This window comes from Saccopteryx bilineata, chromosome 4, assembly GCF_036850765.1.
Source record: "Saccopteryx bilineata isolate mSacBil1 chromosome 4, mSacBil1_pri_phased_curated, whole genome shotgun sequence".
NCBI lineage: Eukaryota > Metazoa > Chordata > Mammalia > Chiroptera > Emballonuridae > Saccopteryx > Saccopteryx bilineata.
The window spans coordinates 197,992,304-198,093,831 of NC_089493.1; the positions used below are offsets into that span (position 1 = coordinate 197,992,304).

Here is a 101,528-nt window from a genome sequence, read left to right on the forward strand (position 1 = left end):
TGGCCATTGTGACAGCGTGGGAACTGAGGCATCCTGGGCAGACAGGGATGCGCCTCCCTGCCCACGGGGGGCCCTGGCCTGGGGGCGGACTGGCGGCTTCCAGGGTGGGGGCACACGCGGGCCCATGCGCGCGCGCGCGCGCACACACACACACACACACACACACAGCCAACACTGAGGAAGCAGGCGGCCCCGCCAGGACGGCCGGATGTGTGCACACTTGGGTCCTAAGACCCCCTTGGGCACCGTGCCCGCCGCCCAGGGCCACGGCTTGGGAAAAGCCGCTTGCCGAGCAGAGCGTGGCTGCATTTTAGGAACGTCCCCTCGGTCAACTCAAGGCCTGCCCACGTGCACAGCAGCCCAGGCGCTGCCCCCCGTTCGTCCGTCCGTCCCACCCCCGTGAGGCTTTCGCCAGCCTCTTCTGGCCCTCGGGGCGACGTCCTCCTCTGGGCCCCTGCTCCTGTCGGCCGCAGGCTCACCCTCAGGTGACAAAGCCACGGGCCAGTCCCTGCCCATGGGGACTAGGAAGCCGGAAGTGGGGTGAGGGGGGGACAGACTGACAATCTCAGGTTCTAACCAAAGGCCTTGCATGTCCACCCTGAACGATCACGCGTGGGGCTGGCGGTGGAAAGAGGATGGCACGCCTCAGCCTCCTGGGCCTGAGCACGCCCATCTTTGTCACCGTCACCTTCCAGCTTCGGTCCTGAGGCCCCGCGGTCCTCTTCTCGGTGTCCGTGCACGTGTGTGGGACGCATCCGGGCCTTCGCATGTGCGGACGGGCTGTGTGGGCGGAAGGGGCAGGGGCGCGGCGATGGCAGGCCGGCACGTGAGGGCTGGCGGGCGGGCGGCTGTGTGCAGAGGACACGTGTGTCCCCCGTGCACTCCTTCCCGGGGCTGGTCCCCTCCCTCCAGCCCAGCTGCAGACCCGGAAATGGGGAGGCGGTTCGGGCTGGTCTGTGGGCCGTGTCCCCCAGGGAGACGGCCAGGCCAAGGTGGGCGGCTGAGGCCAGGCCAGAGCTCTGGGCGGGGCCAAGGCCGGGGTGCGTGCTTCCTGTCCAGCCTGTGGTGGCGCTCTGGACGGAAGGTTGCCCTCACAGGAAGGCTCTGCCTGGAAAAACGGGGCTTCTGGAGGCTGAGGCAGCTCCCCCGAGTTCACCCTCACCCTCACCGCCGCCGCTTCCAGAAGCCCTTCTTGGTCTCTGCTGTGGCCCCAGCTGCCTTGATGGCCAGAGCGAGTGAGTGAGCAGGGAGCCCCCTACCTCGTGGCCTGAGAGCAGTATCTCAGGGGCAGGCCCAGGTGTGGTTCTCTCTGTCCCCTTGCACCTGTCGGATGAATACCTGCTTCCCTGAGAGCCTGGGGCCAGCACTGGACATACTCCCCAAATTCTCGTTGCCCTAAGCAGCAGCCGGGGACCCCAAGATGGGCCAGGTTCGCTTAGGAACATACAGTTCGCCCTGGAAGAATGCAGCCAGGTCCTGAGGAGCCCGGCTTCCAGTTCTGTGTACGAGTAACTGTGACACCCACAAACCGTCTCTGGACTGCTGACCCCAGACTGTCCTCTTGGCTGTGTGGCTGCTTTGGGAGCAGAGGGACTTTGAGACTGGTATGTCCTCTCATGACCAAGCCTGGTAGCCCCTCCAGACAGACAAAGGAGAGGCTGGGACTGTCCATAGGTGGGTATTGAGCAGACTGCTGGGGTTCCCATGCTGGGAGTCTCAGGGTCACCCCTGGACAGTCCTGAGTAACACCAAATCCTTTTATGTAGCTGGGAGCATCGTCAAGATGCCAGACCCTGTGCAGGAAGGACCCTGGTGGGGGGAGAAGGTGAGCAAGACAGGCCAACCCTGCCCTCTGGAGCACCCACTCTGACCGGGAGCCAGGAGGGTGTATAAGGAAACAGATATGGCTGGGCATGAAGAAATGAAAGATATAAACAGATGTGGATGGGCACTGAGCTGATGAGGGGACACACTTTGGCTGGGTGGTCAAGGAGGGAATGGACAAAATGACACCTTGGGCAAGGCCTGGAGGACATCACCAAGCCCATGTGGACATGATCCAGCATAGGGAAGGGCAGGTGCAAAGGCCCTGCGGTCAGCTGAGACTCCTTGCCCACTCGATGCTCCCCCTTCGTGGAGCATTTCTGTAGCAGCTCCTGTGAGCCTGAGCTGGGCTGGGGAGTAGATCAGACTACAGAGGGAGCTCCACTATCTGGGTGGAGGGGGCAAGGGCCCAGCTGCGGGGGGGGTGTGTGTGGGGAGGGTGTCCCAGAGGAACTGGAACTTGGGGAGATAGGAGAAAGAAGTGGGTGTTGAGAGGGATCCTGTGGCTGGGCTGCAGGAAGAGCACCCAGCCAGACTGGAATCTCTTCCGGTTGGCGGGCACAGGAGGCCTGGTGGGCTGAGTCCACCACAACCAATGAGCTAAGGGCCCCAGTCAGGGGTCAGACGTGCGTGGAGCAGCCTCTCGTGTCTGGGGAAGGTGTCGGGATCAGGCCCACCCAAGCAGTCTCCCAGGGAGCCCCTCTCCCGGCCAGGTTCTGGGAGATAAACCGCATCAGATCCACGCTTCCACGTTCCCCCTGTGTGACTGTCCCAGGGCCACTGTTACCAGCGACCCCAGACTGGGCTTCAACAGAATCACTATCTCCTGGTTCTGGAGGCCCGAAGTCCGAGACCGAAGTGTCCGTGGGGCTGGCTGCCTCCGAGGCTCAGACAGAGCTTCTGCCTCAGGCTCTTCTCGTTTCTGGGGCTTGTGGGGACATGGTGCCAGTCCCACCTCCGTCGTCACCCGGCCACGCCCCTCTGTGTGTCTGTGTCTTCTCCCTTTCTTAGGACACTGGCCATTGCACTTGGGGCCCCACCTGAATCCAAGATGATTGCATCTCTCAAGAGCCTTCACTTAATAACATCTGCGAAGACCCTCTCTCTAACTAAGGTCCCTTTCACCGCTCTGGGGGTTTGGACGGGGGCTTACCCTTTAGGGGTCACCATTCAACTCAGCACACAGCCAGATACCAGGGATCTGGGAGGCTCGTCTGCCCTCACTGCCAAGCCAGCGTCCTCCGTTCACCATGGCACCCCTAGGCTGTGTGGGCCCCCCGGGCACATGTGAGTTCAGAGGGGGGGAAAGAGCTCACTGGATGGTGGGAGCAAGGGTGGCAACTTGGGAACCGGGCAGCGCCCGGCCTGCTCACCACGAGTGGGGCTTGTAGGTACCACCTCCACACCAGGTGATGGACAGACAGGTGCCTGGCCTCTGAGGTGGGCACCCCTGGTTCTGGGTGCCCCAGGTGCCTGCCCCGTACAGGGCTAGAGGGGCCCACACCGAGAGGCCAGCAATCCCCGACAGCCTGCGCTCCTCCAGACCTCTCCCCAAGGACATTCCTCTCTCCGCCCTCAGGTCCGGGCATGAGCGCTGGGCCAGTGGCCACCAGGCCCCGGGCCAGCGAGGCCGCTGCTCACCCCCTGTGATTGCCCCACGGGCGGAAGGCGTCTTCCGGCCTGCCATCCCCTGTGCCAAGACGGGGGCTCAGCTGAACTCCCAACGGCCTTTTACACGAAGTGGAAGCCTGGCTCCCAGGGCGGAGGCTCGCCGACCCCGGGCGGTGGCCCTGCAGCCGCAGCGCAGCAACTCCCGTGTCCCTGTGAGCCCGCTCGGTCCCGCCTCCTGTGTGCAAAGCGGGGTGGTGGTCTGTCACGCCTGCCTGGCTCCCAGGGGCCCGGGTCGGGCGGGGACGGGGTCCCTCTGGTCAGAGGTACAGACACTGAGGCCAGGGGGCCCCCAGCCTGCTCAGCAGAAGCGGGTCGGGCAGGCCCAGGGCCCCAGCTGGCCCACCACCTGCTGACCTGCTTCCTCAGGGGGCAAACAGTGGGAACAGGTCACAGCTCTGTCTCCCAGCCCCCAGGCGGCGGCCTCCCGGGAGGCCTGGTCATCGGGCTCAGGTGTCCCGTACAGCCGGTTCCTCTGCGTCTTCCCGACCACGGAGCCAGAGGGAGGGTCACTCCCCAGGGGCTGCCAGCGAGGTGGGCGGGGTGGCCGTCTGGCTGTAAGCAGGCTGGGCTGGCTCGGGCTCCATCTCCCCGGGAGACAGGTGTGTCCACAGGGTCCTCCTCCGAGGACCCTTCCCACGACCCCTGTGGTCACCCTCTGGGGGCGTAGTCCAGGCCCTCAACCTCAACCTGCTCCACGGGGATCCATCTGGGGTCCACCAGCTCATGCAAGCGGGGTGGGCTCCCGGCCGCAGCTGGACGGCCGAGGAGGGCCAGGAAAACCGCCCCAATGAGGAGCCTTTACTCCTCAGTCATTGGTCCTGCTTGGGGGGGGTCAGGGTCAGGACTCCATGTTGCAGGTAGAAGGGAGGCTCAGAGGGCCAGGGGCCCCACCACCTTCTAGCCATCGCAGCCTGCACTCAAACACAGACCCTGCCGCTCCCCACTGCACTGGGACCTGCCCTCGGTGTCACCCGGGGGACCCCGTCTCGGACCTGCATGCTCCACTCGGGGTCACGCAGCTCGTCGTTCCTCTGCCTCTTGGAGTCACAGTACCTGGGTTTATTATTTTAAAAGTTTTTTTTAAACATTGATCATGTTTCTGTAGGTGCCCTGACCAGGGATCGAACCAGCAACCTCTGTGCATCAGGATGATGCTCTAACCCAGGGGTCCCCAAACTACGGCCCGCGGGCCACATGTAGCCCCCTGAGGCCATTTATCCAGCCCCCAATGCACTTCCAGAAGGGGCACTACCATCTCATTAGCCAAAAGCAGGCCCATAGTTCCCATTGAAATACTGGTCAGTTTGTTGATTTAAATTTACTTGTTCTTTATTTTAAATATTGTATTTGTTCCTGTTTTGTTTTTTTACTTTAAAATAAGATATGTGCAGTGTGCATAGGGATTTGTTCATAGTCTTTTTTTATAGTCCGGCCCTCCAATGGTCTGAGGGACAGTGAACTGGCCCCCTGTGTAAAAAGTTTGGGGACCCCTGCTCTAACCAAACAAGCTATCCGGCCAGGTATTCATTACCAGGGTTTAAATCTTGGCTCTGCTCATTTTATTTTCTTCTTCTTCTTCTTCTTCTTTTTTTTTTTTTTTTTTTTTAGCAGGAGAGAGTGGGAGGAGAAAGGGAGAAGGGAAAGAGGTGAGAAGCATCAACTCCTAGTTGCTTCACTTTAGTTGTTCATTGGTGGCTTTTTCATGCTTGCTTTGACCAAAGGGCTCAAGGTGAGCCAGCGACCATGAGATCAAGCCGGCAACCCTGCGCTCAAGCTGGGCAAGCTTGCTTTCAAGCCAGCAACCTTGGGGTTTCAAACCTGGATCCTCAGGACCCCAAGTCAGCACTCTCTCCACTGCCCCGCGGTCAGACAGGGCTCTGCTAATTATTAGCTGGGTGACCTCAGCTGAGTCTCACAACCTCTCTGTGCCTTGGTGTCTTGAACCGTATAAGGGGAGTGATGAGAAGGCCTGCTTCAGAGGTCGTTGTGAGGGTGACAGGAGCTAACCCATGCACGTGGCGAGCGTGCAGTGACAAGCCATTACTGACGTCCCCGTTGTCACCGTCAGCCCCCCACCGCTGCCCTGTGAATGCAGAGCCTTGATCTTGTCCGAGTCGCCGGGCCCGGGCCACTGATGCTCAGGGAATAGGTTCAAACCGTGAGCTGGAGTTTGGGTCCAGCTCTCTCCTGCCTGCAATCTGCGTCCTCGTGGGGTTGCTCTCTGGGTCCGCGCAGCGACACGCTCAGGGGGTTGCACGCTGCAAGTCCGGAAATGGGGCCTGAGGGGGCAAACGCTCTGAACAAAGGCACCCCAGTTTTGGCTGGTGCCAAGGAGCCGTCGGGGGGGGGGGGAGGTGGGGAGGTTGGGAAGGGAGGTCAAGGGAAGAAGAAGAAGGCAGAGCTGGCGGGTGGGGGCCTGTGGCCCCTGCAGGCGGGAAGCTAGGCCGGCTCCCCGGTGGGTGGGCCTGCTCCAACTCGCCGACTGGCACCGCTCCCGGCCACGGGCGCCCACACACCGGCAGGCTCATGTCCCCCCGGCGGGCGGGAGGGGTGGCCGTGGACCTCTGCCACCTCCACCCCAAAACCAGGCTTGGGGAAGGGGGCACTGAGGTGCCGTTTTTTCTGCAAGCACAGCCGCCGGGGTGGGGCAGCTGGAAGGCACGCCCACGCCCACGCCCGCCGTCTCCAGGGCTCTCCTGCGTAGGTCGTTGGCGCCAGGGATCCGCCGTGGTCTTCATTCACTGGTCCACTCACTCACTCACTCCAGACGCCGTTAGACGGCGCGGCCCGGGGGCAAGTTTCTCGTCCTCTCTGGGCCGTGAGGTTTCTCCACATGGCAAGAGGTGCCAGGCCCTCCGGACTTATCAGTCAAGGGCCTCCGGGAGGAACGGGGGGGGGGGGGGGGAGCACACGGTTTCGTCAGCGTAGCCAGTGGCGGCTGCAAGGTTGGCTCTTCCTTGGTCTCCCCGGAGAGTTCTGGAATCTTGCTGTCACCCCCGCGCGGCCGAGAGAGGCTCCCTGGCCTGTCCTCCCCTCCTCCTCCCTTCCTTTTCTCAGGGCTCCTGAGAATCCCTCCCACATTGCAGGGCATGGGGGGGGGGCTTCCTGCCCTGCAACAGACAGATGAGGAGACTGAGACTGCCCAGCTTCTCCCACACCCCCGCCAGGAGGATCGCCAGACCTCCACGGTGTCCCGGTGGATGGCCTCTCTCACGGTGCCCGCCCTCTTGGGGACCCTGCCCAACTGACACCCTTACCCCGACCTTCACGCTGCTGTCCCCTCATTTCCTGCATAGCTCCTGCTGTCCTGGAAGCTCATCTGCCCTTTGATTGCTGTGTGTCCTTGGGGCTTAGACTCCCCTCTCTGAGCTGAGATCGCCCACTCTTTCATGCAGGGCACCCACCGGCTGCCACGGCCAGCCACAGCCTTGGGGCTAGGTCCCTGCCCTGCTGGAGCTGGCATTCTGGGGTGGGATAGGGGGGTAGGCTACAGGAACAGAGCCAGGGGCAGGAGCTGGGAGAGGCAGGTCCGGTGGCCTCATGGAGAAGGTGACCTTCTAGTGACCACTCCAAGGGGGCGCGCGGGTGAATCACGGGAACGTCTGGGCAGGAGCGTTCCAGGCAGGAGAACAAACAGCTGGAGCAAAGGCCCTGGGGCAGGAGCATGTCTGGCGGGCTCCAAGGCGGCATGGAGGCTGATGGAGGTGAGGAGACAGGGGGGACAAGCAGAGGCCTGGGGACCCTTTACCTGCGCAGGACCAGAGATGACTCGTTGGTGAAGGCTCCCTTCCCGCCACTGGAGTCCCCAGAAGGGGGAGGGCTAGGGATGTGGGGGACAATGCCAGGGAGGGGCAAAGGGCCGAGGCCAGGGGTCTGGGGGCCTCCTGAGCTGGATTTACGGCCTCCTCTGACCCCGGGAGAGAGAGACCAGATTTGCTGGGCACCACAGAGTCACCAGCGGCCAGCCTAGGGGTGGGACGGCTCGGATGAAAGGGCCAGAAAAAGGATTAGCTGAGGCCCAAAGGCCATGCGGGGCGCCATGGCAACAAGGAGGCCAGGGAGCCCCGGGAGAATGGAGCTTGTGTTAACACCCCGCATGCACGGCCTCCCCAGTGGGGCTGGGGGCTTGTTAACCAGCTTACCAGGCGCCCTGTCCGCCCGTTGACATGGAAACCCTGCTCTACCAGCCTGGACCCTGAGGGGGGGGCAGGGGCTGGGGTGGGCAGGGGCAGACGCCAGGCCAGGACAAGACCCGGCTCCCCAGCTCCCACCCCCGTACCTGCATGCCCTCACAGCCGGGCCCGGCTGGTGGAACGAGGCCTCGGGAGCGGCATGGCTCGTCCGTCTGTCCGTCCAGTCCATCCTTGAGGCTGGCGCGTGTGCCTGGTCCTGGCAGGGGCTCTGAGGCTCGAAGGGCAGGGAGCCACCAGCCAGGCACCCGCCAGACAGGGGCGAGTGGAGGTCTCAGGGGAGTGGCGTCCGGGTGGGCCCTGGAGAGAGACCTGTGGGTGCAGCACTGTGGCTGGAGGCCGTGGGGTCACAGTGGCCGTGCTGGCCGGAGCCTTGGTGTGGGGCGGTGGTCCTGAGTGGCCGGTTCAGTCCCAGACAGGCGAGGGGCACCTACCCAGAGCGCTGGGGGCAGGCGTGGGCCATGCCCGGTACCCCCGTTCCTAGCCTGCCGCCTCTGCCCGGCTGACCACTCATCCCAGCTCCACCTCCAGCTCAGACTCCCGGCTCCAGAAGTGACCTGTCTCGGCCACCAAAGAGCAGGGTCCTCCGGCCACCCTGGTCCTTTCCCACAGGGGTCTGGTCTCTGTCTCTCCAGCCTTGCCCACACCCCACACTGGCTCCTCCAAACGCCCGACACCAGATGTCTCCAGCCCCCAGCGTGTCTAGGAAACGCCGTCGAGGGTCCGACCACGGTGCCTAGCCCAGTCCCAGGATGGCCCTGGGCAGGATGGGGGGCAGGGGGGCGGCGGGCAGCACCAGGCCTGGCCCTGGAGACCTGTCTGTCAAGTTGGACTGAGTCTGGGATTGGGGAAACCTGGCCTGGGGTGGGGTGGAGGTAGGGAGACAGGGCCCCCCACCCCAGAGCAGGAGGCTCAGACTCTGGCCCAATGGCAAAGCCCCTTGCAAGCCCAGATATGCAGAGATGCTGGGGCAGGCCCGAGGGGGGTGGGGTGGGAGGGTGCCCGGGCAGGTGTCTAAGCCCCTGTTGACACAGGATTACAACCATCTGGCAGCCCCCTCTCTGCACGGCCCCTTCCCTTCAGGCTCTGAGGAGATGGCTGGGAGGGGGTGGCTGGGGCAGCTGGCATGGTGGGCAGGGCCTCAGTCTCCCCATCTGCAAAGTGGGGTGCTGGGCATGGACCCTGAGGGTTTGTAGAGCCTCAGGTCGGGGGTGCGGTCGCTGGCCGGAGTATAGATGGGCAGTGTCCCCACGCCCCCAGGAGACGGGGAGGCTCCCACAGAGAAGAGTACCAGAGCTTGGTCAGCTGCGGTGCGATCCGGGGAAACTGAGGCTCAGGCCGCTGGTGAAGCCTAAGCACCTTCTTGCCCCTGCCCCCCTCCCTAGGGGTGCCCCACGCCTCCACGCCGCGCCCTCCAGCCTTCAGAGAGGTGATGTCACATGTCCCAGGTCACAGGGGCTGCAGTGGTGTGGGGGCAGCCCGGGCTGAGCGGTCAGGGAGTGGGTAAGCCCCGGCCCACCCCCACCACGGCCGGTGTTGGGTTTCCTCGGGGGGGTTGGCTCCAGCTGCACACAGCTGGTGGGCGGGGAGGGGGAGGCAGGAACTTGAGAAGGCCATGTCCCCCCCGCCATAGTTCCTGAGGAGGGGCCCGAGGCGCCCATCAGAGCCTCCGGCTCCCTCTTGTCCCGAGTCCCTCAGCTGCCATCTGTCCCTGTCCTTCCTGGGGAAAGAGGAGGAGCCGGTTACATTCCTCCACAGGCCGCCCCTCCCCACATCTGCCTTCCCAAAGCTCCTTCCTCCCTAGCAGGCCCTGGGACACCCTCCCCGCTGTCCCCGCCCGCCTGCTGCACAGGGTCTGGGGACCCAGGGTTAGGAAGTGCCTAGCCATGCCCCCTCCCCCACCCGGTCTCCTGGCAGGTCTGTGCACAGATCCCCCACCCCCCCCACCCTACGCACCTTCTCCCACAGCTGCGGACCCCGAAAACCCACGGTGTGCGAAGCTCAGGGAGGTGGTCCTCCATTCCCCACGTGGAGCTCAGTCAGGCACATCCTGGAACTGGGGGAACATAGCCAGAGGGGGGCCAAGAGAGGAAGACCCCTGGGCAGTGGGGACATAAATGCGAAGATGAGGGACTGGGTCAGTTGGGCACCCCTGCCCCCCTAGCCCGCACTGCAGGTGGTGTGGAGGTCTTCCACGAAGAGGCAGACGGGCCAGATCTTCTGCCGCAAGTCCCGTGTGCAGACAGAGGGGAGGAGCGGGTCAGGGGGTCCCTGGGTGGGTGACGAAGACCGCGGGCCAGAGAGGAGGAAGGAAGGGTTCCGGAGGAGAGCACAGACTTCAACGCCAGGGCGAGGCGTACTGCTTGTTCTCACCGATCCTCAGAGCACGCCGCACATCCCGAGGGAGGGGGCACCGGAAGCCAGGCTGTAGCAGGGCGCGTAGGAGTTTGCCAGGCAGGGACAAGAGTGTGTGCGGCAGCAACTCACGGTGGTTTCTAAACTTCTGATTGGGCCTGACGCCGAATTTACTCAGCTCACGTGTACTGAGCCCCACTCTGGGCACAGGGACGGAGCGATCCAAACAGGGCTGCCCCAACGCCCTTGCAGCGGGAGACGTTTGGCTCCTGGCCGCGACGCCCAGAGGCGATGGAAGTGGAAAAGGAAGGCCTGACCCAGCCTGGGGCAAGTTGTGAAGGAGAAGCCAGACAGGCAGGGTTGGGGGTTGGGGGTGGGGCTGGGGGTGGGGGGGTCAGTAAAGCAAAAGCCTGGTGACCTGAAAGCTACAGTGTCTGAGGTGTGGAGGCGGGCCACCCTCACCCTGGGCGTGGCTGGTGCACGACGCAGTCTGCAGGGGGATCTCACCCTTCTGTGGAGCCGGGCCACCCTCACCCTGGGTGTGGCTGGTGCACGACGCAGTCTGCAGGGGGGTCTCACCCTTCTGTGGAGGCGGGCCACCCTCAACCTGGGCGTGGATGGTGCACGACGCAGTCTGCAGGGGGGTCTCACCCTTCTGTGGAGGCGGGCCACCCTCACCCTGGGCGTGGATGGTGCACGACGCAGTCTGCAGGGGGGTCTCACCCTTCTGTGGAGGTGGGCCACCCTCACCCTGGGCGTAGCTGGTGCACGACGCAGTCTGCAGGGGGGTCTCACCCTTCTGTGGAGGCGGGCCACCCTCACCCTGGGCGTGGATGGTGCACGACGCAGTCTGCAGGGGGGTCTCACCCTTCTGTGGAGCCGGGCCACCCTCACCCTGGGCGTGGATGGTGCACGACGCAGTCTGCAGGGGGATCTCACCCTTCTGTGCACCCGCCCACCAGGCCTCCGTCCGGAGAACCTCCAGCCTGGAGCCAACTCAGGATGGGCCCGGCCTACGGTACAGCCGGGGGGGCCGTGTTTCTGTAGGGAACAGACGTGGGCATCCGGGCACCCGGGGAACACGCGATCGATCCCACACAAAGACATGTCTAGAGATGGGACACAGACCCGGGCCTCCCAGCCCCCTCCCCCCGCACGCACCGGCCCCCTTTCTTCCCGGGCCCTTCAGCAAAGCAGTTGCTCGAAACTAATTGAATTTTCCGCCTGGGAAGGGCCCGGGAGTTCAGGGCCTGTGGGGGCTGGGAAGAAGCTTGTTAACAGGTCTGGCCCTCCCCTGTCCCCCCTTCCAGTTCCTCCTCTCTGCGGGTGGACAGGCCCTTGCGGCTGAGGAACAATGGACGGACAGACAGGACGCAGTCCCCACCCTGGCAAGAATCTGAGTGGATGAAAGGGGGAGGGGGGTCTGGCCTGCCTGCTGGCCGTGAGCCCTCAGGGTGGCTGGCGTGTGTTCCTCCGGGCCTCAGTGTCTCCCCCACCCCCCACCCTACCCGCAGCCACAAAGAGAACGGGACAGGGCTGGGAGGCGTCTGAGCATAATGCTCTTTGATATTTGGGACTCCAACCCACTGCCCAGATGAGAAGACTGAGGTCCAAGCAGGCCCACAGCACGGGGCTGGCCATGGGCCAGGCAGCTGGGGGCTGGGGGCTGAGCAGGCTGGCGCTGGGTGCAGGGGGGGATGGGTGAGGGTGCAGCAGCACCCCGGGGTTACTCCCGTGTGCACAGCCCAGCCCAGCACCAGGGCGAGGCAGGCTCCTGGGGCATGCACGTGTGCACCCAGGGAAGTGTGCGTGACGGGGGGGGGGCACAGCGGAGGGGCCTGCAGCCCTCCCTGCCCCACCCCTGTGCCCACCCACAACCTCTCTCCTCTTGTGGACCCGTCCCCTTGAGAGAGCAGACCCAACCTCACCCCAGGGCCACGAGCCCCCAGTGCGGTGCTGAGCCGGGGCGGGGGTCCCCTGGAGGCTGGGGGCTTGGAGTAGGGGTTCAGAACCTGACGCAGGGTATGTCTTCATGGCCTGACTCTTCCTCCACCAGGTCTGGGGCGCTGGTGGGGGTTCCCCTGGAGCAGGGCACCTCAAGGGGTGACCAGAGTAGACCTGGCTGGTCTCAGACCCTGGAGGACCAGGGGCCCAGACAGACGTGGCCCCGGCACTGAGAATTCTCGCCGCCCGGCCTCCTGCTTGACCTCTGGGATGCTGGCCGCACAGCGCGCCTCCCTGCCTGCCCTTCCCTCAGTGGCCCTGGTCCCGGAGTGGGCACACCCGTTCCTCCCGCCAGTCCGGAGGGCGCATGCCGCGGCCCTTGGCGGCCTGCCTTCCTGGCCCGCGCCGCTGGAGGTCATGCGGGCGCGGGCGGGGGTCACTGAGTTCACCAGTGGCTGTGGGGCGGGCTTTGGGCACAGATGGCTCCCACAGCGTGCTGGGACTAGGGGGTGAGTCTTCCGTCCATTACCTGTCTTGTTTCAGCCTCACCATGTTCAGACACCCACCTGCCCCAAACACCTCCAGCCCTGTCCCTCCTTCCTGTGCGCGGACCCCCGGCCACGCTGGGTCACACAGGCCCAGAGCGCACCAGCTCCTGTCCCAGGACCGCAGACTGGCCACACCCCAGCACCCGGGCAGGCACTCCCTGGGGAAGTGCAGACCCCGGGTGCACGCATGGGGGTCACTGCCTGGACCAAGGCCACTCCTAGCAGCCACTGGGGGAAGAAGGCCCTGGGGCCAGGGACAGTCTTAGGTCGTCAGTCCACAGGGTGGGGGCTCCGCTGCAGTGTGAGGTCCTCAGAGGAGGAAAAGAGCTGGAGAAGGGAAGGAGGGAGACAGAGATGAAGATTCAGAGATGCGAGGGACAGAGACAGTGGGACGCAGACTGTGGCGTTTGGAGACGAGGCTGTGTGAGTGGGACAGGGTCCTCCCCTCTGGCTCAGGGCCCTTGGTGAGGGGCAGGCAGCCCGGGGGCCCTAGCTCGTCCTGGCGGGTGATGAGGAGGAGGGACTGTGATAAGGATGGGTTGACTTGGCAGTCAAGGCGTGATGCTCCTCTTGGGGGCATTTTTTCCCCATTGAGTCATCCTGGGCTTGGTCCAGGGCTTTGTCCCTGGGCCCTGGGGTGATCAACACTCCCCCACAAAACGCCCTGAAGCCTGAGAGGGGTCTGCTAGGGGCCATTCCCACAGCCTCTCCCAGACCCAGGGTCGGCCCCTGCGCCGAGCCGGGAGGGGACCAAGGGTTTGCGTGGGGGTCAGTGAGGGCCCCCCGTGCTGCCTCTGACCATCCGTTTGGGTAGCGAGTCCCCTTGTGGCCCCTGTGGCTGGGCCGCCCTGCCGACAGTTGTCCGATTCCACTCAGCAGCTACCTGTCCGACCCTCAGGGGCCCGTCCTCAGAGAGCCCCTGTGCTGGGAGGGTGGGCGCAGCAGCGGAAGAAGCAGTTCATCTGGAGGGGGCTGACCAGGGGGGTCTAGGGAGGCGCTGGGAGGAAGAGGAAGCCTGGGCCAGGCAGAACCCGGAGGTGGGGGGAGCTCCACCCGTGTCTCCACCACACCCTCTGCGACCCTCTGAGCCTCCCCTCCCCATCCAGCCCCATCGGAGCAGATGGACGGGTGGGCGTCTGCACGGATGGATAGATGGGTGAACGGAAAGATGGGATTTAGGACTGAGAGCTGAGAGATGAGTGGTGGATGGATGGATGGATGGACTTGAAGGTGGATGGATGGTTGGATAGATGGATGATGGATGGATGGATGGATGGACAGAAGGTAGATGGTTGGTTGGATGGATGGATGATAGATGGATGGATGAATGGATGATGGATGGATGGATGGATGGATGGACAGGAAAGATGGGATTTAGGACTGAGAGCTAGAGAGATGAGTGGTGGATGGATGGATGGATGGATGGGTGGATGGTGGATGGATGGATAGTAGGTAGATGGATGGATGGATGGATGGATGGATAGTAGGTGGATGGATGAATGGATGGTGGATGGATGGATGCATGGATGGATGGGATTTAGGACTGAGAGCTAGAGAGATGAATGGTGGATGGATGGATGGATGGATGGACAGAAGGTGGATGGATGATTGGATAGATGGATGATAGATGAATGGATGGATGGATGGATGGACAGGGAAGATGGGATTTAGGACTGAGAGCTAGAGAGATGAATGGTGGATGGATGGATGAATGGATAGATGGACAGAAGGTGGATGGATGGTTGGATGGATGGATGATAGATGGATGGATGGATGGATGGACAGAAGGTAGATGGATGATTGGATAGATGGATGATGGATGGATGGATGGATGGATAGAAGGTGGATGGATGGATGGTTGGATGGATGGATGATGGATGGATGGATGGATGGATGGATGACGGATGGATGGATGGATGGATGGACAGGGAAGATGGGAGTTAGGATTAATAGAGAGATGAAAGGTGGATGAGTGATCAGATAAATGGATGGGTGGGTGGATGGATAGGCAGACAAAAGGAGAGACAAGTGAATGCGAAGAAAGACAGATGGATAAATAACGTCGAGGTGGACAGGTGGCCGGAGAAACGAATGGGTGGATGAGCAGATGGCCAATACAGGAAAGGACGTGGCGGGCAGAATAGTGCCACCCCAACTGTCCACGCCCACATCCCTGGAACCTGGGAAGACCCCTCCCTCCGCGGCAGAGGGGCATTGAGGATGTGACGAGTGAAGAACCCTGAGGGGGAGAGGGTACCCGGATTGTTCGGGGGGGCCCCGTGCAAGCACTGAACCAGGGAGTCAGAGGGGTGACGTGAAGACTGACACAGCAGTTGAGCGACACCCTCGTTGGCTCTGGAGATGGAGGCTGGGGCCCTGAGCCCAGGAATGTGGGTGGCTTCCAGAAGCTGGAATAGGGCCAGGAAAAACTCTGGAAGGAGCGCAGCCCTGCCATCACCCCGGCGTAGCCTGTGAGACCCTGTGAGGCCTGTCTCTGACCCAGGGAACCGCGACGTAATGAGCCTGTGTCGTTTTAAGCCGTGACGTAGGTGGTCGCTGATTGCAACAGCAATCCGATAAATGGGTGGAGGGGTGGTCAGAAGGAGAGATGGGCGTTAGGATGGTCCCCAGGGCTCGTCCCTCAGACTTGCCCAGGCGGACCCTGCTGCTGCTGCACGCTGGTGGTAAGACCCTTGGCCGGATGGCGAGGCAAAGGTCAGGGTTCAGACACCCCGAACTTTCAAGATAACCCCAAGCCCTGTAGTACCTGGAAGATGCGATCCAGGACACGAGCATCGAGACTACGGAGATAGACGTACCTATGAAAGATTCTGAAGTGCCCCAGCTGGGTAGCTTGGTGAGTTAGAGCATCATCCTGAAGCACAGAGGTTGCCAGTTCGATCCCCGGTCAGGGCACCTACAGGGATGAGTTGATGTTGTTCCTGTCTCTCTCTCTCTCTCTTTCCCTCTTCCTCTTTCTACAATCAACAAAGTAAACATTTGAAAATTAAAAAAAAGAGAAAGATTCGGAAGAGAGTCTATAGCAGGCTCCAGTCTAGGACCCAGGGGAGCCTGGATGGCTCCCGTTCACTGGGTGGTGGGGGTCTCCCACCTTCTTCCTCCCGGGTCCTGGCCCAGCCGGCACCTCTGCAGCTGGGAGAGCTGGTCTGGTGGTGGTGGTGGTGGGGAGTCAGGCCTGCAGTGACCCGCCCCCAGCTGAGCAGACACGGCCGGCCCCTCAGCCCACCCTGCTGCGGCCCACGCACTCTCACACGGACACGTGTGTCCACGCCGGCTGATCCTCGCTCTCATGCCCTGCACCGTTTCACGCCTGTGACCCTGGCCATGTCCTGGGCCTACCCTGGGTCTCAGTCGCCCCATCTGTGGGCTGAGGGGCTTGAGCCCTCCGGTGGACACCGCTGGGGGTGGGGAAGGGAGGTTGAGGTGGGGGTGAGGGTGAGGGTGCGGGCGGGGCGTCAGACCTTGGCCGTCCTGGCCCTCGCTCATGTTTCTGACCACCAGGCTTCCTGCCCCCAGCCCCCTCTAGGGAGGGACCGTAATTAACTTCTTCCTGTTCAGATCGGGAGCTGTTTCCAAAAACATATTTCGAAGGATTATTTTGCAAAGGAAATGTTTTTGAAAAAAAAAAAATCTTGTGTCCCGTTCCAGCCCCGGGGAAGTGGGGGCAGCAGTCAGATCGGGGACAGGGGCGGGGTGGCCCTGCTGGCCGGTGTGAGCTGGCACATTGGACTCCGGGCCCTGAGCCCCTGTCCAGGGCAGGGACGGGAACAGGGCGAGGAGGCCAAGGAAAGTAGAGAGGGAGGAGGCGTCCAGGGCAAGGGTCCCAGCTTCCTCCTGCCCGCTCACAACCTGAGCCTCCGCCTCCCCGGGCTCCCTGTGGCTTAGCCTGCCCCGGGCCCTTTGCACATCCCACTGGGAGAGCAGCTCCCCCTGGAAACCCCCAGCTGCATTCCCTGCCCCCCACCCCCATCTTTGCCCTTGCAGGTACCCTGGGCTCTGTCCTGGGCCTGGGGATAGCCCCCTGCCAGGTGGGTGCCCACTGGCGTCTAGCTGAGTTCAGCCTGCCCCTCCCGTGGCCCACTGCCCCCTTGGGCACCCGTGGGCACTCGTTTCTCCTTGAACTTGGACCTTGAGCAAGCTCTCCGTCCCCTAGAAGGCCCTCCTTTACCACTGGGGTTACCCACACAGGTTTGATTTATTTTCTACCCTGAGAAACTCGTTGCAAAATTTTCACCATCTCAAAACAGGGTGGGGGGAGGGGTGGAAGGTGCCGGGACACCCCTAGACCCTGCAGAGCCAGCCCTGACCCTGACTGCAGGCTCCAGGCCAGTCCACAGCCGCCCACCTCCTTGTGGGCCCAGAAGGGTCCCCCCCCCCCGAGGGCGATGGCCTTGGGCCAGCGTCACAACCCCCTGGGCCTTCGTCTGGATTGTCTCCACTCTCCGTGTGACCTCTCCGCGCCCAGGGCAGAGTGAGCATTTACTAAATGCTGAGTGAATGAATAAATGAATGGGTAGATGGGTGGATGGAAGGATGGATGGATGGACGGACAGACGGATGGATTATGTGGACCTGGATGAGGTCTTGCTGTAAAGACCCTTTAATCTCAAAAGACAATCTCTCAGTTCCTACTCTCCAAAATCCAAGGGCTGGGCCCTTGGGCAGGGCGGGTGAGGCTCCTCAGGCAGCCCCTCTCTGCCTCAGTTTCCCTGCCTTACCCCCACGCTGTCCTTTGTAGATGCCAGCCCATCACGGCTCTCCCCAGCCCGGCCACTCCTCAGACTGGGGAGTTTCCACAGGCTTGGCCAGTGTTGGCCACGCTGCTCAGAGGACAGCTCTCAGGCCCCTGGGGACCAGGGCAGGGAGTGTGGATGCTCCGTAGCACCCCGCAGCAGGCCGGGAGAGTGGCGACCAACAGTAGGAAGGACGCAGAGGGAAGGGTGTCCCGGCCAGCTGGGTCCCGCCAGCCTTTCGTGTGCTGTAGTCCTGAGACAAGCTACCCAGCCCCTCTGAGCCTCAGTTTCCCCTCTGGGAAAATAGGGAGGCTAGGAGATGAGTCCATCAGACAGACTCGTCTGAGGCCCAGTGGGGGCCCAGCATGGTCAGATGGGGCTCCTGAGGCCCTGGTCACTCCAGTGGGGACCCCGTTCCTGGACTGAACATGTATCCAATCCCTGCCTTCTGCTCATCCTGGTCAGACCCCAATTTAGGGGTGCAGCCTCCTTTCTCCTCAGGGGGGCCAGCCTGGTCAGACCCCAATTCAGGGGTGCAGCCTCCTTTCTCCTGGGTGGGGGCCAGTCTGGCCCAGGAGTGTCTGCAGGGGAGGGGCATTCTAAAGGGGCTGGGACGCCCGGGCGGGGAATGTGCTTGCTGGTGTCTCTCTCTCTCTCTGACCCTGTTTCTCATCTGTCCATCTCTTGGCTCGTCTGGTCACCGTCCTCTCTCTCCGTCCTTCTCCCCCTCCCTGTCCCCGACCTGCGTCTCCATTCCCAGCCCCCACTCTGCCCAGGGCTTGATGGTGCTCACAGCTCTGGGTTCCAGCACCCCACCCTCCACAGACGTCCTGGGCCTGGTGTGAAGTTATTTTGGGAGCTGGCGGCTCCCGGGGGGGCCTTTCCCAGTGGTCTTGGGGGGAGATCTGGAAGTCAGCAGGGTCGGCCTGAGCGGATGGGAAACATGTGGCTCGGGCCAGGCGGGGCTGCGGGGAGCGTGGGGCAGTGACTGGGAACAGACGGCACTGACCGCCGATGTGTCCAAGGCAGTGGTAGGGCCAGCGGCTCCCTGGCTGTGCTGGACCACAGCCCATCCCGAGGGGGGTCTAGGCGGGGGCAGACTCGTCCTCCGGCCTTTAGGGGGACAGTGGAGACTTCTCGATTGACCCGGCCCAGCCTGTCCCTCTCACAGTGTGGCCTTAACTCACCTCTGTGACCTCCATCACACCGCACAGCACACCCTCCACCCTGGACCTCTTTCCCACAGTTCCTTCTGTGGGTCACTCTCCCCGGGTCTCCTGGGCGGGTCACTCTCCCTGGTTCTCCTGGGCGGGTCATTCTCCTGGGCGGGTCACTCTCCCTGGGTCTCCTGGGCGGGTCACTCTCCCCGGATCTCCTGGGCAGGTCACTCTCCCCAGTTCTCCTGGGCGGGTCACTCTCCCCAGGTCTCCTGGGCGGGTCAGTCTCCCTGGGTTCTCCTGGGCGGGTCACTCTCCCCAGTTCTCCTGGGCGGGTCACTCTCCCCGGTTCTCCTGGGCGGGTCACTCTCCCCGGTTCTCCTGGGCGGGTCACTCTCCCCGGGTCTCCTGGGCGGGTCACTCTCCCCGGGTCTCCTGGGCGGGTCACTCTCCCCGGGTCTCCTGGGCGGGTCACTCTCCCCGGTTCTCCTGGGCGGGTCACTCTCCCTGGGTTCTCCTGGGCGGGTCAGTCTCCCTGGGTTCTCCTGGGCGGGTCACTCTCCCTGGGTTCTCCTGGGCGGGTCACTCTCCTGGGTGGGTCACTCTCCCTGGGTCTCCTGGGCGGGTCACTCTCCTGGGTGGGTCACTCTCCCTGGGTCTCCTGGGCGGGTCACTCTCCTGGGTGGGTCACTCTCCCTGGGTCTCCTGGGCGGGTCACTCTCCCGGGGTCTCCTGGGCGGGTCAGTCTCCCCAGGTTCTCCTGGGCGGGTCACTCTCCCCGGGTTCTCCTGGGCAGGTCACTCTCCCCGGGTTTCCTGGGCGGGTCAGTCTCCCCGGTCTCCTGGACGGGTCACTCTCCCTGGGTCTCGGGTCACTCTCCCGGGGTCTCCTGGGCGGGTCACTCTCCCCGGGTCTCCTGGGCGGGTCACTCTCCCCGGGTCTCCTGGGCGGGTCACTCTCCCTGGTTCTCCTGGGCGGGTCAGTCTCCCTGGGTTCTCCTGGGCGGGTCACTCTCCCTGGGTTCTCCTGGGCGGGTCACTCTCCCTGGGTTCTCCTGGGCGGGTCACTCTCCCGGGGTCTCCTGGGCGGGTCACTCTCCCGGGGTCTCCTGGGCGGGTCACTCTCCCTGGGTTCTCCTGGGCGGGTCACTCTCCCGGGGTCTCCTGGGCGGGTCACTCTCCCGGGGTCTCCTGGGCGGGTCACTCTCCCTGGGTTCTCCTGGGCGGGTCAGTCTCCCGGGGTCTCCTGGGCGGGTCAGTCTCCTCGGGTCTCCTGGGCGGGTCACTCTCCCGGGGTCTCCTGGGCGGGTCACTCTCCCCGGGTCTCCTGGGCAGGTCACTCTCCCCTGGTCTCCTGGGCAGGTCACTCTCCCTGGGTCTCCTGGGCGGGTCACTCTCCTGGGCGGGTCAGTCTCCCCGGGTTCTCCTGGGCGGGTCACTCTCCCCGGTTCTCCTGGGCGGGTCACTCTCCCCAGGTCTCCTGGGCGGGTCAGTCTCCCTGGGTTCTCCTGGGCGGGTCACTCTCCCCGGGTCTCGGGTCACTCTCCCGGGGTCTCCTGGGCGGGTCACTCTCCCCTGGTCTCCTGGGCGGGTCACTCTCCCTGGGTCTCCTGGGCGGGTCACTCTCCTGGGTGGGTCACTCTCCCTGGGTCTCCTGGGCGGGTCACTCTCCCGGGGTCTCCTGGGCGGGTCAGTCTCCCCAGGTTCTCCTGGGCGGGTCACTCTCCCCGGGTTCTCCTGGGCAGGTCACTCTCCCCGGGTTTCCTGGGCGGGTCAGTCTCCCCGGTCTCCTGGACGGGTCACTCTCCCTGGGTCTCGGGTCACTCTCCCGGGGTCTCCTGGGCGGGTCACTCTCCCCGGGTCTCCTGGGCGGGTCACTCTCCCCGGGTTCTCCTGGGCGGGTCACTCTCCCCGGGTTCTCCTGGGAGGGTCACTCTCCCCGGGTCTCCTGGGCGGGTCACTCTCCCTGGGTCTCGGGTCACTCTCCCCGGGTTCTCCTGGACTGGGTCTTTCTCAACGGTGGGCCTCAGGGCAGCGGTCACCATCCCCCGAAAGCCCCCTTCCCGCTCTGGCTGAATAGCCTCACCCCACCCTCCCCTCCCGCCATGTCCACCCCACGTAGATCAGCAGCACAGATGTGATTTAAAATGTTTCTAGTGGCCATATTTAAAATATATATATATATTAAAGCAGGTGGGATTAATTTTAATAATCTATTTTTAGCTAACCCAATAGATCCAAAAATATAGCGCTCACATGCAATCAATATAAAAATGACAGATGAGAGAGTTTATATAAGGTCTACCGGAAAGTTCTGTCCGTTTCTATCACAACAAGTTTCGACACGTAAGCACATGTCTATTTGGCGCATGTGTGCCTCTCTATTTTTATCACTTAATGTATACATACTGACGTAGCAAATTAACTACAACAAAGTTGATTCACGTTAGTCTTATGTGTGAAGCGATAGTGTACCCACGGCTACTGATAAAAGTTCATTTATGCCACTGTATTGTATACGAATTTCAACAAGGAAGAAATGCTACAGAAGAAGCATGTAGAAATTTATTGAAAGTGTTTGGTGAAGGTACAGTTTCTGATAGGACATGCAGAAGATGGTTCGAAAAATTCAAAACAGGTGATTTCGACCTTTCTGATAAGCCACGTTCTGGGCGACCATCTTTGATCGATGACGATGTTGTTAAGACCATGTTGGAGCAAGATCCTTTTCTGACAACATCGGCGATCGCAGAAAGGCTTAATTCTGCTCAGCAAATCATTAATAATAATGGCAATTATATTTATTTAATAAAGTTTATTGACGGTAAGAAAAATTTGTATTTTGTTTTATTCCAAAAATGGACAGCCCTGGCCGGTTGGCTCAGTGGTAGAGCGTCAGCCTGGCGTGCAGGAGTCTCGGGTTCGATTCCCGGCCAGGGCACACAGGAGAAGCGCCCATCTGCTTCTCCACCCCTCCCCCTCTCCTTCCTCTCTGTCTCTCTCTTCCCCTCCCGCAGCCGAGGCTCCATTGGAGCAAAGATGGCCAGGGCGCTGGGGATGGCTCCTTGGCCTCTGCCCCAGGCGCTGGAGTGGCTCTGGTCGCAACAGAGCAACGCCCCGGAGGGGGGCAGAGCATCGCCCCCTGGTAGGCATGCCGGGTGGATCCCGGTCGGGCGCATGCGGGAGTCTGTCTGACTCTCCCCGTTTCCAGCTTCAGAAAAATACCAAAAAAAAAAAAAAAAAAAAAGGGGACAGAACTTTCCGGTAGACCTTACATTATGTTTTGCACTAAGGCACGTACATTGATTCCTTTTTACACTCAGCCTGAAAGTCAGACGTTTCAGGAGCCCGGTGGCTACGTGGGGTCCGTGGCTAGCGGAGGGGATGCACGGCCCCGGGCTACTGTCCTGTTTCCCTGTCTTCCTGGCACGCAGCGCCGGACGCTCCGCGTGTTTGCTGAGCTGTTGACCGGGGGAGCCTCCCTCTGCTGCGCCCCCTCCCCCACCGCCTGGTGATGCTTTGTGAACGCTTGGGAATGGAGGGTGGAGACGGGTCTGGTTCCTCTCCCTCCCCCAAGCCAGAGGGGTCGTGGCCCCAGGTCACAGAGCAGTGGAGAGGGGCCTGATGTTCCGTGCCCCCTCTCGTCCTCCTGGACTCTGGCCTGGTGCCGGGGCTGGGGGTGGGGCGGGGCTCTGGGGCCCCTGAGGCTCGGGCACTCCCCTCCCCTCTGGGGCCAGGTCCAGGGTCCCAGACACACTGCCCATCTGGATTCTCCGCTCTTCCTTCCTCAGGTCCAGCTGCTGTGGCGTCTGTTTGTGAAGCCGGCGGTGCTGCGTGGTCCCCGGAGTCTGCCGGAGCCCCGCCCCCATCTGGAGAAATCGTTACATAGTTTCCCCGCTCCCGGCCAGATGTCGGCTGGCCACCAGGTCCTGCCCTGCCTCAGTGAGGCCTCCCGCTGGCCTTGTGCCTGGCCTGGCCGATGGCCTCGGGCCCAGACCGGCCTTTCTGACTGGCCTTTGAGCTTCCTCAAAGATGGCTGCCAGCAGGGGTCACTCACGGTAGGGACCAGGGAGGACCACGGGGGAGCCCCGGCCCTCAGCCCTGGCTTCCAAAGCAGTACCCCCCAAGGCTGTGGAGTCTCCGGGGTATCCTTTGGAACCGGGTCCCCTAGAGACCCCGCAAGGGTTGTTTGTTTGTTTTTGTATTTTTCTGAAGCTAGAAACGGGGAGAGACAGTCAGACAGACTCCCGCATGCACCCGACCAGGATCCACCCGGCACGCCCACCAGGGGGCAACGCTCTGCCCACCAGGGGGCGATGCTCAGCCCCTCCGGGGCGTTGCTCTGCCGCGACCAGAGCCACTCTAGCGCCTGGGGCAGAGGCCAAGGAGCCATCCCCAGCGCCCGGGCCATCTTTGCTCCAATGGAGCCTCGGCTGGGCTGCGGGAGGGGAAGAGAGAGACAGAGAGGAAGGAGAGGGGAAAGGGTGGAGAAGCAGATGGGTGCCTCTCCTGTGTGCCCTGGCCGGGAATCGAACCTGGGACTTCTACACGCCAGGCTGACGCTCTACCACTGAGCCAACCGGCCGGAGCCCGCAAGGGTTGTTTACAGCAACGGCTCCCCAGAGAACCGTGCCCACAGCACGGGCGTGGAGGGGCTCGGTCTCTCCATCGGCACAAGGGGCTGGAAGCCCTCACCCAGACCTGCAGGGAGGGGCCTCGTGACCTGACGCTGACCAGGGGGCAGAGTTGGGGGATGGGAAAGAATGGGCGGGACCCGGGAGGCGTGGCTGTGCCCCCCACCCCAGTTCAGGGCCGTGGTTGAGAACACCAGCCCTGAGTGGCTGTGAGCAGCCTCAGCTACTGCATCTATAAGACGGGGTGTGAAACAGCATGGGGCCACAGCGTCCCGCATGGGGGGGTCCTGAGAACCTGGGGGCTGAGGCCAGGCCTGCGGCAGGCCGCCCAGCCAAGATCTTCCAAGGGGCCTCAGAAGGGCAGCGGAGGCCAGAGCCCAGTGCCCCCTGCCGCTGTCCACACTGTCTCCCAGCAAGGCCCTCGCCTCCTGGGCCTCAGTTTCCCCTCCTGTGTAATTGTGCTCCAGTGCTTTCAAACTGCCCTCCCGGGTTGGCCTGACCCAGAAGACACGGGTGTAGCAGTGGGGGCGGGGGGAGGGAAGAGGGAGCCACGCCATGCCAAGGCCACCAAGCGCCCAGCCAGAGGACAGCCAGCGCGAAGCTGGGTCCCGGGCCTGACTCTGTCCTGCCCAGTGAGAGCAGCCGGCTCAGCACCACCTACTACTGGGCCAAGCTGGCTGCTCAGCTTGGGGTGGAGGTTCGAGACATGAGAGAAGGGGGGTGGGCGCTGGAGAGAGCATTGGACCGGGAGCCCAGACGCTGCACTCATGTCCTGACACCTCCATCCCTCACCGTGAGGCTCTGGGGGAGATTGCTTCTGCCTGGGCCTCAGGGTCCTCATCATCAGATCGGCGCAATGCCTGACTCCAGGAAGACCATGAAAGCTGTGCTGCCCCCCGCCCCCTCCAAGAGATGAGGCCTCCTCAGATTGTCCCCAGGACTTGTGCCTGACACCTCTGGGGCCAGGGAGGTGTGTCAGACACTGTCAGACCCTGTCTGACCGCATGCCTGGGGGTGGAGCTTAGCCCCCAAGGGTACTGGATGGACAGGTGGTCCACATGCTGTTGCCTGGGGACAATCTGAGGCAGACAATCCCTGCCTAAGCCTGGCCTCTCCATGCTGGGTCCAGCTACTCTACCCTGGCTGCCCCAGTCCCTGCAGCACCCTTTCCTGGCTATTCTTCAAGACCCGTTCCAGGTGCCTCCTCCTCCAGGAAGCCGACCCTGACCATCCCCCCATCTTGGCCTAGTGAGGGGCTCCACGTTGAGAGATGGGACTTAAACTGCTGAATTTAAGTCCTGGAATCTGCCACTCCTGAGCTGTGTGACCCCAGAGAACCCCTTTAACCTCTCTGAGTCCTTCCATCCTTCTCTGTAACACGGGGTGAACAGTCTCGAGTCCTCCTCCGATGTGCTGCGTATGAGAATGGCTGGAGAGAGCCTGTCTGAGCGCCCGGCAGGCAGGTGAGCACCAGCTGACGATGGTTAGCACCACGGCAGGGGGGCGGGTCATCGACTGAGCACCAGCCCCCCTCCCCCGGCGGGTGGGCGCCCCCTGGCGATGGAGGCCCCAGGGGGGCTGTGGAGCCCAGGGCACCATCCTGGTGAGGATCCTCGCTGGAGCTGGGTGGACACCCTGCTGCCTCCTCTGGAGCCTCAGAAAGTCAACAGCCCTGGGCGGAACCGCACATCCGGGAGGGGGCGGGCGGCAGCACCTGGACGGGGGCCCGTTTGCTCCCAGAGCCCCACACACCAGCTCCGGCTGTCCAGCACTGCAGCGTGGGGGCACTGCCCACTGCCCACTGCCCACTGCCCACACACAGCCCCCGTGAGGCCCCGAGGGGCCCCGCTCGGTCCCCACCCCCCCGGACTCCATGACACGACACCGGGGTGTGCCTGCAGGGCCGGGCCGGCGTGGGGCCTCTGTGTCCCTCCCTCCGTCCCCCATGGCGGCCCAGTCGCTGAGAACCTCAGCCACTCTCGGCTCCCAGCTCCCGCCCGGTGTGGGCAAGGTTCCAAAGCCACACCCGGGCGGGACGAGCCCTCAGGCCGGCCAGGTGTAGCACTCAGGTCAGGTACAGGTGTCCAGCACAGCTGGAGGCCTGGGGCCGGCCTCCTCCCAAGCGGGGCCCTCTGCGGTCCCCTGGCCAGGGTCCCCCTCCCCTTCCCCCTGCCCCTCTGAGGGCCCCTGGGTTACCAGCCACGCAAGCCCCCACTGCACAGACTGAGAGGCTGGGGCTCAGAGAGGCAGGGGCCTCCCCGGAGCAGTGGGTGCTCGGACCTCCTCAGCCCAGGCCAGGGGCCTCCCCGGAGCAGTGGGTGCTCAGACCTCCTCAGCCCAGGCCAGGGGCCTCCCTGTGCAGCAGCACGTGGGCCACCTGTCCATCCAGTGACCTTGGGGGCTAAGCTCCACCCCCAGTTCCTCCCCACACACACACATACCCAGCTGGGGCTTTTAGCAGCTGACTCCCCGGGGACCCTCCAGTGTCACCCCTGCTGAGCCCCAGAGTGAGGAGACAACAGCCCAGATGGTGGCCATGGGCCCCCACCCCCAACCCCGGGGACGGGTCCAGGAGCAGAGGAGGCAATGGGCGCAGGACTGCTGAGCCAATGTGCAGCTCGGAAGACTGAGGCCGCGAGGCTGCTCGCTCAAGGTCGCCCTGCCGTTCGGCAGCCTGCTCAGGCCCCTGACGGCACCACGCTATGCCCGGCGCTGGGCCCTGGGCACTGCCCAGCGTAGTATTCAGAGTTTAAGCTCCACGTCCCCACCCAGCAGCTGCCAGCCCCCCCGCCCCGTTCCAGCACCCCATGAACTAGGGTAGGGACAGGACAGGGAGGCAGGGAGAGGCAGGACTGGGCTCCCCTTCCTGCTGGGCGGCAGTAGCAGTACCCCCTACCCTGGTGCTCCTCAGGTCGGGGGAGGGGGGTAGGCAGGTGCCAGGGGTCTGCAGCCTGTGGCCCGAGGACAGCCAGGCTGGGCCGGGACACGGATGTTTAGGGAAAGCTGGCTGGCTGAGACGGGCCCCCACAGCGGGCGGGCGGGCGGGAAGCTGGTCCTGCTGCCTCTCTGCTGCCAGGGCTGCCCCCTGCAGGCCCCATCAGCCCCGCCCGTGCGCGTGGCAGAGAGCTCGGCACCGAGGGGTGGCCCCTGCACTGCCCCCACCACAGGCGGGCAGTCACAACCATCTTCATGCCCCCTCCCGGCCTTAGCATCACCCCCTCTCCCCACCAAAAACTGCCCGGGCACTCACCTCCACAGCACGTGGGACGAGGCCAGGCAGGTGCCAGGGTCACTTCTGGAGCTGGGGGCAGGTGCTGAGGGGAGCCCTCGGGGTGCAGGGGCTGAGCCCCCCTGGGAGCTGCATAAGTGCCCTCCCCCCTCAGAGCAGGGGCTCCCGAGACAAACACTCACCCACACCGGGACACATGCTCACACTGGCTTGTGTTAAGGACACGCAGCCCCACTCAACACGGGTTCACACTCCCTGAGCATTTATATGGGGTTCACCTGCGCACCCCACTGCTCACCCTCACGCTCACCACACTCGCCCTTGCACACTCACGTGCACCCTCACCCAGCAGCCTGCCCTGGGGCTCCGTGTGCCCAGCCTGGCTCCTCTTCGGGCGAATTCTCCCGACAGTGTAGCCCAGGGAGCCCGCAGCTAGCTGCCTGAAAGCTTAGGGAGACCCTGCCCGTCTCCCCTACACGCTCCGAAAGGGCCCCAGCCTGGCCCCAGTTCAGCCACCAGGAGGGGTGTGGGGATGGGACAGGCCCTCCTGACTGCCTTCTGCCCGCCCAGGAATGCGCTGACCACAGCGTCCAGCCTAATCCCAACTTTGTGTCCACGGGGGCCGCTGAGCCAGCCGGACAGAGCAGGGCAGCACGGGAGGCTGGGGCGGGGTGGGGCGGGGCGGGGCAGTGCGGGAGGCTGGGGCGGGGCGGGGTGAGGTGGGGGAGTCCAGCTCGAGGCCCCAGGTGGTCACAGTGGCCCCCAGGAGGCCAGGGCCGGGGTGGTAAGCCCGTCTCCCCTGCCCCACCTCTCTTGGGTCCTTGGGAGCCAACGAGACCCTGGAGGAAGAGGCTGCCTCCGCCGACTTTCCTACAAGCATGGGGGAGAGGCTGCTTTTCTGGGAGTCTGAAGGATGTTAAGGAGTGAAGTTTGAGAGCCAGATGGGGCCCTGAGAAAATGCTGGAGGGGGAGCGAGGAGTGGGGGCAACCCTGTCCCTGGTGCATGAGTGAAACCCCAGGACGAGGGAGAGGTGGGGGCAGGGAGGGGCGGAGTGCCTGTCTGCTGTGGGGCGGGACTCCTGCACTGCCCCCACCCAGCCCCCAGCCCCAGCCTATATCCCTGCGCCCGCTCTGCCCACCAGCAGAGGCTGCAGGCATGGCAGTGCAGGTCAGTGAGGCCTGGCGTGGGGGAAAGGGAGCAGGGCTGGGGGGGCGCCCGAGACCCCTGCCCTCATCGGGAAGGGAACACAGCTCCCAGGGCCTGGCTGGGTGGCCAGCACAGCTGGGGTGGGCCGGCTGGAGGGACCTCCACAGACTCCAGGTCCCCCACGCCACCCCTCACCCCTCACCCCACCCCACCCCTTTGCCTGCAGTTTGAAGCCTTCTGTGCAGAGGGCCTGGCCCCGGGCTGGAGCCTGCTGGTCCAGGGACACTCTGACTCCGGAGAGGACAAGTAAGGGACACCACCCCCTCCCCCAGGGGGCCCTCCTTGGCTTTGAGTGGGGCAACTACCCTGCCGTCTGCTGCTCTCACACCCCCACGATGTCCCCCCGCCCCAGGTTTGAGATCAACTTCCTGTCCGAGGCGGGGGACATCGCCTTCCACATCAAGCCCCGATTCGCCAGCGCCACCATGGTGGGCAACGCCTTCCAGGGCGGCTGCTGGGGCCAGGAGGAGGTGTCCAGTGTCTTCCCTCTGGTGCTGGGGGAGCCCTTCGAGGTGACGGGGGGCAGGGAGGCCGTGGGTGGGGGCAGGGAGGCCAGGTGCGGGCGCCCATGGAAGCATCTGGGCCGTCTGCGTGGACGCTGTGAGCCACTGGGACCCTGCGTCCCTGGGTCCAGGCTGCACTGCTGTCCCCGCCTGGGGCCCGAGGGGGTTGTTTACAGGTGAACAAGCCAGCACAGAAGTCTCAGGACCGCTGGGTACCAGGGGGTGTCCGCCAGCCCCTGGCTGCCAGCACCCCCCCTCCGAGCAGAGAGGAGGGGCTGCACCTGTGGGATGAGGGTACCAGGGGGCGAGGGGACCCTTGGGCCCACCTGCCTGCGCTGAGGGGACCCGGAGGGGCATGTGGAGTGAGGCCGGAATGAGGACCCGGGCGGGCTGTGGGGTCACTGGCTGTCCGCCCCCCAGATGGAGGTCAGCTCAGATGCCCAGCACTTCCACGTCCACGCCCAGGAGCACAAGGTGCTGCAGTTCGCCCACCGCCTCAGGCCGCTGGCCGCCATCACGCGGGTGCAGGTGCTCAGTGACCACCGCCTGGCCCAGGTGGAGCTGGTCAGGAGGGCCCTGAACTGGGGGTAATGTTCCTGCCCCACCCCTTATCCTGGGACCCCAGCAGCCCCGGGGAGGGGGTCGTCGGCTCTGTCCACCCCCTGCCCCCTCCGCGAGTCTGTCCACGTCCTGTCCACTCTGTGCCGGGGTGGGGCCGGCACTAGGCTGAGCCGCGTCCTGGTTGCTTGCAGGGATGGGGGCTACTGAGCCAAGCCCGAAGTCCCAGGAGCGAAAGCCTAGGCCATCAGCCGCCCAACGCCCAGTGGCGCGCGCCCTGGGGCAGCTGTGGGAGGGGTGTGTGGCTCTGGGGCGCCCTGCCACTGTCTGCATCCCCACCTGGAATAAAGTCTGAGCAGAGTGCAGGAGCCTGGCTGCCCCGAGAAGGGGGTGGGCAGACGGTCCCAGCGGGTCTTCCCTGGGACCACTGGGCTCACACTCCCTCAGACCGTCTGCTGGGACGTCCCCAAGCTTCCTCCTCCACGCCTGCTTCCTGTGGGCGGAGGGGAGGGCTCCTTCCTGTTTCTCCTCTTCCCACCTGGAAGTGAGACGTGCTCCCTTCCCTGTCCCTTCCTGTGTGGGGGGGGCAGGAGGGGGCGGTGGGGAGGGAGGAAGCCCTGGGGGCCGTGTCTGGGGACAGCGAGCTCAGCTGGGGGGGGTCTTCTAGCCCTGGATGCAGACCACAGCTCATCTGCCATATATCTGCCATTTATGATATATACATATCACCTACCCATCATCCATTATATCTATCTGTTTATCTATCTATCATCTATTCTAATTAACCTGGTGATGTCACAGCTTAGGGCGAGGCCGAACAGGTGGTTAGCCTTTAAGATGAGTGATTTAAAGAAAGGCAGTAAGTCAGTGGTGGCTCAGACAGGCGGGCGGAGTGGTTAGGACTGGACTTCAGAGCTGTGTCTCAGCACAGGGTTCTGGCCCTCTAAGGATGGGTAGATGGGGAAACTGAGGCCGGGTGGGGGGAAGAAGTCAGCAGCAGGGTGGGGCCCCGAGAGGGGAGAGCCCCTGGAGCTCACCCCCCAGGAGCCATCTGGGCAGCGGAGCAGAGCAGAGGGGAGGCGACGGCGCCCCCGCCCCCAGGTGACACAATGGTGGCCCCAGCCTCCAGCAGCGCAGTTTCCTTCCTGTCTCCGCTCACGCCGCCTTGTCCTCAGCCCAACTGACCCGAGAGCCCCTCTCCCCCCTCTCCCACCCCCTCCTTCAGTGGTCTGGCCTTTCGTGTCAAGGGGAGGGGCCGGGGGTGCAGGCAGACAGGTAGTGGAGCGGGCCCCGGACCCTGGGGAGGACTGGGGTGGCGGGGAGGGAGGGGTGACCTACACAGAGGGACGTCCCCACCTGGGTCTGCAATCAGGCCAGGCTGGTCCTGCTCCGGGGGTGGGGGCGCCCCTGCTCAGAGAGCCAGGCCCCTCCCTGCTTTGTGGCCCAAGCTGGCTGCTCATGCTCTGTGGGCCTCAGTTTCCCTGCAGACAAAAGGCCCCTCCTGGATCCAGCCTAGAAGATGCTAGGTTGTCTTCTCTTGTGGGGGGTGGGAGGTGAGGGTCTGAGCCTGGGGAGACATGGTCTGCCCCTGAATTTGCTGGGCTCTGTGCAAGGGCCAGACCCGCTCCACCCCTCAAGAACTTGGCAAGGTGTGGGGAGCAACTCTCATCCTACAGATGTGGACTGGGCTCAGAGAGGTTAAGTGACTTGCCTGGGGTTGCTCAGCCAGTGAGGGAGGGAGCCCAAAGCTCCAGGTGTGACAGACGTCATGCTCACACACACGCACACACACGCACCCCCCCCCCCCAGGCCCTCCACTGCTGGCCCTGGGCTCAGCTCTTCTCTCTACTTCAGGTTACAAGCTGCCGTGGTTGCAAATCAGACCACAGGGGCCCCAGGCCCGGCATCCTTGGGCCCCCCCGTCTCCCCACCCACAAAATGGGGTACAGGGAGCTGTGATCTCAGAGTGCACCCCTTCCGTGATGCCCACTGCCCTCAGCACACAGTCTGGGTGCCCGTCCGGCCTGTCTGTCACTGTGCCCCCGCCCAGTGCCATGTGGCCCTGTGGCCAGAACTGCCAGCTGGTCCCTCTGCTCAGAGGGCACCTCTGGGGAGCCTCCCTGACCTCTTCCGGGTCTCGGGGACCAGGTCTCCCCCCAGCCCCAGCCCTGGCTGCCTTGCAGCACACAGAGCTCTGGAAACGTTTGATGAGTGAATACAAGAACGACTGGCTTTGGGGGAAATCACTTAGAGTCTTGAACGAGCTAGAGGTGCCCCTCCCAGCAGAGGCCACGGGACCATGAAGGCTTCTCCTAGCTCTCTGTCTGGTGTGAGGGTAGGGCAGACCCACTGGACTGGGTCTTTATGGGGGACACAGCTTGACAAGGAGGCTGTGGCCCTTGGGGGCTCAGGTCTACAGGCTCCCCAATACTACCAACCGGCCAAAGGTGCCAGGCCCTCTGGATGGTTGAGGAGAGAGCTCAAATGCTTATGACAGGCCCTGGCCGGTTGGCTCAGTGGTAGAGCGTCGGCCTGGCGTGCAGAAGTCCCGGGTTCGATTCCCGGCCAGGGCACACAGGAGAAGCGCCCATCTGCTTCTCCGCCCCTCCCCCTCGCCTTCCTCTCTGTCTCTCTCTTCCCTTCCCGCAGCCGAGGCTCCATTGGAGCAAAGATGGCCCGGGCGCTGGGGATGGGTCCTCGGCCTCTGCCTCAGGCACTAGAGTGGCTCTGGTCGCAACAGAGCAACGCCCCGGAGGGGCAGAGCATCGCCCCCTGGTGGGCAGAGCGTCGCCCCTGGTGGGCGTGCCGGGTGGATCCCGGTCGGTGCATGCGGGAGTCTGTCTGACTGTCTCTCCCCGTTTCCGGCTTCAGAAAAATACAGGAAAAAAAGAAAAAGAAAAAAAATGCTTATGACAGGGCTTCATGACCAAATGAGGCGGGCAGCTGTAGGGCAATAGGGATGGGTGGGGTCTGTGGCTAACAGGAAGGCACATAGCCCATCATGCTCAGCTATGCACAAAGAAAGAGGGCTTCCGAGTTGCCTTCTGACGCCTCTGTCTTGAAATACTGGCCACCGCTCTGAGACCTAAATAAGGCATCAACCTGTAAGCAAGCTGGCCTATGGGTGACCAGCCGGATACCTCTGTTCCAAAACCAACTTTTGCCTTGTTTTGTCACATCAGGACAGAGATTGTGGGTACCTCAGGGTGGGAGGGTGCCTTCCTGGTGCCCCATTTTCCAGGCCCTCTCAGGGGATTCACTCTCTGTGAAGACAGGCTGACCAGCAGAGGGCATTCCAGACGTGGGTTTTCCTTAACCAGGTCCCAGAGACCCAGTGCCAGCACCGGAACAGGGTGGCATCCTTGTTCCCACTGAATGGCAGCCTGGGCAGAGGCCAGAGGCTGAGTGGGGCAGGGAGACCCGGGCACGCCAGGCCCGACCGCCTTCTTTCCTACAGAACCCAAGCAGCGGGCACTGGGCGGATCAATGGGATGAATAAATGCCACTGGACTTGAGCAGCATACAACTCTCCTGAGCCTCGGTTTCCAATTCCGTAAAGTGGGGTGGCTGTGAGCAGTGTCTAGCACCAAGTGCAGGGAGGGCACGGTCCATGCGAGCCCCTGCCCTCCCCCCACCAAGGCCGCAGGGGTCAGGCCAGAGCTGTTCCCTGCCAGGCCCTGGGGTCACCTCCAGCCTGGCCTGGTGCCCCCCAACCCCACCGGCTGGCCAGGATCCCCGTCCTTGGCTCACCGATTCCTCCTTCAAGTTGAGGACCGGCCACGAGGCCACCACGAGGACAGGGGTTGCCAGGGGCGGCTGACCTGAGCATGACCCAGGAGGGCTGGGGACCACCAGGGCTACTGTGACACCCCCAGGGAAGTTTCTCCTGCTTAGAGAACAAGGTGGGCTTTGAGTGGCGCACCCATCACCACCCGGACCCCCCCAGGGCAGCTCCGGCAAGCGGGAAAGTGACCAGCGGTTCCCAGTAGTGGGTGCTGGCTCTCACGAGGTCTGGCTGGTGTCTGTGGGCAGAGAGGTCCCGCAGGAGGCTCTGGCCGCTGTGGAGGTAGCAGCCCAGCGGAGGAGCGAGAAAATAAGTGAGCAGATGTTTGGCCAACCCTGGAAGGATCCGGAAAACCTGCCCGCAGAGCTCGCCTCTTGAGCAGGCAGCTCGGACCCGGGGGCCGCGGGGGAGGGAGGGGGAACTGGGGCTGCCTTTCTTAAATCTGCGTGTTAATCCGCCACCCCAACCTCTCATTTATGAAAAACTGCTGAAATCCAGCCATTCTCCGTGAGCAGCCCCTGCCAGCAGGCCGGGAGCTGTCTTTTCAGCACCAAGCAGCCCTCTGCTCCATCCTGGGGCCCTGTGACCCCTGAGCGCCATCACCTGCGGCCTCGGGGACCCCGGGACGGAGGAGATGGGACACTCCAGGCACAGGGGCACGGGGCACTGGGGGCCACAGGGACCTGTGGGCAGGGCTGGGAAGCAGCCCCAGGCAGGAGGGACCCCCTGGAATGAGGGCTCTGGGGGGTGGCTCGTGGCCTGCACACCCAGCACCTGGGACAAGGAGGAGGGGGTCTGGGGAAGGGTCAAAGGCGGTGGGCCAGCTGCGTGGCAGGAGGGCACCTGGGAGGCCTCTTCTCACCTGGGGGTACTTGCCAGAGGGTCGTGCCCTCTCTGCAGGTGGAGGTGGGGTCCTCTTCCCTTGGGGCGCCCCTCTGGGATGAGACCCGAAGGCCTCCCTTCTCTGTTCCCCTCCCCAGCCCCAGGACCCCGATACTGGGGCTCAGAGTCAGACGGAGAGGCTCTGGGCCCCCAGCCTGCACCCCTTCTCTGCAGGGCAGCCCAGGCCCCCACCAGCAGCTGCACGCACATGGTGTTGCCTTTGGGAACCCAGCACAATGCCCCCCCTCCTGGTGGGGTGGGGTGGAGGCCCCTCAAGTCGGCATCGAGCCCCCCAGATCTGGGTCCTCCGGGCCTGCAGTTCTCCTCTGGGAGGTGGGGGTGACGCCCGGCCTCAGGGCCGTCCTGGGGGCTCGGCTTGTCCAGGCGATGGAGGCCCCTGGCAGGCAGGGTCCTCCGGAAGGGCTGACCAGGCCTCCGCAATGGGCTGTGTCCTTGGGCTGGAGTCTCTGTGTCACAGGTGGGGGCGGGAGGGGGTCCGGCTGGCCTCACGGTGTTTCTGTCCCCCAGCTACGCTTTAGGTCCCCATCCGTGGGGACAACAGATAGGAGGAAAGTCCCTTCCCTGACTTCCGTGAGCCCTCCCCCAGAAGGGCAGAGCCGCCCAGGGCACCTGGGTGCAGGCTGATGAGGCTCCACGTGAGGGGAGGGTGGGGGTGGGGGGGTGGGGGGTACAGCAGGACAGGAGAGAGACACTCCCCTCCCCCACCCCCCCTGGAGGCCCCTCCACTGGGACAGGGTCCCTTTCCCTCTTGGGGAGGCGGGGGTAGCACCTCTGACAGCTGTGCCTAGAATCTGGGTCCCCCCACGCCCACTCTCCTCTCTGCTGTCTCCCCCTCTTCGCTTGGGGTTTTAGTAAGGACTCCTGGGGCCGGGGTAACTCAGGAGCGACGTGAGAACAGTGAAGCCCAGACCCTCGGGGCTCAGCAGAGCACACGCCCTTCCATGAACACTTAGAGATGACCCCGCTTATCCTCACCAGGGTCCTGTGAGGATGGCCCCATCGTTGATGTTTATACCAGAGGCGTCTCAGACACAGAGAGGGGGACATCTGCCCGAGGTCACACAGCATGTCCGTGGGGTTTGGGCCCAGGGAGTCGGACCCGAGTTGCCCAGACATTGGAGTGGCTGAGGGTTTTGTTGATTTTCTCTCTACTGTTTTTTTTTGTTTTTTTTTTGTATTTTTCTGAAGCTAGAAACGGGGAGAGAGAGTCAGACAGACTCCCGCATGCGCCCGACACGCCCACCCGGCACGCCCACCAGGGGGCGATGCTCTGCCCTCCGGGGCGTCGCTCTGCTGCGACCAGAGCCACTCTAGCACCTGGGGCAGAGGCCAAGGAGCCATCACCAGCGCCCGGGCCATCTTTGCTCCAATGGAGCCTCGGCTGCGGGAGGGGAAGAGAGAGACAGAGAGGAAGGAGAGAGGGAGGGGTGGAGAAGCAGATGGGCGCTTCTTCTGTGTGCCCTGGCCAGGAATCAAACCCGGGACTTCTGCACGCCAGGCCGACGCTCTACCACTGAGCCAACCGGCCAGGGCTTCTACTGTTTTTTTTTAAAAGAGGCCTCAACTGTAAACATGGGTTTTGTAAATATAACTTGGGAGGGACTCTGACCCCCATGGCTGGAGAGGGGTTGGTTGGTCACTCCGGGTCCTGGAGGAGGAGGTCTATGCCCACTCCCTGCCCCTGCCGGGCTGAGAAGGGCCCTGGGCAGGAAGGGAGTAGAAGTGGGCAGAGCCAGCGGCCGTGTGGCATCCAGGCTGTGAGAGAGACGGGGGGACACCTGGAGGGGACCCCGTGTACTCTGGCCTGCTGCCTGGAACGTCCCGGAGACGGGGCAGCCTCTGTCAGGGAGCACCAGGCCCCTGCCTCACGGAGGGGAGCTCAGGGGGTGGGGGCAGGGAGGGGCGGAGGATGTCACAGCCAGCAGGCACGGGGCCCAGGACGTGTTCCGACCCCAACCCGGCTGTGGTTTCAGGACCCTGGAAACAACGCTCACCCTCACCTCAACCCCAACCCTCCCTCCAGCCCAGACCCCCATTCCTGCCCTCCCCGCTGGCCGGCCATCCACAGCCTGCTGGCCCGGGCCCAGGTCCAGCCCGAGGGACAAAGCTGTAACCGGGGTCGCAGGCCCGGCAGACCCCGGGCGGATGAGCCGCTGGCTCTGCTGCCGTGCGGGGTCCCTCGCCATGGTGACGGCCCACCCACGGCTCTGCTCAGAGGCGGGCATTGTTTGGGCGCCAGAGCGTGGCGCGCGCCCAGGAGCCCGGGCTGGCACAACGGCCTTGGCCGTGGACCTGGAGCCGAGCACTTTCCCACGCTCCAGCCTCCTCCGCGGCCCTGGGAAGGTGAGCGGGCCCTGGCTCTGGCAGATGGGGAAACCGAGGCCTGGAGCGGCACACTGCGGAGACAGGGCGAGCCTCGGGAGTCGGGGCCGGCAGCAGCCAGACCCCGGTGGGGACGCCCAAGCTTTGCAAGGGAGCATCTGCAGAACGGCGTCACTGTGCCGTGGACGGTGGACTCACCCATGTCAGCATCTGTGTTCCCTGCAGCTCCCTCCTACCTCTGCGTCCCTGGTCCCAGCAGCAGACAGGGGCCCGTACTGCTGACACCCTTGAGCCCCCAAACCTTCGCTTCCCTTGACGACTCAGCCTCACCGCCCTCCCTCAGCTCTATCCCGGGGCATGCATGTCCCCGACAAAGTGTCACCTTCCTCAACTCCTCCCCATCCAGCGGGAAGGGACGCTTCCCCTGGCCCTGGTCCAAGCACACGCCAACTTCTCTTGGGAGGCTTGTCCTTCCCCTGTGCGGCCTGGTCCCGGGGTGCCGGGGGTCCTGGGCTCGGCCCTTATCCCCTCAGAGGCTGAAGGACCCGAGGGTCTTCTGGCTGGTCCCTTCTCGTTGCTCGAACCAGCCAAGGGCGGGCCGTTTGGGCGTCATCTGCTGGGTCACGTAGGCAGCTGCAAGGATGGGTCTATTCCTTGCACCTGTCAGCCCGTGGCCACCACATTGTTATAATCAAACACAGAAAATGGTGAAAACGGCAAGAGGAACATAGCTCTCGCATGTCCAGGGTCAACAGCAGGACTGGTCCGTGGCTGACCACGTATCAGAAACGAGAGAGGTCAGCGGAAGATGGTGGTAAGACAGCTCGAAGTGCTCAATCCAGGAGGCCAGCCCAGAGTCCAGCAGAACGACCATTCAAACGTGGAGGCGACGTGAGAACATCTCCAGATTTAAAGAAACACTAAAATAAAAGTGCTCAGGCCAAAATTAAAAAAGAAAAAAAAAAAAAGACCTAAGATGGCCACACGGATCCACAGGAAGGACCGGGCCCAGAACTGACCAGACAGTTTCGAAGGAGGACGGAGCTGGAGGGTGGACAGGACCCCACTTCGGAACGTCCCACACAAGGAGCCGCAATGCACGACGAAAAACTGAAGACAGCCTGACCTGTGGTGGCGCAGTGGATAAAGCGTCAACCTGGAAATGCTGAGGTCGCCGGTTCGAAACCCTGGGCTTGCCTGGTCAAGGCACATATGGGAGTTGATGCTTCCTGCTCCTCCCCCCTTCTCTCTCTCTCTCCCCTCTCTATAATAAATAAATAAAATCTTAAAAAAAAAAAAAAGATGTCCCCATATTAAAAAAAAACAAAAAAAAAAATGATGATTGATGTTTCTCATCTCTTTGTTCCTGTCTGTCTGTCCCTGTCTATCCCTCTCTCTGACTCTCTGTCCCTGTTAATAAACAAACAAAGGGACTGCAGTTGTCCTCACATCCTCACTGACACTCTTAACCGCCTTGCTGATGACTGCCACCCTGGTGGGGGGCGGGGGGCATGTTATATCTCTGTGGTTTTACTTGCATTTCCCCCGGGGAGGGATGATATCAAGCATCTTCTTATGGGCTTATGATCAGTTTGCTTCTCTGCTTTGATGAGTTGCCTGTTCCGCTCTCTCGCCCCCTTTCAGTGAGGTTGTCTTCCCGTTGAATTGCGTTAGTTATCTACTCTGGGTACGCGTCCTGTATCAGGCATGCGCTCGCTCTGCAAGTATTCCTCCCTCCCCCGGGTGTGGCCTGTGTTTTTGTTTTCTTAACGGTGTCTTTTGAAGACACTATGATTTTTATTTATGATGAATTCCAAAGTATCAATTTTTTGCTTTAGGGGTCATCAGACCGAGTAACCCCTCGCTTGAGCCAGTGACCTTGGGTCCAAGCTGGTGAGCTTTACTCAAACCAGATGAGCCCGCGTTCAAGTTGGCGACATCGGGGTCTCGAACCTGGGTCTTCCGCATCCCAGTCTGACGCTCTATCCACTGCATCACCGCCTGGTCAGGCTGTTTATTTTTTCTGTATTTTTCCAAAGTTAGAAGCAGGGAGGCAGAGAGAAAGACTCCCACATGCACCTGACCGAGATCCACCTGGCATGCCCACCAGGGGGAGATGCTCTGCCCATCTGGGGCGTCGCTCTGTTGCAGCCAGAGCCATTCTAGCACCTGAGGCAGAGGCCATGAAGCCATCCTCAGCGCCTGGGCCAACTTTGCTCCAATGGAGCCTTGGCTGCGGGAGGGGAAGAGAGAGACAGAGAGGAAGGAGAGGGGGAGGGGTGGAGAAGCAGATGGGGGCTTCTCCTGTGTGCCCTGGCCGGGAATCAAACCCGGGACTTCCACACGCCAGTCCGACACTCTACCGCTGAGCCAACCGGCCAGGGCCTCAACTGCAGTTCCTTTAAAAAGTTAAACTTCCCGTCTGACCTGTGGTGGCGCAGAGGATAAAGCGTCGACCTGGAAATGCTGAGGTTGCCGGTTCGAAACCCTGGGCTTACCTGGTCAAGGCACATATGGGAGTTGATGCTTCCAGCTCCTCCCCCTTCTGTCTCTCCTCTCTCTCTCTCTCCCTCTCCTCTCTAAAATGAATAAATAAAAAAAAAAATTAAAAAAAAAGATGGTATTTAAAAAAAAAAAGGTTAAACTTCCCGCAGGACCTAGCATTTCCTCACTCAGGAATCTCCCCAAGGGAACTGACGGCACGTGTCCACACATAGACACGCACGGATGTTCACGGCAACCTCCAATGGGACCCGGTCTTGATGCGTGTTACCTGGGATAAAGGAGATGTGGCCATCCGGGCAATGGAACACCAATCAGCCACGACACCTGCTGCAGCCCAGAGGGACCTCACACCGAGGGGTCCAGTGACGCGGGGGGGGGGGGCTGCAGCCCATCCCTCTGTGCACCTGTGTGGGTGCTCAGAGGCAGGTTCACAGGCAGAAGGCAGGCCAGGGGGGGCCGGGAGGCGGAAGTGAGGAAACTCCCAGCGTGATGGACGCGCTCGAGACCCGCGTTGTAGTGACAGGGCGCGAGAAATCACTCCCAGCGGGTGAGTTCCCTGCGATGTTAGTTTTCCCTCAACAAAGTCATTTTCTTTTCTTTTCTTTTTTTTTTTCATTTTTCTGAAGCTGGAAACAGGGAGAGACAGTCAGACAGACTCCCGCATACGCCCGACCAGGATCCACCCGGCACGCCCACCAGGGGCGACGCTCTGCCCACCAGGGGGCGATGCTCTGACCCTCCGGGGCGTCGCTCTGCTGCGACCAGAGCCACTCTAGCGCCTGAGGCAGAGGCCAAGGAGCCATCCCCAGCGCCCAGGCCATCTTTGCTCCAATGGAGCCTTGGCTGCGGGAGGGGAAGAGAGAGACAGAGAGGAAGGCGCGGAGGAGGGGTGGAGAAGCAAATGAGCGCTTCTCCTGTGTGCCCTGGCCGGGAATCGAACCCGGGTCCTCCACTCGCTAGGCCGACGCTCTACCGCTGAGCCAACCGGCCAGGGCAACAAAGTCATTTTCAAAATGGTTTTCGGGGTACTACTGGGTTGTGCCTGTGTTTGTGGTATTATTTTATGGTGTTAGAAATACAGTCACTCAAAACAGAAATAAATATACACATAGGGGTCGCTCTAACAGAAGTTGTACAGGACGCTCATGCGGAGAACCACACACCGTGTTCACGGAGCAGGAGACTCAGCCTAGTGAAGATGCCCGGTCCCCACGCTGACATTCAGACTCAGCGCGATGCTTGTGAAAATCCCAGCGAGATCTTCCGCGGCCGCGGACAAGGTGATGCTGAGATTGACGTGCGAAAGCCAAGGAGCTCGAAGAGTGGAAACAACTGTCAAGAGGAAGAAGGTGAGAGAGATTGCTCTGCCCACTGCAAGCCTCACCAGAGAGCTCGGTCACCAGGCCCGCGGGGTGGGGACGGGTCGACGCAGAGGCGGATTTAACGGCGGGTGCACCAGGCGCGCACCTGGACCCCAACTTCTGAAGGGCCCCGGGAAACCCCAACTTGACACTTGTTTCAAATGTAAGGGGCCCGATATTGTCTTCTGCGCCCGGGGGGCCCTCGACCGGCCTTAATCCGCCTCTGGGTAGACGCCTCGGTGGACGGAACAGAAGCGAGAACTCGGAGCAAGCCCTCCCGTGAGCCAAGACAGCCTTTTCAGTGAGCCAGGCGGGCGCGACCGAACACCGTCCGGGGAGCAGGAAACCTCAGCCTAAACCCCGCACCTCGCTAAGAAGAGCGACTCCAAACGGATCACCGGCTTCCGTGTCAAACGTAACACTTTCAGGTGGTAACCCGGGAAAAGATCTTCAGGACCTGGGCTGGGGGAGGAGATGGGCAAGTGACGGAGCTGGCCGTGAGCCCGGGTCTGGTGACGATGGGGGCCCAGCCCCGTTCCCCTGGGCGGTGCGGCCGGGGGGGGGGGGGTAGGCCGGCTCCTGCTCTGGGTCTGAGGGGCTTGGGGAAGACCCGCCGTGAAGACGGGGACATGAGGGCACCCAGGGGCCTGGGAGATGGATTCCCAGATCTCTGTTGGGGCCACTGACCCCTGCGGGCTGTCCTGGTTCAGCGTCCAGGCTCTGAGTTTGATAGACACAGGGCACAGCCTGTCTATCAATAGAACCACCCACCCCACAACAGAGACTGCCGCTTGAGGACTTGGAGAGAGCCCTGGGCCCGTCACCCCAGCTACGGAATTGCCTGCACACTCTGACCACAGACGCCCGCCCCCCATGGCGGAAGGGGGTCCGTCTGTGCGGACACAGAGCGGGGGACCCCTAGCAGGAGGCTCGCAGCAGGTTGGAGCCTGAGCCGAGACTGCCCTCTGCTGGACGATGCTGGGACTGCGGGAGCCCGGCCCTGCACAAACCCCTCCCGGACCGCGGCTGGCCCGGCCCCTCCCAGAAGGAGCAGTCTCTCAGGGCCTGTTGTTGTTCAGGTCACCTTGGCAGATAAGAAACCTGCAACCTGAGCACAGGCACGCCCAGCTCTGTCCAGCTCTCCCCAGCTGCCCCCCCCCGAGGGGTGTGAGCTCCACTACAGGAAGGGGCCCCCAAATTAACGGACACATCTCAGGAGAGACTTCCCTGGCTCCGCAGACGGGAGCTGCTGCCCAGGGTGGGGCCGCGCCCTGGGTGTGACTCCCCGGGGCTGGAAGTTTTTCCTGAGTGCTGGATTTTTCCTCTGTCCTCCCCTCGGCTCCGGGGCCTCTCTGCCAACACTCGGTGGCCCACATCAACCCCGCCCACATCAACCCCACCCCTTGGATGCGCAGCCAGCCGGCCGCGACATGACTTTTCCGCCAAATCCCTGCTTTTTGGTCATCACTGGTCTGAGGGCCAGGCCTCCTGAGGCCGCCCATGCCTGTCACCTGCCAGCCGTGGTCTAACCCTAGGTTTGGCTTTTTCCAAAGGCTGAGCCTTGACACCAAGCCCGGGGGGCTGGCTTGGACGGACACACGGCCTGTGCAGACACAGACAGATGCCCCGGGAAGGGCCCGTGTCGAATGCTCTAAAAGGTTGGGGGGCCGTCGGGCTGGAGCGCTTGGGTTCTTGTGCGATGTGGAACTCGAGCAGGTCATCATCACAGTCTCTCTGGGCCTCAATTTCCCCACCTGGCAAATGGGACCCATAATCTCCCACTCTTGCCCGTGACTTGACAAGAATCTGCTACCAAGCCTGAGTTTCCATGAATACACTTTTTTCTTTTATTCTTTTTTTTTTTTTTTTGTATTTTTCTGAAGCTGGAAACAGGGAGGCAGACAGACTCCCGCATGCGCCCGACCGGGATCCACCCGGCACGCCCACCAGGGGGTGATGCTCTGCCCATCTGGGGCGTCGCGACCAGAGCCACTCTAGCGCCTGGGGCAGAGGCCATGGAGCCATCCCCAGCGCCCGGGCCATCTTTGCTCCAATAGAGCCTCAGCTGCGGGAGGAGAAGAGAGAGACAGAGAGGAAGGAGAGGGGGAGGGGTGGAGAAGCAGATGGGCGCTTCTCCTGTGTGCCCTGGCCGGGAATCGAACCTGGGACTCCTGCACGCCAGGCCGACGCTCTACCACTGAGCCAACCGGCCAGGGCCCACTTTTTTCCACATGAGTCCTCCCTTCTTAAAAAAGTCTTCCCTTTGGAGTGTGACTCCGGTGGACAGGGACCCAGGAACCATGGGTGCAGGCCGAGGTCGGGACGGAAGTGGGCCCCTCACAAAGAGACAAGGACCTATGAACAGAATGACCCCTGGGGGACGGCTACAGGACAAATGACCCACAGAAACGGCCTTCTGGACATGCCTGAGCCAGACATGAGACAGGGCACTGGGGCCCTGCCACCTCCTGTTTGGGGGATAGGCAGACCCTCCACCCCCATGCTGCCCGTCGGCCGCCCGCTGCACACCCTCACGCCACCTCCATCCACTGCCGCCCCAGCCCCTCCCACAGCGCTGAGGATTTCTGTGCTCCGGGAAACATTTTGGGAACATTTTAGGAACCAAAACATTTTTCCACCAAACCTTGTAAGAAGCCCAGACCACATTCAAAGCCAGCCTTCTTCTTTGAAACCCGACACTCTCAAAATCCGCTTGGTGAATCTGTGCCCCAAAGTTTGGAAACCGAAACATTCTGGAAATCTACTGGAAGCAAGATATATACCCCACCCCCTGAGTACGGCACACGGCTTCGTCGGGGGTTTTTATTTGTTTGTTTTTGTATTTTTTCGAAGTTAGAAGCTGGGAGGCAGTTAGACTACTGCATGTGCCTGACCAGGATCCACCCGGCATGCCCCCTGCTCTGCTCATCTGGGATGTTGCTCCATTGTGGCTAGAGCCATTCTAGCGCCTGAGGCAGAGGCCATGGAGCCATCCTCAGTGCCCGGGCCAACTTTGCTCCAATGGAGCCTTGGCTGCGGGAGGGGAAGAGAGAGACAGAGAGGAAGGAGAGGGGGAGGGGTGGAGAAGCAGATGGGAACTTCTCCTGTGTGCCCTGGCCGGGAATCGAACCCGGGACTCCTGCATGCTAGGCCGACGCTCTACCACTGAGCCAACTGGCCAGGGCTCATCGGGCTGTTTTTAACTCAAGCCGAAGCTAGAGTCTCTGCCGGGACGCTCCCGGGAAGCGTGCCCACGGAGGGCTTGCTGGTGGCGCGAGGACGCGCGTCAGCCCGTAAACAGGGGTGGCGTCAGGTCTGGGGGGGTCTTCCTGCTCTACAGTCATCTCCAGCTCTGCCCCACCCGTTGTCTGCTAGGGACTGGGGGGCCTGTCCTGTCCAGACCCACAGTCATCTCCAACTCTGCCCCACCCGTTGTCTGCTAGGGACTGGGGGGCCTGTCCTGTCCAGACCCACAGCCATCTCCAGCTCTGCCCCACCCGTTGTCTGCTAGGGACTGGGGGGCCTGTCCTGTCCAGACCCACAGCCATCTCCAGCTCTGCCCCACCCGTTGTCTGCTAGGGACTGGGGGGCCTGTCCTGTCCAAACCCGCAGCTGTCACGGCCCCGGGGCGCCTACGGTGTGCACCTGTCCACACGGAAGCCCCGGCTGGCGAGGACACCGTCCCCTCGCTGGGTTTAGAGGCCCCCGCGCCACCTTGTTCATCCGCCGGGGTTCACACTCCCGTCTCACCCAGCGCCTGCTTCTTTCAGGGAAGACTGACCGACCGCCCAGTGTTACCGGGAGACCAACGAGGCACCAGGCACTCCCAGCCGGGGGGGCCGCGTCCCTCGGGGAAGATCTCCCAAACCCGGCGTGTGTCAGGGGGGCCTTCTCCCCACAGAGGGGACGAAGGCACCATCTCCTCCAGAGGACGCCCACGGCCGCCGGAGTTCTGAAGGCACTGGCCCCTGGCCCCTGACTCGCACCACGGCCTCTGCCCCCCCACCGGGGGCAGTGACCGCCGGCCTGGTTGTTGTCATTGTGCGTGGTCTAAGGAGGCAAAGTCGGCGCAGGGGCACCTACTGTGCGCTGCTCTCTAAGTCAGCGCAGGGGCACCTACTATGCGCTGCTCTCAAAGTCAGCGCAGGGGCACCTACTGTGCGCTGCTCTCCCCCGGCAGCCGCTGTACGCACTTGCAGCAGTAAGAACCGAAATTCGGTTCTGTTAAAACACACACACACACACACACACACACACACACATACACACACACATACACAATTAAATATGTATGAATAGCAGAAGATCCAGAAATCCACTTTTGGGTCTAGAACCAAAGGAACTGTGAGCAGGACTCAAAACAGGAACTCGCACACCCACGTTCGCAACAACGTTACAACAGCCAAGTGGGTGGACGCAGCGCCCGTGCCCACGGGCGGACGGACAGATAACGGGGTGAACACGTCTGCCAGAGGTGGTCTGTCCAGACAACGGGGCTGTTTGTTATTCAACCTCAGAAAGGAAGGAAATCCCGACACCTGCGGCAACACGGATGAGCCTTGAGGATGTTGTGCTCGGTGACACGGGCCAGACACAAAAGGACAGATCCTGTCTGATCCCAGTTAATGCGAGGACCCAGAGGAGTCAAGTTCTTAGAGACAGGAAGTAGGGAAGTGGGGGCCGGGGCTGGGGGAGGGGGAGGGGGCATGGCTGTTTCATGGGGACCGAGTCTCAGCTTGGGAAGATGAGGAAGTTCTGAAGATGGATGGGAGGGGGGAGGGCACAACGTGAATGTGCTTAATGCCACTGGACAGCATGTCTAAACAATGGTTGCAACAGTAAATTTTATGTTGTGTGCGTGCGTGCGTGCGTGTTTGTGTGTGTGTGTGTGTGTGCATGCGTGTGTGTTTGTATGGAGAGAAGGGGAGGCAGAGACAGACTCCCACATGTGCCCTGGACTGGGATCCACCTGGCAAGCCCCCACTAGGGGGCGATGCTCTGCCCATGTAGGGCATTGCTCTGTTGCTCAGCAACCAAGCTCTTCCTAGAACTTGAGGTGGAGGCCATGGAGCCATCCTCAGTACCCGGGCCTACTCACTCCAGTGGAGCCTTGGCTGCGGGAGGGGAAGAGAGAGAGAGAGAGAAAGGAGAAGGGGAGGGGTGGAGAAGCAGATGGGCGCTTCTCCTGTGTGCCCTGGCTGGGAATTGAACCTGGGACTTCTGCACGCCAGGCTGACACTCTACTGCTGAGCCAACCGGCCAGGCCCAATGTTGTATATATTTTTAAATAGTTAGGTATTTTTTAAAAGAATCAAAATCAATACCAGTTTGAAACCACCACACCAGTTCATCCAAGAAAATGTCCTCACAAGGTGTGCTTTTTTCCCCCCTTGTGAGAAACCCTCTCTCCTAAACAGGAAGGTCAGTCATCGAATGATAAAATAAATAAACTTTATTATCATCAGGATTATTTTACCGTGTGAAAAAGCATTTTAAAAACTCCTACTCCCAATCCGCTTAAAGCACAAACTCCAGCCTGACCTGTGGTGGCGCAGTGGATAAAGCCTTGACCTGGAAATGCTGAGGTCGCCGGTTCGAAACCCTGGGCTTCCCTGGTCAGGGCACATATGGGAGTTGATGCTCCAGCTCCTCCCCTCCTTCCCTCTCTCTCTCTCTTTCTCTCTTCTCTGAAATGAATAAATAAAATAAAAATAATTAAAAAAAAAAAAGGCCCTGGCTGGTTGGCTCAGAGGTAGAGCGTTGGCCTGGCGTGCGGGGGACCCGGGTTCGATTCTCGGCCAGGGCACACAGGAGAAGCGCCCATTTGCTTCTCCACCCCTCCCCCTCCTTCCTCTCTGTCTCTCTCTTCCCCTCCCGCAGCCAAGGCTCCATTGGAGCAAAGATGGCCCAGGTGCTGGGGATGGCTCCTTGGCCTCTGCCCCAGGCGCTAGAGTTGCTCTGGCAGTGCAACGCCCCGGAGGGGCAGAGCATCGCCCCCAGTGGGCAGAGCATCACCCCTGGTGGGCGTGCCGGGTGGATCCCAGTCGGGCGCATCCGGGAGTCTGTCTGACTGTCTCTCCCCATTTCCAGCTTCAGAAAAATACAAAAAAAAAAAAAGGGCACAAACTCCAGTCCAGGGCACAGGCGCTGAGGCTGAAGGGCACTGCCCGGCCCCCTCGCCAGCTCTCTGGCATGCCCCCCCCCCCCCCCCCCGGGCCCTGCAGAGGTTGGGAGCAGCAGGCTCAGCAGGGGTGAGTGAACTGGGTGTGGCAGCCGCCCACCTCCCACATCTGGGAATGTCTGGATGCTGGCTCAGACAACATACCCTAAGTAAGGTCCCCAGTCTCCCCGCCCCCAACACCCCCCCCCCCCCCCCCCCCCGGCTCTGGTCCTCCCTCCAGGACCAGAGGGAATTCCTGAGCCCAGCGGCCGCCTCTGCAGACCTAGGTCGGGGCCAAGTACGGGGAGCCCTCGCACTTTGAAGCTCTTGAGGTATTCCAAACCAATCGTTGGCCAGAAACCGGCAAGGGAGGCGTGTCCGCGAACCAGCCCAGTGTTTTTTGAAGGTGCCTAACCTTCCCTCATGCAAGGACTTCCAAGTGTGTTTAGAGGCACTGACCAACGCCCGCCCATGGACTGGGCATTTTGCAGGACCGCAGAGATGAAAGGCGAGGAAACATAGCCGCCCGGCCCAAAACAAACCAGAATCAGACACAGAGCCAGCCGCGGTTCCCTGGCCTTCGCCAGAGGGCCTCTTCCGGGACGGTTCCCGGGCGGGCGGGCGGGCGCTGCTCTGTTCCCGCAAGGCCGCAGGGACGGACGCACAGCACGCCCGCACGCACAGCACGCCCGCACAGAGGGGGGACCAGGAGGAGAGGAAGAGCCCCTCACAGGCCGCGTCCCCGTCCCCGCCCATCTCGGTCACAATCACCAGTGCTGTGCCAGCTCAAATCTGAGTCCAGCCTGACCTGTGGTGGCGCAGTGGATAAAGCGTCAACCTGGAACGCTGAGGTTGCTGGTTCAAAACCCTGGGCTTGCCTGGTCAAGGCACATATGGGAGTTGATGCTTCCTGCTCTTCCCCCCCTTCTCTCTCCCTCCCTCTCTCTCTCTCTCTCTCTCTCTCTCTCCTCTCCTCTCCATAATGATTAAATAAAATCTTAAAAAAAAAAAAAAAAAAATCTGAGTCCAAGTGTGGCCGGTGCCACATGCCAGGGAGAGGGTGGACATCCAGGCTCCAGCTTGAGGTTCAGGTCAGACCCTCCCCGCCCCCCCACAAGGGCCCCGGACCTGACCAACCCGTCCAGTGCAGAAGGCCAGGCCCCTGCTGTTCACTCCCCACTGACGGTCACCCAACAGCATGTCCTCGTCAGAGCACATGCCATCCAGGGGGCCCAGGACTGCCGAGCCGAGTCGCCTCAGACAGGCCTGAGGAAGGACCCTGGGCAGAGAGATCAGAGCACCCTGGGGAAAGGTGGACGCTGAGTTCCGACCGGCTGTCTCCCCCAGCAGCCTGCCTCTAGGCCACGCACACAGAAGGTTCTCGAGGGAGAAACACGACACCTCCCCCCTGCGCCCGCCCTGGTCCCTGCTTCCCTGCGGGTGCTGTGAACTGGGACCCAGGAGAGGCCCTAGGCCCCATCACCGGGTCCTGACAGAGTGAGGAAATATTTGTGAGGGTTCCTAGTGCTAATAAGCTGTCCACACCTCGTGAACGAGGACCTCTGTGCTCAGGCCATACGCTTTCTCTTCCTGAAAGGGCAGAGGCCAGGCTGGTGGGGGTTAAATGCCATGTGCGGCAGGGTCCCTCCCGAGGGTTCAAGGCCAGAAATCCAGCTCAGATGCACTTCAGCCAGTGGCCCTCACCTGCACAGTGCGGGGGGATGCGGCCTCAGTGTGCACATCCTCTGGGCGCTCTGTCTCCCGGCCCTGTGCCCTCACGGTGTGGCCGTCACACTGTGGCTCCCCCGGAGTGGCAGAGCTGGTTACAGGCCTCCCGGCTCCCTCCCACCCCAGCAGAGTCCCCTCCCAAAGACTCCCATCTGAGGGCACTGGGTCTGCCGGGTCCAGACTGGCGTGAGCCCTGCCTGTGTAAGCAGGGGACCGCCCGGTCAGCCAGAGCTCTGGGGTGGGGTGTGGCCGCTCTCCCCAACTCTCCTGGGCCAAGCGTGAAGGTCAGAAACTGACCAGAAGAGCCATGAAGGGGCGCAGGGAGACACAACAGTGACCCACACCCTGGTCCTCACGCTGAACTCCCCGTTCCAGAGAAACACCTGGACACCTCTGGACTGATGGCGTCTCAGGCAGCCCAGGTTCACCTCTGTGTACTGTTAGGTTTCGGAGTGTGATGTGGGGTGGGCAGACAAGGACACGCGGCCTGTGGATAGAGGAGCAATGACCCCCGGGAGCATTCGCTCAGGGAGGGGACCCCCTCAGGCCTGCCTGACATCAGGGAGCCTGTGACCCGGCAGGGCGGGGCCGCCTGGGAGAACAGCAGTCTCAGGAGTGGCAGGCGGCCCCTCTGAGCGGCTTTCCAAAGCAGGTGGGGAGGGCACACGACCAGGAGAGAGTCCCACCGGAGAGCCCCCTTCCTTCCCGGGAAAGGGAGGGCCTCCCAGCAGGGGGTGCAGGGGCCGAGGGGAACCCAGCGTCCTCTCTGGGAGGAGGGGAGAGGGAGCCCCAGCGGCTCTCCAAGGGAAGGGGATGCAGGAAGGGGGTCAAGAGACCGTCTTCTCCGGAATGGGGGTGGGCACCCGCTTCCCAGGGAACAGTCGAGTTGCCCTCATGAGCCACAGGCAGCACGGTGCTTAGAAAGTGCCGGAAGTCAGAGGGAGGCGTCACAGCGAGACCGCCACCCGGGTCACCGTGTTCAACGCACAGGAGCACGGTGCAGCCCTCCTGGGCCCGAGTCTGCTCACACCCACAGACCGCGGCTGGGGCAGGCCAGCGAGAGCAAGGACTCTTCGCACCAAGGAGCCCCCGAGCAGGGCTCCTCGGCCTGTGGTCAGCCCTTCAGGACCGGGCAACGAGGACCCAGGAGACAAGGTCAGCGGCGACGGCCACACACCACGAGAGGACGGCCCAGTTCTCATCAAGGACATGCTGCCGCCAAAAACCGCCGAGGAATTCGGGCCAGATGTTCCGCAGGACACTTCCGGACTAACAGACGGCTTTACCGGGCCAGGACCATCCAAGGCGACCATCCCGGGGTCAGTGACGTCGTCGAGGGTGACCGTCACCAGAGCTGGACCTGGCCAGCCAGGCCTGCAGTGGAGGGAGGGGGAGCCCCACTCTGCTGACGGCCGGGAGTGTGTCCTAGGGACCGACGCCCACCCACCCGGTCCCCATTACGGCCTATCCTTCCGTCCGTGACTCAGACACGAGAGGGAGTGTGTCGAGGACCTCTGGGGACCTCTGTGATGGGGATCGAGTGTGTCGGGGACCTCTAGGGACCTCTGTGATGGGGACCGGGCAGCATGGCTTCCTGGGACGTGAGCTCAGATACAAAACCCCGCCCTCCCCCCACTTTCCCTCTGGATACACCCCCTAATCAAAGAGCGCTCACTTCCGAAGGACCGGGCTGCGACGCTTTTACAAACACAAGGTAAGGGCCGACTTCAGGCCACCGAGGGGCCTCCTTTCCACCCAAGACCGGCAGGAATCCCGTCCCCTCCCCCGAGGGGCGTTTCTGGTGCCACCGCCAGCCATTCCCGCGGCTCAGAGCCGCAACCCGAATAACCACACGCGCAAGATGCAGGACGCACGCTGTTATTTCCTCCTCCTTGTCTCGTATTAAATATCTGAAATATATTAATCTTAAAAAAAAACCAATATGAACACAGTACGCAATGAATACAGGCAGTGGAGTAAACAAGAAAGTCTGGATTGCAAAATCGTAGGTCGTTTTTTTAAAAGAAAAAGAGCGTGGGCGTGGTCCATCCCAGGCGTCCAGCGAGCTGCCCGGGCAACGGGGCCACCGTGGGCGTCCTGGTCCCGCGTCTGACCGGGAGGGACAGGAGGGCCGTAAAAAATAAAAAGGAGCGGCAGCCCACAGCTCCGTCCCGGGACAGGGGTCTCCGAGTCCGGGTGACCGCCCGGCGCGGGGCTGGGCAGCGGCCGCGCGCCCTCAGTCCCTGAGCAGGCTCTCGGGCTTGGGGTAGCCGAAGAGCACGAAGTCGGCCTCGTAGAGTTTGTAGAGCTGCTGCCGCCAGGCCAGCGGGATCTTGGCGAACCAGTCCTCCTCCCAGCTGCGGGCGGTCCGGTTCCGGTAGCTCGGGGGGAAGCGCAGCAGCCGGTCCACCTTGAGCAGCCGCAGCAGCTGCGCGGCGTCCTGGTCCAGGGTCTCCAGCTTGCCCACGAAGTCGTACTCGATCTGGCACGGGTGGCAGAGCCGGTGCACCTGGCGCCAGTGCTCGTTGAAGGGCGCCAGGGTCTCGGTGCGGGGGTCCAGCAGGTACTGGACGAAGTGGGCGAAGGAGACCCGCAGGCCGGCCCCGAAGGCCTCGCTGACTGAGGCGGGCGGGCTGGTGAGGTTGGCATAGGCGCGCAGCATGGGGACGGCGAACTTGCGGTAGAAGTCCTCGTTCTCCAGCTCGAACTTGCTGCGGAAGGCGGAGATGAGGCGCACGAAGGGGTCGCGCACGAACAGGAACTTGGTGTACTTCTGCAGCTTGACCTTCATCAGGTGGCGGGAGAACTTCCCGTAGCGGCGCCAGAACTTGTTGAAGGTCAGGTGGGTGCTGGAGTTGTGGACGAACTCGCGGGGGATGTCCAGTGGGTCGCGGTAGGGGGCGCCCCGGTCCAGCAGGCTCTCGCTGAGGACGATCATCACCCGCTTCCAGTTGGTGCAGGCCACCTTGGGCACGTAGCAGTAGATGACCCCGTGGCGGTCGTCCACGATCAGGTGGTTCAGCTCGTAGTTGGGGATGTCGTCGAAGGACCGCTCCTTGGCGGGGAACACGAAGCTGGCGTTGGCACAGAAGTCCCTCAGCACGCCCCTGCGCTCCGCCTGCCGCCCGCCCGGGTCGGGGCCCTGCTGGGCGTCCGGGCTGGACCAGTCGTAGCCCCTCACGCTCTCCTCCTGGCTGCCCGGCGCGGGCCGGCTGGAGGCCGCCGGCGGCAGCCGCGGTGGGGGCGGCTCCCTCTTCTTCCCGGGAAGGGTATCCTCCGGCTTCACGCCAGCGGCCGCGGCGGTAACGCTGAGCAGTTTCTCCAGAAACTCGTCCACGTCCGAGGCGGAGGCCCTCGCGGCCCCCTGCCCGGCGCTGGGCAGGGGCTCCGGGGTGTGCGGCCTGGAGAAGGAGGTGTGCAGGTAGAAGTGGGCAGTGCCCACGTTATCCCAGTACACGATGATCAGGAGGATCATGAACATGGAGCCCAGGGCCAGCCACAGGCGGAAGAGCCGTGTCTTGGTCATCCTGTCCCTGGTGGGCGGGCCCTCTCGCCGGGGTCCCTTCACTGCCGCGTCATGGACGCGCTGAGCGCTGGGCTCCAGGGACCTGGAAGGCAAAGGAAAGCCAAGTGAGAGGTCAGGGTCCAGCCAGGGCTCCCCGCCGGCCCACTTCCGGGGGATGGTGCTGGTGGTGCTCAGCCCCCCGCCCCCACGGGGCTGTCTGTCTGTCTTCCTCCCTCCGTCCTCCACCAACCGACCTGGTCAGGCCGCCCGGTCAGGGGCTCTGGCTCCTCCGCAGGATGGGACTCTCCTGCTGCTCACAAGGGCCCAAAGGGCGAGTGTGAGAGACGAGGGGACCAGGGGTCTGCGGCCACGGACCGGAGGGGGGAGGGAGGCGTGGCAGAGCCGTCGCCAGGCGGGACACTGACCCCTGGACCGGGCCACAGGGAGAAGCCACAGGCAGAAGGCTCCAGGTTGGGAGAATGCTGAGGACGCCCACTCCCTGTAAGGGACCTTGCTGCGCTGTGTCCACTTAATCCAACAGACACGCGACACCGAGCCCAGGTGTGGCTGACGTGCCCCGTGCCCTGTCCCGGCCCCGTGACACGGGAAGGGCGGACGAAGCACACGCAGGGTCCGTGGGAGGGGGTGACAGTGACGTCGCCCCACAGACAGTCGGAGCCTCAGTCCTGCCCCAGATCCGTGCTGAGTGCTGGGGACACAGCAGGGAGGACGACACGGCGTCTGATCACTTGCTCGCTGACGAACGCTGATGAAGCTGTCGGGGACCCCCTGGCTCAGAGGTCAGATGACAGCAATGCCCACGATGCCTGGCCTGGTGACCGCTCAGGGGCCAGCCGGACAGAGCAGCCTGTTGCTCCCGCCCCTCCCTCTTACCACGGAAACTACAGTTGAGACCGTCACCAGGCACAGAAGACCCTGCACTTGAAGGACAGTCTCGGGACCTGGGGACTCCCGGAGTTGCTGGGGCCATTGTCTCCCACACATTCCGGACAGGACGCTGCAGAAGCCACCAACCCTGGACAGCTGAGAGGCTGACATGCGTGTCTGTCACAAACGAGCGAGGGCTTCCTGGCTCTTCTGACCCAGAGGCTAGGAAGACCCTGGTCCTTGAGAAGAGCACCTCACACGGCAGCAGGCCGGGGTCCCAGGGAGGAGCCCTAACTCTCCTGCCCCCGACGGGGTGACCTCTGTTCATGGGCCGTCCCGGGTGCGGCTTCTTCCAACGAGAAGATATTTAATTAAAGTCACTCTAAGGCCCTGGCCGGTTGGCTCAGGGGTAGAGCGTCGGCCTGGCGTGCAGAAGTCCCGAGTTCGATTCCCGGCCAGGGCACACAGGAGAAGCGCCCATCTGCTTCTCCACCCCTCCCCCTCTCCTTCCTCTCTGTCTCTCTCTTCCCCTCCCGCAGCCAAGGCTCCATTGGAGCAAAGATGGCCCGGGCGCTGGGGATGGCTCCTTGGCCTCTGCCCCAGGCGCTAGAGTGGCTCTGGTCGTGGCACAGCGATGCCCCGGAGGGGCAGAGCATCGCCCCCTGGTGGGCGTGCCAGGTGGATCCCGGTCGGGCGCATGCGGGAGTCTGTCTGTCTCTCCCTGTTTCCAGCTTCAGAAAAATACAAAAAAAAAAAAAAAAAAAAAGTCACTCTAATCTCTCCCTGTCTGGTCTACTAGCACTAAACGTCATGCTCTTCTCGTCCCTGACACTTTGTTCTTCATCGATGAGCTATGACAGCGTGCCGGGGCCCCGCCAAGCATCTCAGAGGAGGACCCTGGAGCCCGCCTAGGGTCCCATCGTCCGGCCCCGCTGGGGCCAGCAGCACCTCCTCTCAGGGGTCTTTTCCTCACCAGGCCGGTGGCTCTGCAGCTCTTCATTTATTTTTTTAAAAAAACAGCAGGTCAATGAACTGATGTATAATGAGACTGGCAGAGCGGGGCCTCCGGGTGAACGGGCGGCCTCTCCCCGTCCGCAGCTGCAGGGAGGTCAGCAGGCTGCCCTCTGGTCCGTCAGCGAGCATGGGCTCTGTGTGGGGGCACAGGCCCGGCTCCAGGAGGGTCTCGGTAAGTGCCCCTGGGTGATTCTGACTCGTTTCTTTAGGGTTTTATGTACTTAAAAGTTTATTTTGTTTACATCGAGCCTTTGATACATGCTCAAATGCACAATTAAAAAAAATGGTTAAGATAGTACATTTTATGGTATTTTTTTTTCCAGTAAAAAAAAAAAAAAAGAATTAGAGCTTTAACAGGGGACTTGGGAGAAATTTCTAACAGATATCACTGAATGAACAAAAAAATGAATTAATTAAAGGCCTTAATATGGTGGAGAATCCTACCAAGGGGTTAAATGTGGGGTCTGCTGCTGCAACCTTAAACGACAGCTCCCAGGACGACGCTCCCTGAAGTCAGTTTATCAAACCAACGTTCAAGCTCTAAGACTTTATAATGGAGGTGGGGGGTGAGACGACAGGGCAGGGAGAGGGGGAGGCGGCCAGAGAGCATCACCAGCAAGTTTCCCTGTTTAAAGGGGAGAGGCATCTAGGAAGGTCCCCAGGACACTCAAGCCGGCGCTGCCTTCTGGGGTCGAGAGAAGCCAGCAGGGACGCCAGGCGAGAAAAGCAGGTGACCCTGAAGCCACGACCCCAACGGCCTCACGTGCACCAGGGAACAACTCTGACCTTGTCCGGTAACTTCTCATCCAGAAAATACGGGTACGATTCCCAAACACAAACCTCCCGCTACATCAAAGCCGTCAATAAAAGCCCAAGGGTTTGAAATGACTGCCGTGGGCCTGCAGCACCGCCCTGGGCCGCGCCAGCCGCAAGGAGACGAGAGCACTGTCAGCCGGAAGCTCCGCCGTGGGCTGGTTCCACCGGGGCTTTGTCCAACGCCCTTGTCGGCAAGGGTGACCACACACTCCGCTGGGTGGCTCGCAGGCAGAGCTGTGCTGGTGCAGGGGGGCAGTCACACACAGCGTGGCAGGGTGGACGCCAGGCAGGCCTGCCCCAGGAAGAGAGTCGCCCACGTCGGCTGCCCACATGGGGCCGCCCGTCTGAAGGAGCCTTCACACCAACAGCGGGCAAAGTCAGGAGGAAGACAGGGTGGCCCGTGGCAGCCAGCTGGGGGCTGAGCTTGCCAACCCTCAGTGTGCCATCCTGACCTGGAGGACAGGACCCACCGCAGAGCCCCAGGGAGACTCGGACAATCGCATGCACTCCCCACGCTCTGACAGCGGAACTGACCTCTCCAGTACTGAACGGTCAAGTGGACACGCTGCTTCATTCTGTGCGACAACTTGACTGAGTCTCAGATGCCCAGACAGTCGGTGACACCTTATTCTTAAGTTTATAGGACGCCACAGACTCCAAACAGCCGACACAGTACTGAAGGAGAAGAACCAAGAAGTTCTCCTGATAACTGGTAACTTCTCGGCTTCAAGACCTGCCCTAAAGCCGCTGTGATCGATACCCAGTGCGGTCACAGCAAAAGAACAGAGAAATGACCCACGGAACAGAACAGAGCCCAGACGCGGACCCCCGCCAAGACAGCCGCTGGTTTCTGACAAAGGAGCAAAGGGGACGGAACGAGACAAAGATGGTCTTTCTCTGCAACGGGCGGTGTTGGGACAGCTGGACACCCACGTGCTGGGTAGATCGCCTGATACAGACCTTACTCCCTTCACGAAAACTAACTCAAAACGGGTCACAGAGCGGAATGTAAAACGCAAAACTCTAAACTCCTAGAAGACGACACAGGAGAAAAACCGAGATGCCCTTCAGGTATGATGATGCCTTTTTCAGTTATTTTTTTAAATGACTAGATGTTTGTTTTAAATTTTTTTTATTGATTCAGTTTAGTGAGAGGGCAGGGGTGAAAGAGAGACTCTGATTTGCTGTTCCACTTATTTATGCATCCCATCGGGTCATTCTTGTGTGTGCCTGAACCCGGAACCCTGGCCTATCCGGGGGATGCTCTAACCAACTGAGCTACCTGGCCAGGGCTGGTGACGGCTTTTAGATAACACTGAAGACGCCATCCACGAGTGCAACTGTCCACGTCAAGATCTGTACAAGAAAGCTCACCGCAGCTTTATTCAAAACGGCTACAACCTGAAAACAAACCAGAGGTCCAGCACGAAGGCAGTGGTGCTCACGCAGTGCAGGGCTGGTCAGCGGCCGCAACAAGGACGGGCACACGCCACCACGGGCCTGGACCTCACAGAGATGACGATGAATAAGGGAGCGCACCGTGTGATTCCACGGACAGGAAAGTTGTCATAAAGGCAACTCTAGCGGCCGAGGCTGTGGACTACGGAGGGACAGAGGAAAACCCCGAGGTGGAAACGGTCTAAGTTGAAGGCAGAGGCAGTCACACAGGCGGGCTCGTCTGCCCCCATCTGTCGACCTGCGTACACTTACAATGTGTGTGTGCTTTAGGTGAGTGATGTGGATGACCCCTCCCTACAGTGCACCCAGGAGAAAAGGCCAGACACCTCGCCAAGACCATCTGCAGAAGCGGAAACTTTTCTCTTCCGCACGAACGCTGACCTGAAGCCCAGCGAGCTCCACAGTACAGGACAGCAGCAGCACGGAAGCCCTCACAGGCACCGAGAGAGGGCGGGAGGGAGGGCAGGGTGCCCGGGCCAGGCGAGAGCGCGCGGGAGGGAGGGCAGGGTGCCCGGGTCAGGCGAGAGCGCGCGGGAGGGAGGGCGGGGTGCCCGGGCCAGGCGAGAGCGTGCGGGAGGGAGGGCGGGGTGCCCGGGTCAGGCGAGAGAGTGCGGGAGGGAGGACGGGGTGCCCGGGTCAGGAGAGAGCGTGCGGGAGGGAGGGCGGGGTGCCCGGGTCAGGAGAGAGAGTGCAGGAGGGAGGGCAGGGTGCCCGGGTCAGGTGAGAGAATGCGGGAGGGAGGGCAGGGTGCCCGGGTCAGGAGAGAGTGTGCGGGAGGGAGGGCAGGGTGCCCGGGTCAGGAGAGAGAGTGCGGGAGGGAGGGCGGGGTGCCCGGGTCAGGAGAGAGAGTGCGGGAGGGAGGGCGGGGTGCCCGGGTCAGGAGAGAGAGTGCGGGAAGGAGGGCGGGGTGCCCGGGTCAGGAGAGAGAGTGCGGGAGGGAGGGCGGGGTGCCCGGGTCAGGAGAGAGAGTGCGGGAGGGAGGGCGGGGTGCCCGGGTCAGGGGAGAGAGGGCGGGAGGGAGGGCGGGGTGCCCGGGTCAGGGGAGAGAGTGCGGGAGGGAGGGCGGGGTGCCCGGGTCAGGGGAGAGCGTGCGGGAGGGAGGGCGGGGTGCCCGGGTCAGGGGAGAGAGTGCGGGAGGGAGGGCGGGGTGCCCGGGTCAGGAGAGAGAGTGCGGGAGGGAGGGCGGGGTGCCCGGGTCAGGAGAGAGAGTGCGGGAAGGAGGGCGGGGTGCCCGGGTCAGGAGAGAGAGTGCGGGAGGGAGGGCGGGGTGCCCGGGTCAGGAGAGAGAGTGCGGGAGGGAGGGCGGGGTGCCCGGGTCAGGGGAGAGAGTGCGGGAGGGAGGGCGGGGTGCCCGGGTCAGGGGAGAGAGTGCGGGAGGGAGGGCGGGGTGCCCGGGTCAGGGGAGAGAGTGCGGGAGGGAGGGCGGGGTGCCCGGGTCAGGGGAGAGAGTGCGGGAGGGAGGGCGGGGTGCCCGGGTCAGGAGAGAGAGTGCGGGAGGGAGGGCGGGGTGCCCGGGTCAGGAGAGAGAGTGCGGGAGGGAGGGCGGGGTGCCCGGGTCAGGGGAGAGAGTGCGGGAGGGAGGGCGGGGTGCCCGGGTCAGGGGAGAGAGTGCGGGAGGGAGGGCGGGGTGCCCGGGTCAGGGGAGAGAGTGCGGGAGGGAGGGCGGGGTGCCCGGGTCAGGGGAGAGCGTGCGGGAGGGAGGGCGGGGTGCCCGGGTCAGGGGAGAGAGTGCGGGAGGGAGGGCGGGGTGCCCGGGTCAGGGGAGAGAGTGCGGGAGGGAGGGCGGGGTGCCCGGGTCAGGGGAGAGAGTGCGGGAGGGAGGGCGGGGTGCCCGGGTCAGGGGAGAGCGTGCGGGAGGGAGGGCGGGGTGCCCGGGTCAGGGGAGAGCGTGCGGGAGGGAGGGCGGGGTGCCCGGGTCAGGGGAGAGCGTGCGGGAGGGAGGGCGGGGTGCCCGGGTCAGGGGAGAGCGTGCGGGAGGGAGGGCGGGGTGCCCGGGTCAGGGGAGAGCGTGCGGGAGGGATGGCGGGGTGCCCGGGTCAGGGGTGAGCGTGCGGGAGGGATGGCAGGGTGCCGGGGTCAGGGGAGAGAGTGCGGGATGAGGGCAGGATGCCCGGGTCAGGGGAGAGAGTGCGGGAGGGAGGGCAGGGTGTCCAGGCCGGGAGAGAGAGTGCGGGAGGGAGGGCAGGGTGCCCGGGTCAGGAGAGAGAGTGCGGGAGGGAGGGCAGGGTGCCCGGGTCGGGAGAGAGAGTGCGGGAGGGAGGGCAGGGTGTCCAGGCCGGGAGAGAGAGTGCGGGAGGGAGGGCAGGGTGCCCGGGTCAGGAGAGAGCGTGCAGGAGGGAGGGCAGGGTGCCCGGGTCAGGGGAGAGAGTGCGGGAGGGAGGGCAGGGTGCCCGGGTCAGGGGAGAGAGTGCGGGAGGGAGGGCAGGGTGCCCGGGCCAGGCGCCTGGTCTCTGGCAAGGGAGTGGCCTGGGGTCACCACTTTAAGTCTGAGTTTCAACTCTTCATCTCTACATCGCAAGGACAGCGGAGCCCCCACCCCCAACCCCACCCCGCTCGCTCGCTGGAACTCCCGAGAGGATAAAAGGAGAGAATACCCGCTAACCCTGTCAAACAGCAAAGCCCTCTAGACGACACCCCTGGCCTTGACCCTTCCACCTTCGTCTGACCTCAACGTCTGTGTCATTTAAACGGAACCTGTGCTTTTTATTAAGCTCATGCTTTCTGCCAATGGGCAGTTACCAGCGTAAGTTTTCAACAGCTTTGACAATAAATACAGCTAATGTGCTTTCAAAAGTACTGCTCCAAGGCCTTGGATATATGAACGTATTTAATCCTCACACTCACCGTGATGAAGTGGAGACCAACAGGCAACCTGCGGGAGTCCACACGGCCGGAACCTGAACGTGGACAAGCCTGGCGGGGGATCCGACCTTCCTAGCCACCCCACCGTCCTGCACCGCGGCCTCCAGGGTACACACCTAACGCCGGCTTCTTGTCCAGCTCACCAACGATCTCAGCATTAAATCAAGTGACATGGCTGCATGAAGAAGTCCAAGAATGTTCCAAGTTTTATTTATCTAGGCTACTGGCAGAAAGACCAGAGACTCCCTACCTACCCTGTTCTCCTGCTCTGCAAACACTACATAAGGCAAAAAAAGTCCACCGCGGTTCCCATCAAGGTCGCCAGCAGAGAGTTGGCGAGTTTCTGTTAGTGGTCTCAGCACTGACCCTCTCTGCACCCCACGCTGTCCAGCCCGGGGAAGCTTTGGGGCTGGGATTAAAACCCCATCGTGAGGCAGATGTTCACTTGGTACCAGCAGCCCTGGGGGTTTATTTGCTTATAAAACTCCTTCGTTTGTGGCCCTGGCCAGTTGGCTCAGTGGTAGAGCGTCAGCCTGGTGTGTGGAAGTCCCGGGTTCGATTCCCAGCCAGGGCACACAGGAGAAGCGCCCACCTCCTTCTCCACCCCTCCCCCTCTCCTTCCTCTCTGTCTCTCTCTTCCCCTCCTGCAGCCAAGGCTTCATTGGAGCAAAGTTGGCCCGGGCGCTGGGGATGGCTCCATGGCCTCTGCCCCAGAATGGCTCTGGTCACAACAGAGCAATGCCCCAGATGGGCAGAGCATCGCCCCCTGGTGGGCGTGCCGGGTGGATCGCGGTCGGGCGCATGCGGGAGTCTGTCTGCCTCCTTGTTTCCAACTTAGGAAAAATACAAAAAAAAAAAAACCCAAAAAAACTCCTTTGTTTGTATTCAGTTAACCCTGCGACCTCAACCCAACAGCAGGTAATTGATGGTCACATGATGAGAAGGGAAGGTTGATGGACGACCCCGAAGAGCTGGACAGAAAATGAGCCCACACTTGGTCTTGGGAGCGAAAGTCTCTCCCAACCCCCATGGAGAGCAGGGTCCACAGCACCGCTGGCCGTCTGCTCACACTGGTCTCTGAGCCCACATTTGGTCTTGGGAGCGAAAGTCTCTCCCACCCCCCACGGAGAGCGGGGTCCACAGCACCGCTGGCCGTCTGCTCACACTGGTCTCTGAGCCCACACTTGGTCTTGGGAGCGAAAGTCTCTCCCACCCCCCTACGGAGAGCGGGGTCCACAGCACCGCTGGCCGTCTGCTCACACTGGTCTCTGAGCCCACACTTGGTCTTGGGAGCGAAAGTCATTCCCACCCCCCCCACGGAGAGCGGGGTCCACAGCACCGCTGGCCGTCTGCTCACACTGGTCTCTGAGCCCGCCACAGTCCCTCGCCGTAGAGGGGACATCAGGCCCTCACACCAGTCCCCACACCCCCAAACTCGGCTTCCTGGTCTTAGGAGACAGAGGTCCTGCCTTCTAAATCTTCCATCTGCCTCCCAAAGCTCAAGTATTTGATGGTATTTGACTCTGGAATCTATAAACAACTCACCTCAGACTCTGACCGAAGTCAATTCAGAGAAATCACTTCAAGGTAAAATAACAATAATAGATGTCACCATGGCGACTTCAAGAACCTGCTTGAGGCTGCTACCTTAGAAATACACCCAGGCTCTGACCTCTCTCGTCCCCCTACCGCCCCACCTGTACGCCCTGTCCTGATGCACGCTCTCACCTGATGACTGAGGTGGTAGACCCGCCCCCCCCCCCCCGCCCCCCGCTTCTGCTGAAATCCCCTCCGATCATTCAGTCCAGTGGCTGCCCATTTCCAGCCCTTACACCAACCGGTGATACATCCTATGACTGGGATGCTGTGCTCTCGTCTCTTCCACTGCCCCCTGAACGGGCCTCACTCCAGCCACAATGGCCTTGCTGTTCATCCATAGCACTGACCGGGCCTCCACTGCCCAGCCCGCAGTCACTGTCCCTGCCAGGACCGCTCACACAGGGGAATCTGGTGGCCGGATCTCATACTTCCTTCTAATGTCTGCTCAGAGCTCACCTCCTCTGGGAGGGCTGCCTTGATTACGCCCAGCCTGTGCTTCTCACCCTCCACGCCTGCCTCTTCTCCGTGTCACCTCCGGCACTACATGCTCGTTGTGTATCTGCACCAGAGTATTAACTTCTGGAAGGGAGGCACCTGACCAGTCTCTATCACACCTGGAGCCTGAAGGCTTCGTGCCTGGCATACAGCAGGTACTCAACAGAGTTCTTATGCTAACAAACCAAACCAAACCAAAAAACAACACAGAGTAACAAGATTGGCCCCAGAGTTCATCATTTATGTATCCAGGTGACATGATAAAGAAGGCTCACAATGCTGTTCTCGACTTTTGGAAGTGTTTAAAATCCCTTTAGAATAAGCTAAAAGAAAAAAAAAAAAATAACAGCTAAAGAAAGTGACAAAGCTCTAACACATGACCACAGCCAGGGCACAGGAAACAGAGAACAATGACAATACTGAAGAGGAAATAAGAACAAGTCAACTGTCTGACCAGCAAGGGGGCTGGTGAGTGACCCACCCTGCAAACAGGAAGCACCGGGCCTCCTCTTCCATCAGGGTCGGGAGCTTACTGCAACATTGTCCTTATTTGTATCAGTGTTACCATCTATGTTACAGATTCAATAATTCTGGGGAATTCATCACAAAACACAGCAGCCCGCCCACTCATTCCTGTGACCCACCTCTCTTTCTCCCTCATTCTTTCCCTCCGAATCCTTTGGTGTTCCCTGCTATCTCAGAGTAAGGGTCCGGAGCGACTGCCGCTTGTTCGGTTAAGGCGTCATCTACGACTGCCCACTCTGGCGGGTGGACAGTGGTCTCGTCCCCCCTCCAGACCCTGCACAGCACCACCCTCCTCACCATACTCCCTCCCCAGAAAGTGTATCCTTCTCATTTCAACCACAACCATTCAATGATCACAGGCGATCACCGAATTTGTTATGGAAGAGTCTGCAAAAATCATCGCAGCACACCCAGTTATTTTTCCTTTCCCGTACAACTGTTTGTTCCCCCCGGAACTGAGAACAGCCTGGTTTTCGTTTGCTTTGCTCTCTGTGCTTATCACCGATCTGGCCCCGTGTTGACACCTCCTATCCAGATGTCCCAGCACATCAGGTGTCCTGACCATTTCATCTTCCCCAAAATCATCTCTCTTCTGGCCAGCTCCCGTCATGACACATCTGGGGACCGTGCCTGGTGGGCATCCTAGCCTCTAGCCCCCACCCCACACACAGTGACTTCCCCTCTCTACTGAGAAAACCCTGTCCCGTCTAGCCCTGTCCGGGTTCACCACCTCATTCTGAGACAGCATGCCAGCCAGTCAGTTCCTTAAAAGGTCTCGAGAGGCAAATTTGGGGAGCATATCTGAAAATATCTTTCTGCCCTCCTTCGCCTGGGAAGTTTCAAAACTGAAAATACTTTCCTTCGGAAGCTTGAAAGCTCTGTGGCTTGTCTCCCAGCACCGCATGCTGCTGCGGAGGGTCCCATCCCACCCCCCACCCCACCCCGCGTCACTTCACTTCGCTCTGTGATGACCTGGGGGCGGGTGTCTTTATTCTTGCTCTAGAAGCCAGCACAATCTCCTCTGTCCCAGAGTTCTGAGATTTCACCACACGTGCCCTGGAGTGGGTGTGCACGGTTTCTCTCTCCGTCTGAACTCTCCACGATCCAAATTCCGGGACGGACTGCCACGGAGGCCCTTGCAAATAAGGCCCTTGCTACCCGAGCACGCGCAGGTCATGGTCAGAAACTCGCTCCCCCTGGCTATCACACCGGGGACGGAGCAGGAACAGATCGGGAGAGCACGGGGCATCCATGGTGTGGGCCCCCCAGCGCCCCTTCAACTCAGAAAGGTTTACTTCTAGGAAGTTTATCTCCTATCGCTTTGTGGACGATTTCACATCATGTCCTTTCTTTTTTTCATTGTCTTTCTTCCTGAAACTCACGAGTCGGCTGTCCACCTGCCGATGTGATCCGTTTTCCTTCTCTTTGCTTTTCCGTTCACCTTCCTAAGTTTCTCAACTTGATCTTGTTTTCACCAACTGAGTCTTTTAATTTCTGCCATTGTTTTCTATATCCAAGAGTTTCCTTTCTGGCTCTGTGTTCCGTTTGTTTATTTATTTATTTATTTATTTGAGAGCATCTTGTTCCTGTGTCGTGGATGAGATACTCTCTCTTATCTCCCCGTGTGCATTAGTAACCATTTACTTTTCTAGGCTTTTTGCACACTCTCCACTGCCTGTACTGTGGTCTCCATCTCCCGAACCACAGGACTTCTTCACAAGTCCTTGGTTTTCTGTTCCTATTTCAAGGGTAGCAGATTAAAAGAAGTCAGAAGCTTTGAGCCCTGGGAGGGTGTTATTAATTGTGAGCTCCATCGGCAATACAGCTGGGCCTCCTGACCAGGGACCCCCTGATGTCACTGTTTTTAGGTCTTTTCTCTTGGGCTGCTCAAAGACTCGTCCCCTCTCTGGCCTGGAGGAAAAAGGCCAGGTGTCGTGCTCCGAGAACCAGCACGCCCCCACTGGCCTCACCCTCCCCTGCTCTGCACAGCAGCTCCCTGGATGGCTGGGCCTGGTGCTTCCTGGTCCCTGTCACCGAGATACTTTTTAAGTTCTCTAAGCGGTTAGGGAAAGCCCCGACCCTTCAACCCTTCAACCCTTCAACCCTTCGGTTAACTGCAGGAAGTGTGGAGTTACTGTGTCAGTTATCCTTAGGCCCATCTGTTGGCAAGTCCCTGGAGCACCACCAGCCCTGGCTGCAGCCACAATCCCACTAAGTAGGTGTGAAACTAACCGCTACTCTCTGAAGAGAAAGAGCAACAATCTTTTGAAACAACCGGAAACTACAGATGAAGTTCTTTTTAGATGACACACTAGCTACATTTGTTTCAGCAGTATCTATCACCAGTCCCTCTCACACCAGTTTAGCGGAGACTCACCCACAGCCTCGGGGAGTGTGTGGTAATGACAACCAGCCCGTGTCCAGTGTCAGCCACCCGCTCCCTCTACCCTGGTATTCCCCAGGATGGCATCCTTGGACACACAGTCTCTCTGCTAGAGCACCTCTCATCCGGGACGGCTCACAGATCCCACAACCACTACAAGTCTCAAACTCAAACGCCTTTCTGTCTGTCCCCTGTCCAAACCTGCTCCGGCATAACATCACGGCTACCAGCCCCATCTTTCAGTTACCAAATCTTGGCTCCTTTTCCCCCTCTCCCTTCCCCCATCCACACAGCACCAGGACGGTGAGTCCTGGCTTCTTCTACCCACACCCCTCTCCACTCCCTGGCCACTGTCCAGGCCCCACACCCCGTAAGACTGCATCCAGCTCTGTCTCCACCTCCCCATACTCTGTCTGGATCCATCCTTGCTCTCACTATTCAGACACACAGAGCTGCATCCCACCCCAAAAGCTGGACTCCTCCTCCCGGAAGGGGTAAAAGCGCGCACACCCTAGCACAACACTGGCGCCTGTTCCTTCCCAAGCAGAAACCTCCTTCCAGCCTCGGCTCCCGTCCCAATTCTCCAACCCCGCCCCACGACTAATACAGGGTCTCCCCTGACCCAGAGCGTCCATTCGCTTCCATGTCCGCAGGCGCCTTGCCTCCTCCCAGGGAGGCCCAGCTTCTCCATCGTCGTCTCCACCACGGAGAACTTCTGCAACATCAAGAGAGACGCCTGGCCGCTCCCTCTCTCGTCCCAGTTTGTTTGTAATCGCCGAGGTGACAGCAGCAATCGCGCCGCACGGGTCAGGGGAGCACACCTGGTATTTTGCAAGAAGCGATCAGAGAAGCTCACGCTGAGTAACAATGAAACGGGGCTGCTGTCTGGGAAACACCAGCCCAGAGTCCTAGAAACAATCTGCAACAAACAGAAACATCTCCGCAGCCCCCGTGCAGGCGCTCGGCACAGTCCCAGCAGGGCTGCCTCCCCAGAGCCGCTTCCTAGCGCCCCGTGTTCCGTGCTTTCCACGCGGGCACCAGCCCCTGACCCACGTTCCCCGGGACGGGTCAAGTGCGTTCTGGACGGGTCAAGAGCTGTCCCGGCCCCCACGCGCGAGAGGAACGTCCCCGCCCCGGGCGGCAGTCGCATCCGCTGCGCCCGCAGTCCACGTTCTCGCGCCCCGGGGCCCCAAGCGTCCCCGGCGCGGAATCACGAAGTGCATAACTGAGTCACCGCGGACACACTGCGGCTCGTTGTGCCGCGCGCCAGACGGAAGCTCGGCGCGAGCCCAGGTCCGGCGGCGGCGGCGCCCCGGTGGCCCGGCGCCCAGCTGCAGATACAGGTCCCACTGTTCGGACGGACGCAGCCTCGGCTTCCTCCCGCGCGAGGCGCACGCTGCGGGCGGCGGGGCGCCCCCGGGGCGGGGCCGCGGGGACGGTGGTTGGGGCCGGGCCGCGCGCGCACGCACCCACCGCACCCCGCACTCCCGAGCGGGCGCTGCACCGGCTCAGAGAGGGTGCGAGCCGGACCAAGGTCACACAGCGGGCGGGCTGCGGGGAGCAGGGGCCGCCCGGCCGCCGGGAGCCCGCCCCCCGTCCCCTGCGCGCCCCTCGCCGCCCCTCACCTCACCTCGCGCCGCCACTGCCGCCGCCGCCACCACGGCCGCCGCCTCGGGACCCGCGGACCCTCCCGAGGCCGCCCTCCACCGGCCCCGCCCCCGGCCCGCAGCCCCGCCTCCCGCCCCTCTTCTCGCGAGAAATCGCGGCCCGCGATGGAGCCACGGAGGCCGAGGGGCTCCCGCCCTCAACGCGCCTGCGCCCTCCGCACCCCGCCCCCGCCCGCCCTGGCCAGTGCCATGTGGCGCGGTATTTACGACCCGCCGTAGACTCCGCCTCCTTCCCCAGCAGCCAGTCCTGTTCCGCCGGCTGCGGCGTTGGCTCCGCCTCCAGCGGTCCAGGCGCGCGGAGCTGCGGGAAGGGCGGGGCCCGCTGTCAGGACGCCGGGCCAGCCGGGACCAACGCGGCGTTGCAGCCAGGACGGTCCCGCTAACCAACGTGAAGCAGCGCCTGCTGTTTAGGGGCCCCGTTCGCGAGCACCGAGTGCTTGCACGGAATCGCGGTGCTCCCCAACCGGGGCCTGCCTTGGACTCGCTGTGCAACCTTGAGCAAGTGACCGCACCTCTCTGAGGTCGTCTCCAAGTCCACTACTTCTCAAGGACTTCGACCCAAATGAGATGACGCCTGTCAAGCGCTTAGCGACGTGCACTGGTGGCCGTCCTTCTTACTGCCAGTGATTTGTTTAAATTGTGTCAGATGGCCTGACCAGGCGGTGGCGCAGTGGATAGAGCATCGGACTGGGATGCAGAGGACCCAGGTTCGAGACCCCGAGCTCGCCAGCTTGAGCGCGGGCTCATCTGGTTTGAACAAAATTCCACCAACTTAAGCCCAAGGTCCTTGGCTCCAGCAAGGGGTTACTCGGTCTGCTGAAGGCCTACGGTTAAGGCACATATGAGAAAGCAATCAATGAACAACTAAGGTGTTGCAACGCGCAATGAAAAACTAATGATTGATGCTTCTCATCTCTCCGTTCCTGTCTGTCTGTCCCTGTCTATCCCTCTCTCTGACTCACTCTCTGTCTCTGTAAAAATAAATAAATAAATAAATAAATAAATAAAATTGTGGCAGATGCGCAAAACAGGAAAGTTACCATCTTAACCATTTTTTTTTTTTTTAGATTTTTATTTACTCATTTTAGAAGGGGGAGCGAGAGAGAAGGGGGGAGGAGCAGGAAGCATCAACTCCCATATGTGCCTTCACCAGGCAAGCCCAGGGTTTCGAACCCGCGACCTCAGCGTTCCAGGTCAACGCTTTATCCACTGCGCCACCACAGGTCAGGCCCATCTTAACCATTTTTAAGGGTACAGTTCAGGGGCATTCAGTACAGAACTTTTCCAATTGAGGAATGTTTATGTGGTTCTTCCCAGTGGAAGGCAGGGGCTGCCTTCTGACAGAACAGAGGCCCCGTCTCGTTCACTCCGTCCGCTGGGCCCTGGAGACTGGGCAGTGGTGGAGACCAGGTGGTCTAAACAGCAAAAATGTAATCTCTCAGTTCCGGAAGCTGGAAGTCCAAGGTCAAGCTGTGGGCAGGGTGGGTGCCTTCAGAGGGCTGAGAGGGAGGAGCTGTTCACGCCCCAGTTCTTGGCTTGTTAATGGGCACCTTCTGGTGTGTCTTCACATTAACTTCCCTCTTCCCTCTGTGTGTTACTGTTTCTGTGTCCAGATTTCCCCTTTCTATAAAAATACAGTCCTATTAGATTAGGGCCCACCCTAATGACCACGCTTGAACTTTATTTCCTCTGTGAAGATCCTGTTTCCAAATAAGGTCACAGTCAGGGGTACTGGGTTTCGGACTCCAACAGCGTGTGTGTGTGTGTGTGTGTGTGTGTCTGTGTGTGTGTGTGGACACAATTTAGCCTATGACAATATATACCAAAAGTTATATAACAAACCCTTTAAAAATCTTATTTTCTATTAAATATTTATTAGGATGGGTAAAATACATTTTTGAACCCTGACTGCACCAAGTGCTGCTGAGGGTGTGGGCAACGGGAACTCCCTACACAGCCGGTAGGAAGGAAGGCGAAATGGCTCAGCCCTTTAGGAAACAGCCCGGCAGTTGCTTAAAAAGTTAAACATAGCCTGAGCAGGCGGTGGCGCAGTGGATAGAGCATCGGGCTGGGATGCGGAGGACTCAGGTTCAAGATCCTGAGGTCGCCAGCTTGAGTGCGGGCTTATCTGGTTTGAGCAAAGCTCACCAGCTTGGACCCAAGGTCACTGGCTCGAGCAAGGGGTTACTCGGTCTGCTGAAGGCCCGCAGTCAAGGCATATATGAGAAAGCAATCAATGAACAACTAAGGTGTCACAACAAAAAACTGATGATTGATGCTTCTTATCTCTCTTTGTTCCTGTCTGTCCCTGTCTATCCCTCTCTCTGACTCTCTCTCTGTCTCTGTAAACAAATAAAGTTAAACATGAACCTAAAATACGGCCCAGCAAACCCGCTCCTCAGTATTTACCTAAGAGAAACGAAGACCAACACTTGCACAAAATCCTTGTGCGTATGGTTTTAGCGGCTTGATTCATCATTGACCCAAACTGGAAACAGCCCCAAATCGTCCAGCTGGCAAGTGACTAGACAAGCTGTGGCACTTCTATATACACTGGAATCCATCTCAACCATAAAAAGAAGAAACTGTCAGCCCTGGCCGGTTGGCTCAGTGGTAGAGCGTCGACCTGGCGTGCAGGAGTCCCGGGTTCAATTCCCGGCCAGGGCACACAGGAGAAGCGCCCATCTGCTTCTCCACCCCTCCCCCTCTCCTTCCTCTCTGTCTCTCTCTTCCCCTCCCGCAGCCGAGGCTCCATTGGAGCAAAGATGGCCCGGGCGCTGGGGATGGCTCCTTGGCCTCTGCCCCAGGCGCTAGAGTGGCTCTGGTCGCAACAGAGCGATGCGTCGGAGGGGCAGAGCATCGCCCCCTGGTGGGCAGAGCGTCGCCCCCTGGTGGGTGTGCCGGGTGGATCCCGGTCGGGCGCATGCAGGAGTCTGTCTGACTGTCTCTCCCCGTTTCCAGCTTCAGAAAAATACAAAAAAAAAAAGGAAGAAACTGTCCACACGCAAAAAAACAGAGTCAAACCTCAGGTGCATCCTGTTGAGTGAAAGAAGTCAAACTCAAAGCAGGAGATGCCTGGTGAGCCCCTGTCAATGATGTTTCTGGACGAGGAACGGGGACTTTCTTTCCTTTCCGGGGCCTGGGGTTGGCTAGGAAGGGGAGCCAGGAAACCGTAGGGGTGATGGGACTGTTCTGCACCTTGAACCTGGTGGTGATGGTAGCATGACCACAGGTCTGTTAAACCTCATAAAACTGTACACTGAAAAGGATGCATTTTAAAATGATACGTCCATTACACAATTTTATTATTATTATTATTTTGTATTTTTCTGAAATGAAGCCTTCTCCCTGAGGCTGGGGAGGCAGACAGACAGACTCCGCATGTGCCCAACCGGGATCCACCCGGCACGCCCATCAGGAGGCGATGCTCTGCCCATCTGGGGTGTCGCTCTGCTGCAACCAGAGCCATTCTAGCGCCTGAGGCAGAGGCCACAGAGCCATCCTCAGCGCCTGGGCCAACTTTGCTCCAATGGAGCCTCGGCTGCGGGAGGGGAAGAGAGAGACAGAGAGGAAGGAGAGGGGGAGGGGTGGAGAAGCAGATGGGCGCTTCTCCTGTGTGCCCTGGCCGGGGAATCAAACCCGGGACTTCCACACACTGGGCCGACGCTGTACCGCTGAGCTAGCCAGTCAGGGTCAATATTTTAATTTAATTTAATTTTATTTTATTTTATTTTATTTTATTTGTATTTTTCTGAAGTTGGAAACGGGGAGGCAGTCAGACTCCCGCATGCACCCGACCAGGATCCACCCGGCATGCCCACCAGGGGGCGATGCTCTGCCCATCTGGGGTATCGCTCTGTCACGACCAGAGCCACTCTAGCGCCTGGGGCAGAGGCCAAGGAGCCATCCTCAGCGCCTGGGCCAACTTTTGCTCCAATGGAGCCTCGGCTGCGGAAGGGGAAGAGAGAGACAGAGAGGAAGGAGAGGGGGAGGGGTGGAGAAGCAGATGGGCGCCTCTCCTGTGTGCCCTGGCCGGGAATCGAACCCGAGACTCCTGCACGCCAGGTCGACGCTCTACCACTGAGCCAACCGGCCAGGGCCAGGGTCAGTATTTTTAAATTAATCCACCCTCCCCCCAGCCACACTTTTGCTAATGGTGAAGACGTGGTGCAGGTAGATCATCTACCCAGCAGGACTTCATCTAGAGACGATTCCCTGACTACCCCTGCAATGGAGGCCTGGCAGAAGGTTCTAGGTGCCCCCTTTGATAAGATAAAAAGGGTTTCCCTGGTCAAAGAAGAAAAGGATGCAGAAAACAGAATCCTAATCTCTAAGTAGAGCCAGACTTCTCAGACCCTTTGCCAGGATAAAGCGTGTTTTGGATTTTATAGTCTCCCCCTGAGTTCCCCAGTGCCTGGGAGGGTTGGTAAAGATGAATTTGAGTTGAATTAAGGTTCAAGTGCCAGGAGCCAGAATCTCACACTGCGAAAGCCTTCTTGGGAAGGTGCACAAAGCTTGGAGGTCGCTGGGTGAGCTCCAGGATGGGGTCTGGAGCTGGGCGAGGACCTCAAGCTAGAGGACTTGAAGCTGAGATAAAGGGAGGGGGGAGCCGCTGGGTGATGGGGGCAGGGTCCCCTTTTGGGGTGCTGAAATGTTTTAGAACTAGAGAGGGGTAGTGTTTCCACAACACGGTGACTGTGCTAAATGCCGCTGAATTGTTCCTGTTAAAATGGTGTATTTTATCACATCAGTTTCCCCTCAATTAAAAAAACAAAACAAAACAAAACATTATTCTGACCTTAGCAACATAACTACATTTTTTACAGACCTCTCTGAAATAGCTACATAGTATCTCCTCATAGAGGAGGCGGCAGAGGCTCAGAGAAGTTAGACGACTAGCCGAAGTCACACAGCTGTATGAGTGACGGGGTCTGGACCAGAAGCCACATTCAGGGCCCCAGACCCAGAAGTCCACTACCCTGCAGTGACCCCTCCACCAAGAGGGCAGCGGCTCTGAGGGGTCTGTGAGTGGGCGGCTCCGTCCTGCAGGGACACCCCTCCCCTCATTGTGACTTTCACCTCCCCCTCTTCCCCGCCCAGAACTCCGCAGGCTGGTGGACCCTATGGCTGCCTTTCCCCACAGGAACTCCGTTGGCTGCAGTTCCCCCCCTACCCTTACTCCCTTCAGGGTCCCTGGGGTCCCCATGCAACGGCTACGGCCTCCCCAGCACTGACCACAGCCTGACCCCCATCTCTGTGCTTTTTGTCTGAGTTATTACGGTGTCCGCGACTGGCAACGCCTATTTCTGGTTTCATAACCAGCATTGCAACAGTGAAAAAAAAAAATGACAGCAATATCGCGGTGGCCTGGGCCAGGAAATGTCCACTGCCCCTGGTAGAGGCGGCCGGGGGACTCTGACTCCTTGCGGTGGCTTGGATCAGGGTCTCAGAGGAGAAGGGAGTGAACACGGAGGAGGTGTGAGAATTGCAGACTCAACTTGCCTTCCTTGCAGGTGACGGGAAATCCGAGAGAGTGCCGGCAGAAACCTCCGGAGTCACCCGAGCCCTGGCCCCCTCGGCCCTCACCCCAGGTCCCCTGCGGTGTCTCTGTTTCTGCAGGCTTGTCTTGCCTGCGGGGTGCTGCGGGGTACCTCGGGAGAGGTAGGAAACAGACCCTGAGGCCGGGCAGTTCCCCGGTCACTGAGGGACCATGGCAGGAGCTTCAGTCTGATGCTTCCTCATCTGTTTGATGCTTCAAATCACACACACACACACACACACACACACACACACACACACAGCCCCTGGGGTGGTTCCGCGTACTGCGTACTGCGTACTGAGGGTGGCGTGAGCAGCATTTCTGCTGGGGGACCTGCCGAGGCCCTGTGGCCGCCCCCCCACGAGGGAGACCCGCTCTGACCCTCTCTTGGGTAGACCACCGTTCCTTAGCCGTGTGAGGGGGACCCCGCAGCTGCCGTGGCAGGCGTTTCAGTCCAGTGGATGCACTGAGCCGAGAAAAGGGGTGCGTGGCTCTTCCAAGGACAGTGGAGATGGGCACTCCCTCTTGGGGAAACCCCAGTAAACCTGCCGTGAGCTCGCCTTCCTTCCTCACTGGGGAAGACATTGCCCGACCTCTCAGAACGCACTGGTGGCTCTTAGCAACGAGGCCCCGGACCCGATGTCCCCAGCCTCCGTGGAGAGGGCGGTCCAGGCCCATGGAGTCGTAGTGAAGCCCTCCTGCCTCTTAGCATGGGCCTCTGGTGCCTATTCTGAGATGGGGCTGCAGGGAGTTGATTCGGGAAGCACAGTGAAGGAATGAGACAGGTCATACGTGAAGAGCCTGAAGGCTGTGCTTAACCAGCCGGCTACCCTTGCGGGCAACTGGACCTCAGTCCCTTAAATTGTCCACCAGAGCAGGGGAGGCTGGCCCCCCATTCCTGGGGCTGGCTGTGGAATCCCCAGCTCGTTGGGGCTGTGCTGCAGTATAGAAGGCTTCCTGCACCTTGTACAGAAGCTGCACCTGGCCTGCAGCTGTGCACAGAGAGGGGCCGAGGTGGGCAGGGCCTCCACACACCTGGCCCGGCCCCCCAGCTGAGCCGCTGAGCAGGCCCGTCTGTCCTGCTCCCTTTCCCACCTCTGTCCCAGACAAAGCAGGTGGCTCATCCACACCGTGTCCGATTTCTTTTTTTTTTTTTTTTTTTTTTTTTGTATTTTTCTGAAGCTGGAAACGGGGAGAGACAGTCAGACAGACTCCCGCATGCGCCCGACCGGGATCCACCCAGCACACCCACCAGGGGCGATGCTCTGCCCACCAGGGGGCGATGCTCTGCCCCTCCGGGGCGTCGCTCTGTCATGACCAGAGCCACTCTAGTGCCTGGGGCAGAGGCCAAGGAGCCATCCCCAGCCCCCGGGCCATCTTTGCTCCAATGGAGCCTCGGCTGCGGGAGGGAAAGAGAGAGACAGAGAGGAAGGAGAGAGGGAGGAGTGGAGAAGCAGATGGGCGCTTCTCCTGTGTGCCCTGGCCGGGAATCGAACCCGGGACTCCTGCATGCCAGGCCGACGCTCTACCACTGAGCCAATCGGCCAGGGCTGTGTCCGATTTCTATTGCTGCCTTAACAGAGGCTCACCAAACCACCGACACCCACGCCCTCCGAGTTCTGGAGGCCAGCGGCCTGAGAGGGTGTGGGCAGGGCCAGCGTCCAGCTCACTGCCGGCAGGCAGCACACTCGCATCCGGCCTCCACGGTCATGGGCACCCTCTGTGCTCCTGTGTCCTCTCCTCTTGTGAGGACTCTTGTCTACGGATGCGGGGCCCACCCTAAATCCAGGATGAGCTCATCTTGAGATCCTTAGCCCCATCCCATCTGCAAAGTCCCTGTTTCCAAATCAAGTCACACAGTCTGAGGTTCCAGGGAACATGAATTTGGCAGAGGTAGGAGGAAGCGGACCCTCTGGGCCTCAAGCCAAACCTTCCAGGAAGGGCGGCCTTGCTCAAGTCATGGGCGGAACAGAGGTCTCTCCCTTCCTGGGAGGGGCCCCCAGGGGGGGCGGCCTGCTCCCCGCCCAGCAGACCCTCCATCCCTTCACACAGAGACTCACAGACACAGACAGAGGCACACACACAGCCCTCACAAGGGACTCTGAAACCCCAGAGATTTCTAACGGGGGGGGGGGGCTATCAGCTCTAGAAAGTTGGAGAGAATCCTTTCCGAAGGGGGGTGCCAGCCCTTCCTGCAGCCCCACCCCCTGGCTTAGTGGTGGCTTTGACTAAGCACAGCACCGTGTTGGCCCTGGCGTCCTGGGAACTGTCCCACAGAAATGTTTCTGCCAGCCACACGTGTGCGCGTCTACATAATTGCCGTGTTACAGACCTCAAGGCGTGTCGCACACCCTGTTGTGAAGCTTTATTCTCTCCGTTGGTGAGTCTGGGAGGACTGCCCACACCCCACGGGTGGCTTCTTTTCTGCAGGCAGCTGCTGAGACGGCCTCTGGGGCAGAGGGGTGCCCCCCAAAGTGCCTGTGCCAGGGCCCCCATCTCTCACATCCGGCTTCAGGGCAGAGCCCCCCACCCCCACCCCAGTGCCCGGGACCGGTGTCTCTGGCCCCTTGGCTTTGCCTGCGCCATCCTCACTTTGGTCTTCTGGGCCCCCTGGCGCTGCCGCCCTGGTGCTTGCGAGGTTTGCTGGGGGGCAGCGAGCTGTGGTGTCGGCCTCCACTCTCTGTAGACCCTGCAGAGAGGTGGGAAGACAGCCTGTGGTCATGGCCAACTCCAGCAAAGCCAGAGTCCCAGCTGGGGTCGCTGGCTGGGTCCCTGCCCAGGGTGGGGGACTGGCCCTGGCCTGAGCTGCCCACTGGACTCTGTTCGGACCCACGTGGGCTCTTGTCCCTCTGCCAGCCCTGCCCACGCCCTGGGCCACCTTCAGGGCCCTGTGGGGACTTCACATCCCCAACCTGGAGTGTCACTCGGAGTCTGTCTCGGCCTCTGCCCCTCTTGTGACACCAGGCCGGTCTGCGGGACCCTCCAGCCGCCTAGTTCACGGTGGCAGACACACGCACTGGGGGTCCAGAGTGCTGATGGCCCAGGTGCCGCCCTTCACACCGAAGACACGTCGTTTCCCCTCTGGGCACCGTTGGCTGTTTCCCAGCCGGCTCTGGCCCCAAGGTCCTGGCCAGTCAACACCTTTGAGACCCCCTTCCCAAGAGCCCTTAAAAAGAAGAGCGCGCTAACAAGAAGTTCTGAAACTTTTGTGGCAAACTGACATGAAGGAATGGGTTAAAGGCGGAGTGAGGGAGCAAGGTTAGACAGAAGAAGAACATCTGCAGAGGACCAGCCTCTGCCGCGGTCTTTAACAGCCTCCTGGCGCCTGCCCAGGCGGTGGCGCAGTGGACAGAGCGTCGGACTGGGATGCGGAGGACCCAGGTTCGAGACCCCGAGGTCGCCAGCTTGAGCGCGGGCTCATCTGGCTTGAGCAAAAAGCTCACCAGCTTGAGCCCAAGGTCGCTGGCTCGAGCAAGGGGTTACTCGGTCTGCTGAAGGCTCACGGTCAAGGCACATATGAGAAAGCAATCAATGAACAACTAAGGTGTCGCAATGCGCAATGAAAAACTAATGATTGATGCTTCTCATCTCTCTCTGTTCCTGTCTGTCTATCCTTCTCTCTGACTCTCTCTGTCTCTGTAAAAATAATAATAATAATAATAATAATAATAATAATAAAAGCCTCTTGGTGATATACACCCACCATCCTGGACGGCTTGGTTGTGCCTTGGCTCGCAGGGTGAGGTGGGGGAGACTGGAGCCAGTGATGAAGGGTCCAGGCAGCGATGGCTGTGCCCCCACCTGTCAGAGGCACCAGGACAGCTTGTCACCACACTCCCAGGCGAGGCACGCATCGCGGCGTGATGGGGGACCAGCAGCCCCACTGCCGAAACCGCCACCAGCAACCAGATGGAACTCCAGGACCCCCCGGCCGGCCCGGGCAGCCTCCCCGGGGAGCTCAGCAAACATTGTAAGTGCATGATCCTCGGCCTCCCTGGGCCGGTCCGTTTTCAACCCAGACCGGCCTGGCCCTCCGCCAGAGAAACGGGACACCTGGTCCAGCCCAGCTACCTGCAGGCTCTCACGGTGCACCTGCCCAGTACAGACGTGTTCCGTCCCCGAGCAGAGACAGCCAGACAGCCGCCACGGGAAGGAGATAGGGGTTCCGGGTCTGGCTGGGCCGTCAACACGCTGTGTGGCCCAGAGACGTTGTTTCCACGCTCCCGGCCTCGGTTTACCCTTCTGAACCAGCCGGGCTACTGATCGTGAAGGAACATCGATTCTCCTACGCTCTGATTTTTCCATCACAGGGTCACACAGTGAACTCCTGTTGCCATGGGGACCCTCTGCAGACACAGTGCTGGAAAGAGGGTCCGCACAGGAGGGAGGGCTCGATGCCCCCTCCCCCGCATACACACACACACACACACACACACACACACACACACACACACGGGCTGGGGCTCAGCCCGGCTCCAACGAGGACGTGTGCCCTTTCCTGACAACTGCAGGGGCCGGTTCCAATCCTGCACGGGGGAGAGGCGTGGGATTTTCTTGAAACAGCTCCGGGGAGCAGATAGACAAGCAGAAACCGAAGGGCTGAGCGTGACCCAGGGCGGCCACAATGGGAGGTTCCCAAGCTCTCCCGCCACTCTGCCCCGGGGTAGGAATTTCACAGTAAAAACACCAGGAAGAGCAAATTCCTTTCCCATCCTCTAGACAAACACATTCCAAGGGGGCTTATCTCTGGAGGGGACAGACCCCTGAGCTTCAGCTTTGGGGCTGCTGCAGAGGCGACCAAGGAGACTGAGCCTTCCAGTTAAGCAGTGACAAGTCACCCCCTGAGCCTGCTGTGACCTACCACCCCCCCCACACACACACCCGTTATTTCACAGGCACCTCAGGGCTCCCCGTGGCCAGAGAGCCCGCTATCTGTCATCATCACCTCCTCCAGGTGAGGGACGGCAGTGGGCACTGAGGTCACCACCTGCCCGCTTTTCCCTGGGGGAGGAGAGGTGCTGAACAGCCCGGCCCCTGCACTTCCAAGTCCCGGCTCCCAGGTCCTCTGCAGTCTCTGTGATTCCCCCCCCCCCTTGTTCCCGCCCGCAGGAGCGGGAAAAGTCAACACTTTCGGAAGCAGCAGCACATCTATCAACAAAGCACGCTCAACGTGGCGTGTCCAGTGTTAGGTTTTTCAAGTGCAGAGAAATCACAGACGACCCTGTGGGCTGTCCCCCAGGGAAGCTTTCTGGGAAGCCTGTGAGGGCGTGGGGGTGTGACCCAGGCTGTCCAAGGCGCAGCCTCCTCTTCCCGCCCCTCCCAGCATGACAGAGCGCCGGGCGTGTCCCCTGCCGCCACTGGCCCTGAGAAGCAGACACCGGAGCCCTAACAATGCGCTCCCCCCACGGCCCCTGAATAGGACAGGCTGCAGCAGAGCAAGAAAGGGAAGGACGTCTGGAAGCCGTGGGGAGGAGCTGGCTGGGAATCCCCGCCGTGCTGTGCAACCCTGGGCCAAGTTCCTTAACCTCTCTGTGCCTCCCTCCGGGCACCCCTCTGTATAACGGGGTGACTGCCATTTCCAGCCTCGTAGAACTACCGTGAGGATAAACGGGTTGACCCCCCAAAAGGAGCTTAGCACACGGTCAGCGCTCACTAGAGGTGAGCTGTTGTTACGGAGCCAGCGAGAGAAGCCAACTCGAGGACCAGCTTGCTGGCCTCTTTTTTCCCGATGTCTAGGGGACCCGTGCATATTTGTAAGCGTAACAAAAATGAATCACTGGAAAAACTGAATGAAAAAAAAAAATTTTATTTTTTTTTAAATTCAGAATCCAGGGCATTGATCCGGCCTTTCTAAACGCTGGGTCTCAACTTCCGTCCTGCTCTGTTCAGGGACAGTCGTGGGCCCCTTTCAGCAGTCCTGGTGTCCACCAGACACTGTGATACACTGGAAATAACCCCCGTGTCCTACAAGAGGAGCCCACATTCACGTCCCCGGTCATCCAGAGTGAGGGGGTCCCCGCACAGTCACTACTTCTGGGGCAGGCGGGGGGGGGGTGTCGGTATACAAGTGTTCATTTCTTACTTATCATTTTATCTACTTTCCGCAGTTTCCATAATGAGCATATATTTATTTCTGTAATAACCACAACTTTTGTGTGTGTGTGTGTGTGTGTGTATTTTTCTGATGCTAGAAACCGGGAGAGACAGTCAGACAGACTCCGCATTCGCCGGACCGGGATCCACCCGGCACACCCACCAGGGGGCGATGCTCTGCCCCTCCAGGGCATCGCCCTGCCGCCACCAGAGCCACTCTAGTGCCTGGGGCAGAGGCCAAGGAGCCATCCCCAGCACCCGGGCCATCTTTGCTCCAATGGAGCCTTGGCTGGGGAGGGGAAGAGAGAGAGGAAGGAGAGGGGGAGGGGTGGAGAAGCAGATGGGTGCTTCTCCTGTGTACCCTGGCCGGGAATCGAACCCAGGACTTCTGCACGCCAGGCTGACGCTCTACCACTGAGCCAACCGGCCAGGGCCTATAACCACAACTCTTAAGAGCCAGGATTCAAACCTGTACTGGAAAGAAGCCACCATTTTCATGATGATTTTAAACTCCACTGGGGTGTCGGGCTGACCAGAAGAAGCGACGCTCAGCACCTCTGGGAATCCTTCTCGTCATGAAGCCAGTGGCCTTGGCCACCTCACTGCCCTAAAAACCCCCAAAATTCACTCACACCAAGGAGCAGACAAGCAGTCACACTTTCCAAAGATTTTTTCCTTTGAGACGGCGAGGGGAGGGGTGTGGGGGTTAGGGTCTGAAAGACACAGGAAAAGCCAGCCGGCTGTTCTCTTTTTCTGACCCTGCTACCTGCACGGGGGCCGCGGCTGGGTTTCATGGGTTTCATCTTGGAGGCCACAGGGACAGCAGGGAAGAAGCCCCTTCCCGACGCCTTTGAGGGCTGATGAGGGGCAGGCGGCACCTGGCTCTCAGCCAAGTGCTCCGGGGAGGGGGGCTGAGGTTTCTCTGCTGCCTGCAGGAGAAAAAGAATAATCACACATCAGGGCAGGGAGTGGGGAGCAGGTAGGGAAAAAAATAAAATGTCAAGGTCATTTTTTTTTTTTTGTATTTTTCTGAAGCTGGAAACGGGGAGAGACAGTCAGACAGACTCCCGCATGCGCCCGACCGGGATCCACCCGGCACGCCCACCAGGGGTGACGCTCTGCCCACCAGGGGGCAATGCTCTGCCCCTCCGGGGCATCGCTCTGCCGCAACCAGAGCCACTCTAGCGCCTGGGGCAGAGGCCAAGGAACCATCCCCAGCGCCCGGGCCATCTTTGCTCCAATGGAGCCTTGGCTGCGGGAGGGGAAGAGAGAGACAGAGAGGAAGGAGCGGGGGAGGGGTGGAGAAGCAAATGGGCGCTCCTCCTATGTGCCCTGGCCGGGAATTGAACCCGGGTCCCTCGCACGTCAGGCTGACGCTCTACCGCTGAGCCAACCGGCCAGGGCTGTCAAGGCCATTTTGAGTTGAACCCATGCAATGCTTAAATGCCTACTGTGTACCATGGGGCAGAATCACGGCTGACGTCCTCCCTGAACCCTCCAAAGAAGGAGGGCTATCTGTCCCCACTGTTTTCCCTTCTCAGCACTGTGCACCCCACACCCATGGACGGGGTTGTCATCTAAACCCACTGTGATGGTTAACATCTAAATACATAGGCCAAGGAACACAGATTGTCCTCCTTAATGGGGTGGGCCTTGTCCAATCAGTTGAAGGCCTGAATAGGACAAAAAGGCTGACCCCTGGCCCTGACCGGTTGGCTCAGTGGTAGAGTGTCGGCCTGGCGTGCGGGGGACCCGGGTTCGATTCCCGGCCAGGGCACATAGGAGAAGCACCCATTTGCTTCTCCACCCCCACTCCTTCCTCTCTGTCTCTCTCTTCCTCTCCCGTACCCAAGGCTCCATTGGAGCAAAGATGGCCCGGGCGCTGGGGATGGCTCCTTGGCCTCTGCCCCAGGCGCTAGAGTGGCTCTGGTGCGGCAGAGCGACGCCCTGGAGGGGCAGAGCATCGCCCCCTGGTGGGCAGAGCGTCGCCCCCTGGTGGGCGTGCTGGGTGGATCCCGGTTGGGCGCATGCGGGAGTCTGTCTGACTGTCTCTCCCCGTTTCCAGCTTCAGAAAAATACAAAAAAAAAAAATTGCTGAGACTTTTCCACAGGTCCACACTGTCTAAAGAAAACGATTCAAAATGAAAAATTCTGCTTCATGTCGGGATGTGGAAGCATTATGTGTCACAGTCAGAAACAAAGGACAAGACCTGTGGGGGTTCAGTGGATAGAGCGCCGACCGGGAACACTGAGGTCACCGGTTTAAGTCCCTGGGCTTGCCTGGTCAAGGCACATATGGGAGTTGATGCTTCCTGCTCCTCCCTCCTTCTCTCTCTCTCTCTCTCTCTCTCTCTCCCTCTTTCTCTCTCTCTCTCTCTCTCCTCTCTAAAATGAATAAATAAAACCTTTTTTAAAAATGCAAAAAAGAGGCCCTGGCCGGTTGGCTCAGCGGTAGAGCGTCGGCCTGGCGTGCGGGGGACCCGGGTTTGATTCCTGGCCAGGGCACATAGGAGAAGCGCCCATTTGCTTCTCCACCTCCCCCTCCTTCCTCTCTGTCTCTCTCTTCCCCTCCCGCAGCCGAGGCTCCATTGGAGCAAAGATGGCCCGGGCGCTGGGGATGGCTCCTTGGCCTCTGCCCCAGGCGCTGGAGTGGCTCTGGTCGTGACAGAGCGACGCCCCAACATGGGCAGAGCATCGCCCCCTGGTGGGCGTGCCGGGTGGATCCCGGTCGGGCGCATGCGGGAGTCTGTCTGACTGTCTCTCCCCCTTTCCAGCTTCAGAAAAAAAATACCCCCCCCAAAAAAATGCAAAAAAGATACGAAAGAAATAAAGGACAACCGACATGGCCATTTAACAGAAAATAGAAAACCACAAAGTGGCCACGACTGGAATCGTGTGTGAGGCCAGCTGGCCTCCACGTACTGATGGAGCGAGGGCTTGTGTGCACGCCTCGTGCCAACACGGTGAGAAGAGGAACAGCTTGCGGTGGCCGGCACGGAACAGCGTGGCCTGCACGCAGGCTTCCTTAGCTGATGTGTTTTAGAACCGAGTGATACCCCTTCTTTTTTCTTTTTTTTTTTACAGAGGCAGAGTGAGAGTCGGAGAGAGGGATAGATAGGGACAGACAGACAGGAACGGAGAGAGATGAGAAGCATCAATTGTTAGTTTTTTGTTGCAACACCTTAGTTGTTCATTGATTGCTTTCTCATATGTGCCTTGACCGTGGGCCTTCAGCAGACCAAGTAACCCCTTGCTCAAGCCAGTGACCTTGGGTCCAAGCTGGTGAGTTTTGCTCAAACCAGATGAGCCTGCACTCAAGCTGGCAACCTCGGGGTCTCGAACCTGGGTCCTCCGCATCCCAGTCTGATGCTCTATCCACTGCGCCACCGCCTGGTCAGGCTGATACCCCTTCTTAATGTTCCGATACAGGTACTGTGTGGGCACCTGAAAATGTACGAAATAACGCTGGGAAAAGACCCGATCAGAAACTCCATCTCTCCTGTGATCACAGCCACATAACACGTTACGGATGTGGCTCATCAGAAAGGGGGGGGGGAGGCTGACCATGCTGTGTGGGGTCCCTGGCTCTCTCCTACCTCCTTGAATCCCCCACCATGACTCTGCTGGGGCTGACCGCCCCTCTCTGCTGTCTGCCTTGACCCCTGGGGCTGGAGTGCCCGGCCCAGAGTCCACCCACCGGCTGCACGCCCCAGGTGAGGGAGGGGGGCCGCTTTCTCCCGGCCTTCCTGTCCACGGAGCCATCCCTGCTGGGGCTGGCATGGGGCCACCTCCTGTCCGCTGGGCTTGGGTCCCTGGAGTCCAGGGCCACCTCCTCTGGAAGGTGGAGGGAGGAGCGGCTGCTGCCACCCCAGTGGTCCTGTGCCTTCGCGCGCCGGCTGGCCGCGAGGCGGGTGATGCTCTTGGTGCCCCTGGCCATCTTGCTGAGGGCCGCTGCCGCCGTCCTCGTCCTCGGGGGTCCCAGCACCGGGCCGGCTGGCGAGCACAGCTTGGAGACCAAGTTCGTTGCGCTCAGAGAGCTTGGCTTCTGCAAAAACCCGGCGCCCAGCGGGCGGTCAGGGTGGGGACGCCCAGAAGCAGGACCAGGGACAGTGACTCGGGGCGAGTCGTCTGTGTGGCGGGAAAGCCGCTCGCTTTCGGAGGGCAACGGGGGCCAAAGCAGGTGAGGAGGCCAGTCCCTGGCCGCGGACGTCTCGTGAGACAGCAGCGGTCAGGCCTCAGGGTCACCGCACCCGACGGCTCAGGGGTTGGGGCATCGCTACACCAACACCCAGAGTCAGGGCCGGGGGGCTTCTTCAAGGGGCCCTAACTCCTCAGCACTCGGGCACGGCAGGGCGGCCCCCCTTGGGGCCAGGCGTCCTCAGCACAGTCACTCAGCTGCTGACCACCAACCGTCCTGATGGCCGCTTCTTAAAGAGAGTCCTCCTTCGGCCCTGGCCGGTTGGCTCAGCGGTAGAGCGTCGGCCTGGCATGTGGGGGACCCGGGTTCGATTCCTGGCCAGGGCACACAGGAGAAGCGCCCATCTGCTTCTCCAACTCCCCCTCTCTCCTTCCTCTCTGTCTCTCTCTTCCCCTCCTGCAGCCGAGGCTCCATTGGAGCAAAGATGGCCTGGGCGCTGGGGATGGCTCCTTGGCCTCTGCCCCAGGCGCTAGAGTGGCTCTGGTCGCGGCAGAGCGACGCCCCGGAGGGGCAGAGCATCGCCCCCTGGTGGGCAGAGCGTCGCCCCTGGTGGGCGTGCCGGGTGGATCCTGGTCGGGCGCATGCAGGAGTCTGTCTGACTGTCTCTCCCCGTTTCCAGCTTCAGAAAAGTACCAAAAAAAAAAAAAAAGAGAGTCCTTCTTCTGGAAGCTTCTCTCCCGCTCACCCTGGCCCAGCGCAGCTGTGATGGGCCCCAGGGGCCTGCACACACCCATCCACCTCGTGCGCTGGTGTCGAGAGCAGGATGCAGAGGGGTGACAGGGGCACCGGGCCGTCCTGCTTTCCCAGCTGTTTTGAGGGCGTGGCTCTCCAGGACTTGCAGCCGTCGCTGCTGCTGCTGCGGAGGAAGCACAGGCCGCGCTGGGACCTCGGGCTTTCGTTGCAGCCACGGGAGGAACACCAGGGTCTGACCCTCCCCCCGCAGTGCGCCCCCATTCCCCAGGTGGGGGCCAGGTGTGCAGCGGAGGTGGACTAGGAGAGGCTCTGAGACCACCCAGGGTCACAGCTCCCCGCAGCCTCTCCTGGAGCCAAGGGAAGGGCCTGCCCGGCCGGCCGGGAAGCAAGAGCCCACGTACCTGTCTGTGTCCAGCAGCTCGGGGGACCGCTCGAACCAGACACTCCATGCGAGGTCCTTTCTGTCGTCTGGCTGGACTCCTCCGACGGTAGAGATATGTTCACGACAGAGCCGTCCTGGGGGCCAGACAGCGCAGCTGAGAGAGGTGGCACACAGACCAGGGACACGGGCGAGCTGTGTCGTCCAGCGGGGAGGTCCCCGAGGGGCCGTGGGAAGGTCCATTTCCTCCCGACCACCACTGTCACCCAGCCGGGAGGCCAGCTAGCAGCCCTCCACCCTGGCCTCTTTCCCTAGGGTGTCCCCGGAATGGGCCACCAACTCCATCCTCACACAGGAGCCTGGAGGACCCCCCCCCCTGCAGAACCAACAAGCCCAAGAGGAGAGACCCTCTCTCCTCTTGCTGGGGTCCCCGGAAGCTGCCCCTCTGGTCACTGAGGTAACAAGGGCCACCCCACGCTCCGGCTTCCTTCCTGTTGGCCTTCATCTTTAGCAAGCCCCCCAGGGTTACAGACCTGTGTGTGAACAGCACACACGCCAGCCAGGAGCACCCCCGCCCCCAGCAAACCCCAGGCCCCAAGGCTCGTTGCTCCCCAAACCTGCCGGAACCAGTCGGTGTGTCCGGCTCCGGGCAACCTGGGTCGTGGGATTTCCAAGTTTCCTTTTTCCGCTTCAAGGACCGGTGTCCCCGTGGGCCTCGCGCACAGCCCGGAGTCCAGGCTGGGCAGGGAGGACGCGCCCAGGGGACTCACCCGCAGGGAGTGATGCACCCATCACTGAGTGCAGCTGCAGCAGGCGGTCCAGCGAGCCTTCGCCCAGCTCCCGCAAGTACAGGCCGTACTGCTCGTCCAGTGAGGCCGGCACGGGGATGCCCGCATCTGCCGGAGCCAGGAGACCCATTCAGGGACACATCTGCACTCATTACAAAGGCAGACCCTTTCTTTTGAGGTCCGCAGGTGGATATTCCAACCAGATAGGATGTATGTCTCTGTCAGGGTCCTCGGTGTGCGTCCCTCTCTGTTTAAAGTGTTTCTGTTATGCTCACGGATCGCCTTGTCATCACACAGTCATGTTAACCCTTCTGAAGGAGAAGTGAGATGTGGTTTTAAAGTGAAAGGCCCACGCCCAGGTTTACACCCCCAAAGAGCTGAACACAGGTGATCAGACACGTGGGCCGGAATGCTCACAGCAGCATGTCTGTCCACAACACCCCGCAGGTGGAAACAGCCCAGACGTCCCTCCGCAGATGGGTGGGGAGTAAGGTGACGCGGGCATTACGAGGAGGGCGGCACTGACGCCTGTGAACCCGGGTGAGCCTCGGAAATGTGGCGCTGAGCCAGAGGCCAGACGCCAAGGGTCACGGCCGTGTGATTCCGTTGACGTGAAACTTCTGGAACAGGCCCACGCACACAGAGACAGAATGCGGATGGGGGTCACCAGGGGCCAGGCGAGGGATTGGGGAGTGCATGCCTAATGGGGACGGGGGCTTTTATGGATTCGTAGAAATATTTTGGGACTAGAGATGATGGCTGCACTACATGGTGAATGTGCTGAGTGCCACTGGGTTGTACACTTTATAGACACACATGCACAGACACACAGACACGCATACATGCATGCACAGACACACAGGTACACACATGTATGCACAGACATGTGCACACATGCACACATGTACAGGCACATGAACATGTGCACAGATATGCACACACATGCACAGACACATACACACATGCACACATGCAGACACACAGGTACACACACATATATGCACAGACATGTGCATACGTGCACACGTGCACAGATACACAGGTACACATATATGCACAGACATGTGCACACATGCACATGTGTACAGACATGCACATGTGCACAGGCATGCATACATACATGCACAGGCACATACACACATGCACGTGTGCACAGACACACAGGCACACACACATATATGCACAGACACATGCACACATGCACAGACACATGAACATGTGCATAGACATGCACACATACATGCAAAGACACACACATGTACATGTGCACAGACACACATATATGCACAGACACATGCACAAGTGCACAGACACACGTGCACACACACATATGCACAGACACATGCACACATGTACAGACACATGAACATGTGCACAGACACACACGCTCACGGCCGAGGCCTCACTGTGCTCCCCTCTCCCTGGTTGGGGCCTCGCCCGGAAGAGGTGGGGCCACCCTACCCTCTGCTCCCATGGCTTTCTTTCTTTTTTTTTTTTTAAATATTTTTTATTTATTTGTTTTAGAGAGGAGAGAGAAAGGAAGAGAGAGAGAGAGAAGGGGGAGGAGCAAGAAGCATCAACTCCCATATGCGCCTTGACCAGGGAAGCCCAAGGTTTTGAACTGGCGACCTCAGCATTCCAGATCGACGCTTTACCCACTGCGCCACCACAGGCCAGGCTCCCATGGCTTTCTGTGTGTCTCCTTTGCAACCCCCAGCCCGGTTTGAAATGACGTCGTTAGGTAAGTCCTCCACGAGGACAAGCCCAGCCTACTGCTCGAGGCCTGCGTTCCACAAAGGTTGTGGGTTCGATCCCTGGTCAGGGCACATACAAGAATCAAGCAATGAGCCTGACCTGTGGTGGCGCAGTGGATAAAGCGTCGACCTGGAAATGCTGAGGTCGCCGGTTCAAAATCCTGGGCCTGCCTGGTCAAGGCACATATGGGAGTTGATGCTTCCAGCTCCTCCCCCCTCCTCTCTCTCTGTCTCTCTCTCCTCTGTCTCTCTCCTCTCTAAAAATGAATAAATAAAATTAAAAAAAAAAAACAATAACAGTTAAAAAAATTAAAAAAAAAAAGAATCAAGCAATGACTGCTTGAACCAGTGGAACAGATCGATGTTTCTCTCTCTCTCAAATTAACAAATAAAAAAAATATATATATATATATTTTTCATTTTTCCTTTTTCTGAAGCTGGAAACAGGGAGAGACAGTCAGACAGACTCCCGCATGCGCCCGACCGGGATCCACCCAGCATGCCCACCATGGGGCGACGCTCTGCCCACCAGGGGGCGATGCTCTGCCCATCCTGGGCGTCGCCATGTTGCGACCAGAGCCACTCTAGCGCCTGAGGCAGAGGCCACAGAGCCATCCCCAGCGCCCGGGCCATCCTTGCTCCAATGGAGCCTTGGCTGCGGGAGGGGAAGAGAGAGACAGAGAGGAAAGCGCGGCGGAGGGGTGGAGAAGCAAATGGGCGCTTCTCCTGTGTGCCCTGGCCGGGAATCGAACCCGGGTCCTCCGCACGCTAGGCCGACGCTCTACCGCTGAGCCAACCGGCCAGGGCAAAATATTTTTTTTAAAGAAGAGAAAGTTAAGGCCCTGGTCGGTTGGCTCAGTGGTAGAGCGTTGGCCTGGCGTGCGGGGGACCTGGGTTCGATTCCTGGCCAGGGCACACAGGAGAAGCGCCCATCTGCTTCTCCACCCTTCCCCCTCTCCTTCCTCTCTGTCTCTCTCTTCCCCTCCCGCAGCCGAGGCTCCATTGGAGCAAGGATGGCCCAGGCGCTGGGGATGGCTCCTTGGTCTCTGCCCCAGGCGCTAGAGTGGCTCTGGTTGTGGCAGAGCGACGCCCCGGAGGGGCAGAGCATCGCCCCTGGTGGGCGTGCCGGGTGGATCCCGGTCGGGCGCATGCGGGAGTCTGTCTGACTGTCTCTCCCTGTTTCCAGCTTCAGAAAAAATACAAAAAAAAAAAAAAAAGAAGAAGAAGAAGAAGAGAAAGTTAAAAGAAAAAGAAGGCTGGGGCAGGACCTGCGGGGTGGCAGGGAAGGAGGGGTCACCTGCCTGCCCAGGTGGCAACAGGGAACAGGTGCGCACGCAGCCTGGACACTGTGCAGGAGTGATGGGTGGCCGGTCGTGGGACCACAGGCAGCCTGGTCCTCAGCGGGCAGCCCGACAAACCTCGGGTCTCAGGGGCCGCAGTCTTCCCTGAACTCAGAGAGAGCAGGTCCCGGGGGGCCTGCCGGGAAGAGGGAGGAGAGCCCGGGCCTCACCTTGAATCAGCTGCCGCTGGTCCCGGATGATGCGCTCGCAGAACCGCCGGTGCTGCTGCTGGCGCTGGATGACCAGGTCCTTCTGGAGCAGCAGGCTCTCCCGGAGCAGGCGGCCAGCCTGCAGCCCCGTGCTCTCCGCCTCCAGCTCGTGGGCGCGGCACAGCAGCCGCAGCACCTCCCGCTGGTCCTCGCTGATGGCCTGTGCAGGCAGCAGCTCCCGCAGCTGCGAGGCCTTCCTCTGGGCGCTGGCCAGCCGCTGCTCCAGCCCGGCCTGGCGGGGAGACCTCGAGGGGTCAGGGCCCACGCCGGGGTCTCTGAGGCCACGGCTGCCCGTCCTGAGGGACCCCGGTTGGCAAATCACGCCCGTGACCACGCACAGCTGACGGACGTGTGGCTGCCGCCCCTCCCGGGTCCACCCCATCTTTCATTCTCCGTGTGCTGATGCCCTGACATCTGGGGACGCCCTCCAGCCTCCGAGAGGAGTGGCTCAGGCCCCCAGGAGGACCTCACTCCCCTCCTTCTCCCTGCAGCCCACCCCGGCCCCCTTCTCCAGCTCCCCAGCTGCCCGTTCAGACGTCGACACTGCGCTCCCACACTGGATTGTGGGTCGGCGTGTGTGCCTGTCTTTGCAGCAGATTGTGAGCCCATCACAGGGACTGTCCCGTTCCTTTCAGTGTCCCCAGGACACTGAGCTACATGCACCCTTAAAACGCTGCCGGTCAACTGACTGAGGAGTTCATGGTCTCACGTCCAGGGGGCTGCCTGCATCTCAATATCTGTTGAAGGTCGCGCCCTCTGCCGGGGCACGGGGATTGGTCTCTGAGCAAAACGCACGACTTCCCTTATTTTTTTTTTTTTTTGGAAACCGGGAGAGACAGTCAGACAGACTCCCGCATGCGCCCGACCAGGATCCACCCGACACGCCCACCAGGGGCAACGCTCTGCCCACCAGGGGGTGATGCTCTGCCCCTCCGGGGCGTCGCTCTGCCGCGACCAGAGCCACTCTAGCGCCTGGAACAGAGGCCAAGGAGCCATCCCCAGCGCCCAGGCCATCTTTGCTCCAATGGAGCCTTGGCTGCGGGAGGGGAAGAGAGAGACAGAGAGGAAGGAGGGGGTGGTGGAGAAGCAGATGGGCGCTTCTCCTGTGTGCCCTGGCCGGGAATCAAACCCGGGTCCCCCGCACGCCAGGCCAACGCTCTACCGCTGAGCCAACCGGCCAGGGCCACGACTTCCCTTATTTTTAAACATTGGAGGACTTCTGAAGGGAGATCACATAATCTCCGAACTGTGTCAGGCGGATGCCATGGTATTAAGAGGTTCTCGGTCTGGCTACATAGCTTCCCAGTGATGTAAATGCCACCCGCTTTTAGCCACATGACATCATCAGACACGTTCTCCGCTTGCCTGAAAATGCAGCTGCTCACATTTAGCTGACGGGCTGGGATCGGGCCGGCCTCACCGGCGTTTCCCCCTGAAGTCTCCGTTGTGTATAAACAGCTCGTATAAATAGCTTCTTCTCACGGAGCAAGAATGTGAGAGGGCTCGCTGTCCAGAGAGGCGCCTGCCGTCTGGGCTTCCTCTGGCCACGTCCCTGTCCCCTGTCACGTGCCCGAGACCAGACTCGGGAGGCTGAGAGGGGCCGGTGGAAGCACTTCAGCGTGGACCTGAGGCTGTGCTGGTCCCACGGACACGCAGCAGGGGGGTCTCAGGGGACGCCAGACGGCCAGTCCTGCCCCACGACCGCGGCCACCAGATCCCCTGTCCCCCCAGGGCCCCCTGCTCTGCACGCTGGCCCTGCAGCCCCCTCAGTGTGGCCAGAACTCTAACCCGCGGGGCGTGGGTTTGCAGTCAGACCGGTCAGGTCCCAGCCTTGCTCCTGTCCTCTGGGCTGTGGGGACAATCCCTCCAACCTCTCTGAGCCCTGGTGTTTTTGCCCATGGGGGGGTTGCGATTGACCCTCTGTGGTGAGGCTGCCGCGAGGGGCACGGTGCTGGCAGCGGACAGTAAACGTTAGTGACTCGTCACCACGATGTCACGTGGGCCGGCCCCGTCCTGCTCCCCACCTTGAGGGCCACGGTTTTACGCTGCTCGGCCAACACACGTTGACCTCCTCTCTGACCAGAGCCACCTCCTGCTGTGGCTCTGCGGACTCGCCCGTGTCCCCGTCTGCGGACTCGCCCGTGTCCCCGTCTGCGGACTCGCCTGTGTCCCCGTCTGTGTCGGCCGCCACCTGCTGCTCGTCCCTCTTGGGCGCCCTGTCCTGGGCACGGTGGGTCTTCTCCCGCTCCCAGCTGCGGCCATGACGGGGTCATGGGTCAGAGTGCAAGCCACAGCCGGGCTGGGAGTCCCTGTTGGCACCGGCTGGTCTACTCACAGGCGTGGGCATGAAACTAGGGTGGAATTGGGTCTGCTATCTGTTCTCTATTCGTAAAAAAAACCACACAAACGTCATGAACAAAAAAACTGGGGGAAAAAACAAAGAAAGGGTGAACGATGGCAGCGGGATCATGGAACAATTAAACACAAGACCCTGCAGCCAGCGCCCCCCCCCCCACCAGGATCCCCTAAAGCCACCTCTCTGAACCCCTGCCCTCAGATGACAACAGTGCCCCCCCTGCCAGACTGAATCTATTTTTTAATTTTTTTTTTTTTCCTGAAGCTGGAAACGGGGAGGCAGTCAGACAGACTCCCGCATGCGCCTGACCGGGATCCACCCGGCATGCCCACCAGGGGGCGATGCTCTGCCCATCTGGGGCATTGCTCTGTCGCAACCAGAGCCATTCTAGTGCCTGGGGCAGAGGCCAAGGAGCCATCCCCAGCGCCCGGGCCATCTTTTCCTCCAATGGAGCCTCACTGCGGGAGGGGAAGAGAGAGACAGAGAGGAAGGAGAGGGGGAGGGGTGGAGAAACAGATGGGGGCTTCTCCTGTGTGCCCTGGCCGGAAATTGTACCCGGGACTTCCGCACAACAGGCCGATGCTCTACCACTGAGCCAACTGGCCAGGGCCACCAGACTGAATCTAAACCATGCAGGAGCCGCGAGGAAGGACCACAGGGGAGGGGCTGGAATCAGGCGGTGGGGATGGTGGCTCCTTTACTCGGGACCCTCTAGTGCAGGGATCTTGTATAAGCAAATCAACAGAGAGAAGGAGAAAGGAGAGAACAGGAAGAGAAACGGACTGAAGTCCCAGCGTGCGTGGGGAAACCCCGTGTCCAGCTTGTCCAGGGCAGATGGTGACTCCGGTGTCTCAGTGTCCTTGTTAGTAGTGCCCCACCCTCCCACACGTCTGTCTGGGTGACAAACTACATGGTCAGCCTGTTCAAAGAAGGAGAGACAGGGAGTAGGTGCAGACAGTCGAGAGAGCCCCGGCCGTCGGACACACAACCTCGGCGCCCACCCTGTGCCCTCTGAGCCTCAGTGTCCCCTCTGTCTCAGGCTGAGATTGACCCTCGCCTTCCGGGGCTGGCTCTGGACTTCAGCTGGTGAGAAAGAGACCAAAGGGACCTGGACGCCTTCTCCACCTGCTCCAGACGAGGTTCAGGGCAGGAGGGCAGGGGAGGGATGCGGCCACGAGTCCTGCCTGGGCAGAGAGGGGGCCCCTTGGCTAAAGTCTCCCGTGGGGACGCGCAAAAGTAAAGGGAGGCTGGACAGCGGATCCACTGGTCCTACACGGCCTCCCTGCTCCATCGCGGGATGGGTGGTGCTGGGGCCCCGGGAGGCGCCCAAGGGCGGGCACACTCACTCGGCAATGGCCAGCAGGTGTCGGGACGTGTCGACGTGCAGCTCGAGGCTGGTGTTCTTGAGCTCCACCAGGCTGCGCCACATCTCCAACTGCTCCTTGAAGGCCCCGATGAGCTGGGCCCGGATCCTGTTCATCTGCAGGCTGCGGTCCTCCTCCGTGTCCGGGGCGGGCATCGTGGCTGGAGGCAGCAAGAGAGACGCTGTGCAAGGGCAGTGCCACCTAAGCCACGGAGGAGCTCGTCCACATGTGCGATGGGGGGGGATGGATGGATGGAGGGTGGATAGATGGATGGAGGGTGGATGGATGGATGGTAAATGGATAGATGGATGGGTGGTGGTGGATGGATGGATGGAGGGTGGATAGATGGATGGATGGTGGATGGATAGATGGATGGATGGATGGATAGATGGATGGATGGATGGATGGAGGGTGGATGGTGGATGTATAGATGGTAGATGGATAGATGGATGGATGGATGGATGGATGGGTGGATGGTGGGTGGATGGATGGATGGGTGGATGGATGGATGGATGGATGGTGGGTGGATGGTGGATGGATAGATGGTGAGTGGATGGATGGATGAATGGATGTTAGATGGATGGGTGGTGGGTGGATGGATGGGTGGATGGATGGATGGATGGATAGGTGGATGGATGGATAGATGGATGAATGGCGAATGGATGGATGGTGAGTAGATGGTAGATGGATGGTGAGTGGATGGTGAATAGATGGTGGATGGATTGGTGGGTGGATGGATGGATGGATGGATGGTGGGTGGATCATGGATGGTGGATGAATGGATGGATGGTGGATGGATGGATGATGAATGGATGGATGGTGAATGGATGGATGGTGGGTGGATGGTGGATGGATGGTGGGTAGATGGATGGTGGGTGGACAGTTGGATGGATAGGAGAAAATATTTGCAAACCACTCCGCTTTCTGCTCCTTGAACTCACCAAACCCGTCCCCACCCCAGGGCAGCTAGGTCACCTGAAGCAGCAGGTCTGTGCCAGGCTCTACCTTGTGCGTCCCGGACCCCGGAATTGTCTCTCCTGCTCCTCCCGCCTCTCGACTTTGGACTTGAGGCGCTCGATCTGCCCGCGCAGGTTGGAGATGACGTCTGTGTACTGGTCGAGGTGGTAGGACACCTTCATCAGGTTGCGCTTGACCTGGGGTGGGGGGCAGCACACCACCCCAAGCCCGTGAGGGTGGTCTTATCCGAAAAAGGGTCTTTGCAAATGAAATTCAGGATCTTGCTGTGAGGACGTTCCGGATTAAGGATTAAGGGTTATGGGGGTGGGGGTGGGGGTCCTGAATCCAATGCCAATGTTCTCATCAGAGAAGAGAAGGCAGAAACAGAGATAATGAGGAGGCCCCGTGAAGACAGCACACAGTTGGAGGACGTGGCCACAAGCCGAGGCATGCCAGGAGCCACCGAAGCTAGCGGGACAGAACCCTCTTCTGGAGGTGCCGGAGGGAGCCAGAGCGGGAAGGGGTTTGTGCGGGAACAGACGGGTGGCTCACCCTGGTCTTGATGTTTCTGGCTCTGTACGCGTACAACAAGGTGGTCCGTGACTCCTCGAAGGACGTGTTGGCTGGGCTGATGTGGGCGATCATCACCGTCCGGCTGTTCCCTCCCAGGGCGTCCTGCTCAGTGGAGGTAATGAGCCGGAGGTGACAGGAACAGTCTCCCACCTGCCCAGGGTGCTGCCCACCCCCAACCCACACCAGGCTTGTCTGCATCAGCCCCCTGTTGCTTCTGCTCCAGACCCTGAGAAGGGGGCAGCTAATGCCAGGACCCAGGGGTCAGTGCTCAAGGAGGTGATGCTCAGGGTGAGGAGGGTGGGGCCTGTTCCAAGCCCACCCCATCTGACTTCTGCTTCAATGTGAGCAGATTACACCAAGAGGCCGAATTTATAGGGACATTCTTTTTGGCTTTGCCTATTTTTTTTTCTTTCCCGAAGCTGGAAATGGGGAGGCAGTCAGACAGACTCCTGCATGAGACCGACTGGGATCCACCCGGCATGCCCACCAGGGGGCGATGCTTTGCCCCTCTGGGGCGTCGCTCTGTTACATCCAGAGCCATTCTAGTGCCTGAGGCAAAGGCCACCGAGCCATCCCCAGCGCCCGGGCCATCTTTGCTCCAATGGAGCCTCGGCTGCTGGAGGAGAAGAGAGAGACAGAGAGGAAGGAGGGGGCGGGGGTGGAGAAGCAGATGGGCGCTTCTCCTGTGTGCCCTGGCCGGGAATCGAACCCGGGACTCCTGCACGCCGGGCCAATGCTCTACCACTGAGCCAACTGGCCAGGGCCTTTGCCTATTTATTTATGTACAGCCCGCCTGGCTGCAGAGCAGAGGGGACAGCATTCAGCTGTCAGTGAGGGGGAATGTTGTCATAATCAGACTGTCCACAATAGAACAGGCAGCCTCAGTAGGTAGTGAGGTCTCTGTCCCTGGAGGTATGCAAGCATGGGCTGTATCATACTCAAAGGGACGGTGGGAGAAGGAGTGAGGCAGTGACTAGAGATAGTTTTTATGGTGTTTTCCTCCCTCTGGGGGTTCCTGGAAGTGTCGTTAGACCTAGCTCAGGGTCTCTCTCTAAGCAGGTAAGTTGGTTTTTTTTTAAGTTTATTTATTTTTTACAGAGACAGATAAAGAGAGGGATAGACAGGGACAGACAGGAACGGAGAGAGATGAGAAGCATCAATTATCAGTTTTTCGTTGCGACACCTTAGTTGTTCATTGATTGCTTTCTCATATGTGCCTTGACCGTGGGACTACAGCAGACCGAGTAACCCCTTGCTTGAGCCAGCGACCTTGGGTCCAAGCTGGCGAGCTTTAGCTCAAACCAGATGAGCTCAAGCTCAAACTGGCGACCTTGGGGTCTCGAACCTGGGTCTTCTGTATCCCAGTCCAATGCTCTATCCACTGCGCCACTGCCTGGTCAGGCTAAGCAAGTAAGTCTTGAAAGGTGCAGTCAGCTGCAGCAGCAGCACACCCATGCACACCCATGCACACATGCATGCGCACATACGCATGTGCACGAATGCACACACAACCATGTGAGTGTACACTCATGGGCACACCTGTGCACACACCCAGCCTGCAGCTTGTACCTTCAGCAGTCGCGTGAGCTTGCTGTCCCTGAAGTTCACGTACTGCGTGCGGCTGCCGCCCTTCTCGGTCAGGGCGGTGATGCAGTTGCCCAGCGCCAGCAGGGAGCAGTTGATGTGGGCGCCTTCCTGCATCCTTTTGCCGTGGTTCTGGGTCTGAGCAGCAAGAGGGCAAGCTGGCAGGGAGAGGCTCTTTCCCACCCACCCTCTCCTCACACCCAGGGAGAGGACTGAGTCCAGGGGCCTCCTCTTGGGAACTGTGAGTAACAAACTATGTTTTCTTTATTTTTTTTATTCATTTTAGAGAGGAGAGGGAGGGACAGAGAGAGAGAGAAGGGGGGAAGAGCTGGAAGCATCAACTCCCATATGTGCCTTGACCAGGCAAGCCCAGGGTTTCCAGGTTGATACTTTATCCACTGTGCCACCACAGGTCAGGCCAACAAACTATCGTTTCAAGGGTCCTTGGGCCTTCTCATACCTCAAATTTTTCACTAATGTGCTACATTGTAATCGTTGGGGTAGGGTTACAATATCCAGTATTACAAATACAGTCTGACTCTGTGAGCAGCAGCACCGCCCACTGCAGCGACCCAAACACCAAGAGAGTGAATGAGTGAAGGGACTTGACAATGAAGAGACACAGAGTTTGTGGCACACACTGGGGGACACGGATTTGGGCCAGACTGCCCGGGCTCAAAGCCTGGATCCAGCACCTAACACCTCTGTGCTCTGCTGGGTTACACCGTTGCCCCAGCGTCGGCCCTGTGTTCAGAAAGCAGGCTTGATGCAGCGTTAGAGACAGGGTGGATTACAACTGCTGAGTGCCTGGTGCACCAGAGGGACCTGAGGGATGTGGCTCATTGATGACACGGTTCTGACATCACCTCCGTCAAGCAGTTTCTCTGTCCCTGGTTCTGAGCTGGGTCCTGCCTTCCAAGAAAGCTCAGGCCTGTCTGGCTCAGGGCAACAGACAGTGAGCACAGCCTCCAGCCTCAGGAACAGGTGAGGCAAAGGACAGGTGAGTCCAGGACTCGAGGGCTGGCAGGCAGGACCCTCAAAGGGAGTGTCAGACCACCAGCCATGTCAGCAAACTGTGCAGCGTCCTCCCAACAGCCATGCTTTGCACCTACTGTTCCTTGACCCGGCCTGCTCTTCCTTACACTCCACCAAATTCCCAAAGACCGGCTCCACCCTGAGACCCTGGCCCGGCTCACCACCTTCTTCTGAGTTCTCCTAGCCTCTGCGCAGACCCCAAACCTCAAGGCGCAGGCCTCCCCACACTGTCATTTTCTGCTCACAGCCTGTCTCCCTGGCCCTCGGAAGCTCTGCACTCCCGGAGGGTGGGTCTGGGTCTCAGACCAGGGCGGGCTCAACACGCAGAAGCCCTCCAGCGGGCTTGGCCCGCTCCGTGTCGGCTGAGGATTCGTTCACCCCAGGAGCATCTCAGGGCCCCCTCGCCTGGGCCAGGCACTGTTCTAGGTGCTGAAGACTCTGCTAGCTAGAGCCAGACAGGGTCCTGCTCACAAGCAGCTACAAGGGCGGGTGGCACGAGGCGAGTGACAGTGACGAGGAGTGGGAAGGGGCGGGAGGCGCGTCAGAGGACGGCACCTGGGATGCCCGCTCCGAGCCCGCCAGGGCCACCAGGAACAGCCTCCCGACGGGCACTTCCTCCGCCGGGCCCGCCCCGCAGCTGCGCTGGTGCACGGTGACCTGCAGCACGGCGTGGGAGCGGGAGGACGTCCGGTTGGTGGCCGTGGGCTCCTGCGTGCGCTGCCTGTTGCCTCTGGTGAGGAGCTGCGTGATCTGAGTGAGGACAGAGGCGGAGCAGGTGGGCAGTCAGGGTCCCAGGGGCCACAGGCTCCCTCTAGAACCGCCAGGCAAGAGAATGTGGGGGGGTGCTGCCCGTCCCCGCCCCGAGCTCTTTTTGGGCAACTCATGGCCGGTCCCCACAGCTGGGACCCTGAGGGCAGAAGCTTGTCCAGGGGAAGCACCTTCGGGTTTGCAGCGTGACATGATTAATTGAGGAACAGACGATTGCTGATGCGAACACCACCCCTTCCCCTTCCTCTCCCTGTGGCAGACATCACCAACGAATTACCCATCTCTTCCCCACAGAGCCAAAAGCAGCCCAGGACCTTTCTTTCCTCCCTTCCCTTCCCTTCCCTTCCCTCCCTCCTTCCTTCCTTCCTTCCTTCCTTTTTTTTTTTTTTTTTTTACAGAGACAGAGAGAGTCAGAGAGAGGGATAGATAGGGACAGACAGACAGGAATGGAGAGATGAGAAGCATCAATCATCAGTTTTTCATTGCAACACCTTAGTTGTTCATTGATTGCTTTCTCATATGTGCCTTGACCGGGGGGCTACAGCAGACCCAGCGACCTTGGGTCCCAGCTGGTAGCTTTGCTCAAACCAGATGAGCCCGCGCTCAAGCTGGCGACCTCAAGGTCTCGAACCTGGGTCCTCCGCATCCCAGTCCGACGCCCTATCCACTGCGCCACCGCCTGGTCAGGCAGCCCAGGACCTTTTCAACACAGACCTCCAGGCAGCCGCGTGGAACGACAGGTGGGCTGGAACCCACCTGCGAGCAAGCCCGTGAGCCTCTGCCGAGCACCGGCTGTGTCCACGCCGTGTGAGGGCGACAGCACAGGTGTGAAGGAAGACGGATACAGGCCTTGCCACAGAACAGGCGAGGAGGCCCACTCACCCGCCCCAAACCCGCAGGGACGATGTTAAGGCCGTGGGAGGTGGGCCACTAGCACGGCTGGAGACCTAGGACTCATAGCTCATCCTCGTTGCAGGGGCAACACGAGGGCGGGGATGGCACGGCTGGCAGAGGGGAGGTGACTCTGAGCGTGACTGCCGGGGGAGCCGCACAGAGGAGCCTCTGAGCCGGGCCTGACGCAGAGGGAGGGGTGGGTGATCTGCGGTGATGTCTGCTCTGAGTGCAGCCCAGGAGAGCGGGGAGGGGAGGCGCAGATGTCTCCCATCCCTGAGCTGAGAAACCACTCCGGGGCTGGCCACGTGACCGGCTCTGCCGTGAACTTGACACAAGGACCTCGTGGCCTCGGAGGAGTGTGCCCGCCCTGACCCTCACCTCCTGGGCGTTGGAGGTGGAGACCTCAGTGATGCCCACGATCTGGATGCCACCCCTGGCGTCTTCCCTCAGGTCCAGAAACCCCGATGACAGATTCAGGAGGTCCCGGATCACTTCGTGATAGATCTGGGGTGAGAGGGAAGAGCTGGAGAGAGAGCGGCAGCTGTGGTGGAAAAGGGGTGCAGACCAACCCCGGGCTCTGCGTCCACAGAGAGCTGGGGCTGCTCTGGGGCTGAGCTATGCAAAGGCCAGCAGACACTGGGGAGTCACGCGCCCACTTGGCATGGTGGGCACCTGTGGCAGGTGGGCAGGCTCACCTCCAGGTAAGACATGGACACGCTGTAGTCCACGTTGTCCCGGGTCACCTCGATGACCCGGAAGAGGTCTGTGAGGGTCTGCAGGTAGATGCCGGGCTCCGTGTCCATGCCCAGCATGGTGTGGGTCTTTCCTGCACCTGTGGGAGCACAGGACGCCCCCTCTTCCTCGAGTCAGGGGTCCTGACAGGAGCTCAGACACCCCCCCCCCTTGGACGCGCCTGCCACCAGGACTAATCACACCTACTACCTTTACAGCGTAGCCCCTCCCGGCTCTCTGACAGGCTGGTTTTCTATTTTGGAAGCAAGAGGGAAAACTGAACAGTCTGACGGCTACTCTGTGGAAGAACAGCTGGGTGGACAGAAAGAGGGGATGCGGGTGGGGTTGGAGCAGAGGCACAGCGATCTCTTCTCTCCCCGAATCCTCTCCAGGGGGCTCGTGCCGGTTGGTGACAGAATTACCACCTCACACTTTTTAAGGAGTGTCTCTTCCTGGGGGACCCTCTCACTGCCCCCTCCCTGACCACTGACAGGCAAGGACCAGACTGCTCTTTCCCTGCGCCCGAGCCTGGCACACAGTAGGTGCTCGCCGAGCCTGGCACACAGTAGGTGCTCACTGACGTGTGTTGTATGAATGAGGGAACTAAACCAGCCGTGGCCTTGGGCGAGATGCTTCTCAGGGCCTCGGTTTCCGCATCTGCACAGTGAGGGGTTGACCCTCAGGGAATTCTAGTTTTCCGGAGACGGCTCAGCCCTGCGAAACGTTGTGCCAACCGCAGCTTGTAAACCGCAGAGGAGAGAGAGAAGTCTGTGGGTTCTTGTGGGCAGCCCAGTGCAGGCTGGGGTGAAGTTCCCGACTCACTCCCACCAGCTGTGTGACCTTGGGGGGGGCCCTGTCCCTCTCTGAGGCTCAGTTTTCCTGTCTGTGGACAGGGGATCATTCTACCTGCCTCTCAGGGCTGCTGCATGAAACGGGCCTATGTGCGCAGAGACCAGCGCAATGCCGGCACACAGTAGGTGCCTTGTGTCATCAGGAGGGGCCCGCTGCCCCCCACCCCGTTCCCTCCTCGGGACACTGGCCCTGGCGGTACCTGAGGGGCCGTAGGCAAACACTGTGGCATTGTACCCTGAGATGACGCCTTCCACTAGGTGCTGGGTCGTGGCGCAGTACACGTCCTCCTGCGGACAGACGGAAGGATGCAGTCCCACGGACAGCCCAGCTGGGGTTGAGCACCTGGCTGTTGGGAGACAACCTGCAAATGTCTACTCGCTCTGGACACGGTCAGGGACCCACACGGGGGCGGGCAGCCCAGACATGGCGTGGGTGTTGGCTACGGCCGGGTTCCCTCGCCCATGATGACTAAGACCTCCCGGAGTCAGGCTGCAGATGCAGGAAGATGGGAACGAGCTGTTGTCGGCTGCAGAGGAGAACGAGCCTGGGTCGTGGGTCCTGGCAGTTGAAGGTGTGTTGTGGGGTGCAGGGCCTCCCTGGGTCCCACTTCATGTGGGGTGGGCAGGTCGTGTGGGCACAAGGCTGTGCCCACCATCCCCAGACTTCGTCACCTGGTGATGGGACATTCCCACCTCAGGAGCCCTGGGTTCAAACCCTGCTCCGCGGGACTCGGGAGTAAGTGTCCTTTGCTCTGGGTCATACCACTCTGAACCCCCGGTCCCCTCGGTAACACAGGGCGACAGAGCCCCTCTTACTGGCAAAGGTCCGGTGAGACGCTAGACAGCCTGTTGTCCTTGGGAGAGGGTGCTGGTGAGAATGACCCGACCTTGGTCCAAACGCCCAGCTCTGACCTCACTGTGTGACCTCACGGGTGGGCTGGAAGATGGGTGGGTAGGTGAGTAGGCGGATGGATGGAATAGGTGGATGAGACATGTGAACCCTGGTTACCTCCTTGATTACCAGGGAAACTCCTATGAGGTGTGATGGATGAGACCACTTGGCTACCAAGTCCTCCCCGAGGGGACACCAGGGTGTGGGGAGGACACTCAGGCAGGCCTGGCCCAGTAGGGGACGTCGGGGGCCGGGGGGTGGGGTGGAGGGTACCTGTGATGCATGCTGATCAAAAACAGTGTCAAAGATGAAGGTCTTCTCCCGGGACCGGTGTGTGCGCAGTGGGTACTCAGGGTCCTCGCCGGAGTCCATGAGCACCACCCTCTGGGGGCAGGGGGCGGGAGGGGTCAGTGGAGGCGCCCTCGGAAGGGGGCTGCCCACGGAAGCCGGCTCCACAGGATGGGAAGGGGCTTGATCCAGTATTAAGCGGCAGCCTGTCTCCGCCTCTGTCCCCACATGACCAGGAGCCTGTCCCTCCCCCACCAGTTTCTCTCTTCTGGCTCAGGGGCCGTGCCACCCAGAGGGAAGGGGAGGATGGGGGCGTGGGGGGGGGTGTGCACGGGCCCCTGGAGAAGGACCCGCCTGTGCTCTGCAGCTCTTTACCTCTCTGAGGCCTCGGCCGCCCCGCCTGGGGCCTCTCCTATCTCACATAGAAGCGTAATTTCAGAGCTAGGTGTACGTGGACCTCTGGGGAGCACAGGGGAGGTTCAAAGGCGCCTCTCCCAGGGGTGGGGTAGGGGGCAGGGTAACTAGAGACCAGTCGGTTCTGTTTACTCCCGGGCTGAAGGGTGACTCGGGCACTGGGGAGGAACCACTGAGCACTAGGGGACACAACAACAGACCTGGGGTCCCACCACCTGGCCACCCGCCGGCCCCTCCCATGGCCCACGGCTTTGGAAACAGGTCCTGGGAGGCAGGGGCCACCCAGAGGTTCCAGGTCGTCAGGCCGGCAGGGGAGCAGCCCAGGGCCACCCTGGCTTCTGGCCAGCACTTTTTTTGTGACACAAACCCTTTTACTTTTTTCCCCCCAGCAATGGGTCTAAGGCAGTGGTTTTCGGCCTTTCTCACCTCATGGCACGCATAAACTAACCACTAAATTTCTGCAGCATACCAAAAATACGAATTTTTTTGCTGATCTGACCAAAAAAAAAAAAAAAAAAAGGTATTTTGATTGATTTACAAAGAATAATAATAGAAGTGACCTACCTTTTTTGCTTCAAAATGATTTTTATTTTTATTTTATTTTGTAAGTAAGAGGAAGGGAGAGAGACAGACTCCTATATGTACCCTGACGGGGATCCACCCGGCAACCTCTGTCAATCAGGGTCCAAACCTCAAATCAGCTGAGCTGTCCTCAGTGCCCAAGGCCGACGCCGGAAACAACTGAGCCAGCCAGCTAGGGCCACGCCAACGCGATTTTTTAAAAAGGTCAGGTGCCTATACTTGTATATAAGGGTTTCTGCCACCAAGAGTTCGCCCATCAGACGCATCCCTGACACTGCGTCCAGTTCATTTTCCCAAAGTGTCAGGACTGGGTGCCTCCTACCCCGCCCATCCCCCCCTTCCCATCTCCTGCCCCGCCCATCTCCTGCCCCCCCACCCCCACTGCCCATCCCCGCCCCGCCCACCCCCTACTGCCCATCCCCTGCCCCTCCCATCCCCCCCTTCCCATCTCCTGCCCCGCCCATCTCCTGCTCCGCCCACCCCCTACTGCCCATCCCCTGCCCCTCCCATCCCCCCCTTCCCATCTCCTGCCCCGCCCATCTCCTGCTCCGCCCACCCCCTACTGCCCATCCCCTGCCCCGCCCATCCACCCCGCCCACCCCACTGCCCATCCCCCACTGCCCATCCCCACCCCGCCCACCCCCACTGCCCATCCCCTGCCCCGCCCATCCACCCCGCCCACCCCACTGCCCATCCCCCACCCTGCCCATCCCCACCCCGCCCCCCCACCCCGCCCCCCCCCCACTGCCCATCTCCTGCCCCCCCACCCCCACTGCCCATCCCCCCCCCCGCCATCCCCCCCCCCCCCCCCCCCCCCCGTGCCCTGTGTCCTCTGCTGTTGGGTGCAGACGGGCTCCTAGGACCTCTTTAAAGCAAATGGTGAATCTGGCTCACCTGACAAAGTTTTGTCTCTCCCCAAATCTGACATTTCATCTAGTGAGTGACGGCCAACATTTCTGACCGGGCGGTGAGCTCGGTGCCCGAGCATCCTTGGCAACGTGGCAGGTGCAGGTCTCCAATCCCGGGACTCCGCTGCAGTCACCCGGCCCGCTAACAGTGCGCCAGCCCACCGACGCCGGCTCCTGCGCTCGGGCGTGCACCCCCCTCCCCGACTCCGGGCAGCACTGACCTCTCTCCCAGCTCCCTGGGCAGCGCGCAAACATCTAATCACAGGGGCCTTTCACGGCCTCCATGGCTCTGCCCCCCGCGTCTCGGTGGCACGGAGCTCCCAATGCCGTCATCCTGTTCCCCGTCTGACTTAGCCCCACCCCTTTAGAGAGTGAGCTGGGGTGGGGGACATGCCCTCCCCTCCCTCACGGCCCCAGTGCCGCACGTGGGAGGGAGGCGATGCACACGTGAGTTAGCAGGTGAGGGAAAAGGAGTCAACAAGGGGGCACGAGAGGGAGTGTGTGATAGTTGCAGGTGACGGACACACCCCCGGGGAGGAGAGCTTCCGGCCTGGTGGACACGCGCTCTGCCCCCCATGGCCTCACCTGGTCACCCACTTTGTGGGCGACGACAGCGGCTCCATCCTCCAGCTCTGTGTCCTTGAGCGGGCGGATCCGAAGTGCGACCTGTGGGCAGGACACCGTGCAGCAGTGTCCAGGGCCTCAGTTTCCCCCTTCTCTTCTCTTCCTTGCCCCCCCATCCTGAGCTTCACACTCTTCGTAGAGCTCTCGAGGCCAGCAAACCCCAAGCCCCTCCAGGCATTACCTTAAAGGACACTCAGAGGGGTGCTGATTACAGGTCCCTCACTGGTCTCAGATGGGGAGACTGAGATAGGGGGACACTTGCCCAAGGTCAGCCCCCAGCTGCTAAGTGGTCAGACCCCCTTACCCGGTTCTACTGCTTTCAGAGAAGACCCCAGGCCCTGTGGTCCATCGATCACCCTGCCCACCCCTGCCCTGCTTTAAGGGGGTCCTAGGGAGACCCCGTGGGACCACAGACACCAGGTCACAAACCCGCCTCCATCGTACGAGCAAGCCCCCCGCCCCAAGCCTCTGTCTCCTCTTCTGTAAGATGGGGAGAGCTCCCTGGGAGGCAGGCATGACAGGGGTCTCTGTCACCAGCCTATGGGTTTGGGGCAAGTCCCTGTCCCCAGCTCACCCAACAAATGGGCTGGGGTTCCAGTCACCTAGCCGCTGAGTCTGGGCAGGCCTTGTGGGGCCTGGATGGGGCCAGGTAGAGGGGGGCCTATACCATCCCAACTGAGGGTCCTGGTGATGGCCCCAAGTCCCCCGGGGAGGGAGAGTCAGAGGGAAGGGGTCACTATGTCCCCCGGAGGGAAGGCGGGCGGGGCCCTGCATGGGGAAGGGGTGCTGGGTCACGAGGTCGCCAGGAGCAGGGAGGAGGCAGCCTCCTCAGGCTGCGAGGGGACACAAACCATGAGCTGCTGGTCCCTGGGCTCCATCGCCTTCACAGCAGGGCTGCCCTGGGCTGGGGAGGGGCCGGCGGAGGGGTGGGACCAGGCGCAGCTGGACGGCAGGCCCAGGCCTGGGTGCAGCTCCCGGCTGCCTGCTCTCCAGGCTACGGACACCTGCCTGTGCAGCAGCCGTGCCCCGCCCTGGTGACATCAGCGGCCCCAGGAGCCCAGCTGGTCCTTAACTGTCTGGGGGATGCTGGGGCTGCCCAGGTACGTACTGCAGGGGGGCCCGAGCAGCTGGGCGGCCCAGGCCTGGTGGGCACATGGGCCAGCTG

General features: G+C 60.9%; 3 protein-coding genes and 1 non-coding gene across 8 annotated transcripts; 1 reads left to right on the plus strand and 3 right to left on the minus strand.

Moving 5' to 3' along the window:
- The first annotated feature begins 27,403 nt into the window (after positions 1–27,403).
- GRIFIN (galectin-related inter-fiber protein) lies at positions 27,404–32,055 on the plus strand. 4 transcript variants are annotated; one of them, XM_066277670.1, is made up of 5 exons: positions 27,404–27,473; positions 27,679–27,758; positions 27,865–28,024; positions 28,436–28,602; positions 31,894–32,055. In XM_066277670.1, exons 1-5 carry the CDS (start codon positions 27,462–27,464, stop codon positions 31,946–31,948), a joined length of 474 nt encoding a protein of 157 aa, XP_066133767.1. In that variant the 5' UTR covers positions 27,404–27,461; the 3' UTR covers positions 31,949–32,055. The 4 variants fall into 4 exon arrangements, with proteins under 4 accessions (XP_066133767.1, XP_066133765.1, XP_066133766.1 ...); XM_066277668.1 differs by lacking the exon at positions 31,894–32,055 and adding an exon at positions 28,768–29,141 and having other exon boundaries at positions 28,436–28,570; XM_066277669.1 differs by lacking the exon at positions 31,894–32,055 and adding an exon at positions 28,768–29,141 and having other exon boundaries at positions 27,865–28,003; positions 28,436–28,570.
- Positions 32,056–49,205: 17,150 nt separating this feature from the next.
- CHST12 (carbohydrate sulfotransferase 12) lies at positions 49,206–64,615 on the minus strand. Of its 2 annotated transcripts, none has more exons than XM_066273505.1 (2): positions 64,512–64,615; positions 49,206–50,944 (listed from the first exon to the last, which is right to left on the minus strand). In XM_066273505.1, exon 2 carries the CDS (start codon positions 50,860–50,862, stop codon positions 49,573–49,575), a length of 1,290 nt encoding a protein of 429 aa, XP_066129602.1. In that variant the 5' UTR covers positions 50,863–50,944; positions 64,512–64,615; the 3' UTR covers positions 49,206–49,572. The 2 variants fall into 2 exon arrangements, with proteins under 2 accessions (XP_066129602.1, XP_066129603.1); XM_066273506.1 differs by having other exon boundaries at positions 64,507–64,597.
- An 8,060-nt stretch (positions 64,616–72,675) lies between these two features.
- On the minus strand, positions 72,676–101,241 carry LOC136336194 (kinesin-like protein KIF19). The gene is given in 21 exon segments (XM_066277672.1): positions 72,676–72,801; positions 76,975–77,105; positions 79,874–80,225; positions 81,117–81,225; positions 81,473–81,551; positions 82,170–82,346; positions 85,503–85,773; positions 87,566–87,603; positions 87,606–87,793; positions 89,244–89,442; positions 90,267–90,304; positions 90,306–90,415; positions 90,771–90,893; positions 92,361–92,513; positions 93,966–94,160; positions 95,451–95,576; positions 95,768–95,904; positions 96,856–96,943; positions 97,821–97,931; positions 100,325–100,405; positions 101,215–101,241. Coding segments are annotated over 21 exon segments (2,859 nt in total).
- Positions 88,432–88,507, minus strand: TRNAN-GUU (transfer RNA asparagine (anticodon GUU)). Its single transcript has one exon. It is a non-coding gene; the product is annotated as a tRNA-Asn (tRNA).
- Positions 101,242–101,528: the final 287 nt, after the last annotated feature.

What these genes read in the sequence shown, in the direction of transcription:
- GRIFIN (XM_066277668.1), top strand. An exon ending in TCTGACTCCGGAGAGGACAA is followed by an intron (nt 27,759 to 27,864) that starts GTAAGGGACACC and finishes CCCCCGCCCCAG; the next exon opens with GTTTGAGATCAACTTCCTGT. An exon ending in TGCTGGGGGAGCCCTTCGAG is followed by an intron (nt 28,025 to 28,435) that starts GTGACGGGGGGC and finishes TCCGCCCCCCAG; the next exon opens with ATGGAGGTCAGCTCAGATGC.
- CHST12 (XM_066273505.1), bottom strand. Translation starts at nt 50,862, where the DNA reads ATGACCAAGACACGGCTCTTCCGCCTGTGGCTGGCCCTGGGCTCCATG.